Source organism: Ammospiza caudacuta, chromosome 2, assembly GCF_027887145.1.
Source record: "Ammospiza caudacuta isolate bAmmCau1 chromosome 2, bAmmCau1.pri, whole genome shotgun sequence".
NCBI classification, from domain to species: Eukaryota; Metazoa; Chordata; class Aves; order Passeriformes; family Passerellidae; genus Ammospiza; species Ammospiza caudacuta.
This window is the reverse complement of record NC_080594.1, coordinates 30,821,367-30,946,892: the sequence shown is the minus strand read 5'-3', so window position 1 is coordinate 30,946,892 and position 125,526 is coordinate 30,821,367. Positions and strand designations below refer to the sequence as shown.

Below are 125,526 nucleotides of genomic sequence, written 5' to 3'. Positions count from 1 at the left end.
TTCTTTTGGCAGATCCCAGTGAAGTAGTTACATTGGAGGGACACGCTCCATGTCCTGTTGTGGTGCCTTTTTTTGCCCTTGAGCATCTCTTTGAACTGGACTCTGTTACAGCCATACACCAAAACATTTTTGAGGAGCTGATCCAAGAATTTAGAAAATAATAATAAGAATAAAATGTTAAACCCCAAGAGCTGACAACCATGAAGAAGGAGATGCAGAAATGTTCTGCAGCCTGGCTGGTGCAGTAGCAGCCATCAGTGGCTGCTGCTGATGTGCCAGCTCAGGACAGCAGGGCCCAGGGGTGTGGGATGAGTGCTTTGTCCACCAGAGCATACTGAGGCCCAAAGAAAGCGCTGGAGCAGGTGGAGTTCCTGCAGATGGAGTGGCCATAAATAAAGATGCCCTTTTAGACATTTTTAGAGCCACTGATGCAGTTAGGCAAATTCTCTTCTGCTGCATCACATCTAAATGTCTCACTCTGTGCATTGTGATCATTACTGCTACCATGAGCCAGCAAAACTGGTTACACAGTCATTACAGAAGCCACAGCACAGAAATAATTCACAATCAGCAATGAACTTTCAAAGTGAGTTACTAAAAGTAGACGTTGGGGCTGCCCCCCTGCAAAACCCATTGCTCCCTCCTGCCCCATCTTCCTTGGCCCTTTTCCAAGGGGCTCAAAATGCAACACCTTTTCAGCACCTGCTTTGGAAAGGCCTGTCACTGTTGGCTGATGGATGTAAGTTATTTTATTGATTCAGAGCAGCAGCAAGTCGTACAACCAGAAATTGTCCTTACATCTGTGGGAAACACACTGCAGCCAGCAGCAAGGTTCTCTGATGCAGGGCTGCTTCCTTAGGCTGGCCTGGCAATGCTCCTCAGGCAGCCTGAGGGATTCACCACAACCCTGGAGCAGCCAGCAAGGATGACAGGGGCAGCGAGCAGTTCCTGTGTGAACAGCTCACTGCAGTTTTAAACCTTCAATGTTGAACCAAACACGCTGACTCCAGACACTTCTTGAGGGGCTTTCAGCTGAGGCTTTTGGGATGAGGAAGAGCAAAGCTGTTTAGGAGCCCCCTGGATGCTCCAGTTGCTCTTTGATGCACCACAGCACCTGTGACAGGAGCGATGCCTGCACCTTGGCCCTGCTGGGGAGGTCAGTGCATGGCCCTGCTGCTCTGCACAGCTGGGAGCTCACGCTGCTCCCAGCCCTCATCTCCAGCTGCCAGCATCCCCTGCAGCCTGAACAGCACAGAGTTTGCTGTGTCTGAAAAATCCCAAGAGCAGAGCAGCTGCAGCCACTCCAGGACAGCAGTGAAGGGACGTGCTCATGAATCCAGAGAGAATTCTTCTTTTCTCCTGGCACCAGAGCAAGCCCTAACGAGAAGCAGCCGTCACGAGCTTTTGAAGAATGAACTCACCAGGAGACTCCTCTGCTCTGATCGGCCTCCAACCCTCTCATCTGCTCAGGAGGAATAACAAACTGGGACATCCAAGCTATTTTCATATGCACAGTGGAGTAGCCTCACACGGGGAGGACCGGCAGGGAGGACAGGGCAGGGTTGGAGCTGCTCTCCCAGGGATCAGGCAATGCAACAGGGAGCCAGCACAGCCCACAGAAGTCTCTCAGTCCCTTTGGCAAGATGCAGGAGAGGGTCAGGGCAATGAGGTGCTCTGCTTCTCAAGACCAAAAAAGCTGCTGTTCTTTAACCTGGGCTCAGTTCTGGTTCATGCAGGCTGATTGCCCCAGGACAGACACACAGCCTGGCCAGGCACATCACAGGTCCTGGGCATCTCGTGATGGTCCAGAAAATGAGACAGAAATAAGAGGGTTGTCTTTAAACAAAGAATAAACTTTGAGGATATTGTTTGATGGTCCAAACTGTGTTATTAATGGGTATTTCCTTTTCTTTTTTTTTTTAATTTAAATATTTCACCTTTTTAAACCTAACTTTTTTTTCTTTTAGCATTTACTTTCCTGCTGGCAGACAATTTTTTAAGAGGTTACACCCATTTAACTTCCATACATCCTACTCTTATTACTTTCCAAACCACATAAGGAGTAATTAACTTTTTATCCAGGAAAACAAAATTCTAAATAAAATTACAGGGGCAGCCCAGCTGCACACAATTGCAATTTCCTCTTTTTTCCAAGACCAAGAGCAGCAATGCAGCTGTCTCCCTTTTTCCCATAAAGTTTTAACAACTAAATCTCCATTCACGTTTTGCAAAAGCTCCTCAGCTGGACAAAGCCAGTGATCCAACTGGCACAAGGTTTTCCAAAGAAAATTTCAGTCCTTCCCAAGAGACAATCCATGCCAGCTAAGCTGAATTGTCCTACCCAGGTAGAAAAAGGGCTCTTCCTGTGCAGAGAGTCAGCCCTTTGCAATATTGCTAGCACAGACAGAGTCAAGGGGTGACAATCTCTTGTGATTTCCAAAAGGTCACAGGCAATTTGTGGTTCTGCTGAGTTTCAGGTGTTGTGGATCTTTTGTTTTTTGGTAATGTAAAACCCCCACAGTAGATGAAAAGGGACTGGGGTTTGGGATTTTTTCTTAAATAGAGATTTTAAAAATATATATTTGTTGTTTAATCCTGAATTGAGTTCTCCTTGCACAATCTGCTTACCCCAAGGTCTCCTGTCTCACTCCTGTTTCCCTCAGGAAGATGACCAGGTAAAGATAAGCAGAGATGGAAACCTTGTCCATTGCTGGCTGAAGCTGTGACCACTCTCTGAATTTTCACATAAAGTACTTCTTGTGACCACTTGCCAGACATCTGGAGACAAACAGCTGCTAAAAGGAACCAACATAAAACATAGATGTTTTGAATTGTTTGTTTGACTAAAATATTTTTGAGCCTCTTGGTTGTTCTTGGTTGTTCTTGGTTTTTTCCCCTTGCTTGAATTGTGCCAAAAGTCTTCCAGGAAAATGAGAACAATCAAGATTTAATTTCCTAAATAAAATAAAATTTCAAAAAAAAGAACCTCAACTCTGCCAAAGTTGCAGGTATTTGTGTCTGCTTTTGAAGAAACAAACAGCCAAACCATCCCCCAAACACAGAAACTGTCCATCCTCGTCCTCTCGCAGAATGGGCTAGAACTTCAACCCTCTTTTCTGGTTTAATGCCACTTTTCCAAGAGAAAAAATGTTTTCAAGTTGGAGACAGAATTAAATGGGCCAATTTATGCCAGCAATTTGTGCTGAGACTTCCAAAAGCTTGCCCACCAACTTACAGCACTGTAGAACCATAAACCCCTACCTGGCAAATCTCCAAAGGCAAAAATAAAGGATAAGCAAAGACACATTTAGAAAATTCATAAACCCACTGACTGCAGCCTGGAACACCTGCTGCAGAGCAAATGCCATCATCTCACAAACTCAACAGAATGGTCAACTGAGTCAGCCAAAAAGTGACTAAAAAAAACCCCAAAAATTGATTTGAACTTTTGGAGGCTTTTAACAAAGTATTTTCTAAGGCTATCTGCAGACACAAGGTATGGCTATAGGCTTGTAGGTTGGTTTTTTTTCTTTCTATCCATTATGCCTCGTGGTATTTAGCTTAAAGGTTATTAAAAGAGCTATTAGAACCTTCCTTGCTAGTGCCAGGCCATATGGACTTGTTGGTTCCTGTGCTGTAAGGAGGAGTAAAGACTGGAGAGTTGTGCCTGCTGTGGTAAAAGGGGAGAAGTTCTGCCATGGAAACCAGGCAAAGGGGTAGAAATTGACAGGAATATTTGATCAGGTTTCCAGGACAGTGACTGAGATTAGTGAGCCTAAAAGATGAGGTTGATTTGGGTTGATTTGGCAATGAGTGTGGCAGGAGAGACACTTCTGTGAAAGCACCACACACAGTTTCTCTCGGACACCACAGAGTGTCCTGTGCTTTCACAACTGCACTAACCCCTTCCTGCCTGGGAACAGCAAACAGCAGCTCAGCAAACCCCATCCTTCATTATCTTTAACTGATGGCCCCAAATGTGAGGGTGAGCAGGAGCTGCCCCAGCAGGCCCTGCCACAGGAGCGATGCCCACAGTTCCAGCAGGGCCAGGCCCCATCCCGAGAAGGGCAGGCACAGCTTGGGATGCCAGCCCAGGACAGGGGTTAGAGCCATCCCTGCCTCCTTGGGACACAGCCTCTGCAGCACCCCAAAACATGATGTGCTTCTGGAGCTGCAGCAGAACCTTAGGGATTTTTCCCTTTTCTGGGAAAAAAGCCCAAGTCCCACAAGCCTGGGGATGCACGTGGGGACAGCGAGCACTGCAAGCAGCTGGGACCTCCCAGCCAGGGCCTCTCCAGAAGGGCTGGGGCAAGGATCCCATCCTGGCATGCAGCCTCACCTCACTGCTTCATCAAGGCCTTTTCAGGATCTTTTCCTCCAGGACAAGATGTCAACAAGCTGGCACAGAGCTGATGTTTAGTCTGACCTCGCTGTGGTGTCTCCAGCGTGCTGCTGCCTCGCAGGGATCGCTGGCTCTCAGGAATTTTGCACTGCAGATCTCTCAGAGAACAACTGAGCTGCTCCTCAGCACCAGGGCTGGCTCCCCTGCACAGCTGAGAGGCGGCTCCTGGGGTCCCAAGTGCTGGTCCAGCCAGGAACACCGGGGTACTGGCACCCAAGATGCGAAAGAGCATCCAAGAGGCTCAGCCAGCACTGTGAACTCCATCAGATGCACCATGTCTGACATCCACAGCTGCCAAACTCCATGAGAAGCTCTGACTTCCCTTCAAAGAGTCCTTTCCTCTTGCAAAACACAGGTGTTGGCCAAGGAACAAGTTATTCATTCCATCCCTTGTGCTCTGGCACTCAGACATGGGAGTACAAACCCTCCTGGCATGACAGGGACATTTTGGTAGGATCACCCATTGGGCTATTCCACATTCCCAAAGGATCAAGCCCCTCTGGGGACCACAGATTTTCAGATCAGTTACTGAGATGCTCTGTGAACAGCTCAGAACCTTCTTAAGCAGGTTCACCTACAAATTGCTCCTCCAGGGTGGATGGGCACATCCCAACCCTGACAGCCAGCAACCCCAGGCTGCCCAGGATGGGATGGGGATGAGCACAAGCAGCTCGTGCTGTGGGTGGCACTGGGCACTCACAGGCCTGGGAAACAGCACAGGAGGGCTGTGCATGGAGCAGGTGAGCCACAGACCCCATTGCAGGACACCTCTCCAGTGACAGGTGCTCAGCTGGTGCTGGGATCCTGATCCATCACTGGGCTGGGCCAGGGAAACAGCAGCACACACAGGATTTTGCTGGTGTGTGGCATTTGGCTTGCAAGTCACCTCCCAGCTTCCCCAGGATCTGGGGGTTTGAAGGCACCATACAACAGCTCTGCTCAGAGACCCTCACCCAGCCCAGCCAGGCTGCCTGGTGTGTCTGTGTCAAACCCTGCAGGTCACCACCCTTACAGGGATGGATGGAGCTGGAGCAGAGCCCTCTGCCATGGGCTCCATGCTGGCCATGGCCTCCACCTACCTACCTCTACCTGCTGGTGCTCAGGCCAGAGCACAAAAGCAGGGCAGGAGAGTTTCTGTGGGGTGTAAGAGTGCTGGAAAGCAAGGGGAAAAATTCCTTTCCTCAGGTACAGAGAGGAAGCTTCAGTTGCCATGCTGTCTACTGGCAAGAGGGGAGAAGAGGAGGAAGATGGGGATCAAAGCATCTTGCAGAAAGGGGGTATCCCAGGGCCCACTCACGCACACACCCAGGAAAAACCTGCTTTAGGTGCTTGGCTGGAAGTCCAAGTGCGTGGGCAGGAGGATGCAGCAGGCTTCTCTCTCCTTTTGTTATCACTATCAGCACCTGGGACACTGTGAAATCTTTCATGCTGCACCTGGCCCTCCAACCTCATCCCATTTTAGCTGCTGTTCTCTCACAAAGCTGCTGTTTTGAGTCAGAAAAGGCTGTTGAGAGAGCAGCTGTTTGCAGCCACAAGCCCTGCTGTGCCTCCCCCAGGTGAAAGCCGCCAGCCCGGCCGATGGATGCAGGGACAGGGATGTGCTGCATGGGATGCTGACAGCCCCCAGGTGTCCTGGCTTTGCTGCGACCGGGAGGCTCCTGTTCCCAAACGTTTTTCCCTTGTGGCTCCAACTCCTCAGGAAGCCTGGCCTCTCCTCCAGGGCAACGGGATGGCCACAGTGGCCACGGGACCTGCCACCCACTCTGCTGTTGTGACAGCAGGAGACCAAACACGTGCAATCTCTTCAACAGAAAGGGTCTTCTCCTGGGACTGCTGATGTTCTGGTGGTCCCTACCTGAGGCACAAGCCAGTTTCTGCCTAGATCCAGCCCTAGGAAAGCTCCAACCCTGGCCCTGGGTTTTCCCTTTCCATTTTCTCAGGCCACATCTGACACACAGATAACTCTGCCCAAGCCATGCCCAAGCCTACAGAGAGCTGCAGGTGGCTCAGAGCCATGTCTGGGACAGCCCAGGAGCGTGAGCCATCTCTCCCAGCCCATCTCTTTGTTGCTCAGAAAGGCAACAATTTATCAGTGGGAAACACAAGCTCATGTTAACTCAGAAAGTCAAACCCCACCTGGAGGGGATTCATTTCTCCATTTTTCCATAGTGCAGGTTTTCTCCTCAGGGAGAGGAGAAGCACACGCTGCTGGGCAGTGGCAACCTTCCCCATAACATCTTCCAGAGACTGAGAGAGACTGAAGCCACCCTGGCCCATGTCATGCCTCACCAGCCCAGTCTTTCCCCCACGTGTAAGCTGTGCCCAGAGCTGTCAGAGAGGCCAAGAGGGCTACAGCCCCGAGCTTTTGGTTCCTGAGCCAGCTACAAGGCTGCTCCAATCTGCCAGCTGGGATCAGGCTTGGCTGCTTTTGAGGCAGCAGCAGAGGCAGCAATGGAGATGGGGAGGAGGTGGGGAACCTGCCAGAGGCGAGGGACCCGCATGGCTCTGGACATGTCAGCACACAGGGCACAATAAGGCTCCTGCCCTGCACAGCAACAAGGCTGCCTGTGACAGGCTGGTTTGCTGTCTCAAGTCTAAATTTGGCCCTGGGGCCAGCACCAGCCTCACTGCTGAGAAGCCAAGGTAAGGGGAAGTGAAAGCCACAGGCACCTGCTCTGCCTCTCTGTTTCACTTGTGTCACTCCCAGGAGACCTTGAGTTGCTATATTTGAGCACTGATTACGTCCTAGCTCTGCTCTTATCCTTGTTTGTGGAGTTCGACTGAGTTCACACACTCTTGTGTACACAACGTGCCACCCTCCGGCTGCCAAGGAGCGCTCACAGCTGCTGGGGCTCCCCCTCCACCACAGGGACTCGGGCTCCTGGGAGGATGGAAATACTTCCTGGGAGGATGGAAATGCTGTCCCCAGGCATTCTGCACCCCCAGCAGCCCAGAGCACACAGGAGACCAGAGAGGAGCTGCTGAAAGCCCAGGCTGGCTGGAGGCCTGGAACTTGAGCCCCCATGACAAGAGTGCCCAGAGATGGAGGGTACTGGCCCTTGTCCTCTGGGAAAGCCAGGAGAGCTGCCATGGACACGGGGGTCTGCCTTTAAAGAGGGAGAGGATGGGGATGAAAGCAGCACAGCTGCAGAGCAGCCCTGGCAGAGGGATGGGAAAGGAAGGCTAGCAGGGAGCAAGTGGAGAGGGGAGCAAGCAGGGGATGTGAGGGTTGGGGTCTGTGGGAGAGGAGAGAGAATAAAGGATGGTTCCTAAGCTCCAGGCCATCCTGGGTGGGTGGGGTTGCCCACCATCAGCAGCACCTTTTTATTCCTGAGGGTGAGGATAATGATTCTTCCACTCTAGGAGAGCTGCCAGCCTGGGTCACATTGTTCCACAGCATGACCCCTCTTCCCTTCAATCCCATCCCAGCTTTTCCTCTCCATCTCTTTCTACTGTGGAAGGGACTTTCATTCTCCTGGGAGACAAAAACCACTCCAAACAACTCAGGCTTTCAAGCCAACCCCCAAAACTCTTCACCCTTCTTCTCCCCAGAAGAAGGCAGAGGGGCTGCACTGGAAGGAGGCAGCTGAGCCCTCTGTGACTGGGGGCACCAGCACAGCACATACCCCAGCCAGAGCTTTCACAGGCACACCAAGAAAAGTCATCAGTGTATTCCAGCTCCTTTCTTCCACTGGCAGAAGAAAGTTCCACTTCTTTCTTTCCCTGGTCAGGTTGATCCAGTCATGACCTCCCTGTCCTTAGTTACACACTCTCCTCCTGATATTTTGTTTCACACACTGGCATCACACTCCTCCATGCAAACATCTACAGAGGAACCCACACAGCATGGCCTACCCATTTATTTTCTGCCACATGTCAAGGGGCTCAGAAGATCCAAGTGAAAATACTGCCCAAACTGTGCTGCAAGATTCATGATGTGGCCTCAGGCCCCAGAGCAAACAGTCTGAAACAAGGTGAGGAGCTCACACTGTAACACAGAAGGAGAAGGGGGAATTTGCAGTTCAAAACCAACTCCAGGTAAGCTCTGCCTTTTGAGGGGTCTCAGCTGGCTGGAAACATGTCCCTCATGGGTTTTGATCAGCATCCACTGAGTGTAAGGTGAGAGCTGAGGTGGGAAAGCTCTTCTCACATTTGTTCTATTATAGTCCTAGACCTGAGTTATCCCTTCTGTGCAGCTGCCTGCTAAAGAGGATTTGCCTGGAGACTGCTTGTTGGTGTTTTTTTGAGGAAGAAGCAAAAAAAGCCTTGTGAGCCCAGGCTGCAAGAAAAACTGCTTCATGGGAAGTGTAGAGGTGACCCTGAATGGACACAGAACAGCAAGATCAAAAAAAAAAAAGGGACTTTCCTGTGTGATGATTTCCATTTTCTTCTCTTTCCTTCTCTTTTCAGGTCTCTGTGAAATAAAACTAGGGTTAAAATACTTTCTCCTCTCATTCTAAAAGGCAGATTAATTGGTCCTTATGAGACTCTCAGAGTGAAAGGATTAAATAAAATGGTATTAACCATTTGTGGCTATGGAACTGCTACACATTTGCCACAGCTGTGAGCATCACAGAATATCCGGAGTTGTTGGGAATCCACCAGGATCATTGATAGCTGGATGCACAGTGTTTGGACAGGTGACAGGTACAAGAAGAGCCGTGAGAAGGCTGGGCATGAGGCTTCATCTGGAGCTGAAGAGAGAGACTGGTGGGAATATCTCCTGGGAAACAGGCTCTCCCTCTAGAGCCTTCCATTCCGCATCCCTCCCCATCTCCCTGCTGCTTAACCACGCAGCGCCTCCGCCTCAGTTTTTGGAAATTCCTCCACCAAATGAGAGAGCTCTTGAAAGAGTTAGTGAGCCCTCTGGATTAAAGGATGTGTGCGGCACCCAAACGTCCCACGCCCACACCCGAGCGTGCCTCCCAGCCGGGCGGCTCCGGGCGCTGTCCGCGGTGCTGAGCGCTCCGCGGGGCTGCGGGGACGCGCCGGCTGCTCGGGGAAAGCTGGCCGGCAGGGAGAAAACCCAAACAGCCAACAAGAAGGGGGGGGGGGGAGGGAAAAACCCACCAAAAAAACCACTAAAAACCAAAACAAACCACAAAGAAAAAAAAAAAAACCAAAAAAAAAACCCAAAAAAAACCCCCAAAAAACCCATCCTCAACCAAAAATAAACCACCTAAAAATCTGAACTGGACTTAAACATTGGAAAATGAGTTAAATGGGTTTGATGCATGTCTGTCTTTTTCCACCTCCTGCCAGCTCAGGGGTGTCAACACCTTCCAATCTCATTGAGCTCATTGTAGTGGCTTTTAGCTGAAGCTGCCATCTCTCTTGCATACACAGCTCTTTGTCTAACTAATATAGCCCTTCTAAGGAACTTTTCCTGTTTGAAAATGTATTTCTTATCCACAAATTTTTTTCCTATCCATCTTCCGCAGAATTTCCTCCTTTTGAGATATAAGGCTTTTAGAGACACATCACAATATACCAAACCACTGGCAGGAATATTCTGTTTCATGTCCTAAAGGTTCTCATTTGGATACTCCAAAACCAGTTTCCAGACCCCTGCATGCCCCCTGGCTGAACCAGTCTCAGGTGTGTGGTCACCAGCACAGACTCTGTACTAACTGGTTTTCTAATTCTGGCTCCTAAATGGTTTGGAGTCATTTCCATTTGGAAATGAGGGAGAATCCTTGAAGTTCGTGGGGCTGACAGTGACTTTAGCCAACCAAAGATAACTGGAGAAAAATGGTTGAGAGCATGGACTGGATGTGCTTTAAAGATGTGGTTTGTTCTGTGATAAAGCTCTGGCCTCTGAGCCAGACTCTTCCCTGAGCCTCTGCTCCTGTGTGGCAGCAGCACTTCCTGCCACATTCAGGCACGGAGAAAAACAAAAGCCAGGACATGTGGGTCACAGCTTCACGTGAGAGGGCAAGGCAGGAGACTCCAAGACTCCTTATCCCTGCAGGAGATGTCTTCACCCTGACCCCTGCAGACTCTGGCTGAAAAAGTCACTGACACCCAGCCTGACACAGAGCAGAGAGGGCTCCAGCAGCCTGCAAGGGCACACCCATGCTGTTATCACAGAGCCACCAGAAAGGGTGACATATCTCCCCCGGGCTTTAAAGAAAATTCCTGGTATTTTTGTCATATTTCTAGCAGTTTGGGATAAGAAGCAATGCTGTAAAGGTTAAGCAGAGGCTGAGCTGAGGTCCCAGATAACCCGAAGCCAAAGCGCCAAGGAGCAGAAAAGCCCCAGACAGGTTTTGCAGCCAGGCACTGACACCAGGGGCTGCCTCAACTCCCAGTAACCCTGGGCACAGGACACAGCACTCTCTGAAATGCATAAGCAGCTTATTTTGGGTGGCTGTATGTCAGGAACCCTCAGCCAAAATAAACCCCTTGGCCTGCTTCAATGCATCTTTTTAAAGAAAAGAATTTATATAAATACTCTTTTGTGAAAGAAAAATATTGTTGTGAGTCTGTGCAATATTTCACGAGATTTTTTTTCTTTTTTTTTAATTACTTTCCCTTTGGAGCACAGGAAGTAAAACATTAGCCTGAACAACAGTCATGCCTACATTTTGCTGTTCTTATCACCTGTGACAGGAATCTCCAGGTGATACCTGGGACTCAGGTTACAACCAGCACCTACCTGAAGAAAAATGAAACTGGCAACTATTTAATGCAAGTGATATTTTATCTCTTTAAAGATATAATAAGTGTATAACAAAAAAAATAAAATAAGTAATAAAGGTCCTCTATACATTAAAACCCACTCTTTAAATATTTGTTTACAACATTTATAGAGCAGTTACACCTTGTTTACTCAGTGCTTGTGTTCTCTGCTCGCTCAATACTGCAAGAATAAAGATTTGGTTAAAGTCTAGGTAAACTGCCAGCACTGTGGCATGTCTGGATTCTCAAGAATCCATTGCTACGGAAATAAAAAGGAAATTAAACCACTGGAAAAATTAAAAAAGTATGTTAGGTTTCTATGGAGCCTGATCAAATTTGGAGGCAAGGTTTAACTTGCCACCTAACTCACACCACTTGGAGGTCAGGTTTAATTGATACTTGCTTCACATCAAAATGCAGTGACTGTGGCAGGCACTGAAGGGCCCTGTGCTGCTGCTCAGTGCTCAGCAAGTGCTCAGCAGCACCCCAGGCCCTCTCTAAAATGACCCATGCACAGAAATGCTCTCCTCCAGAGGCAGAGTGGGCACCACTGCCTTTCAGACAGCTCTGGCCACATGAACCTTAAACACCTTCCTGCAATTTCTCAGCCCTCTGATACAATTCTGAAAAGTAGTGTCAGTTCAATGGATGTACAATTCAGCCACTTAGGCTGTCACACTGTTCAAGTACTGCCAGGAGCCAGTGCTAGGACACTGCAGCCTGTTTGTCATGTATTACACTGCAATATGCCCAGAAATGAACCTCCTCCTCCTCTGAGATGGATGGTCCCTCTCACACAGGAACATGGCTTGCAATCTATGAAGCATGCCTGCAACAGCCCGAAGAACACTCATCATCAAAAAAACATCAACAAAACCAAAAACAAACAAACAAAAACCCAAAACCAAAACATGTTTAAACTGTTTTTTTCCTGCAGTTTTTCTCTTATCCAAGTCTAGACCACAGCAGTGCAGTGTAACAGTACTTTTCCATGAGGTCTGGGATCTGGACCTTCTGGCTGCAGTGGACAAAACTCTCTGATGATGACCTGGTATTGTAGTACTGCAAATCAGTCAAATGATCCCTGAGGTGAGCTAGAGACCCTTTCAGTATTCATCTACTCCTTATTAGCAGTAAGTAAAACGAGCAATCAGGCAGCAAGCACCTTCAAAGTAAAAGCTGCTGTTTTGGAATCAAAAGTCATAACTTCACAAGCAGTTTTTCAGTAAGACACTTTTGTCAATATCACATTGCTAGTAAATGAACTCTTATTCATGAAAGAAATTTCCTTTTTTTAAAATTTTTAACCAGCTGTTCTCACCAAGTACTTCAATTAAAACAAAAATTCAAGTCGTGGTCAACTGAAACTCATAACTGTAGTTGCAATTCTACCCATACAGAAATCTTTTATTTAGTTTAACCAGTCGACAAAAATCTGTCTGAGCGTTCTGAAGGCCACAGTTCACACCATAAGTGCTGAGGAGAGCCACGTGTAGCACTTGATAACAGTAGAGTACATTGGCCACAATTCATATTGCAATTGACTGTTGCAAAAGTTACACATTCTACTTGTAGAGCGTCCTAAGCATGGGCATAACACAGCCCCAGGCAAGTTCTGCTGGCATGCTGCTGCACTTTGAAGTCAGACCTGCTTGTAAGAAGGTGAAACATCTCTGTCAGTTTCCTGGGTCATCTGTGTGGGTTTTTAAAAACCTGAAGCCTTCTATTTGATTTCTGAAATGCCCCAATACCATCCAGCCTCCCTTTCCCTTCCTACTCCTTCAACAGGCAGGGCTTCCAAAATATCCCCTCCTGGCCCTGCTGGCAGGCCCCTCTGTTACCAAAATGTGCTTTTTCCTCTCCTCAGGGCCCATGGGCTGGGAAATGGTAACAAACAGGAATCCTCCTTCTACCAGAGAAGTGCTGCAAGGAGGGAGGCTAACCACCAATTTGAAGCATGCACATCTTTAGCTGGAATATTACTCCACATTCAAATTTTCCTCTGCTCCAAAACAGATGCTGGGGGTATTTTTCCCGTGAGCAGCATTTCTCTGGAGTAACTCCATGAATTTGATGCCGGAGGCTGAGCTCCATCTGCACACTCTGCTCCCACTGATCAAGCAGGGCTGGGGAAACACATTCCAGGAGAGCTGGGCAGCAGGACAGCTGTAGCACGGGAGCCCATGGCACTCAGGTCTGCCAGGCTGCCAGCAAATCCCTCCCAGCACTGCACACACTCCCACTGCTGTCACAGGGAGCTTGGACTGTGCCCATGGCAGGCTCTCATCCCCAAAATAACTCCCTTTGTCCCAGCCTCAGGAAAAGCTGCCCAGGAGGGCAAAGTGGAAGGGAACTCATGTGCATCTAGAGATTTAAATCAGTCCTGGCTGATTTAAGTTTAAATTAGCCAGGGCTGTGCAGCATTTGGGGAACCCCACAGGAGCAGCAAGACAGGCAGCTGACTGTGATGAGTTACAGGTGTGATGGCAAGAGCAGAAACATGGAGCTCTCCACTTCAGTTGTGCCAAACCAAAGATCCTTTAACCACTCATCTATTCCTTATAAACAGCAAATAAAATCAGTAATTAGGCAGTAAGCCCCAAGGACATTTTTAACAGCAGAGTTTTAAATGTGGAGGTGCAGAGGAAAGGACTGGGGAGTTGCTGTTAAGCACTGACAGAATATAAGGTTTCTTTGCTGTCTCTGCTCTGTATTTGCAGAGCAAATAAAAACTCCCAAAATAACCTGGGTCCAGTACCTCTGTGGACTTTGTGCTGACACTGGTTTTAAGCCACCTGCAGGTTTCAAAGTGCCCACAGCCACGTCACATATCCTTCAGTGTGCAAGAACAATGCAAAACTGAGAGAACTATGCAACACTGAAGAGAGCATGGTAGAAAAACAATGAAGATGAGTTACTCTGTCCATCCACCTTGTGAGTATTTGCCCACAGAATTCAGACAAAGTGCTTTTCTAATACCCTCAAGTGCAAAATACCACATCTGGAAACCAGGAGCACAGATGTTGAGAGCAGATGGTAGAGGCTGCCTCAGAAAGCAGCAGATGGAATTTGAAATCACTGTGGATAACCAACTCTGCACAAGCACTTGGCATGCCATGGTAGCAGTGGCAGGCAGAGTTGGTGGACACAAACATCAAGAACTTGCTGCTCAAAATCTGAGCACCATTTTTTGGGAGCATGTAGAGCACTAGGCTAACAGCTGGTGCTGGGTCACAAGAAACAGGAACAAGGAAGTTACAGAAGAAAATGTTTCCAGATTCTGAATCAAATGTATACAACATAAAAATGCCCACTTTCTGCAGTTCATCCAAGAACTGAAGAGGTTAGTGGATAGCAGGAAACTGGGACTTCTCAGTCTTTTTGCTAAGGATGCAGCAATCCACAGGCTGAAGATGCAGTCAAAGCCCAGTGTGAAAATGCAATTGAAATTCTCGGTAATGACCACAGTCAAATATTAGAACAGGTTCTCCCAGTACAGAATGCATTGCCACTATCTTTAGGGTAAGCTCAGGGCACTAATTTCCAGGGAGGAACATTCAGATATAGCTTCCAGAGTAAGTTTCTCAGATAAGCACCAGGGAGGGGGTGGGGAAGGGAACTGTTGCAGGTGGACAGTCAGCTCTGAAGCAAGAAGGGCACCCACAAAGGGAGCAGTCTGTGGGACTGTAATTCACATTCCACATATCTGGCACTCTCAGATTTGCCTTGCTGCATGGGGGCAGTGACTAAATTAGAATTCTCACACCTTAACCCTTCTCTTGCAAGGGAGGACAATTTTCCCTTTGCTTGAGGTGCAGTCAAGCCTTGGGAGTCTCCTGAAGTATGCAGGAGTTTCTACAGAGGTTTTTCAGTGACAAAAGGTTATTGGCACAGACTAGACCAGCCACTCCTCTGTGTTGGCCAGGCATCTCTCAGAGTTTGCACTACTCCATTCCCCAAGCATTGGTGATATGGATTGTCCTCTAATCTACTCACAAGTGACAGAAACAGCCCAGCATTTTGCAGCACAGCCTAGGGAACTCATTCCTGCTGGTTAATTAAACCACTTAGCCAAGGGTCAATGGGATAACACTAACAAATGTATAGGATTCCTTTATCCTATACACAAACTACCAGCATAGACTCTAGCAGCTGCTTTGCACACAGTTTTTGTCAAGACTCACTTTTTTCCAGCATGATAACTCAACCCTTTCCTCGGAGGAAAATCATGAAGGTTTGGCAGGCTGAATAGTCCCTTGGCTGGGCAGTCCTGCCTATAGGATGTGGAACTCATTGAGATGAAGCAGAACAGAGCACAGCACTACTACTGCAGCAAAACACAACTGCCATGTTTTATACCCATATTCAAGTGGTATGTGCTGAATAAATAAAAGTTATTTTATTGCTGAAAATACCAGCTGCAGGTATTGAATGTATTGATGAACTAAATATATTAATGTGTAATAAGTAATATTAAAGAAGCAGGAATGCACAGATTTATTTCTCTCTCTTTCACAGGATCTACTCTGTCTCTGTAAGGGCACTTTGAGCACTCTGATTTCAAAAATATTAAGTGTTCCATCACAGAAGGAAGGAGAGAATAAGTACACCTGGCAGAATAATGACAATAATATAAATTACCGTGTATCTAATGCCTCACAGCCCATGACAAGACTGAGCTCATCTTGCACAGCACAGAGATGGTAGAGTTCTAGCAGATACCCCAGAACAGGATATTTATTTTCACTAACAGTACAACTGCAATAGAGCAAAATCATCTTTCTTTAGTGCCTCTGAATGTCTACCATTATATAGGCTCTATATGGAACACACAGTATCTGGCAGCACTTGCCTAGGCACAGCTATTTTGTTGTTACACTATCTGACCCTGCAAAGCTGAGCTTGGTTTTCCAGAAACATAAGGGTGGTGCCCAAAATAACTCCAAAGCTTTTGTGGTGTGACAAGCAGGAGTTCAGGTAAGAGAGTTTTAGGTGACAGCAGATGGTTTGTGTTGCCCAGCTGCTTTATTAGTTTTTATTTAAGTTCATAGGGAAGCAATTAGATCTGGAAAAGGGACTACACGAGGTTCATGATTGCTTCCATGGGATCACACTGCCTCTAAATTCCACAGACCTTTCCACTGCACGTGTTACAAGGTCCTGGAGGCTGGAATTTCTCCAGCAATACTTAACTGAGGCTGGAGTTTGTCTGAGCTCTGGAGGGGATTAGAAGCAAGCACACTTTTTAAGAGCATTTATTCTTTATTCTAGAGAAAGAGCAGCAGGACTGCCACACATTTCTAGCTTGTACTTAGCTTTGACCTGCTTAACTCCCACTGACCATTGTTAATAGCGCCATCAGTGTTTAGGACAGCATGAAAGCAAAGGCTTTCAATCTGTAAATAACCTGGAAAACAATTGCTGACTTTGTTTCTCACCCCCCTGGGTCATGAGCTGAAGTTTGCAGTAGCTGAGTGCTGCTCCATAAAGTGGAGTGTGTCACAGAACAGACTGGCAGGCTCCAGCTCAGACCAGACCCTGCCTAACAGGTCTGGGGCTGTGTCTCACCATGTCTTAAAGTTGAGACCAGATGATGGTCAGACAGGGAAAAATGGTTCTCTAGAAGCTGTCTCTGTAATGAAAGTGAAAGATTAATCATGTCTCACTTGACTGACTAATCTTCAATAAGTTGAGGCAGATATAAAACATGTACCTCAAATAACATCTAAAGCAAGCATTACTGTGTACCCCACACTGTTACTCACCTCACAAGTGCACCTGCACACCCACTGGTCAATGAACTCTACAGATACTTTGTCAGCATTATTTAGATGCAAAAATAGCTTGAGGCAAGAGTGGTTTAGCATATGTTTATTTGCACAAGAATTTCAGCATCATTAAGGTCCAAACCCCAATTTCCAAGGATGACAAGTGAACACCACAGTGCAGAACAGTAGACAAAGTTACTGTGACCAATCTCACATTTGGGCTCATCACAAATCCAAATATTTCTAGTACCCTGTTTTGCCAGCTAAAAGAGGGAGGGGGAGAAAGAAAAAAAAAACCAAAAAACACAACTCACTTCTTCCAAAGAGATGAGAGACAGGTTTTCCAAGAGCTGACTTCTTTTAAAAGCAAAAAATAATAAGAAACATAGGAAAAAGGGGAAGTGAAGTTTTATTCAGAGAGACAAGCCCAATCCAGACATGTAAGTGAGAAAAACCAGAGTGCTCCAACCTTTCCCTCCAAAGTTTCTACTACAGACCAGCATCCCACTCTATATCTGGCTTCACCGAAAATAAAGAACATATATGAAATACATTTAACTGTACTCAAGGAACAATTGAGCAAGACTTAGCTGTGAGGGCTGGAAGTTTTATTATTCATTTGGCTCTCCCAATGCCCAAATTAGACCAAGCTGCTGGTGGCTGTGGTCAATTACTGCTCATTCCTGTGCCTAACAACTACAGAATCCTGACTGAGCTGAGTGAGAGGAACGGGAAACAAGTATCATCAATTAACTGACAGTTTAGGATTAAGGCAATTTGTCCAGGTTCTCTTCTAAGAGGTCTTTTCCCAACTACTCATATAGTGACAAGGGGAGGTCACTACTAACATCAGTGGTTATTCTAGGAATTGGGAACCACAAAGCCTAGGCACATACTAAGTGCTTAACCCCAGAACTCGAGTCCAAAATATGGACCTTTAAGTTTCAATAAAAAGCTTTAGGTATTTGGACTAGATTTAAATACTACCTACTGCTTTGTAGAGGAGATGGTTAAGTGAAAGCATGAAGATATTTTGAAAAATGGCTGTTCAGAAGCAAGCAGTAGTCTTAAACTCCCAACTTCATGATTGATTGACTGAGCTGAGGACAAACACAGCAATAATTAAATCTTTAGCAGAGTAAGCACAAACTATGCTTTAGCTTACAACTTGTCACAGTGACCATGGATCGGCACAGGGATTTTTTTACCAAAGTGACTAAAACACAGTCTTCTACCAGGTCTCTTTAGTAGCATCTCTATCAAATAAAAAAAAGTCTATCTTACAGTGAGGAAGATAAACAATAAACTGCAAGTCAAAGGGAACTTGGCAATAAATGTTGTCAACAGGTGCTTAACCCCAGACTGGCTTTGTCCAGCAGTGCTTACAAGCTACACAAAGAGAACAGCTATTTTACACCACAGCCTAGTTAGTAGAAGCCTGATCCTGAGGAATGATGCACTGAGTGTCACTGCAGCTTTGTTTTAATGCCACTCTCAGAGGGAATGTATCAGGTAACAGTCTGAGGCACAGCAGGCTCTCTCTAAGCTCCACATGACACACAAGAGGTTAGAAGAGATTTATAGAGCAGAGGCATCACTAGTGCCGAGGGGTGACTGAACCAAGCAGGCATCCTAGACTTGGCCCAGGATCATCACTTTTACCTTTTAGTGCTCATTCTCAAATTACCCCTTGCAAGAGGGCTCCCCATAAACCTGACCTCAAACCAGCCAACCCACAGCAAACTGAGCCACTGCCATTGACCATCAAGCTGCCAGCACCACCAGAACAGAAAGGGGAGCACCTGCAGCACAGTGATGAGAAGCTATCCAGTACACCAGCTTTTCCTGCCAGGCCTGGATTACTTGGAAGGCAACGGGATGAGCAGTGCCCCGGCAACCCCTGGCACTCCAGAGTCAATGCAGCAGGCAGTGTGCAGCTTCAGGATACAATTTAACCACTTAAGGGTTTAGTATCTAAGAGCCAGGTTACAAAGCATCAGTATTTCCCACATGCCAGAGCATCCTAACAACCAGACAGGGAACACAAGAGTCCTGCAAAGCTCAAGCCCAGGCACTCACTCAGCTGTTCTGAGAGCAGCATTTCAATGTGGAGCTTCCTCAGAGGCCTCAGCATCAAGTTACATCAGCAAAAGCACAATAGTTATGGCATGAAACTTAACTTCTCCATAGCTCTACCTCACTAGGAATCCAACTCAGGCTTTTTTCATTCTCTAGCATTTCCTTTTCCAGGAGATGCACCTGGCCTGATGTCCAGCAGGCATTAAAGACTAATAAAACAAGCCTATGTTTCCAGCTTGTGAGGACTCCTCCCAAGCATCTCACCATTTCTTCCACATGAGCCAATGGACAAAACCAGTTCCTACAGATCTGCCATGACATCACAGAGAAGGCAGACACCTGAGTCTGAGCCCCTCTAGGCACCTGTTCACTTCTGCAATGTCTATAGCATAGACTGGCTTCAAAAACATCTATGCAAGAGAGGACAGCAATTACAAACCCTCAAGTCTTCTTTATAGTGACACTCTATACTTGGCCAAGTATTGCTTTCCATGCAGGAGTTATTCTTGCCTAGGATTGCATTCCAGCAGTAAGCTTGCACTAAGTTTAACACACATGACAACACTGGCATCATGTTAGTTTTTAAAAAGTCAAAGTCTTGGATGACAGATGTCTTGTCTGTAAACCATACCAGGTCCAAGCCACAGTTAATGAAAAAGGCTGGGTTTGCTTTCAAGTTTAGCTACTTTGGCTGACTAATCAGGAAGCCTTCAATGAAAAAAATATACACTATAATCCACCAAATTATTTGTATTTTTGCTACCAGAGTTGCTATCAAAACTGTTCAGGAAATTAAGCTAAAGTCTGCTTAGCTACATACAGTCCACTTGGTAGATTGCATCCCTCCCTGCCTTCCTAAGCTAAATTAAGTGTGAACAGAGAAGTAACCTCACTGCTCTGCTGAGACAGTCCTTATGAAGTAGTTATGAAAAATGGAAAGAACGTCTTGGTCTGATGAGGAGCAGGCCATTTTTACCACCATTTAAGTACAGCACTGCTGCTGTTTTCCCACTTGAATGGCAACCAAACATTGGTGCTCCATCTGCTTTCTGCTCTACCTTCTAAGCCTTAATCATTTGTTGGATCAGGCACTTTGGTCTTACAAGCTTGCAGAAACAGTAATAAATAGTTACAGAAGTAATAAAAAAGATTCAGTGAACAAGCATTCTTGCACATTGCACCAGCACATAATAAATAGCTCTAAGATTTGCCTTTCTAGTCTACATCTCTGGTTAAACAAAAGAAACTCAAGATCATTGCTATATACATTTTACTATTGTAACTCAGTGAAAATCATCCTGTTAATAACACCACTACATAAATAACTGAAGAGTTTTTAACCTTCCTTATAAAGCCCAGGAGTTTCAAAGCAGCAAATTCAGCACGCATCCTTAAGGAAGATCAGCCCTCTGTACCTCCAAGGGAGTGCACACTCTTCCAGAGACTATTCTGAACTCAGGCCCAGACTTTCAACACATAGAACTTCTGTGGAGAGCTCTGCTCAGGGTTTGTACACCTCCTCAAGTGAGGGTTAAGAGCAGTAAAAAGGAAGAATTTTACCCTAACTACTCGACATGCTGTCTCGTGCAGTGACCAGGTGATAGTGATAACTCAGTGGTGACAGAAAGGCAAACCTCCAGGACCAGCCTGAAGTCATACAATAAGAAATTCATTTTAGGAGGCACTTTCAGAATTCATGCTGTGGCAGGAGTGCACATAATCCTGCAACTTATAGTGACTTGGGATTTTTCTTCAGGGTTTTTGTTGGCTTTGCTGCAGACCTGTGAGGAAGAAAATCTGGTTGAATCCCCAAAGTAAGAGCTGTGCTACTTTCCAACTGTGCCAAAATTGTTTTGAAAGATAGACAGAAAAGCTTTAGCTTCGTGCTGGACTCAAGAATATTTTTCCAAGTTAATGTTCAAACTGCGGCTCCAATTCTATTTCAAGCTTAAATTACTCATTTCAAGGACTTTTTACATTACCAAGTTTTAGATTATGTTTTGGTGTGTTTTTAGAAATGCCACCTTCCAAGTTTTTGTAGTCAAGAAAAATTCAACCAGCTTATGCTTTGTGAATAGACTTACTAAACTATCTTCAACTTCCAAGAAATTAATCTTGAACTCAAGGCAGGACCACATAGCCATAGGCACTACAGGAAACAACATTCATGTCCTCTACAAGACAGACATAATCCATACTGCTACCAGCTCACACAGACACAAAGTGAAAGCAACCCAAGCAAAACATGAGCCCAGTCTTGGCACAATTAGTTCAAGAGAAATTTGGCCAGAACTTGGACTGAGGAAGAGTAATGAGGTTAGGAAATAGAAAGCAGAGTTCTGCTGCTACTCCAGGAGCAGCTTCTGCTTAAGGCATTTTACAGTCAATTAACCAACCAGTTTACTGAATACTCCACTTAGATCCCATGTTTACAGCCACTTCCAGAGCTAGTAAAAAGTTTCTTAATTGCTCCTCTTAACGTCCAGCTGCTGGTTTTCTTCTCCCCACGAAGAGGTAATAAGGCTTTTTGGCATTTGTAGAGATACTCTTAAAGATTCATAGCAGGTCACCTGGCTGCATAATCCCACTGCACACCAGGAAATGGACAGTCTGATACAGCCACGTTTCCATTAGAGAACATCCAACTGACACTTACTGCTTGTCTATATTTACACTCCTGGCTTTCAGCAGTCTCCAGCCAGGAGCCCTCGAGGGGAGCGATCAATTGCAAGGCAACCAGGTGGGGTAGGACTGGCTGTACAGCACAGGGGCACTTGCCAGGTAGTAGTTGCTGAAGTTTGCGTCGCTGACATAAGGTGCTGGCTGGTAGTAACAGGTCACATTAGTGGCATTAGGGATGACATTCTGTTCTGCCAGCACCTTGAGTGCCAGCAGAGAAATCAAATTGAGAGTCTGCCTGCGCTCGTGCCCCATGAGGCAGACGGTGCTCTCATTCACCACCCGGCGCAGAATCATGAGGTAGTCGTACTTGCTCCTCTCTTCTTTGGAGAAGTGGTTCTGGAGGTAGGTCTCCAGCTTGCGCTGCTGATCCAGGATGTCTGGGAAGTCTATGAAGAACCGGGAGCACATGTAGCGCTCCAGCGTTTTGATCTCGTCCTTATCCATGGGCCTGAAGTCTCGTACCAAGAGGTTGCTGTACTTGAGCAGCCCACCGCCTCGGATCTCCTCGGGGTTTTTGGTAGCTATCAGCTTGTTCTGCAGGTGATCAAAAGCTGCTTCAAAGTCTCCATACATGCTCACCCCAATCACAGTCGGGTGGAAGTGCTCCGACATGGGGGTTTCTGAGTAGTTATAGTAAAAGAGCAGGGAGTCCAGAATGATCTGGAACGAGTCCACGCTGAACTCAAACTGCCGCCGAATGCAGTCCACAAACTTAAGCTCCACGTTTTTGCCATGCTTGTTGGAAAGCGATATCAAGCTCCAGCGGTCAGTCTCCGTGCACACTTTGACCAGCTTCTGGATGTAGGCTTCCTTCAGTGTCACGGGACTGATTTTCAGCTTGCTCACCCCTTCCGGCAGGAAATTCAACAGGGATCGCAAGACCACATCTCGGACTAACTGAAACTCTGCCTCACTTGGAAGAGAAACTTGAAAAATGAGATCCAGGTCTTTGCATCCCAGCCCATTATCCTTGACCAGGACGTGACCAGCCGCAGAGCCGTTCAATCGGACGTCGTGGACCACGATGCCCGCCTCGCTCAGGCGGCTCCGAACCGTCTGGACAATGTCCTTCAGCGTTATCTGCAGCGTCGGGAAGTTCCCCCGGCCGTGGATGGGAACCACCTCGGTGAGAACCTCGTGCAGACGGCTGACCTGCTCCCAGTTCAGGACACTGCAGGACATGGAGTCTGCTCCGCTGCTTCCTTTGCCTGCCATCTTAGGACTTTTCTTCTCCAAAGAAACTGGAGATCAGATATGAAAAGAAAAAGACAAGTCAGAGCTTCTGCTTCCTAGATCTTTTCCTAGGCTCTGTTTTTCTGTCCATTCACACAGACACAAACAAGACAGAAATAACCATGTATTAATGATTATCTGCAATCCTTTCACCTGAAATGAGACAAATGAGACATAGCTTTTCTATTGGTGCAGGCAAAAAAGTTATTAGTTGCCAATTTTTTTTTTTTTTTGGTGAGGTAGAGTTACTTCAGGAAAGTAGTTTGTGTCAAATAGAAATTACCAAAGATGACACAAGCTAAGGCTAAAGTCATCAGCAGCACCAGCAGAAGTGAGATGAGCTGCAAAGGACTTCTGAGAGTCAGGCTTTGAAGTTGTTTCATGATGCATATACAGCTCAAACTGCTGTCTCCAACTAACACAACTGTAGAACAGCCTCAGGTGTTAGTTTCAGGGCTTAGACATCCAGTCCACTGACAACTCTTAAATTATGTCAGAGATACAAGATTTCTTCCTCTACATAGAAAGCTTTCCTTTCTAAATGATCCAGCATCTATCACCCGCAGGATAAAGGCCAAGTACATCTTGCTCCTGCAAAAAGCTACAGCTCTTCAACATCCTGGACAGAATTCCAGCTGCAAACTCAGGTAACAGCATTCAATGGGCACTCCAGTCTTTGTAAGCAACTCTTTGCCCTTCTTCAGAGACACTACTGAACCAAAGTACCTTTCTGGAAATGTTCATACTTGCCCCAAGTTCTGCTCATTTGTGAATGCCAAACAAGCTTGTAAGATCTGGGACAAATTCAGATGATGCATACCAAGCTCATATTACTCTTTTAACACCCAGAATCTCACCAACCAGACTTGGTCACAACCTTGTCTGAACATTTTAAGCATAAGAGAATGATGTGATTAGCTGTGACAAGTGATAAGTCACTTGCCTTTTGTAGCATGGAGATACTTTCAGATATTCTATAGTCACGCAACTCAAACTGGTGTTAATACCCTTTTCTTTTTTTAAGTGTTCCGAGTTTCTGTGTAGCCAGGTGCTTCCTGACAGCTACAGACTAATTCAGGCCTCACCTCCTTCTGCCCCAAGTACTCCTGAAGACTGCAGCTGCCAAGGTCAGACTAGTCAAATTGAACCTAATTAACTCTTGCCTACCAAGAAGGAAAACCCAAACCCTATAGTTTCATAGCACACAATATCACAGTGCATGGATCATTTTTAAGCAAGTTTCACAGAACAGCTATTGTCATCTCAGACCTGCCCTTTTTCAGCTTTTCATTTTTGAGTAACTCATTTCACCAGCCACCTGTTTGGATGAAGAGAGTCAAACCTAGAGCAAGCACACAGCGAGGTTAAAATGCTTCTGTCCTTGAGAATGAGCTGCCGCATTACAAACTGTGCTGCCATGGAACACATCAGCACCAGCAGGCACAAAACAAACCTTTGATTAGCAAGATGATTAATCTAGGACAAATCAAGAGGTTCTTCAAGCTTGATCTTTAATGCTCCAACACAGCATAAGCACAAAAGCATCGAGCCTGCCAGCAGTTGCTCTCATGCAGTTCAAGCACATTAAAGTACATTTCCTCAGTTAACTCACTGTATTCCCATTAAATACTTCAGCTCACTAAGGAACACAGGAGTCTTCCCACGACTTCTAACTGAAGCTGCAAGTGCTTTCAGCTACGGCCTCTGAAACTATTCCCTCTCCTTCTTCCCATTTGTAGCCATCTCTGCAGCCAAGACAACACACACAGCTCATTCACCAGTGACCAGAAAGGATTTGGACCAGTGCTTCCAACCCCACCGCACACACTTGGTTCTGCTTGGTGACCCTCAGCTAGGAGAATAATGCACATTGCTGCCCCTGGGGGGAGGAAGATGAAGTATTTAATTTCCAGATCAGTGGAGGGTTTAATTCTCAGGCTATCAACCTCCAAAGCCTCCCACCCCCAAATCACCAGTGTTTGCCTACTCGGTAAGCTTTATGTTACTGACAACAGACTCCTAGCGACTCCGGTGTATTTGGGATGCTAACATCTCCCAAGCCCCTTGCTTCACTGCCAGCCATTCCCTTCACAAGGTCTGACAGCTGAAGATACGCACTCCTTGGGGAGAAAACCACGACGGAGGCAGGAGACACTAGCGATCTTTAATACATAACTATCTTTAATACCGAGTGCAAAGAGTATTGAATACAACACTCAAAACCAGAAGCAAAAAAGAGCGAGGACTACACACCTTCACCTTGGTCACGACGAGGTGCGTTACCCTGCAGCAGCAACTTTCTCCTATAAGACATACAATTTGACACAACACCCAAAGAAGTCCGCGGGCCTGTCCCGCAGAGCCCAGCGGCGCTGGGGACGGCAGGTCCGGCTCCCTGCGCCTCACGCCGCCCCCAGCGCCCACAGCCACGGCAGGAGCGCTGCCGAGCTCCCGCTCCCGGCACAGCCCGCCCGCCCCGCCCGGAGAGGGGAGAGGAGCCCCGGCCCCGCCGCTCACCTCGGCCCCGCCGCTCACCCCGAGCAAGCACGCCGGCCCCACCGCCGCCCGCACCGCCTTTATGGCCCCGCACCGCCGCCCCGCCCCGCCCCGCCCGGCCCCGCCCGGCCCGGCCCGGCCCGGCCCTCCCGCCGCGGCGGGGGCGGCTCTGGCCCCGCTCCGGCCCCGCTCCGGGCGCTCCGCCCGGGCAGCCCCGCCTCGCTCGGGCCGGGGGCGGCCCCCGAGCCCCGGAGCCCTCGGCCCCACCTCGGAGGCTCGCCCCGCCAACTCCGCTCACAGCGCCCAGCTACCCTCTCCCACGTAAATACAAACTTGTATATGAAGTTTGTGTATAAAAATACAAACTTGTCAAAGGGCCCCTCCGTTCAGGAAGGACATTGCGGGGCTGGAGCGCCTCCGAAGAAGAGCAACGAAATTGGTGAAGGATCTGGAGCACAAGTCCCATGATGAAAGGCTGAAGGAGGTGAGGTCACTTAGCCTGGAGAAAAGGAGGTTCAAGGGAGACCTTACTGCTCTCTACAACTGCCTGATAGGAGGATGTAGCCACGTGGTGATCAGTCTCTTTACCAGGAAACAAGTGACAGGGGACAGCACTGGAGACAGTCTTAAGCTGTGGCAGGTTCAGGTTGGACATTAGGAAGAAATTCTTCACTGAAAGGGAGATTAGACATTGGAATGGACTGCCTAGGGAGATGATGGAATCACCATCTCTGGAGTTGTTTAAAGGAAGACTGGATGTGGCACTCAGTGCCATTATCTAGTTGACATGGTGGTGTTTGGTCACAGGTTGGACTCGATGAGCTCAGAGGTCTTTTCCAACCTAACTGGTTCTGTGATTGTGTGAATCTGTGGGCTTGCTGAAATAAAACAGGGCTTCCCCGAAGGCACCTTGTCCCAGACAGAGCAGCTGTCAGCAGAGATCCCAGACATCCAGCTTTGCCAAGGAGTTCTCTGTGGTGCTCGATTTGGAACAGCCAACGCAGGCGCTCATCCAGAACCTACAAGGATGGGCTCACAAGGATGTTTGAGCAGGGCTGAAACAGCAGCTACTGGAAACTGTGGCTGATGGGCTGTGGGAGGATCTGCGCACACGGACAGGGATGATGGAATCACTGGACAGGAATCAACTTGGAGATGCAGTGTCATTAAAAATCAGCCGATGGTTAAGAGTGCTGGGTGCGAGATCGTGCATTCTGGGGGCAAAAGTCACAATTCCTGCTGAGAACACAATGTTTCATCAATTATTCTGTTAGGATAATCAGGACTCAATAGAAGCGGGGGGGAAAATCAACACAACCTAGGGCAGGCCAGCTGACATAATCCTAGTAGAAGTAAAAAAAAGTACTTACAAAGCATTGGAAAAGAAAAATCACCACTACATCTGTTATACTGTGTGGCCATACACAGTCAAGAAAGATGAATTAAAACCTGCACACATATGGAGTAGAGCTGGCCTTGAATGAGGAAAGTGGAAAGCTCCTTTTTGCCTAGCAAACGCAACAGACCTGCCTTGTTTCACCAACAAAGCCGGAGCTGAGCAGGAATAGGGATGGGTTAGATAATTATTTATTTTACTCCAATATTGCCCCACTGGGATAAATAACAGGAAACAAAATTACCTATTTAAATTAAAGGATAACATTGGCACAAGGATCAGATTTGAGGCAAACTGCCATCTTGTTGTCCAATGAGATAAATCATGAGATTTCAGAGTCTTGCAGGAGGGAAGGGAATAAAACTAGGTTTAAGGTGAAGCTAGAAAAGAAAATATGTAAGATGATTGCCTGTGATGGTATGGAGCTGGACATGAGGATCCAGATGTCTCTCAACACTTTTCCCCTATGTTTCTAAAATTAGAAAGAGGAATAGGGAACTCAATGAGAAGCAGTAGCACACATGAGAGAAGCATAACCACTTCTAAGGAAATGTCTCACTTGGAGATTAAAACAGTGAATGATCTCACCTCTTAAGCATATTTCTCCAACAAGATTTCTGCCTCAAATAATATTGACTTTTGACAATAACTGATGATTTTGGGCAGCATAGTTTCTGTTGCCATAAGAGGAACAATTAAAATACTTATTAAGAAATATTTTGCATTGGGAATATTTATTAGATATCAATATAGAGAAAGACAAACTGCAGCACATACTGCTACATTAAAGTATTACGGATGTTAAAGTATTAATCAAAGGAAGAAATGTGAACTCCATACTTCAAAATTCATACTTTACATTATTTGTTTAAAAGTTATTGTTTCACAGAAACATTTGTAAACACAAAGAGGTTTCTCAACCCTATTTCAGGGTGTTTTCTTTATCCTCTGACTAGCAGAGCTTGAGTGTTTGTCAGGGGAACAGTACACTGCATAGTACTGTCTGCAGTGAACTTAGACCTCCTGACAATAAACTTGTTCTTTTTAATTCCTTTTTACAGGTGCCACACAAAGGGTCCTTGGGATGGGAATTGGAAATGTCATGAAAGCTGGCTGGACCAGGCTCCTAAGCACATTGCAGGAATAATGAGGAATGCATCTTTGAGGAATGAACAAGCCCATTTACCCCTGAGGAGAAGCTTCCTTCTGCTACCCATCCACCTGTGTCTGTGCAGTGGATTATGGTGCCATGCGGATAGAAAATATGGAAATATGCAGCCCACTGCTGAGACAAGAGATTCCAAATTGTGGGCTACTGCTCAGGTGCTGTGGCTGCTAAGGGGGCAGACACAGCTCCAGGGTACCACCTTAATGCTTACCAGTTATTTAGGACTTTGCTGCTGCCAGCTCTAATTCTAAGTCTAGGGAGAAGTAATGGGTGATCCCAAACTTGGAAATACTTACTTTCTCCAAGAGTGACTGGGATACAGATAAAATCCTGCCACAAGACAGTGAGTGCTGGCAGTCACCATGCTCCTCTGCTCTTGGAAAATTGTCATCTCCCCCTTCTCCCATAGCTGCTCCATCCCTCAACTCTGCCTGTTGTTCCAGTATTTCCTCCCAGCTTCCTCCCTCCTCCCCTCTCTTGGGGTGTACCCTTCTTCAGGATACACAGCACTGGATGTGTTTCAAAGGGTTTTCAGACAGAGGATGGGGAATGAAGAAGGATCAACTGGCTCCTGGGAAGGCAGTGTGACAAAGGGAAAAGAGTCTGTGAGCTGCCAAAACCGAGGCAAGTACGGAGTTATATTAAAACAGTGCAAGTTGTTCATTTTTATCCAGTAAATAGGGCAGCAAATCTGGCAGAAGAAACTCACTTAAAAGCCTGTAAGTGAGCTCAGTGACCTGGCACTGTCAGATTAGTTTCCTTATGTGATGCATTGCTGAACGTAATGTGTCATCATAAATCTTGGTCGCTACAGCTGTTAAAGCCATAAAGTGAAGCAGAGTTATTAATACCCAGTAGTAGTAGCTGTCAGGCTCCATTCTGTAATTGAGCATCAGATCTGCAGTTGGAAAACTCTTCTTTTTTGTCTGACATGTGGAGTAACTGCATATCTGCAGATGCCAAGAGAGTGGAGACAGGTAGGAACACCCCACCCACGCAGGGCTGTGATGAAATCCTCCTGCAGAGCATCAAGAGTGAGCTTCTTTCTCTGGTGTTCCTCTAGCTGCCTCTGCAAGTCTGGGGTTTCCTGCTGGGAGATGAAGCAATTCTTCCTCCTGATACATGGATAAAGGTAAACACGTGAATATAGACACACAGAGTGTAGTTATACAGGGAACAGCAGCCTTTCAAAAATCACAAGATGAATTTGCTGCTAGAAGCATTGTGACTGCTGGAAAGTCCCTGTCCTAAGGGATGTGATGCTGCCATGGAGAACTTCCCAGCTCCCACAGAGTTCTGAGCTCAGCAAAACACCCTTTTTCCAAGAGGCAAGAAATGGTACCAGGCCCCTTCACCAGCAGGACCCATGCAAAGTAAATTCCTGCTGCATTTAGATGTGAGGAAGACACAGAAATCCAGAGCTGCTGTCTCTCATGTATGGCTTTTTGAAGATGTCCCCACTACTTTGCTGTGTGCCACCCTGGGCCGTGGGCTGCAGACTCTTCTCACAAATCCTCTGATGTACAGACCCCAAACTACCCAAAAGCCAGAAGGAACAGAGTGCAATGAAAGATGCAGACAAATTCTTCTAGGAGGGAAGAGGGTGCTATGCCTCTGCCCAGGCTGCAGGAAAATCAGTTTTGCTGGATGCTGATAGTGCTGTGAGGATCCAGAGTGGGCAGCCCAGAGAAGGCTGGCATTTTCCTTTCCCTTAGGAAGCAGCAGGGCAGACACACGCAGAGATGGAATGTGCTTGCTGGAGCGAGTGGGCAGCAGCCCATCATCTGACCGGCTTTTTCTTTGCACCTGAGCTGCCCCCAACTGCTTAATCAGTCACACGGTTTCCTGGAACCTGGGGGAGAGCATCACAATTTTCGGTGGTAGAGGAGAAGATGATGGGGGGAGGCGGAGGTGGGGGGAGAACAAGCATTTGCAAATCAGACTGAAAATAAATATTTACTCTAATTTGGGAGTCATGAACAAGTTCAGGACACATGGCCTCAGGCTGCAGGTGGCAAACGCAGCGAAGGGGGTGTGCAGAGAAACAGTGAGGTTTAGGGAGTGCAGTTTTGGTCATGTGAAGCCATTAGGTACTGAGCTGTCTGTGGGCTCTGCCCCAAGGATTTTATACTTACCTCCACTACAGCTTTTCGGTTTGAAATCACATCTTTTTCACATTCCCTCATTGTCCATGGCTTTAGAAAGCAGCGTGGAGGACTGCAGTGCTAACACTACCACTGGGCCAGTCTCTTGGGATCCTGCATCAAGCCCTGCCTGGTTTTAGTTGCAGACAGTACTGTTTGCCCCTGCACATTCACAGATTTGAAGGTTAACAGAGATTATTAACCACCCCTTAGTAGTCACATAATACCTGGATAATATAACCCTGCTGTAAAACCCATAGCCCCTTCAGTAACTTGCAGTTGTCTGCAGACTTTTTTTCAGATCACTCAAGAAATTAATAATCTGGTTTTTCCCCATGGTACTTTGCTACAACTGTTATCTGCTTTCACAAGTAAAGGTCCATACACAGTTTTATCTGGTTTTAATTTCCACCTGCCTTTCTTTTCAGTATGTATGCTTTTTTTCCCCTGCTGTTACTGGAAAAAGCATTTTAAAAAGCATTTTTAAATGCTTTTTTCAGTAAACCTTTCGTTTCTCACTGGTGGCAATGGCAACTGAAAGAGGACATTTCGCACATTTATGTAGCTTAAAATAATGTTAATGAGAGGCGTCAGAGACTCCCCTTACTCGAGACACAGGCACACCCTCTGGGTCACATTTCTGTGATTTAGAACTGATCCATCCAAAGAGGGGATCTGCCTTTCCCTGGAGCAGCTTCCCAGCTGGACTGCTGCACAATCCCACAATCCCACAGGCACTAGGGCAGGCATGGGAGGTGAGGCCGGATGGCAGCAAACTTCAAGCAGTGTCCTTGTACCCTGGGAAACTTTGGGGCCAATCTCAACTACAAAGAGTCGTCTCAGTCTGCTCAGAGGGCCACCAGCAGCACACGGAAACTCCACAGCTCTGGAAGCTGCTGTCCCACTGCCCCTCTCCCAATGAGACTGGCAACTGGTGCACGCTGTCTGCTGGCACTGGTGAGGAAATGTCTCGTGGGCAGCATCCTCACAGCATCCCTGTGGTGGCACATCCCTCCTGCAGCATGGCAGCTGCTCCGTGGTACCCCAGCTCCATCTGCCTCTCCTGAGGGAAAGGGATAACAATCTCCCTTCTCTGGTTTCAGCCTCACCTTATCAGGTCTGAGGTGACTGCCAGTGTCACCTCCTCCATGGCTGGTCAGCATCCTGCAAGGATCCCAGAGGCCCTGGCAGATGCTTTTGCAAGTTTTGCCTCCAGCTGTCTTGCACGGAGCCGCACTAGAACAATTCCCCAGTGATGGGAATTAGGGACTGTAGGCTCTTCTATCCCATATAGTGGAGACAGGGTAAGGTTCTGTGTCCCAGCCATGGAGAGAGCGTAGCACAGGTCTTTATAACAAAATTTTGCATTTTGCCATAGTGAAAAGTGGATGGAGTCAGGTTCTTCTCACTGGTGCCAGCCACTAGGGCACAGGCAGAAACTGATGCACAAGAAGTTCCTCCTGACCATGAGGAAGACCTTTACTCTGTGTGTGTGATCATGCACTGGAACAAGTTGTCCAGAGAGGTGTGGAGTGAGACAGAAAACAGCTGGCAAACAAACTTTCTAACACAATTTAAAGTATTAGAAAACAGAGATTCTTTATTATGAGTGTGCTGGATTTCCAGAACATATCTTCCCTAATATAGCTGTGTCCAGAGTAAAATTCCATCATAACCATACATGCTCATTGCAGTGTACTTCCTATACAGAAACATCACTTTTCCTAGAACTAATTTGCATGGATCCACCTCGGAAGTCCTTTATGGTCCTAGAGGGTCATCTAAAGGGGTGTCTGAAGGTCATACTCACTGAGTGCCCCTGAGAGGAAAGCTAATGTCTTCACAAACAGTTTGATGGGTAAAGGTATGGGTGTTAAAGTCTTTGACATGGGTCTTAATGTCTCTGCCAAATTTGGGCAGCAAGTTTGTTGCAGAGCCCAAAGAGCTTGGTTCCTGAAACAGACAAGGGTCTGCACAAGCCTGAACTTCTGAATTTTGGGGTAAAACAGTAGGTTCAAGGTGGGAATGTGTGGCAGGCAGCTCAGGAAGGCTGTACCTGCCAAGTACCTCAGCAATGGGGAAAGGAAGAGAGCAACACACGGCCCCAAGTTTAGGATAAAAGGCTGCTGTGCCCTCCAAAACTCCAAGAAAGAAAACCCTGCGGGTGTGCACCCCAGTGAATTCTCCCTTTATTCAAATAAAGTTGCAGGACACATCTGTCTCCTTTTTAGACATAAACCTCTGGTGTTTTTGGATTTTCCTGACACCCCTAATGACCTTGACTTGATGTAGATGACCTTGGCTGGAACTTCTTTTAGGGCATGCGCTGTCGCTTCTTGTTACATGGTGTGAAAAATGCGTATTTTATGATTGGCTTTTCACAAATATTAAAATGAATATTATATGTGTTGTGTCAGAAAGTAATGCAGTATTAATTCTCTTAAGTAGTGTGTTGTATTTAGTTTTAGGCTATAACAAAATGTTAAAATAGAAACTATGCTATGTAGGATACTTTTTTTCTAAAGAAAGGACTCACACCAAGATAGCAGCCACAGGACACCTAAATCTTTCAGAGAAAGAGAATTTATTGCTCCATTGTCAGGAGAAATGAACTTCTTCCCTCCTCGCTTGGACAAGATGACGCCGTTAAGATTAAGAGGAAGAAGTTGAGGATGACCAGACGTAATCTTGTATTTGAATGGAATTTATGCATCGTGTATGAGATATATGAATATGCAACAGGTTATTGTTTTTAAGGGTTAATCCTCTGTTAATGTGTGTCCTTTTTCAGGCTTGCGCTGCCCAGAAAAAGGTACCTGGGCATCCGTAACTCTTTGTCTCTATTGTCTCATATTGTCCTAATTTAAATTGTCCAAATTATTATTACTTTAATTATATTGCTATTTTTATAACCATTTTATTACTATTAAACTTTTTAAAATTTTAAAAATAAGTGATTGGCGTTTTTCACACATGGCTTTGCCACAAAAGCCACTATATTCCTAATTATCTCTTCATCCATTGGTTCCAGTTATATTTAGCATCCTGTGTGTCTACTTTCATAGTCTTTTATCTATTTTGCTAGTTAGTATTTAAGTTCTATTTAGCAGCCTCAAGGGGAAATGAATATTTCCATTCTCTGTGTTGTCTGTCAGGAGTCTCCCTCACTGGAGATACTCCAGAACCGCCTGGACACAATCCTCTACCATGTACTCTTGCACGACCCTGCTTGAGCAGGGAGGTTGGACCACTGTGGTCCCTTGCAACCTGACCGCTCCTGTGACACATATTTGTTTTCTGAGCATTTGTAAGGAGACAGAGGGGTGGGGGGGGACAAAAGACGAGTTAAGACAGACACATACACGCGGCGAGGAGATAACCCATAGGCACCGATAGCTGCACGACGATTGCTACGGAAATTAAACCTTCCACACTGCAAGGGAAGCGGAAAGCGGTGCCGCGCCGGGGGCGGCGCTTCCCTCCCGGCTCCCGCAGCCATGGCGGCTCCCGGCGGGATGGTGCCGGTGCTGGCGGGGCTCTACGTGGGCGGCGCGGACTGCTGCTCGTCCCCGGCGGCGCTGTCGGCGGCGGGGGTGGTGGCGGTGCTGACGGTGGACGCGGAGGAGCCGCCGGCCGTGCCGGGGCTGCGGGCCATGCACGTCCGGGCGCGGGACGAGCCCGGCGCGGACCTGCTGAGCCGCCTGGACGAGTGCGCCGCGTTCCTGGGCGCGGCCCGGGCGGGCGGCGGCGCCGCGCTCGTCCGCTGGTGAGCCCGGGGCCGCGGCGGGGCCCGGCGCTGCCCGCGGCCGCGGCGCTGCCGCTGACGGGCCGCGCTTGCCTTGCAGCCACGCCGGGGTGAGCCGCAGCGTGGCCGTGGTCGCCGCCTACCTGATGAAGACGCAGGGGCTGGGCTGGCAGGAGGCGCTCGCCGCCGTGAGGGCCGCCAAGCCGGACGCGCAGTGAGTGCCCGCCCGCACCCCGCGCCCCCCGCGCCCGGCCAGCGCACCCCTCACGCCGCTCTGCTCTCGGCCCCGCCGCAGGGTGAACCCGGGCTTCCAGGCGCAGCTGAAGCTCTACGAGGCCATGGGGTGCGCCGTGGACACCAGCAGCGCCCTCTACAAGCGGTACCGGCTGGAGATGCTCAGCCAGAGGCTCTCCGGTGAGTGGGAGCAGCGCGGGTGCGCGGAGCGGGCTCCCAGCAGGGGAACGGGCTGGAACAGGCTGTCCCGGAGTGAGCCCTGTCACAGGGGCTGGACTTCGAGTGTGGCCCTCAAAGGAGCCGAGCCTGCACTTGGCCAGGGCAAGCATTCACGTTACACCAGCCCTAGAGAATCCCAGCTCATCAGTAGAGGGAAAATGTGCCTTTGGGAGATGCGTGGGAAATAAGATCTGTAAGGAGCAAAGTGCAAAAAATGGTTAAGGTCAGTTTGATATATTTCGTGATTTTACATCCCTGGCAAGGCAAACAGCATCCTCAGAAAATATGTCAATGTGATGAAAAAAAAAAAGCAAAACTTGAGGTAAAGGTGAAATGCAGGTAATGAAGTAAATTTTCATACTTTAATTTGCAAGAGATACATGTGCATCGGTGTAATTTTATAATAAAATAATAATCTGTAGCTTTTCTTGCAAGATCTGAGTGTTGCATCACAGTACTGTTGCCCTTTATGTATCATTGTCCTTAGCAGTTTGCAAGCTGACATTGTCAAATTGTAAGTGACTTTCTGTATTTTGGGCACTCAACAGTGGCACAACTACTCAGATACCTCCTCTACCTTAACTTTCACAAAATTGAAGTAAGAACATAAAGCAAAATGTCATTATTTTACCATGGTTGAGGCCATAGTCTAGATCCCAGTTCCTTGCATTGAGCAAATCCCAGTCTTAGGCATGGTGGGATGAGGCTCTTTTGTTTTTAGCTTAATCTATTGGAATTTGTGACAGAGCAAATGAAAGGAAAGAAGGTGGCTCCTACAGGCTGTGACTGGGGCAGAGGCACACTCCTGTCTCATTCCCAGGAATGCAGCGTGGCTGAGCTGACCTGATTCTCAACATGGTCCTGACCCCTCTGCAGAACCTCAAGACTTGCCCCGAGAAGTCTTTGCAGTTGATCCTACCACTACATGTCAAACATTGAACACAGAGGTTCTCTACAGATGCAGGAAATGCAGGTACTTTATATATTGAAAAAACATGTATTTTTATATATTTATAAAATACTTTCTATTTCTCCTTAAAACGTCATTGTGAAATCTACTCAAGGGTAGAATAACCAGTGTGAATCAATGGGCATGTCATTGTTGTCAGGTCATGGATGAGCTGATGCCTAAGTTTCCATGCTGTGTTTGCAAAAAAAAAAAAAAATCGAAAGTACAAAATTTTTGTTCCCTGGAGTGGTGCTTGTGAACCTTCCAGACTAATAAGAAAATGTCGGATTTGTACTCCTGTTTAAATATTCAGAGTCAGGAGGCCCATATCCTTATTTTCTGTTGTCTGTAGATTTGCCCAGTTAAAAAACCCGTTTGTTTTATTTCTTTTTTCTCATGTCCCGGAGGGCAGACGCGCTCTGTTCCGTAGCTCCAGCATTTTGTCCCACACGGAAGGAGTGGGACCGACAGCCTTTGCCCACAAGAGGCTAACAGAGTCTGCACGGCTTTCTGGGAACGGCCAGGAAAAGTGCACCTCCTACTTCATCGAGCCCGTGCAGTGGATGGAGCCGGCATTGCTCGGAGTAATGGAAGGACAGGTGAAATGGAGCATGTGCTTTTTAGTCTTTGCATTTTTGGTTTGGAGTTTTTTTTTTTTTTCAAAGGCAGAATTGTGTTTCTTCCCCAAAAGGAAAACCCCCACACAAGGTCCTAGGCCTCCCCAGCCTTTTTGATGTAAATTTTGCAGCTTATGGGCAGATGCTTAAATGTAAAATACTCTTTCACAAGGAAACTGCTGACAATGGCAGCCAGGACCTTGGAGAGGGTTTATCTGCTGTTTGTTTCTATTATGAGAAAGATTTGTGGCACTTCAGAATCCTGTTGTGGTCTCAGGCTGACCGAGTCCTTTGGACCCTGGTAAAACTGTCTTGGAATCCCACCAGGTCCCAGCACAGCTGCCTGCTACACCCTAGGGCTAAAGAGCCCTTCCGGTTTGGCTTTTTGGCCTGTTTCTAACTAGGTCCACATCAACACATGTCTTAGACTGAGTCCTGGGTTTTTCTTGCAGCTTCTGTGTCCCAAATGCTCATCAAAGCTGGGCTCCTTCAGCTGGAGGGGGGACCAGTGTTCCTGCGGCCGCTGGGTGACACCGGCCTTCCAGATCCACAAAAGTCGAGTGGATGAAGTGAGGACATTGCCTGTTGGTAACTTCCAGACTGCCAAAACCTGAACTCATTGCTTCACTTCGTGGATTTCGTAACATCTACTGAGAACTATTAGTCCATGGTTGCCAGGAAATGAGTTTATGACTTCCAACCCTTTGTGAGGTGGCGGAATTACTTCAACATCTTCAGCTTGATGTGTCTCTGAATATATTCTATGAAAAACCAGAACACTTTCTTCAAAGAGGTGTTACAGAGTGGTCAAATCTAAAAAATGGGCCAAATGTGATGTTTTTAGTGTATTCTTCATTTATGTGTTGCTGTTTACAGAAGGTCTCAACTCCTTATTCAAAAGGAGTTGCTGTGGGCAGTAGTGCTGCTCAGCTTCTGATCCAAAGTGCCCTCAAATGGTACAACTACAGGTGTTTGCATGCATGGCAGCAAAAGGCAAACTTAGTTACACTTTTATTCTGTTAAAGTAATGCTAAAAATACCTGCCCCAAGAATATTTACTACTTGTAACTCTTTCATGTAACGTGTGAGGAGATTGTGCAAGCTGTAATGGAATGGGAGAACTGAAGTAAAGAGTCCATGCCAAATAACTGCTTGCAGTTTTGAAGAAATCCTGAAAGTGATGAAGTAATTTTTTCTAAGCAAGCTGTCACCTTTTGTGATGGGCTGCTGTGTACACCACTGTTTAGCATAGGTTTGGTTTGACATAAAAAAATTAGGACAGATAAAACCTAATTTAAATCAATTTTATTTTCATCGACTTGAACAATTTTTTTAATTTATTTTTTTACACAATTTCCAGCAACGTACATTATGAAATATACAAGATAAAGTAGGTGGTGGGGTTCTGCCCATGTTGTAATTCCTCCCACAGCTGTGGAAGGAATATTTGCAGGACACAGTGAACATCAGAATCTCAACACTGAAAACAGACACAAAACAAAAAGGACAAAAATATATATGAAACTTTGAACTGGTCACACTTCAGGGCCAGGTACAGCACAATAAATATTAGAACTGCATTATCTTAGACATCTTCTGTAAAGTTTATAACATCCTCTATTTAAAGAGATAAGAACATCTGGTTTCTAGCATGAAATGCTACATTGTACAGTGGTGAAGGGTACAAAGATGAGCCCAGCAAGGGCTTGGATGGTGACTACTCATTCACACATGCTCATTGATAAAATAAGCAGCATACACCAAAAGTTTAGTGAGCTGTAAACTTAAGCGTTCACTACCAGAATATCAGCCGCAGGAGCAGTTTCTTTTCGGGAGAACCAAAAATAGTCAATCCCTTTAAGTTTCAGCTGGGCTCTCCCCTGACAAACAGTGGGTTGATACCATAATGGAAGTGGCAGCATTTGGTCCGTAGCACAAGATCCCTTTGCATCACTACTGTTCAAAGCTGGCGCCGGTGGAAATACTTCAGTGAAGAGTTAACGCTCACGCAGGCATGGTGTCACCAACAGCAGGTGCTGTCTCAGGACTAACAAAGCAGTAGGTGGCAGCTGGAACCCAGCTGGGCACGGCATGCCACCTGACACAATCGAGAGGGAGAGACTGGAGAGGATGCCAGCATCTCTCTCTCTCGCACTCTGGAGCAATGGGATGAGTGCTGGGCTCGGGGAGTTTGACAGAAAGGCTGCGCTCTGCTCATTCCTCATCTCAGTCTAGTTTTACCAATACAAAAAGCCCAAGAGACAGCAGTTTCAGCTGCTTGACAGAGTGCTTCCAGAGCACAGAGCAGAAGACCAGAGCCACTGGTTTCTCTTGCATCGTAATCAACAAGGCAGGAGTAAATACATTTTGTACTTGTCAACCTTCCCCCGTTCATCCCCTGCCCCCAGCTGAGCATCATACATTCCTCTTACACAAGAGCTGGGGACCCTCTGTGCCACCACCCAACAGGCCAGGTGAGCACAGGTGGAGGAAGAAGGCTAAGCACGTGCTTTCCTTTCCTTGGCATAACCTGGGCATTGCACTGGGGGCAACTGCACTGGCAGAGCACCACCAAGGAAGGACCACGCTGTGGTCAGCACGTGTGGCATCACTGTACCTTGCCAACCATGCCCTGCAGTACATGGCAGCTTCACAAGCTTCACAAAGTAAAGCAGCTGAGTGTCAGGAAATTTACGGGATGAACAGGAGCCAGAAGGTAAAATTCTGCTGGAAGCTGAGCACCTGTGGCTGTGATTTTAGCTGATGCTGAGTCCAACAGTCCTATCTGTATTAAGCAGGAAGATAAAATTGTATTTCTCCAGTGTACAAAATTATACCAGTCGCTTGCATATGCTTATCTTCTAGTTAGTCCCTTCTTGAAGAGGACCAGAACTACCACATTTCAGTACCAAAAGACTCAGCTGAGAGACTCAGAAATGATAGAGTAGTGAAGAATTTTTGGTTGTGTCAACATGTCATCAGAATATGGTCAGAAATTTTGTTTGAGAACAGAGAGTTCTATGTCTGATAGTCACTTAGCAAAGTGGCAGGTGTAAATGCCCTTCCCACTGCCAGCTCGCAATGTACTGCATGACTGCATGAAGACCTACACCTCCTCTGCCGGTGCAGCTCAACTGGTTACACCCCGAGGTGAAAGACTGGTTACCAGGAGAGCTGGGAGAGGAAAGGTGACATTTTTCCCACCCTAGAAGTGTACAACAGCATTTCCTCACTCAGCCAGGCCCATTCACACATCACTCACCAGACACACAAAGCAATGCCAAATACAAACTAAGAGGAATGTTTCTTGTAAAGACACTCTCTGAGTATGAACAGGGGAAACACAGGGTTATTTATCAACTCAAGTACTGTTGCATCATTCTTGTAAGGTAGGGAAGCAGAGGAGCTGAGATGAGGAACTGAGAGGACAAACTGGAGTGGTCACAGAGGTCGAGTCTACTCTTCCAGATTTCGAAACGCATTCTGCATATCCTCAAACAGCTGAGCATAGTCCGCCTTGATTTTTGTTTCACCATCTTTGACAGGGTCCTGAAAGAACACAGCAAGTAAACAGATCCATCAGGAAAAGCCCATGGTAATTAAGTCAGCCCTGGTTTGCCACTGCTGCAACCTCTTGACTCGGGATCAACACTTGCCAACTGCAGAGCAGGCACTGTAGCTCTGTCTTTGCATCCTCTCTGTCTCACCAACAGCCACAGGGTTTAAATCTCTTTCTCTTCCCACATTAGTGAGCAGGCAGAATGGGTACTGGAAAGAGATTTTTTTCTCATGAGCAGTGGTTACTGCACTGTAAAGCAATTGATTTGGAAAGCTATCAAAACCACTGAGGGTCTTGGTTAATGCTGTGTGATTTGAGAGCTGCAGTGATTAATACCAGCTCCTATGCCCACACCAAATGCAGTGCATCCCCAGTAAGTGGAAGAGTTACTCTGCAATTACTTAGAGGTTGTTTGGTTCAAATTAAAACGTATTGTGTAACCATGAAAATCCCAAAAGTAGCTTTGTACAGCTTCATTTTCTCAGAATATTTTTCATGAAAAAAAAAGGCAAAAAATTTATCAGCTTTGCTCTGAGGCTGCAAGGCTTTCTCTGCAAGAAGCATCATTAACTGTCAGGCTGTGAAATCTGTTCAATGTCTTCACCATGCTCCTCTGAGTGCTAAGATCCTCTGGATCAGTGCAACTCTTGGTAAACACAGAGGCCTTACACGTGTGGATGCACTGTTTCTTACATTGTGTCTCCAAAGTACCCAAACCACAGGATGCAGGACATCTGAATCCTCACACCTGTCAGACTGTGACCTGGGGAATACAATTTTCCTTCAATAACTATTAGAGGTCCAGCTCCACTTAACATATATTCACTCTCTGGATTCCCATTTTCAGCCATGCTGTCCACTGCTCTGCTGTACTATGGGTGCCTGTTGGTGGGCCAGGGTTTGTAGGGAGTGTTTTAATTATTCTATCTACATCAGCAGCTCTCAAAGACGCTCATGTCCCCAAGGGCATCTTGTTATTTTCTTGATGCTTTGAGAATATATACCAGGAACCCATGTACTGCAGAAAAAAGCCAGTACCCTGCAGGATCAGAATACATTGGCATGGCAGAATATTTAATTCTACACGTATTTAATCCACTGCTACTTGTTCTCCAAAGATTTGCAGTATTGACTTACATTAGTTTTAACAGAGTAAGCATTTCATTTCATAGAGATCAGTCAGTATCACAGGTTACCACTGTCCTACCAGTAACTGCTACACCAGCATGCTCTGGAGGAGTTTTAGTAAAGCAGTACCCTAAAATGACAGCTACTGAAGTTACCCAGAGCAGGTGCTCCAATTCACTTGTTTTGTCTTAAGCCTGTGCTAAAGTTTCTCCTCCCTTCCTCTCCTCACTTTGAGCGGTCTCCTTTAGATTAAAGGCAGATATAAGCAGCCTTAAGTTTAAATCCAGGAGAAACTGAATGATAGAAATATTAACTGAGCTATTGCAAATAGAAGTTAAGGAAAGAAACACTCCTGCAATAACATATGACATGTCCCATGTTTGGCTTCAGGCTGCTTCTCTCTGATAATAGTCTCCTTAGAACATGTTATAATATTTTTACAGAATTTTATCACAAAACCTCCAAAGCAAACTGGAAAAGATGCTTGTACTGTTACCATGACTATATGTAACATAAAAGAGAGTGCTGAAGGTGGGGTTGCCAAGTCTGTGTGCAGTCAGTATCAGCTGACAGGTTTTCTGCACTGACCTCTGCTCACAAAACAATTCTCTACTATCTTCAAAGTGTTGGCAAAGAGTCTCTGTTCACAGACCTTTATCAAAGCTCTTTGGTGTGTTTACCACTTAGTCAGTCTTCCAGAGGCCCTGAAAGCTCACAGAAAGCAGGACAACCCAGCTCCTTACAAGCATACCTTGAACTTCATGGAGGTAAGTCTGTAGAGGATTTCGCTCATGTTCTCTCGGATGATGGACCACGTGATCTTATTGTCACTCTGAGCTGTGGTTTCTACAGCACGGCGTGCCATGTCATAGAATGCAATCATGTTGGAAAGCATTCCCACTGTTTTATAGAAAGGGCAGAACCTGATGGAATAGAAGAGGACCTGTCAGGCGTCTTGGAACAGTTTTCAGCATCCTTCCCTGACAGAAAGAGTGCCAGCCTGCTTTACTCCAGGGATTTTTAATGGATACTGCCAAAGGAGAGGGGCTGCCTCAAATACATCCCACATTTTTAAATGGTCAAATTGCAGGCCAAGATAATCATCCTGAAGCTGACTGAAGTTGAGGTTTCTGAAGCAGTACCCAAACATTCAGGCAAAACAGGAGTGAACAGGAACTGCTGCTCTACAAGTCTCACATTTCAATCTGTGCCAATGCTAACAAGTAAAGGAAAACAATGAGCAGCCAACAGAATTCCTCCTTCCTGTTTTGTCCATCAAGGAAGCAGGCTTCCTCCTAACAGGCTGGGATGACAGCTCTGCAAGTTTCTTTGCTCACAGGAAAAGGAGTTTGTCTATGACAGGAGCACTTCATGCAGTTCCATTTTTAATGGGTAGGTGAGTGCCATAAAAGGCACCTCATTATTATTTATGTGCTACTTCCTGTGCTTCCTATAGCATACATACATAGCTGTCCTAGTAACCTGATCAAAGGCACTCACTGTTACAAAATGATGGATGTTGACATTTCTAGTGATGAACTACTCAAGACTTCCTGATCTACCTGGGCTGGGGAGTGAGATGAAGAACAAAAACGTCCCTTGTCAGGCTGTTAAAACACAAGGATAGCATGGAAAGAAGAAAAGTTCACTAGGGAGAGAGTAAGGGTTTTTTTTGATGGATCAAACTTACTCAAGAATTATGCAACAGTAACTGAAAGCAGATTCTTGCAGTCCCTGCGTATTGATGGAATAAACAGGAAGACTTTGGATGTTGTCTATGAAAATAAAGCAGTCCTGTCCTTCTCCTCACATGTTGTACTGCAGAAACATTGGCTAACAGAACAATAGAGGAGGACCTGGGAACCCCAAAGGGATCTGCTTTCAGAAGGGGTCTGCATGCCAATCTGACAATGTGAATGCACTGCTGAATGAGTTACCTAAGCACAGTTCTTCAAATTCTTTACAGACAGTAACATGAATTTCTGCACTGGTCAGCTTCCATGTGAAATAACTGTATCAATCCAGACTGCACAGGACTAAAAGGCCAGAGCAGTCAGATCTCACCTGTCATAAGGCGTGTAACCATTCTGCTGCAAGAAGTCATCTTTGATCAGCTTGGCAACCTCCAAGGTAATTTTATCTGTTTCTGCCAAGGAAGCCTAGAAAAGTAAAGTAAACAGCTAGTTTAGTACTCAAGTTCATGAAGGCACAGAATGTCCTGGCCAAGAACAGCTGTCTTTCAGTACCTGTGTTCCCACCCTCCTAAGACAGGATTAAGCAGAACTGTCTTTTGGGTATTTCTCACTCCCTGCTATAGAACAGCCAATTTAACTGATTGCCACATTAAGATGGGCCAAACAGTCAGTAAGTCTGCTTTAGGTCTATCTGATGATAAAGGGAACTTCCTTCCCACTGTTTAAAACCATGGAAAAGCCACCAGACGCTGAAAATGCACATGGCTTTGTTATGAGATACATTGAAACATCATCCTCCTACATAAAGAGAAATTCATTTTTACCTTCCTCAACTCTTATAGAAGAAAGGCTAGCTCTCAGCATGCTAGATAAAGAAGCAAGCTAAAGAATTTGGTACTAGTCTGCACTGTTACCAATGTCCTTTTCCCACCTGGCATTCAAGAAAAGAAAAGGATTTGATGAAAATGCCTCTCAGACTCCACAGGAAAGCCACAACTGCTGCATACTACTGCTCTTGGTACCACTTGGCTCTTGGTTGCTCTTCTCTACCTTCATCATCCTTTTGCTAAAGAGGTCTGATTAAGCTTTAAGTAGCCCATCTTGCTTTCTAGACTGAAAGTTTTGGATCTTCTTTCATGAGGAGACTGACAGAATTCAGAATTCATTTCTAAAAAGAAAAAACTACACTGACTGTACTTCCACAATTCCCCCTTTCTAAAGGTTTGTTGCAGTTGTTAGCCAAGCCCTGACAGAAAGGAACTGTCAAAGATAACATCTCTGAGAAAAAAATCACCAGTTCCAGTAATTCTATGGTGAGAACAATGCCTAGTCACAAGTACTGGCTTATGAATATCTCTTCCACACCAAGGACCCAATCCTACCCTGCTTTGCAAACCACTCTTCTAGGAGATGGTTTTGTAAATAGAGAACTCCAGAAAGTCCTATGACCCCACTTCCTTTTCTTCAAAGACACATCAAGAGAAGAGAGCTCTACTAGGCAAGATGTGATGAAAGGTCTCATCTTGGTGGGACTAGAACGTCAGTGAAGAGACAGAGCACCATGAGCAAACTTCCTCCATGCAACTGTATTTAATACATGTTACTACACACTACTACAGCTCTGTAAATCATAATAGCTCATCTGAACATCACAGAATTAAAGTACTGTCAAATACGTGCCAGGAACCTGCCAATTATCATATTTACAGTGCTAAGCTGAAACACAGTTTTCACTGGGTCCTTTCTGAGAGCTTTCAATGGAAATTTTCCTATCCAAGTTTAGCTTTTCTTCAAAACATTGAAGTGAAAAAAGGAAATTAAAGCTTGCCTGCAAAATGGAGCCATATGTCACAGGTTTCCAAAAGAAAAAACAGATAATCACAAGTTCTTTAAAAAGCAGACTTCACATTGCTTCTAAAGGCCAACTTGTAAACGCCAACACCCCTGTCCTGCAGCTGGCAACATGGTTTCTAATAAACTGTAACCCTTCAGATGACTTCAACAGTAAAGATGGGTTTGCATAATTTTTCTACAAACACTGCTTCCAGTGGAATAGTACTTTAAGTTGCAGCAAAGGGCATTTCAGCAATAGAACTGAATAGAATAGAACACTACAGCAAGTGAACTTTAAAGCAAGCAGTAGATGTCTCAATATCATTTACATGAGAAAAGCAGCGCCAAGCCAAGGTTTAGCAAATCTGAAAAACTATTTGTCTTTAGAAGTCAAACAATATGTAGGAAAGTTGGAATAAAACACAGTTTGAGGTGAGAGAGTCTGACATCTCCCAGTGATCTTCTGTGTGAAATGCAGTATCCATCAGGTCAGCTCTAAGATATGGTCAAAAGCCTGCACTACTCATAAGGAAATGGAGGATGACACCATATCTGATCACTCACCTTGCCAACAAGCTGCACAATCTCTGCAAGGTCCTCTTCCTCCTGCAGGATCTCTTTGGCCTTTGTCCTGAGAGGGACAAATTCTGTGAAATGTTTGTCATAGTACTCGTCCAGGGCTCGCGTGTATTTGCTGTAGCTGATCAGCCAGTTCACAGATGGGAAGTGCTTGCGCTGGGCCAGCTTCTTATCCAGGCCCCAGAAAACCTGCCAGGAGCCACAAAGGTCAATCAGCTCTCCAAATCAAAAGTGAATTAAAATAATTAAAGGCAATTAAAAAAAATAAAGAGAGGAAGTCAAGCAAGTTGGAGTTAATGCAGCATAGCAAAGGCTTCACAAATGGAAGCCTGGGAGCCTGGTAACTATAGCAGTGACATTCAAACAACACTTCTCAAAAAATGACAACTTCTAAGCTGAGTTCAGATTTATTCAGCTTGAGACTGCTCATGAGGGGGCACTAAGCCACAGCAATGTCAGTATTGGAGTCTATGTAAAGCAGAGACCAAATAGATTTTAACTGCTTTTCCCAAAACTGCAAACAGTTGCAAGACACTCCCAGTCAGCTCCTCTGAGGATTTTTTGTGGTTTCAAAGCACCTATATTAAGAGTGGTCTGCTCTCCATCTCAGCTGGAACAGATACATTTGCAGTGCAGCTCAATGGGTAGCACTTAGAAAGCACACAGACATCCCTGAGCAGGCAGTGTTGGAAGGAATTGCTGCCTTCCAAAGGGATCTCAAACACATCAGTTTGAGACCATCTCACAAGGTGGCCTTTCACAGTGTTACAACATTTTCCAAAACACCCTACAATGCTGCCTGTGTCAAATCAAAGCTCACCCCAGCCACTGGCACAAATGTGCTGAAGTACAACCATTTGGAGTCTAACAAAGTGGACAGAAGAGCTGCAACATTGTGAGACGTACCTGAACAATGCCCAGGGTAGCAGATGTGACAGGATCAGAGAAGTCACCGCCTGGGGGAGAGACACTGAGCAGGAAGAGATAGGGAAAGGTTATCAGAGTGGCTTTCACAGTTCAAACTGAAGTACTGAACATATGACTGACTGCACAGCTCAGTGCAGAGAAACCAGAAAACTCAACATGATTTCAAGTAAATAACAGATTGCAATGTGTTTGCACAAAGTGCTTGATGCATACCCACACAGGGGTAATATCAAGCATACCATGAAATAGTTACATCAGTGACAGATTGACAGTATTAAGGTGTAATTTCAGTCATGTTAGCTGCAGGTAGTAACTCCAACTTGGATCATCAAACCTGTCTCAACTAGAACAGATTCAGTAAGAGTGCTGATAAAACATAATGAATACATAGTGCAGTGATTTTACAGAAAATCACTACAGTGATTTTACAGTATGCTAATTTGAAATTATTTTTGATATTCACCTATACAGTAACTACTTAATTTGTGCTTGACACTCCAATACATGCATTCCCAGAGATTTAAAAAAAAAAAGTCTTCCAATCTCAAAAGCAGAAAGTCCTTATGTATGTGTGCTGTGAACAGAACTAAGCAGAGCAAAAAATCAGCTCTAGGTGTTCTTGCAGATGCCAGGGGCCCTCCTGAAAACACAGGGAATCCACTTTGCCCAGGGTATGATACACAAACCAGTATCACCTAGGAGAATGCCTGCGGACAACATGCTCCTCACATCACATCACAGCCTGAGATACACTGCTCCATGGAATTCTACTCTATTTGAGCATGACAGTTGTGATTCATTATGCCCCCAAGTGCACACACTGCTGCTCTAACTGCCCCTTCATTCCTGCTCTGAGCATGGTTTGACATACTTTTCAGAGAGCCCTAATGACATTCTTCCCTGAGCCACTTGATCCGATTGCTGTGCCTGTGATCCCACAGAGCTACCTGTCCGCATTCATTCCTTCTGCCCCCATGCACAATTTAGCAGCAGTTCTGGGTGAACAGAGACTAAGCATCTACCTACTCACTCCCACATTTTTAACTTCTGCAGCTGCACAGAGCAACGAGACCTTTTTGTCTGAAAAAAAAGGTACTGTGTCATGTTGCAGTGTGATGTCATGGTTTGCCTCAGTTTCCCAGTCCTTCCCCAGGTGCCAATCACCACTCCTTTCCCTTGCCCCCTGCTGAATGCTGTCTGTCAATCCTGGCATTCCAGAAGGGCATTGGGTGATTGGCAGAGTTCAAAAGATGCCTCTCAGCCCTGGGGGACATTGGGCCATCCAGGTGTCATTTGTCTCCTGAGATTTCCCCCCCTTACCAGGTTGGTGGGATCCCTACCCCTTCCCTCCCCCTCTCCCCGGGGTTAAAAGACACGGCAACCACGTGGTTCAAGTTCTGTTAGGGCTGTTGCTGGATTCAGAGGCCTGAGGGCCAGGAATAAAGTTCTGGATCAGACCCTCTAGCAGAACCTGACTCCTTTCCTTAAAGCTTCTCCGCCAGAGGTAAACCTGAGCTTCTGCATGCCTGGACTTGTTCCAAGCGCCCAGCTGCAGCACACAGCCAGGCAAAGGTGTCTCTGAGGTGAAACCACCGCAGCTGCTGCCTTTGGTCAAGCAGTAAGGGCCAGGACGAGCCCAGGCACGTTCCATCCAACTATATCGGTATTTAATTCCAATAGTGTCATACAAAACAGGTGCAGAGGCAAAGCAAAGCAACACTCACGCTCCAACAATGCTGACGCTGCCTTCCCTCTCAGGGTTCCCCAGACACTTCACTCTCCCGGCTCGCTCGTAGAAAGAAGCCAGCCGGGCACCAAGGTAGGCTGGATAACCACTGTCTGCAAACACCAACACACAGAGGTTCAGTCAGAGGTTCCCAGTTTGAAGGGCTACACATACAAGCCTAAACTGAGGAAGACTACTCACCAGCTGGCATTTCAGCCAGTCGCCCTGAGATCTCCCTGAGGGCCTCAGCCCATCGGGAAGTGGAGTCTGCCATCATGCTGACATGGTAGCCCATATCTCGGAAATACTCGGACAGGGTGATGCCTGTGACAAAGACAACAGCCTGCTGCAGGATACAGTGCAGAAAGGAATTCTATGCTTATATGTCATCATAAATATGTAAATAAACCAAAGTATTTGATTTACATTTTGATGGAAACAGACAATGGAAGTTACTCTTTCTTCCCACTTATGTCCCTGCTGTCTTTTTTTTTGCTGTTGCTGTTCATTTCTTCTCACTCTCCTCATTTTTGTTTACGAACCACTCAGATTCAACTTGCATTCATGTGTATTTCTTTGAAGAGACACTGCAATGTCACTGATGCTACTCTTTCCTCTCAGAGTCTCTAGCTGGTCAGAGTGACCCCAAGATACAATAGAAAGTCTCTTTTCCCAGCCCAGCAGTCAAAGAAGGAGTCAGGGCTCCTCAGTTCTCAGTCTCAAGGTTGTTTATTGTACCTTATCTATAAAATTCTTTCTCCTGACTTGCCAAGGTCAGCTCAGCAAGACAGTCAGAGGCACTTTGCCCCCTCAGAGGTGGTGTTATCTTTTTATACCAAAAACTATGTGTACAATATTTACAGTAACTTTCCAATACCTATCACCTATGTTAGACAGTGAGCTTCTTCTCTAAACCAATCTAAAAGTGCCAACATCACAGCAGAGGATGGAGGCCAAGAAGAAGAAGAAGGAGAAAGGCTGGACATGCCCAGATTCCTCCATCTTGCCCCCTGAACCCCCATTCTAAAAACTCCAAAAATCTATTTTTCACCCTGTGATAAATTCACTATCATTCTACTTAAACTTTCATGGCTTGTAATTCTACATATAAGGTTGGTAATTGTTTTTTCCAAGGGCTAAATCAAAGGCACAGGGGTCTTGGGCTCTGTGCCAAGGTCTCTGAGCCTCCTGGGCAGGGGCTCGAGTCCTCCAGGGCAGCCAGAGGAATTTCCTGGGTTCCGACACTTTTCCTCACTAAAATCATGAACAAAGACTCTTCTAACTGTAAAATGTCTCCTTCCCTTTCAAACCACCAGAGTACAAGAGTGAGAAAAGGTCGTGTTTTATCTGAATTATCTGACAACTGTTCATAACAAAGAACTCTAAAGAAGTCTTTAAGAGGCTGCAAAGGAAATAGTAGTCAACCAGCTCAGAGAATACTATCCCTGTCCATTAAGCAGCTGTACTTGTCAGCAAAAAGCTAGTCGAAACCTAAAGCTTACAGAATTAACACATGCAAAAAACCCACTCGAGTCCTGGCAGAGTAAATTCACCTTATAAACAAAATTTACTCAATATTCAGAAATGGCAATTATATGCAAGCAAGCCAGATTCAATTAAGATATTAAGACTTGATGCAGGCAAAGTCTGAAAAGGTTTACTTCTGAAACTAAACTGGCTTCTTAACATGATCATCTCAGGAAATGAATATACTAGAGCACGATGGCTTGCTTTATACACACAACTTTCTCTATTCTCTTGCAAATCTTACCAGTATAGATGGAGGCTTCTCTGGCAGCCACGGGCATGTTGGAAGTATTTGCTACTAGAGCTGTTCTCTTCATGATGCTTTCTACCTTGCCATCAACTTCCATTGTTAACTAAAATGCAAGAAAAGGAAAAACACCCAAACTGTAACAGTAGCAAGATTTTTTTTGTTAATTTTTTGCTGCTTGGTTTTTTTTTTACTGTTTTACTTGCCTTGTATCAGGATACTCCCCTCAGCTACTCTACCAAGAGCAGAGATGAGATTCAAAATTCTAGGATATGTTGGTTTGTCTTTCAGACTGCACAAAGCTTAATATTTTAATGTACATGCTTCAGCCTCACCTCATGTTCTGCAACTGCCAAATCCCTGTTGATTCCATTCAAGTAAGTAACAACAAACCCACTGCACTAGGAAGCACATGGTCCTCTCTCAGATTTCCAGGCTGAAAGAACTAAAAATTCTTAGCCTGCTGTCATAAGTCCATTAGGAACTAGAGAGCTTTTTCCTTCCATCTACAAGAAGCCGAGTTTGTATTTGACAACTGGACATAAAACCACATTTTTAACCTCAGTGGAGCCTTACAAGCACCTGAATAACAGAATGCACACCCTGATATTTGTGTAGAATTCCATTTATGAATACACTGAGATTTGCCTTCCTCAGGGCTACCTCAGCTTGACTTTCCCACTTTGTCACCAATCAACACACCCAAGCCTTTTAGCCCCTATTTCTGACATTAAAGTTTCTACCTGACAGTTCATACTAGCTGACCCTGTCACAACAACCTCAACAAAACATAGTAACAGATACAAGGATTGCTAAATCTGTTGCTTGGTTGTTTTTGTGGGTTTTTTATTAACAAGGTATTTTCTACTTCATTCAAAAGGTATTTCAAAGCTTAACATGTCAAACTAATACCTGGGAACTGTATCACCACCCTGCAACTTATAAACGGATGCTGCATTTTCTATGCATGGTGAAGTTAGAGATATGACCAGCAACAGGTGAGATGCTTACAACTGTGCTAAACTCTTCTCTGACATTCATTTTGGCTTTATTAACTTGTTATAACAACTTAGAAGGTACACCCAAAAACTAGTCCAGATGTTTATTGAGGGGCCACTGAAATAATTCTTTAACAAGCCAAAAGGGATTTTTGTCAGAGCTTCAAGGCAGACAAGATGATCTTTTCAAGTCACTCTACCAACATGATATTTTACTTGGTTACAGTTCCAGTATGATATCAAGGCTTCCCAGGAAGGTTTACTCTCCATGAAATCTCCATACTAACCTCAGGGAAATCTCTCAGTACTTCAGACATTTCATTTCCTCGTTCTCCACAGCCTACATAAATGATGACATCACTGTTGGAGTACTTTGAAAGAGACTGTGAGATCACAGTCTTTCCACAACCAAATGCCCCAGGAATCGCTGTTGTACCCCCTTGTACACACCTGAGTAAAGAAAAAGGACTCTGATTTGCAAGGAACTAAAAAACAGCTCTTTCCCATCTTAGAATATATTTTTCACTATAACTCCCTCATCAAAAGCAGAATGGCAGGAGTCACATTCAATGTTCTGGGTGAGAAACATGGAGGTAATTTCATTAAACCAAAAAATTGAGGGATTAAACCATCCTTTTCTTCTCCTGTCCTTGAAGTATATGACTTATGCTGATACAACAGCATGACTTTTGGGCTTGAGACATAGCAATTTTCACAGCTGGAAGCAGCGATGGAATGGAAATTCTATGAAAAGAATAACTACTTAGCTGTGCCTTACAGAATAAGGAGCACAGTATTTCAGGACCAAAATAACTGAATTCAGTGTCTTAGAAGTTAGCTGCTTAAATGAGCAGTTTGCGTTACAGTTAAGTGCAACAGTTTTCCTAAGTGGCAACCTCAAAATCAGTGGAAACTACGCATCCTCAGGACCATGGAAAGATATCCTACTCATGCATTCAAATTAAGATAGCAAGCTTGAGAGTTCTAGCCTTTCTGCAGATGTGGCATGGTTATGTTAAGTTTATGCATGTCCAGTTTTTTCTAGATTAATGCATTAGAACAGTTTTGTAAACTTCCTTTTTCCACCAGTGGGTTCACCTGCCAAATAAATATAAGAAGTTCAGCTAAATATTTTTTAAGATTATACTGTGACACATGGTGAAAGCTTACCCTTAAAAAATCTAATGCTCTAAGGCCTCTTGCTTCTGCTTCCCCCTGAGGGAGAGATTTCTTACACAGTACAAAATAAAAGGAAGCACTTACGGGAAGAGGGCATCCAGGACTCGTTGGCCAGTTAACAAAGGATGGTTGGCTGGTAACTTCTCGGTGACAGGACGGACCTGGCGTACAGGCCACACCTGCACCATGGTGAACTTCTCCTTCACACCTTCAAACTCCAGCTCTAACACAACATCCTAACACAAACACATGGGAATTAAGCAAACAGCTGCACGCTGGACCAGCACATAAATTCTCATTTTAACTACTCTGCAGAGGGCTTTGGTAACACCACAGAGCTCTCAGAACCTCAACATGCAATCATCACCGCCCGAGGGAAGGCTCTTCCCATATTTACAAGGCCTCTGGAGGAAAACAGAGCAAGATGCACCATACATTAAAAATAGGCTTTTGAAGAGAAAGTGAATTTTACCTATTCATAAGATATTGTAGATCCCCACAGAGGTCATCAAACATGGCACAGTGAAATGCCATTGGGAAGCCATAAACATAGAAAATAGCTGCACAAAATAATAATGCAACCCCTTCAGGCAGGGTAGCAGAAGTGATCATTAACTCAGACACCTTGTTGTATGAAACACTTTAGCTGGCCTCATGCAGAACAGAAAGAGTACATCAACCTTATAAAAGAGACATGGAATACACCAGCAACTGCTGTTTGGGAGACTTACTGAAGTGTCATAGTTTCCTGGAGGAGCAATATATGTAACTGTACCCCTGTTTCGTGGGGGCAGCATGATTTTGTGTTTGATCAGGGAGTTTTCATTTACCACACCATAAATATCTCCACCAGTGATGTGGCTGCCAACCTAAAATCAGAACAGGTCTATTAGTCATAACTTTTAAAAAAGAACCTTGACAAACAGTAAAAAATACTACAGCTATTAAGTCTAGCACTGTGATTACCCCTTTTAAAAATTCCTTCTTACAGCACAGTAGCTCATTTACATAACTCGTTACTCCAACAGCATTGCTAGCAACGCTACTTGTGCTCAAGTGCCTTTCAAGGCTCAGACAGGAGCAATTACTAACAGACAAAAGAAATTTTCCTTGTTTCTTTTCCGCCTCTCAACCTAATGTGCTAAGAAGAGAAAGAATAGCATATGCTAACTGCAGGGTTGGAAAAAAAGATGCTGCAAAGGGCTAAAGCCATGACATTTTCCAGCTCTAAGGCTACCTTCACCATTTGTAAAATGTGTGCTGCAGTCATTCTTTTTGCTCAGGGAGCACCTGCTCCTGCTAATACTTACTGCAATTGCACGAGTTTCTCTGTGGTTTGGTAAATACATCAAAACTAAGTCATATCAAGTAAGTTTTGGTGATCCCCATCCAGTCTCATACACCACTACCACTTCCTAGCACTTCTTCTTGCAGACTTCAATAAATGCAGCATTAAGGTCCACAGGTCCCAGCAGTCACAGCCTTAGCACACTGCTCCAGGCCCAAGCTCTGGGGGTAGAGGAGCAAGGGGGGAACACAGGATTGTCAGAACCTACCCGCAGATTTTTGGAAGGTGTGAAGTCCCATTTGACATCTCGGCTCAAAGCTGACACGTTGACACCTCTAGGGATATAGATACTTTTGGTCAGGGTGCTGATGTCTGAGAGAGGTCTCTGGATACCATCAAAAATAGCTCCCATAATGCCAGGCCCCAGCTCCACTGACAGGGGCTTCCCAGTACGGAGCACAGGATCTCCTACAGAGACACCAGCTGCAGATTTGCTGAGGAAAAGTTCATCCAGAACAAGGGAAAGAAACCAGGCAGAAGTCATCAGGTTCACATCATACTCTAAAACTCCTTTTCTGACTTTAAGGTAATACTATTCCTATGTTACATATCAGCACTTGAGAAGCATGTAGGCCTTATAGTAAATTCTGAATTTGCTCAAACAGCAAAGTTCACCATCCTCTAGAGAGGCAGAGTAGTGGCAAATAGTCTGCTTTACAATCATTTGTTCAAGTCAACTGTTGTTGGCAACTAATGTCAACCAGTATGGATGAGTTCACTGGAGTGCAGGCAGTGGGATGACAAAACATCACACATTTCTTACATCTTCAAACCTAGGAAACACATTAGGCTGTTTAAGTCAGATAATGTTATGAAATATGGAATTTTTCACTTCAGAATTTGCTTAGAGAGCACAATTATTTTGATCTTGAGCCTTGCACAGCTTTTTTCAACAGCAGCCTAATTTTAAAATGACTTTGTCTAAGACCAGCACTATTGTCCTCCTGTCTTGTATCAAGTTGTCAGGTCTGTGCACTACCTAAGCTCCAAAGATGCTCAATGGACTTTTCTCTGCAAAGGGCCAGCACCTTGGCAGAAGGGCCTGCTAGAATACAAAAGAAACCTCCAAAACTTACCCCAACTCAATAGATTCAATATGAGTTGACTTCAGAGAGGCCTATGACCAAGTTTCCTCTCAAACAGGAGATTGAAAGTAAACTATACTCAAACTTATTCCATGAACTGATGGAAAGCTATTCGATACTGCAACAATGATGCCATCCCAAATGATAAATTATTAGGCAGAGACAGGATCTAGTCAGCAGCTTGCCAGCAAGCTCCTCAGAACAAAGTTTTGGGAGCCAGCACAGCCTTTTTCTGAGGCTCTACAAATACACACAGCCCCCTTGGGATAGGGAAAGAGGCCTGCCTTCAAGTTTTATGACTTCTTTTTTGACATTTTCTCATATATATATGCAATAAAAATTACATTTTACGTTGCCTAGCTTTTAGAATATATGCTGCATCATAGCTGGACCAAGATACTGTAAGCCTACTGCAGCAGAAAAAGTGTAATCTGTTATGCTTGGCAAAATACTCTGTCCAGAAGAAGGCATCCTGCCCACTTCACATTTCTTATTTAAGTATTATACAAGCACAGTTATCAAAAGGAAAGACAAAGATGCAACAAATATTGCTTAGGTTTGTCATTTATGGTTGACACTTGTCAACTGCCTAACAAAGAGGCATTAAAATGCACTTGAATTACAAGGTACACTTTGATTCCCAGTCAAAAAAAGTCTCCTTGCTACACAGCCACACAAGGTAAGATTCACCTCAAACACATCAAAATTTACAAAACACATGCAGAACAGATGTCCTGCCAGACCCCAGAGTATCTGGCAGCAGAGAGGGAGCAGTGAAAAGGATACAAGTTTCCTCATACACCTGGACAGTTGCCAGATCCCCCTCCAGCCGGATGATCTCCCCCACCAGCTCACTGTGTCCCACTCGCACCAGCTCGTACATGGCAGCTCCTGCCATGTTGCAGGCTGTGACCACTGCAAAAGACAAGCACAGAGGTGAGGTATTATCCCTGCAGCTCAGGAAATCTACCCTTCACAAGTCTGTAAGAACTGCACAGCACAAACCTGGTACTCACCCATATCAGACACACACTCTTGACTTCACAAAAGGATGTCACAACGCCTGATATTTCTAGTTTAAAAGTCAAAAGAATAAGTTTTCCTACAGTTTGCACTCTGTCCTTTATCCAGAAGAAGAGGACACTATGAGAATGCAGTCATTCACAGGACAATTCAGGCCATAATTTCTCTTATCTGTCCTGACAGATTGCAAACGTTGAGGGTGTGAGATGCTGTGAACTTTGACAAACAAGTTCTATAGAAACTTCTCCCTTGCATGAGCTGGGCCACATTCTCATCTGACTAAATTAAAACACACAAGAAAATGGCAAAACTCACTCGGATGCCTGGTAGTTACATAAACCTGTGGTTGGGGGCCAGCATTTTCAAGTGATTAAACTTCTGTTTACCTTGGTAGCATCTGGATGCTGGCATAAACATGGAGAGATCCAGCCAAGGCACCTGGTAAATACCCTTGCATCTAAAGTGATGCCTAGAAAGCTTTTAAAAAAATACTAATTCTGTAGAAAAGTGTTGTGTCTATCTTAGGGCACTTAAATTAACTTTCAACACATGAAAATTGTTGTGCAGCATTTTTAGGGCCTGAAACTTCCTGCTGCTTTGAGTTAGATTTTAGCAGGTCATACACGGAGTCCTGGCTGCTTTGCAACAAAATTTATTATGTCTTGCATATTATGATCACAGCAATGCACACAAGAGTCACATATTTACACAAAAATACATTTTCCACTTCTTGGGAAAGAAAGTTGTGTCACTTTAAAATTGTTTCTAGGTACCAACTCTGCAGTTACAGAATTTGCAGTCAAAAAACTTGTGCCTATTTAGGTAGGGAATTTCTTATTCATCAAATACGTTGCATTAACAAAAAAACTTGCTAATCTTCTGTTCTCACATTCCCATCCTTCCCTTCAAGTCTTCAAGAGAATGCAGGAAGGAGGAGAAAAGCCAGTAGAGTCTGCATGCATTCAAAAGCTGTTCCTAGCAGAGCTTAAGCTATTTCAGCTGATAAAGATGGAGAAAGAGTTCTCCTTCTCCCAGCTGCACTATCACCACATTCTATCACCTTCCCTGACTCGTGTGGCTCCTTGCTGAGCTCCCCCAGCCCATGGTGCAGTAAACAGAGCAGCTTGACACTGACAGGGACTGAGGAGATCAGAAAGCACAGGGACAAACTTTCAGTGAGAACAGACTATTTATTTCATGTCCTTTTAGTGAAGCTTAGCACACTGGGCCCTGCAGATTTCCAACCGAGGGATTTTTTCTCATACAGAAAGCTTACCTTTTGTTATTATTATTATTGTTATCTTTATTCAACTGCCTGCTTCTGTTCATTATATTTTTAAACAAAGGTTAATTAATAGTAACATCCTGTTAGCAGTTTTTTTAATAGTTTGTCAGACTATAAGCCAGTAATTCTTCTTCAAGTCCCCTACCCAAAAAAAAAAAAAGATGAAAAGCACCACCCAGAGCTCTTTTACACTCCTCTGCTTTCAAGTGAAGATTAACAAGATCCTAGATAAAACAAAATTTATTACTTCCTTTACAAAATAATACCTACCAGGTCCTGAGACTCCATAAACATAGCCAACAAAAGCCTCTCTGTCCTCATCACGTATTTTGGGGAGCTTGGAGAAATCCATTTTGCCTGTTCAACTGAACAAAAGAAAAAAATAAGAGTCAGTCCTGAAGAACACACACACACATAGTAACTTCCTCCTTTTCCCCCTGCTCTCTTCTTATTTTCAGTTAAAAAGAACTCTGAACTCATAGCCAGAAGCACCTTAGCCTTAAGCACTTCTAACTCATTTTAAAGCTGTAAAAAGTTAAAAAGTAACTGATTTAAACAAACAAAATACCTGAGATTCCTTACTGCAGAAACATAGGGGTAGAACATCACCCCATAATGTGCTCTACAGAATGCTACTGAATGAAAAAGATGCAGTGCAACAATGCCCTAACACTGTTTCACTGTTTTTTAAGCTTGGTAATAGGATATTTAAATGACAGAAAATCTCTTTTGTATTCCACATCTCATTACCCTCCTTCAAAATATGGAGGTTTCCATGATTCTGAGTGAGCAAGAGAATGTTCTGGGTCTGCTTTACTGCCACCAGTCTCTAAAATGCAATACTACAAATATTAATTGTGAAAATTCAATTTTTGCTATCTTAAGGTGGTGAATCACAGTATTTAGAGGAAGAAACACATTTTCAGAAGCACCAGCACACAAACATGTGAATCCTTTCTATGTGTCTCACAGCTACAAACTATGCAGTCTTTGCTCTCAGTGAAACCCATGGAGCATCACAGAAGAATTGTGCTGAATAACAGGCAAACCCCCCAATCTGCAACAGTTAAACAATAGGCTGTCATCTCATGTCAGTAACTGTTTAACAAATCTAAACAACTGGCACTGGAAAAGCTGTTTTATCAAGAGACTTCCTCCATGCATGTGTGTCCTGTGGCTGGCAGCTGGGCTGTCCTGCTTCCAGTGCGGATCAGAGGATTTAGTGGTTTTGCTTTGTGAGCCCTTACCATGCTGTGTGTTACCTTGGAAACTGATGGGTGCTGGAGAACTGCAAGGCCACACTCTTCCCATTTCCCCTGTACAGACACCCTTAGGACACAGCACTGGTGCAAGCTGCAGCCCCAGCCCAGAAGGCCCCTGCGCTAACCAGCAGCAAGGCCCTGGGTTGGTGACATGAACTGGGAGCCATCTGCTGATACACTCAAGTCTTTGAGAGCAGCTTAATCTAACCCAGCATCTTCCACAAGGCAGCAAACACAAAGGCATACTCAGGCTTAAAAACCTGCCCTGATATAATAACCAAGACAACAACTCCATTGCCACCCTTTCCAGCACAATCATAGGATACGTTTTTGCCTATTCTTTGGGAGCAGTAGCTGACTTGTGCTATTCTTGAAACCCTACAACTGTTTTCCTGTTTTTTAATACAACAATACAAGTCCTCTGCCCCTCAGCCTCTGTACTGATCTATACATTTCAAATTGGTGGCACTGCCCTTTAAGAAAAAGATCTCCCACGATTCCAAGCCCCTGCTCATCCTGAAGGAATAGCTTCTCCCAGGCCCCATGTGTGGAGCGTACTGTCTGTCATGGCTGCCACTGATTTATCCCACAGCAGCTGATCATGGCTCAGTCACCACCAGACCTGCTAATGGGTCTTGAGCCCAAAGACTAAGCCAGATACCCATTAGATCCCTCTACCCTCCAAGCCAGAGGTTATCTTTCACACTTCCTGGTGTTTAGACCAGGAGACAATTTTAATTTCACTGCTTTTCCTAAAATGCCTCCTCTGACAAATGGCAGAGGGGAGGTCCTCACAAAGCAATCTGCAGTTCCTGAGCAGCTGGTATGAGCTGGCTCTGATCTGACTAACACAACAATCTCATCTTTTTTACTTTTAACAACTAAAACATGCTTGCTTTTAACAACTAAAACTCAAGGACAATTGCTGTTCATACTGAAAGAAGCAGTTGTTCTTATAAATTCAAATTAAACATTTACTTCAATTTACAATAGAGAAAATGTCCAGTATCGTACTACCAACATCTCTAAAAGCAAAGTAGAGAGTCAAACCACATTCTCATAACTGAATTAGTGACACAGCTTGGCAATTAGACAACATCCCATATGAAAGAGTCAAATTACAAAGGCAAGGAAAAGCAGGAACACCAAGCCAGTTTCAATTTAAATTAACTTTTCATAATCAAAACCTGCTTGAAGTGACTGTTTACCTTTTAGGGAGGCAAGAGAGAACCTCAGAAGAGCCATTCTGCAGTTAAATGGCAACAGCCTGACAGCCAGCACCTACCTCTCCTGCTCCTGCTCTGCTCCCTCCCTCTTCCTACAGCCACTTTTCCAAATTACTGCCCAAGCCAAGAAGAGCAGGGGATTCCTCCACTAGACTACCTAGCAACACACTAATAAACCCTGTCTTTACCATGATCTCCAGCATCTGCACCAACAGCTTTGAAACACATACCCATTAACTATTTCAAGTGTAAAAGATGTGAATTCCTTCTCACCTCTGTTTTACCTCTGCTATACCTCCAAAGTACAGTGCCCACCCAGCCAGGCTGACCTCTTTCTTAAGGGGCTACACATCTCTTAACACTGAATACAGATTAGGGGGGAAAAAAAAGCTGTTATTTATCTCTGCATCATTTTCTTGTGCTTGTGTACTAGCACTACAGATTTTCAATTTATATGGAAAGTCCTTGAGGACCAAAATGCTGCCTTACCTTCCTACCTTGTTAGATGTTTTCACGGCCAGTACCCAAAGAAAATGAAATTCCAGAAAGCATTTATGTACCCTAGGAGCCATGGTAGCTGACCATTTTAGAAAACTACAGAGCCCCTGAGGCCTTTGAAAGGCCTCTTGCCAACACAAGATATTAGGCACTATATGCAATTCCCTCCTACAAAAGTCCACTAGCACACCTACATAGGATATCAGCATAATTTTAACTCTTTTATGAGTAAAGATGCATCTTGCATCCTTTACAATTTATATCTTTCTTATCTAAAACAGTTCATCAATTGATTTCAAACATGCTCTTAAGCTCTGGCAGTCATATTCTGATCAATAGTACCAGAAATCAAAGTATTGCTTGCAGCAGAACCTTCTCTGACTAAAAGGTGATTTATTACACTGATTTTAAAGAACTAATTAAACATGAAAGAGCCCATAACCTGAGCTTTCTATCTCGGTTCCTCCCCAGCACAGTAATCTGGTTACACAGTAGCCTAAAAAATGTAACTGCCTTGCTCTCAATGTTGGAGAAACCCATTTTGCTTCACTGTTCCTGGGTTTTGCATCTAACATTTGATTAGACACAGAATTTACATTACAAACTGCCTTAATACAAAGATTATTTTCAGAATTCAGACTCCAGTGAGATTTTTAGGAGCCTTCTTGCAGCAAGGAAGAAAATCTACAACAATTTTATCACATAAACCCAGCTCCTTACCTTATTTTGCAGAAGCAGGCAGCACCAAAAACCCAGAGGCCCAATTCAAAAGCTAGAATTCAGCAGTGAAGCATCACCGCTTGCGAAATAATCGTCCTTCCAGTGCCCCTCCACAGAGGGATGAGAAAGCTGCTGCAGAGGGGAACGAAATTTCTGACACACAGCAGAGGCACAACCACCTGACTTGATGAGTCATCAGTCTCTCTCTGCCTCTCTCTCCCACCAGCACCGAGGAATGCCGCAATAGCAATTCCAGCCACCTCGAGCCCAGCTGAACTCCCATCTGTGCTCTCCCGACTGCACGGGGCCCAGCAGGAGAAATTCAAAGGCTTCAGTGTTTGCATTAAGGCCTCCTATAAAGCTGGGAATTCCAATATCCCGAATGATACATACAACCATACAAATACCCTTGAAAGAGGTGCATGTTTTCTGCTGGGATCTGTTCACCTGCCAGCCCTCCGGCGTAACGCAGCCATGTCAGTGTGTGCTGTGCTCTGGAAGAGCTGAACAGAACAACTGTTTTAACAACAGGCTGTCTTAACAGGGAGGCGCTGAGCACACTGCAATACCAATTGCTTGAGCACGCTGAACAGTACTGATTGCTTTCAGGAGCCTGGTGGGGCTTCCTCACGCTCAGAAGCCCTTCCCCTGGCCGGCAGAAGCACCAAGGCAATTGCACAACATCCAGCACCCCAACAAAGCAGAGAGCTTGTGCCACCCTGAGTGACAGCTGCTGGAATCTTCTCAGAGATCGACAGGCACTGCCCCACACGCTGAACAGAGCAGGGGCAGCTGTGTCATCCCTCCCTAAGAACCTGCATGAAGCCAGAGTTCCCTGCAGTCTTCACAACTTCTCAAGTCTATCTTTGCAAGTTCTAGGATTACCAACACTTCAAATTGCCACAAAAGCCTAGACACTAACCACAACTCATCAGTAATTTGGAAGCAGCAGCATTACATCAGTATGTCATCAATGGTAGGAATCATTCTGCTGAAATAACTTTGAACTTGAAGGTCATACATTTTAGTACATCTGAAACAGACTAATGTGGTTTGATTTCCATGGGTAGAAAAATAGAGTCAGAATATAAGCTCTTACATTTGATATCCAGGAAAGCTTAATAGGCCTAAACAGTAAAATATAGCCAAAGAGTTTTCCAAAGAAAATAATACCTTCTCCTCTTCTTAGTAAAAACCTAGACATTACAGGATAGTAAAGATCACCACCCACACTGGACAATCAGCTTAGTGTCACACTGGAGATGCTTCAGGTCCAAGGCTGCTGCCATTCACTGTGCTCACCTGAGCAGACTGGCACAGTGCATAAATCCCATTGTCCAGCTGCATGAAGATCTGAGCAAGGGCCTCATAAATAACCAGATAATCACTGCCACAGATTTCCCGTAACTAGGACAGTTCAAACTTCCCCTTCTAACAGATGATATCTTTAAGAGGAAGTATTTAAAAAAATACAGCGCTTGAATTACTAGACAAATGCAGAAGTCTGTCAGCATTTTCATATCTAGAATTTGGGATACTGTCCCACAAGAAACAACTCGCCCAGAGCTCTAACACAGGTCACTGGGAAAGGAAGCCCAATAGTATTCTCAGGAAACCTGCTCCTTCACACTATGCAGAGTTGTAATTTTACTCTAAGAGTGCAGGGGAAATTACTCCAGATTTCTCAGTCACCAAACAACTGAATTACTGAGGTTCAGGGGCACCTCAAGCAATCATGTACTTCCAACCCCCAGCTCCAAGCAAGCTGATGTGGGCTGCTCAGGGCCACATCCAAATGTGTTTTGATTACCTCCAAGGATGAAGCTACCACAACTCTCTGGGCAACCTGTTCCAGTGTTTAGACACCCCTGCAGTGTTTTCCTATGTTTAAAGGGACTTCTCTGTATTTCAGATGGTGTCCATTGTGTCATGTTACTTCAGCAGGTACCACTGAGAAGAGTCTGGCACCATCCTCTTTGCTCCCTCCCATCAGGTGTTTATATACTTTATAATAAGATTCTCAGAACCTTTTCTTCCTGAGACTATGCAATCCCAGCTCTCTCATCTGCTTTTCCTACTTCCAAATGCCTAACAGTCTCTGTGGCCCTTTTCTGGATGCACACCTCTAAGCCACGTCTTTCTTCTACCAGAGAACCCAGAACCAGACACAGCCCTCTGGATGTGCTTTCCATCAAGTTTAACCAAGGTGAAAAACCACTTCCCTGAACCTCTTGGTGGGATTCTTCCAAACACAGCCCAGGATAGTGCTGGCTGCCTTTGCCACAAAGGCACACTGTCAGCTGATGTGCAGCTTGGGGACCCCAAGGTCTTTTCAGCACTCAGCCAGCTCTCAGCCCATAGCAGGATATGTGGTTATTCTGCCCCAGGTGCAGGACTTGGCACATCTCTTTGTCAAACTTCATGGGATTCCTGTCAGCCAATTCTTCCAGTCCAGGTCCCTGTGTATGGCAGCACAAGCCTCTGCTACACCAAACTCCTTCCAACCTGTCACCTGCACTCCAATGGAACCAGGCAGGAGTCACGTCCTGTGCCCAACACAAGCACGAGGCTCAGTCTTCTCATGACACAGACATTGTGAAGTGAACAGCACCAACCTTCCTGGCACAAGCTCTGAGCTAGAAAGAATATTTCTTATACTCAACAATACAGACATTTTCCCACTTAGTTATTCATTCATACAATTTCAGTTGTCACAGAGCACTTTGAGGCCACCTCTGCTCTAGATAAATCCAGAACCTGCTTGAGTGATGCTCAGCTACATACTGTGGACCAATCTGCAACCCTACAAGACCATTTATCTTTTACATAACTTGTTCCTTGGGTTCTTATAAGCCCCCTCCTCTCACGTGAGGCTAGTTTTGCTCAGCACATGTACACATAAATCCATATGAAAGAGAATTATGCTGCCACTGTCATTGCAGCACATGATTACACACTCACTACAAAGTGAGACCATGCAACACTGAATTCAGGAAGTTCACCACAAGCTCCTACTGTTCTCTTCCTAAAAACACATGGGGACTTAGCTATGGGCATGCCAATACATGTAAGTTTTACACTTGAAATAAACATCATGCCTTGCAAACAAGCTAAAGATTTAACAATATATTTATACTTGATACATACATACAACATGAAGTATATATTCCTAAAGCAAGGGTGTGAAGTCTGTCCATGCAAGATGTACCACCACTACAAGCTGTAACTCAAGTACCCAAGCATTTATTCAGCAGCTTGGGAAATTCCTTCAGCTGGCCCAGAACAATACTAGAACAAAGCTGTTTGAACATGACTAAGAAGTCAGCAGCTAAAATAAAACTAGACAGAAAGGCTGGCAAGGTGTTCATTGCATAAGTACTTTGACCCACTGAAGATCTGATCAGCTCAGTAGATAAGCTGCCTTCAAACATCAAACACAGCTATCATGCTATATCTAGAATTGATAAAGACCCTAGCTAAACTCCTGTTACTAGAGAAAACCACATTGTCCATGTGAGAAAATGTTCATCAGCTGACTCACATGCTACAGTTTTCCATAATAGGGTTTTCTATACCAATGTTTTCCTCTCAGCTGAGGCTTCTCCAGAGGAGGAAATTGATGAGACTCTCCTTAGTTCTTACTTGCTACACTGCTTCACAATTTTATTACTGTGAAAAATTTGACATTCCTTTCAGCCTGCTACACATTCTGCCCTTTGGCTTGATAGACTTTCACACAAAAGAAAGATCTAATGCACCTGAAATCCAAACCATACTACAGAACACTAATACAAAATTCATCTCTGTGTTCTACAGTGACCTTCTTTTCTTATCCTGATCCTGTCATCTAGCTGCTAGGGCTGAAAAGTTCTGCAGCCATCTGCTCAGTGCAATGCTCAGTCATTCCCTCTAGATGAACAGTTTTCATTAACCTCCATAACATTACCGCTGAACTAAAATCTACCCCAGCTTTCATTAAGCAAAAGTCACTTGATTTTCAAGTGTATTTGGCACTGTTACTTGAAATACTTTCTGTTGCTCTAACCTTTAAGATGACAAATATTAAAATGAAATTAATATGCAGCTGTTAGCAACTATATGAGCAAACTTTACTACAGTTCAGCAGAGTGACTTCTGAAGAGTTGAAGAACTTACATCAACAGACAAAAGGTGTGCAATTTGACAAAACCACAGTACCTAGACTTTTAAGTCAGGCTCAGTTTTACACACAGAATCACGAGTTGTTTGGGCTCATTAAAATACATTGTCTCCTCTATAAGCCTCACTACTGCCTAACCCTTCTCTCCAGATGAAATGGCTAAAATACTGAGTATGAGTTTGGAATAAGCATTTCCTCATTACACCTAAGTTTCAGATTACCTTTAAAGTAAGGATATTATAGAATCTTGAGTTTATTATGCAAGGTATTTCATAGCTAGTTTGAAGAGCTGAACCAGGACTGAGTCTGCATGAAAGTCTTTGAGAAAGATCCAACATCCCTAGCAGCAGATAGAAGTACTCTTTTATAGCACCTTCGGTATAATGAAACACCTGGTTGGAATCACAGCACACCTATCGGCACTGGATTCCAGTAAAAGGAAATTAAGTTGAGGTTGACTTTTCCTGCAATGAAAAACTGCATCTTTATGTTTTAAAGCAAGCTAGGCTATGTTTGGAAATCTTATGTTCAAATAAAATAATACCTGAAGTATTTACAGCTTTTCCAGAACAGCCAGAGGCTTTCCAACATATTAGATTTTACCATTGTTTAAACTACTTATTGTGGTGGTTGTCTGAATATCTACCAGCCTCATGCAAATTTATCCCACGATAACTAAAATCTTTAAAATTTTAAGGATGTATAGGCAGTTCACATAATAGAATTGCTTATTTAGCCATCTTTACCAATACAGTCTGCAGTTAGTCTGAAACACCATCTTAGAGTTTTTCTGAAGAGCTGCTTTTTAAGCTCTTGCCTTCAGAGTGGGAAATAAAGTAATGATACAGTGTAGCAAGAACAGGGCCAAACATTCGCACCACGAACTGAAATTCTGGGAAGATTCAGTTTCTTTGCTTGGATATTAAAAAATTGTCAAGTCATTCTTCAGGCCCTTACACAAAACTTGCACAGCTGAAAGCTTTTGTCCAGCTAGAATAAGTTATTCCCAAAAAGGCACAGCTGTCTCTCTATGAAGTCCATGGCTTTTCCCACATCCTTTCTGTATCTCCTGACGCCCAACCATCCCAACCACAACAGGACTGCTCTCCATGCTTAGGGCACAGAACACAGATCAGCACCACAGACATCCAAACCACCTCTCTTTTACATGAACCACCACAAACCACTTCAGTAAGCAAGCACAGCTTACAGCAGCCTAAAGATGGGACACAGCACCTTCACAGCACACATTCTGGCATTTTTCAGGGCATGCTGTGTGGCAGAAACACAGCTGGGCAGACTGGTCAGCTGAAACTCACCAAAGCACCAACATTTCAACTTGGCTATGAGAACCCTTACAACACGAGCACTTTTCAATTGTTTAGGAAGGACAAGGATTAGGCTTTTATATTACAGAGACCCTCTGGAACACCACATCTCTCAAGCATTTGTACCTGCAATGGGTCTATTTCCAGCAGGTTTTCTAGCTCATTTATCTGTTCAGCACAATGAGTCTGGGTTAACTGGGCCAGCTTCCCATACTAGCTTTGGTCCTTGCTGATTACTTTTGATTTGAACATAACAGACTCCCCAAAATGTAAACTATGACAAAATTAAAAGAGAGGCAACTGTCAGACAAATTATTTCTGAACAGAGTGAGAAGCGACTGGATTTTACCATTACACAAGCTCAGAGAAATAATCAAGCTGATAAAGCAAGCAAATAAATTTAGCAGCTGAAACAGGTCTTCATCTGCCATTTCATTAAGTGGTAGTAGCAAGGTCTGTTAGACTTTCAGGTTTTATCCATATACATCTTACTGGTTTTCACAGCAAGTGTATCATTTCACTAAAGCCAGGCCTTGGAAGGCAAAGTCTGTCAGAAGAGCCATATCATGTATGGACACCTAAAAAGCTGGCAGCAAATGGTCAATGCTTCTGAGACATGGGAGTGCTGAACTTGAGAGCTTGACAAACACAGGAGAAGTAAACACTTGGATGAAATAAAGCAACCAAACAAAAAATATTTATGAGTGCAGAACTTAATGCCATGAGAGATGACCAAACCCAAGAATTTGGTATAAGCTTCGCTGTCCACTCCCAAAGGGAAGAATGGAGAGAGCACATCAAAGACAAGCAAAATGTTTTTTATACCATAAAAGAAGATCCAGTCAAAACTGGTTCTGCATGCTGGACGTTTAGGTGATTATTGGCTTATTCTGTAGAGGAAAAAAAAAGGCTGAAAAGTTTAAATTAATTTTGGTTCCTCTGCTGGAGTAGGACCCTGTTTCTCTCTGCCCAGCTGGAAGACTAAAGGAGTCACATGTTTTAAGATGTCGAGTAAGAATGAATGAGCATGACATTCCAGTTGACTACATGGTCTGTTTTCATTGGCAAAATTCCAGCCTAAAAAAAAAAGTCACATGGATACCCTTGTTCAACAATGCCTCAATATTTCCAAGTCTGAAATCCCCCACTTTTTAACCGATGAAACAAGCATGGAGAAAAGAATATATTTCAGGCAATGTAGCATTGGGTTGTTGCATGGTTTGTGTTTTGTAGGGTTTTCTTAAAAAGACAGGGAAAAAAAAAAACAACAGGGATTACTACTTGGTCAGCAGTAGCAGTCAACATTTTATGGCCAACATCAAAGGAACCAAAGACCCCAACTAGGTTATCCTGTAATCCTTTTTCTAAAGGAGTAATTAGGAATGCAGCCATAGTCACAAACATGCAATTTAAAAGCACAAGGGAAACCCATCAGTAGGAACTTTCAGGGCTTGAGAACCCAAAGACATCCATTATGGCACCAAAACACAAGGGGAATGCACAGTGCCTCTAAAAGGGGTATCATGCAGGGGAATCTCTGGTAACCTGCTGGATTACAGCAGCTTTGGATGACAATGTGTAACAGAAGCACCCATGCAAGTCTGGAAGATAAATGCATGAAATCATCCTGGGGAAAAAAAAATTAGATAAGAGAAGGACACTTAAGGCCCACAGCCTTTGTAAAGGGGGGCCAATGAGGGCCAATGAGTATAAAACTGTTAATATACACTAAGACCAAAACAAAAGCTAAATTTAAGCTAATGCTCTATAAAAATGAAGCAACACTAATCACTCATGGCTCAACCCTATTACCACTACCTGTAGAAAAGAATTCTTGATTTGGAAAATGACAAGGCAGCATTTACAGGAAACAGAGATCTTGTGTTACTATTGCAACACAAGACTGCAACCCCCCTCTGAACAGTCAGCTGATGCCAGCAGCCATTTTCCACTGTTGCCTTAATTTCTCCTTCCCTGTTCTCTCAAGCTGATGTCCATGGTGATTTAGTATTTCTGAACATCAGACTTCACCACCTGATCACAAAATTAAGACTAATTTTTTCCCCACATAAAAGAATAAAGCTTTCCCAGAGGACTTTGCATTACAGACTAACAGGCACAGCAAAAATAATCTGCAGTATTTTTTGGTAATACAAAGACCTGTAGATTGTGATCCCACTTCACATATTCTTACATAGAAAATAATAAAATGTAGGTATTATTACATATTTATATTTGCTGGTCATTGAAAAGGCCTTTGAAAGTACCACACAGAGAAGCCAAACATTCAGCTGCTGAAGATCTGCACAGTGCAGAAATCAGCACAAATACACCACAACTCGCAGATCCGCCTCAGTTACTCAAACTTCCACTTGCAAATGCCAGTTTGTATTTGACATGTTCTTGCTAATAAATCACTTCGTGCAGTCTGTCAGCAGGTTTTCCTATTTTCCCACCCCCTCTCCACTTCAGCAAGCAGAATTAGCATTTGAAATACCATGCTAGATCAAATAGCCAGTGTACTTTGCTGAAGTATTGCATTACAATGAATAAAACTATCACCAAATTGCTTTAATGCCCAACAGGAGTGCAAATCCTCTGAGGGAAGACAGTAAAATCTTAGGAAGACAGACTTTACTTTCTTCCTAAGACAGCAAATCACTTTGGGCAGCTGCACGGAATGGATGGATCTTGACACATATGTGCCACATATTCCGATGTCACATCTACCTGTGACATTGGAAAATCATCCAGAATCCAGTCATGCAAGATTTCTCTCCTGCCTCTAAGTGAATGCCAAGGGTGATGCTTGGAACACCTCATCTAAGGCAGAGTTTTGTCACTGGCCGCAGGAACAGGAGGCACATTTGATGTGCCACCAGGATATTCAAATGCAGAACGACAGGGTCGGGCTGCAGTGCGGGGCCCGCAGCACCGTTCCCTTCCAGAGCCGCGCTGCTCGCTCTCTGCCGGGCTGCTCAGGCACCCAGAGACTCACATCCACCCACTCAAGATGGTGGGATGACCCGGCACTGGAAGCCAGCCGCTACCACCGCGTTCCTCTCCTGTACGGAATTCTGGCACAACCCTAAAGCACCTCACTGGGCGCCTTCTGAGGTTTTTCATTCAGGGCCGCTTGGCTGTCCAGCTCTCCGCTCCCGGTGCAGCGGGGCGGGGAAGCGCATGGCCGCCTCCCGCGGGCTGTGCTGCCGGACACGGCTCCCTGAAGGTCGGCTACCCGGGCCCCGGCGACACCCGCTCCGCAGAGCCGGGGCCGCGCTCCCCCTGCGAGCGGCTCCGCGGGGAGCCCGCGTCCTTCCCGGGCAGAGTCCGAGCGCGGCGGGAGCGACGAGAGCCGACCCCTCCCGCCTTCACCGCAGCGGAGGGCAAGCCCCGGGCGCAGCTGGGGAGCGGCGGAGGCAGCGGCGCGGGGCAGGGACCGAGAGGCCCGAGCGTCTCACCTGGGCCGGCCCGGCGCGCCCGAATCCGCCCGAGTCGCTCTGGCGGCGGCGGCGGCGGCAAAGGAGGCGCTGGATCAGCTGACGCCGGGCCCCGCGCGCATGCGCCGCGCCGCTCACCGGAAGCGCCGGGCGCGAGCCGTGCCCGACTCCGGGCGGAGCTTCGCCCGCCCAGCCCGGGCCGCTTCCGCGCAGGGGTGCGCCGGGCCCAGTGGGGCGCGCTGATTGGTCGGTCTGCGTCACGTGATGGCACACACGCCCCGCCCCGGAGACGCGCGGGGCCTCCCCATCCTGCCCCGCCCCGCGCGGCGCGGCGCGTGCGCGGCGGGGGCGCGCGGGAGGGGCGGGGCGGGGAGGGGCGGGCGGGTCATGGCGGGCGGGGCGGGGGCGCGCGCGCGGCGTGAGGTGAGGGGTCACGGGGCGGGGCGGGCGGAGGAGGCCCATGTGGAGCGGGAGCGGGATCAAGATCAAGATCGGGACCAGGAGCGGGATCAGGAGGAGACTGAGCTGCCCGCGCTGAGCACGGGGAGGCCGGAGCCACACCCGCACCGCCGGGCCCCGGACGCAGGCAGTGCGGACGGCGGGCAGGCCGCGGACGCGCCATGAAGGGGTGAGTGCGGGGCTCGGGCCGGGCCGGGCCCGCCCGGGAGGGGAGCTGCGAGCGGGGCGGGCCTGGGCGGCGCGGCGGGCGGGAGGCGGAGGGGGCCGAGCGGCGCCGCCGCCTCTGGGCTCGAGCGGTGTTGCTGGGACGGGGCCCGCGGCGGGGAGCCCCTCTGGGCGAGAGCAGCCGGCGGTGCCGCCGCTGGCGCCCTTCGGGCTGAGCTGGAGCTGCCCGCGGCGCTCCCGCGCCGTCACCACCGCGGCGCCGCCGGTGCGCGGAGTCTCCGCACGGAGCCCCGCGCTGGAGCGGGCGGGACGCGGCGGCTCCTCGTGCTCGGGGGATCCCGCCCTGCGGGGTCCGGCGGGCTGCACGGCGGGCGGGGATGCTGCCGGCCCTGCCTGGTCCTCGTCTGGCGGCAGCGAAGAAGCGCCGCTCACTGTGTGCGTAAAAGCTGCCAGCCGCGGATATGTGTGGTTTTGCAGTGCTATTGTGTGCAACATCCTCTTAGCAGTTTTGTTGGTTTTTTAAGTCTTTAATTGCTACGTGGAGGCTGTACAGCGTGGATGGATGACAAATGAGCTGTGCTCTGTGTCATGTTTCTGTAAGCACGCCCGCTGCTCTGGGTCTGGCGTCGCTTTTCCCTCCCAGATTTGAAAACTAGAGATTTCAAATCTGTTTGGCTGAAAACACTGATTTCCCTCTCAGTGGGGGCACCGAGGTGCCGTTTTTGTACAGGAGACTGGAGGCCTTTACACTCTCAGTCGTGCTTTGGTGTCAGATGACCTGCCTGACCTTGTCCAGGTCACTTTGGGACAGGTTTTTCAATGTTGGCTAAACCACGTAATGTTTATTAATTTCAGCATCACTTGTGCTCCACAAAACGTGCTTGTTCCAGTTCTGTGCCTCAGTTTCTTCACAGGCGCAGGGGAAGCTTTGCCCAGCTGATTCTCAAAAGAGCATTAAACCAGTCCCCTTGGAACCGGTGTTATGCAATGATGGGTATTATTATTCCAGTTTGGCAGCTTAAGGCAGGGTGAATGGAAGCTGAATCACTTAAGCTTTTACTAAGAAATGGTACGGGGTTTAGCTTATTAGCAAGAGGGGTGAGGTCATACAAGACTGCTTGATAACACACTCTTAGCTGGTTCTTACAGCTTGTAAGCAGCTTCAGGCATCCTGAGGGGCTGGCGGGTGTCTGTAGAAAGAGGTTCAGGGACGATTGCAAATAAACAAACTCTCAGCTGACGTAAGATAGGCGTGTTTGGGACATTGGACAACCCTTTATCCACCTGCTGTACCCTACATGCAATGGGACACCGCCACTCTTGGTCCCGGTGTACCGAGGACGGCGGGGTGTGCGGGAGGAGCCGCAGCAGGGATCAGCCGGGATGAGGTGGCACGATCGTTGTTCCACAGCGCTCCCGACAGAACTGGGTTTCCTTTTATCCTCTGTTGACCGCTGTGCTGTTTGCTGCAGCTCAGCCGGGCTTTGGTGGTGTGTCAGTGGTGGGACGGGTTACTGGGGCCGGGATGAGTGAGGGGGAGAGCGGCCCAGGCGCGCCCGGCTGGTGCTGTGGGGATGGCCTGGCCGGGCACGGCCGGAGCTCTGCCGTGCTCAGTGCTCCAGGGAAACTGAGCCTGGCTCTGCTGCTACTGAGCAGGAGTTCTCATTTCATGGGCTTTTTTACTTCTTGTGACTTTCTTTTAGACTAAAAGGCTATGGAGAAAAAACCTGCGTACCATTGTTCTGCTTCCAGAGCACCAAACTTCATTTCTGTCACTTTAATTTTACTTACAGGCAGCTTTATTTCTGGTTCAACTTCAGGGCTTACTGCTTTGGGTTCTGTACTTGGTATTTCTGCTCTTCTGGTACTCTTTCATCTCTTTGAAGAGCAGCATATTCCTGTCTTGCCAAAACACTGTTAGCACCACACAGCAAGTTCTGGTGCAGAATAAATTCATATTCCTGTGCAGATTCTCATATTGAATCCAGGTGTTCTCTCAAAATTCAGATGGAGGCAAATATGCCAGCAGAGCTCAAATTGAAAAATAACCCCATTTAAATGCAATGAGACTCAAAGGACTAGAGAATAGTTCAAAAGGAATGTATAAATTACACAGGGGTACTTGGGAACAAATCCAAATTGTTTTTTAAGTTACAAAGATCGGTGAAGATCCCTAAAGTACAAGTACTGTCAAAGGATAGGTCAAAAAATAGATCTAAAGCTTCAGCTCCCAGCATACAGAAATTGATAGGCTTGAAGGGATCTGGTCTGTCTTCAGTATTGAATCCAAAATTGTGGGCAAGTCCTTCTGAACAAAGTCACTCCATCTGACTGTTTTTTCTGGGAATGTGTGCACTGCATTGTAACCCACACCACAAAATGCAGAGATGATTTTGGAAGCATGTGGAGCAGCTGATGTTTAATCAGCTGTCATTATGAAGAGTCTACTTTGGCAGAGAAAGAATTATAAAAGAAACTATCCAGTTCGTTGGCATGAAATTTCACATCTAAAAGTCTGTATAGTCAATGTATGTGTTGCAGCCTTCTTTCTTAGCTCTCTGAATTTGAAATAGCACATAGATGTGTGTTAATAATGCATAGCAGGTTGTAGTGTCTCTGTCATCAGGGTGTTTGAGATTGGGTGACCTACCTGGGCCCTACCTGCTTTCAGAAATAGCTGAGGATTTTTGTGCTTTCTCAGCTGCTTACAATTTTGTGGATTTTCTCTTATTTGATGAATTAAACACCATCTTCTCAACTGGGAACTGCTATTGGCTTTCACCTGGTTTTGTGAGACTTGGCTTTATATTCACTCTATTCTCACCTTCTGAATAATTTTAATAGAGTCATTATGTTTCCCTTTTTTTCTTAAGTGTGACTTGAAAAACTGAGGTAATTCATTGTTCTGTTAGTGAACCTTGTGATTCTCTAGAGATCAATGCATGTTCTTATTTATTATATGTAATTATTGTTAGTTCTTGAATTTGAAAATTTATTTTAGAACTGTGTTTTCATGAGGAAAAATAACAGAGGAAGAGACTTAGGTTCCACTGTCTGTAGTAATCTGGCTGTTTTTATAGGTTCCACTGTCTGTAGTAATCTGGCTGTTTTTATAACATGTAAATAATACTCCCTGCACTTTGCTGTTTTCATGGTGTTGATTAAATTGTTGCTCAGTGGTTTTGTGTTTTCATTGCAGTTGTTATGCTGCTGGTTTTCAGGAGAGAAAACTGAAAGTCTTGCGTTGATTCTTGAGCATTTGCTGATTGCTGTTTGTGACATTTGATGTCTTAAAGTAAGGGTGCATTTCTGACTTGTTTCAGTTCAGATGAAACCTATGAAAGTAAGGCATCCAGCCTTTCCCTGATGGCCTTCCCTAAAAATCACATTGCACGAGGCTATTGCAGGACCTGCGGCTCCATTGCGTGCATGTACCTGCTCTGTGACCAGCATTGTCACATACAAGGGGCCAGTGGGGCGTGTTACAAGCAGGGCCCAGTGCCTGTCACCCCGTGCATGTGTTATTTTTTCACATGAACCAAATCCCTCTCCAGTTTTGATGGGAAACATCTGGGAGATTGTCATGCAGCAGCACATCTTGAGCCATGTGGTGGAAAACTGAAACAGGGAGTAAGTAGAGTGCTGTGTGTTAAACCAGCCTTAGAAAGAAGTGTGCACTAACTACTTTTGGGTAAGAAACTCCTAGGAGATTGGCTCTCAGTTTTGTTGTGTTTGCAGCTAAGTCTCAGGTTTTGGAGTTCCTCAGGGTCTCCTGACTTGCTGTGGAAGAGTCCTACAGGCTGCATCCTACGGAACAGGGACCTGCTGCCTCAGAGAACTTCCCAACCCTGAGACTCTGCAGCTTGTGCTGCTCTGGCTGCCTTTGTAGGACATCACAGCTGGGGAGTGCTAAACATAACAGAAAAATAACTATATTGTGTCTGAAATGTGGGGAGCCATTATGGTAAGCACTGATACCTCTGCTTGTTTTGCCTGGATTCAAGGAGCAAACCTTTCAAGGTTCTGAAGATGATCATGTTTCCGAGGAGAACAGGGAGAGATTTTTCTCTCCTGAGTTAGTATGACAGAGTTTGTGCAGAGCTGCTGAATTGTTTCCGTTTGCTCGGCACACTGCTAAGCTTAACATATATGGGAGGAAGTTCCAAGTTTATGAGAAAACTGCTGAATGGTCATATGCACTGGAGTCAGGACAAAAAAGGTAATTGAGCTTGAAAATCACTTTATTTTTAGGCTTTTTCTGAACCTAGAAATGTCCAAGTATGAGCTAAAGTCTGCATTTATTTTCATGGACAGTAAATTTAGACCTTGCCTATATGCAAGCTTACAAATGGCTTAACAGCTTCTAAATGAGTTTATAAAAAACTCAGTGCAGTTTATTATAGGTACTTTAACCTGATTTATAACTCTGACCACTTTGAGTTTAATTCCTTAACCAGAGTAAGACATTCCACGAAGTAGGAAGGATTGGGAGGGTAGGAAGGTAGCAGAGGAGTTGTAGCCGTTTTACTGAAACACTTCAGAACCCAGTCTTGTGTTTTGAGTACTGTTGGACCATTTGGTTCTTTCTGCATGTAGATGTAGCTTGGTAGTTTGGGACAGTTCTATGAAAAATGTGGTAACATTAGTTAATCACCAAATGCCTCAGACTCTGCTGCCATCTCCTGAGGACAAGAAATGATGCATCCTCCTTTACTGCACTAAATCTCTTAAAATGGGGAATAATGGGTGGTGGTTGAGCCAGAAAAATACTTAAATCCAAGTGGAAATCATTCAGAACTTGAAGAGCCTGCCCATTTGGCAAGCATTAGAAATGTTCAGACCAACAATCTGAGAAGGCGGTAGATATTTTTATCCAGAAGAGGAAAGAACATGAAAAGTTGGAGCTTTATATTTGTTTGGGAATTGATAAGAGAGAAGTGCAGTACTTCCTTGCATCACTCCTGCTCTAAGTGAGGCAGGCAATGCCAGGATTACTTTCTGCTCCAGTCTGGAAAAGAGAAAGGGAAGAAGTGACCCGTGTGGGAGGAGTTGTAATGCAGCAGAAGTTTGTCAGGAGGGAGTTTGAGGCAGGGAAGCCAGGGTAAGAGAGAGTCTGTGCACAGAAGAGAACCTGGTTATTTGGAGACTCTTGGCCTTGAGGACCTGAGAGCAGAGAAGCACAGCACTGAAATGGGGTAACTGTGTATTTGTGTCAAAGCATATTGAATGAATTCATTATAAAAAGGAAATTACACCTTAGGCTTTATTGAAAATAGAGCCAAAGCCATTTCCACAACACTGTCACCAGGTGACTTAGATTAAGATATTTGAATTTTCCTGGGGGCAGAGTATTTCTATCTTTAATTAATTGAAAATACTGTGCTTCATAGTGAGATCTTCATGCATTAAGTACTTCCTGAGCTCCCTTGGCCTTCCTTCTCCCTGTTCCTTTCCAGGCTCCATGTGATTTTTGGCTCATAGCAGACTAGAATCTAACCCTGAAAAAAATTCTGATTTCTACCATCTGAACATTGTATTTATGTTCTGTTGAGAGTATGGGATGAGACCCGGGCAGCAGCTGAAGGCTTGTGAAAGTTTTCTCTACGTGGCACTTGGAACTGTTGGCAAAAATCACAAATTAAGTTGAAGATTGCAGTTAAAGGAGATTTATTTGTTTTTTGATCTTTGGCACAAAATTTTATTTGAGAACAATTCATTCTTAGTGAAAATTAGGAAAAGGATGGGGGGAGGGAAATGATTGTTGCCTTAGAAGTGTTTTTAAGGTAGGCACATGAAACTGAGAGCACTTTCAGTTAATTTTTCACAGTATGTTATTAATACAATGTGTGATTTGAGCACCTTGCAAAACGCAACTCTGGGACTGAAATCCAAAGTATAGGTAGGAAAGCCATAATGAACTCACTTTTTTTCCCCCCACTGTTCTAATGGACAAAGGCATTTGTAAAGAAATGGATTTTCAGTGACCTACAGAAATAGTCTGTGTGAAGCAGAAAAATTATTTTGTCCTGGTATGTCAATTAGGAGTTTGTTACCTGTGTATGTACAAGAAGTGCCCTCAAGATGTATTTATGTAAATAAGGTACTTTGTAAGCATCACTTCTATTTTGAATTTGAAGGTAAGCCTCTGTTCTTACCTGATGATCATCAGATACTTCATGAACACTAATTAGCAAAGGCTCATGATCTTCTGGGAGGCAAGTAAGGTTATAATTGTTAGATCTGGGGACACTGAGGGTGTGGAAAGGGGCAGAAATCTATAAAGTGTCTCAGGATATAGTTAGTGGAGGCACAAAACTAATTTTGAGGGAAGCTATTTCAAAATAGTGAAGTACTTCTGTTTAACAGTCATGGATAAAAATCAGTGTTCTTTGTGAGCTTGAAAGAGCAGCAATGAAGAGCTGGGGTTTGTGGCACCCCTTTATCTGCTGTATGATGGCAGACAAGTTGTTTCCTCTTTCACCTGATATTGATGTACCTGGGATAGACTGAATCGATATTTTGGCCTTAGCCTTGTGAGATGCAGAATTTTATGGACAGGTAAGCAGTGGATGTGTGTCTGCTTTTCTGTTCTAGACCAGCTACATTTATTTTTGCCCATTTTAGAGTTTGAAAATTCTGTCAGCTGGGCATAGTGATTCATGCTCTTTGTATCCATCTACAGAATAGCTTATAATTTTCTTGGGACAGTTTATTTTTCACTTGAAGATTTGAGACCTAGGTAGGACATGTTTCAGATGGAAAAACTGTGAGGCTATTATAGCATAACTTTGTTTCTTGTATGTGAAGACTGGCCAATCTTTTGTATGTGGTCAGGTTTTCTAGGTTGAAGCAGAGTAAATTATGCAATATCCAGATATAATGAAGAAACTTGGCTATAATGTGCTGTGTATTTTTTTTCCTTAATGCTAAAGGGAGAGGCAGCAAGGGTCTGATGTATGTCTTGGGGAATTGTGATGCATGAAGCCTGTTCACAGTGACATCCAGTAGTCTTGCAAGTCTTGAATGAAGTCTTCTGTTAATTCTGATTCTAAAATTGCTTTGTGTTCTTCTGTACATCATTGTGCTCTTCTGCAGGCCAGAACTGGGGGTAACATCCAGCCGGGTATCAGGTGTCATGCAACACATGTTTGCAGTAGTAAGCAGGACTAAAGAAGATCAGGGGTCTCAGAGCAAATTGGTCAGGCTTTCTGCATGCTAGGTTTGTACTTATCCTTCTGGTTTTCTGACAAGCAAAGCAGAGTAGATATGCAGCCCACAGATCTTTGAGATAATTGAAAACATACTGGTCTGCCCACAAGAACTAGACTAACTTGTGTGTGTGTAGCGAGACAGCTCATCCATTAAAAAAAATCCTAAGCCAAAATAAAGCAAACAAAAATCCCCATAAAATTCCCAACGATCCCAGAACATTAGAAGAGGTTCTTTTGGCCTTGGAGTAGAATCTAAGCAGAGCCTTCAGGTCTATAGCCTTCACAGTTCTGGTTTGCTTTGATTTTATGAGCGGATTATCCTGTCTAGACTCCTGCTTTGACTTGGATGCCAAAATAGAAGCAATAAAGCTAGCTGGCCTCTTAGCAGGTGACAAACCTTCTCTGAAGTCCTCTTAATTTGTTAGGGCCCATTTCTCAGTGCTGCCTCTCCTGACTTACTCCTCAGTAAGTTTTGCAAGTTTCAGATGCAGCTGTGCTAAATTTAGCCTGCCAGATGCCTTCAATAAGCTGGAGCCCAGCTATCAGTTACACGGAGATCTGTTTCAGTCAGGCACAGCCCTCTGGGGAGAGACTTGCACTATTTAAAGTTGAATGAGACTGAGATTCTTACAGCATTAAGAAACTCGAAATTCGCCGTTTCTCCCTGATGTTGGTTCTAAACTAGCGCTGGGCACTTGTTATTCCCAGGGAGTGAATTTGTGTTTCCTGTTGAACTGTAGCTGGAAATTGCCTGCCTCTTGAGCTGTCATTCTGTATAGCAGTTCTCCTTTGGTATCTGTTGAGCAGCAAAAGGCAGTCTGAATGTTAGTAACACTAATGTCTCATGTGGCCTGTGTTCTTTCCAGCAGTATCAATGTAAGGCATTGTAGGAAAAATAGACTGTTCAAATCACAGCACTGTAAGCTGCAGGCAGAGCAATGCAACTGCAGCAGGACTAACTGGATTGCATTTGGTCCTACAAAATGTGTGAGGCTTTTTCTGGCCAGAGCCTGGAGGATCTTAGGACACTGGCATGCAAGAGCAGGAGTGATAATGCCAATGTTCTGGGCATGCATCCAGTTTCAGGAAGTGGTGCCTGTCACCTCTCTAAAGTCACACTTGTGTTCAGATTTGGTGGATCCCTCTTCACTTCCGCTCTCACATTGCTGGGCAGTGTTGCTGTGCACTTTTAGCAGACAGCAGCCTATGCACCAGCAGCTCATTCCCTTCACTAGTGAATTCTCCACGTGGTTTTTCCCCCAGTGACCAAGTCACAGAATTAGCAGTTGTGAAAAACCCTGAATGTTTCTCATGAAAATGTAGTCCTAGGACATGTCAGGAGAATGCTTCCAGTAGTGGCAGGAAAAACTTGGTGCCAGTGGACAGGACAATAGTGTTTGGGCTGCTGTAATTGGTTTTGGTTAGCCATGTTTAAAGAAAATCAACTTTAATCAGAAGGAATGTAAGGAAGAGCTAGTATGACGATACTAGGAATTAAGAGCCAGCTTTACAGGAGAACTCCAGGAGCTTGGCTTTAGTTAGAAGAAAGGTATGAAGAGATCATGCTAACTCTCTGAAAAGGCCTGTACAATGGTCCCCATAATCTCCAGGCAGCAGAGAGGTACATTTGAGTTCACTGGAATAACTAACTGAGAATAATGCTAGCATGGGAGCAGCCTTACAGTGGAAGATGTTTAAGTGGTTTCAGAAGGCTGGTGTTTCATTGAGGAGAGTATGGATTTGTAGAACACTGCAGTAGTAAGAGGCCTGACCTGATAAGCCAGGAATGCCTCATTCCTCCGTGGTAAAAACAATTTCTTGGAATGGGGTGACTGGCTGGTCCCAGAGGCTTTGACATCTAAGACGGAGTACAGTTGACTATTGCATCTTCCATGGGATGCCACTAGTAAGTGTGGATCTTCTTAGGAATATTAGTGGCATTATAGAGTTGAATAATTTGTTATGGGAGGGCATGTCCCTTCTGGGCACATCAGGTTCTTTACACATCTTTATGTTCTCTCATATGATAATTTGACCTGATAATTTAATTTTTTTCTTTGCAACAGTAGAGGACAAGAAGGTACACCTTCTACTAAGGTGGCATCACAGGACTAGCCTAGTCAGACCTTAGCTGACACAGTGAACTTGCTTGAGTTACTGATTTGGCTGAGACTGCACGTGAAGAACCAGGTCTAGTTGTAAACTGCTGTTTAAAACAAACAACAACAAAAAAGAGCCCACAAAGATACTTGCTTTACTTTGGTGAAAATAAGGGAGTGATAATTTTGAGTCTTTTATTACAGGTGCTTTGTCTTGGCTATTTGGAGTATTTCAAAGTACATGTTGTTCTGTGGATGGATGAAGTGTAGCACATTATCTGTAGACTATTTCACAGAGGTACTGGATAATCTGCATCCCTGTGCTCCTCTTGCACAGTACTTCCAGTTTAAACTGAGGTGGGCTGGTACTTCTGCTCAAGAACCAATTAGTTCTGCCTATGGAAACTTTTTTTCTCCTCTTTATTCTGGCAGAGGACTTGTGTGATGAACACAGGGGACTGGTGTGGGTTAAAATCAAACTTTCCTTTTTTTGTCCAGGTTAGTTTTGATTGGTGTTGGTTCACTACATTGATGCACAAACATTTGTGCCAGCAAGAGGATGGAAATGAGTGGCTTGGGGACTGCTGCTTTTGGCAGCCGTGCCAGCTTTCCCATGATTTTACTCAAGGCCCCAGTGCCACTTTGGCCACACTGTGCTTAGGCAAAATGATGAATTCTCATAATGTGGGTCTTCCTTTCCATGGTCTTACTTAATTTACGTATTAAATGGTTTTGTGCATAATAGATGTGCTGCTGATTTAATCAGCTAGTGTTATACATTAAAGTAATTTATAGTTTGTATACATAGATATGTTTAGGGTATTGATTTATGCTTCCTGCAGTGTTTCTCAAACCTCTTTCATATTATTCTCCAGGGTAAGATACTGTCCCTGGTGCAGTTCTTGCAAGGACAAACCAGATAGTGACAGAGCATAGGAGACAAGCAGTGGGAGATGGCAGGAGGAAGCATGGAATGTGGCAAGTGGTGAGAGATAGAGGGGGGAGTCCAGGGGCTTGAGGAAATGCGTCAGCAAGTGCCTTTTAGCCATCTACTAACAGAGCTCATTTCTCTGGCCTGATGCCAGCCTCAGAGGTGATGTCTTGGCTCAGCAGCTGCCAGCCTTAGACTCTGCTTTTGCATTTATTTACTTATTTATTTGTTCTCTGTCTAAAACCTTCTTGGTGAAGATCCATTTTCTGGCCATGTTTCCTTTCTTAGCCATCTTGTCCTGGCTGCCTGTGGTAATATATTTTTGTCCTGTTGCATTGTTGTCATAAATATTTCATAGTGGCTGTCTTCTAATGCGTGGTTTGTTTGATTAGTAACTAATGATTCTTTCAATAATATTAGAAAACACTACTTTATGATAGTCTGTGTCAGGGATTTTTGCTCTGAAGGAGACCTGGTGTATAGCAGCTTTTTTGTGGGTTTATCATGCTAGCATTGCTGATCTACTGAAGCTTGGAATTACTGATACTTTTTTGTATCACCAAGGTTAATATTGTGTTATTTGGAGAAGCAGTCTCGGCTTTCAGTAACTGAGTGTGAATGTGAGGTTTGTCTCCTCCCTTACTGACCTCCTGCAGCTCATCTGACCTAGCTGGGTACTTGAGACCTGCTCCCTTTGGTTTCTGCTCTCATGCAGACTGCAGCAAAAGGGACTCTTCAGGCTTCTTTCCCCTTCTGGTAGGAGATTACTCTTACTCCAGCAAAACTCTCTCACGGACACAAAGATACCCAGGATCCCATGTGCCACAGTTTTACTCCCACTCTTTGTGAGGAAAAGGCAGCAGCACTGCTGGCTGGGGTCACAACTTGCCTCCTGTGAGCCTGAAGAAGCCCTGCTGTGCTAGGCTGGGCAGTTGTGCCAAGCTGGCATAAAACAAGTGCTACAGTTTCTCCACCATCTCATAACTTTGATTGCATGCTTGTTTACCCTGGGAGTACTTCTGTAGTGTGAGAACATCATCCTTATTAGCTCGATACTTGCACTGTGTTGGAATATAATTCTCAAAGGGACTTGTGCAACTGGCCATACATGAAGAAAGGAATCTTGAGAGCAAGCAGTGTCTTTACTGCTATTTGGGCAGAAAACAATCTGGCTGCCCATATCTATTCAGTAAAACAGGGCTGATATGAACCTAGAATTGTGTGCTTTTCTAATTCCATGTGCAATGGCTTTCTGTATATTCTGGTGATCATTTGGGAAAAGATTTTTATTATCTTGGTATTTTTATTTTTCATTCTTGCAGTCATTGTTAAAACTGCTTGCCCTCACCCAAGGGTAACTAATCTCTTCCTTTTTAAATTTATTTTTTCTTTTTTTTAATGTTATTTTCTTCTGTGTGTACAATTTTTCTGTCAGGAAGTTAGTCTTAGGAAAGAGAGAAGCTTGGTCTGTTTCTTCTCAGTATAATTCAGTGTATTTTAAGGTTGTGGTTCTGCTCTCAGTAGGAAGAAAGATTTCAGTGATGATCAAAGTAGATGTAGATATCACCTTGAGAAGAGCACAGTTGCATATTAACAGGCTTCATATATTTGTTGCACACAATACTGTTGGTTTTTAGAGAAAGATGTCTAGTAATGACTTTGTCTAAGCACAGACTTTATATTGACAGGTGGTAAAATTGAGGTTGTCTTTGAAGCATGGATAAGGACTTCATTTCCTTGGTCTCTGTTCTAGCTTCCTGTTCCTCCCATATTTGTACTGGGGTTTTAATTTTTTTTTTTTTTGTGATCTTGATGATCAGAAGGGAAATGAGTGGGATAATGTTAAAGCTAATACTTCTGTATAGATCCATGTTCTCCTGTCTCCCAGCCAGTAAAACCACATATATACTACAGTACATTGGTATTTAGTATGGCCTGAGAAACTTCTGACTGTATAGAACTGACTGAAACTAGATTTGGGACTTAAATCAGCCACCAGCATAAGACTTGATTGCATGGGTTGGATGTGGCAGTTCAAATATGTATTGAGCTGACTGTTAGGTGGAACAATTCTCTAAGGATAAGCAAAGTGATTGATCTTGGTGTCCTTAAAAATGTTGCAGTATGTCAGATGTTAAGCATGTTTTGATTTGTTCCAGTAGCCGGATCGAGCTGGGAGATGTGACGCCACACAACATTAAGCAGCTGAAGAGGCTAAACCAGGTCATTTTTCCTGTCAGCTACAATGACAAGTTCTACAAGGATGTACTGGAGGTTGGCGAACTTGCCAAACTAGGTACAAATGTTCTTGCCAGTAATTGTGGGCTGTGGTGGCAGAAGTGGTCATCATTGCTGTCCATAATGGTTTTAAATAGCAGCTCCTTCTATTTAGTTGTTTTACATCATGAAAAATAGCTGTTTAAGAGCCTCAGAGAAGCCACAGAGGGTCTGTGTTCTGACTAGATTACATCCACTGGGAATAGGCATGTTTTCTGTTCCAGAGGACAGCAGTTTTGCATTGCAGCTTACCTTGATGCCATTGCTGGTTGGTGTGAACAGTGATGAGCAACCACTGTGTCACAACAGCACTAGTTACTTCATTCCAAGTGTGAATCCACAATGTATGTTATTTTATCTGAATAGGAGAATTAACGAGAGGGGAGGGAGGAAGATCCAGGGTGTATGTGAAGGAGCTGTATGTGTAGTTTGAGCCTTGTTTCTGATAATCCTTTGTTTCCCTCCCTGGCAGCCTATTTCAATGATATTGCAGTGGGAGCAGTGTGCTGTAGGGTGGATCACTCCCAGAACCAGAAGAGACTGTACATCATGACACTTGGATGCCTGGCACCCTACCGAAGGCTAGGAATAGGTAAAGAGGGGTCTTCTTTTGTATCTGAGGCATCAAAGAAACCAGGTTGCTGCCCAGCTTTTTAAATGCTCTTTCAGACCTTTAACCAAGTTAGTGCACTTTAGACTGCTGATTTCTTTGGAAGGGACTTGGGGGAAAGAGTATGATTTATCATGTGTTCATTCTTCCCTGCCTTTCAGAAATGAACCTTTTGTAGAAATTTTTAATTCAGGATTTCAGATTACTTTAATCTTAATCATATCATCATACTGTGATGTAAATACTCTGCTTCTATGGATGTGAAAATTGTTGCAGAGAGAGATTAAATAATTTGTCAGAGATATGTAGCCAGTATGCAAGTCATACGTAAGTAGAACACAACATTCCTTCATTGGCTTCTCTCTTCTAAATTCACTCTTCTAAATATAGGAGCATTATATTTATTTTGTCTTTGTCACTACTGATTATTTCTGCTCAGGGGTAGCACCTACTTTTTGTCTATATTGCATTTAGTTCTTTGTTCCACATTGCAAACCCATAGGACAGCTTAATTAAGACCTATAGTAATTCTTTGCCCTGACAAACTGGAATAAAAAGATAACTTTATTTAAAATTATTTTACTAGGTGTTTAGTAGAAAAGCTTACCAGTGCCCTCACTGCTTTATACAGTATTTTGGCTGTATTTTGAGCTGAGTTTGAGACCTTGAAACTGGTATTAAAATAAGCTGATTGATACATATGCTTCTGGTTTGTTGTGATTTTTATTTCCTCTTCAAAGAACTAATGAATTAAGGTTTATGAGCAATCAGAGACAGAAGGAAATATTTACACATCATGTTTTATTTACCTTTCCTAGTTTTCACACTTTATCATTTTAGTCTACCTACAGTTAACCTGCCTCTCCTCAAGGAAGCACCTAGCTAAGTACAGACTAAATTATGCCCTTCTAGTTTTCCTAAGTATCTCTTTATCTTTTGGCAGGAACTAAAATGTTGAATCATGTCTTAAACATCTGTGAAAAAGATGGCACTTTTGACAACATCTATCTGTAAGTAAATGAGTTATACTCGTGCGTTTTTTGAGAGATGACAAAGATATGGGAGCAAAGGGATGGAGATCAAGTGTGGGTTTAGTGTGTATTTTTGTGGGGTCATGGAACATAGCAAGAAAGTCAGGGGTCATGTCCTGGGTTTGTTGTGTAATGCTGAGAAAACCAAAAGCTGCTTGATTTAGAAAGGGTTCTGCAAAATTGCTGAATTTGAAAGTAGTTTAGTTACAAAATTATGTTCTAGAGCAAAATTACACTGTAAGACCAAAAAAAATTTTATAAAGGATTTTACTTTTATTATACAAGGTCATCTTCAGAATGGAAAATACTGCAAGTCTTGAATACAGTTTTGATGCATTTGCTTTCTGTCTTTTATGACAGCACTCTGTGGTGCAGCACTCTGGAATATTAGAGATGTTTGCAAGCACTGAAAGTTTACTACATTCAGTAGTAAGGCCCAACTGCTATTCCCATTCTTGCACACTGCCAGGTCAGCTCTTTGTGCAGCAACACAATAAACTAGATCAGTGCCCTGACCCAACTGGGGAAACTGTTTTCTGGGTGTTGTTTTTTTTTTTTGTTCTAGTGTGGTTTTGGGGGTGGTTTTCTTGTGCTTAGTTTTGGTTATTTTTAAAATCTGTGTAAGCATGTCTGTGTATGCACTTGGCATGATGCAGGCAAGAGAACAAGCACTGGGGTAGACAGCAGTACCAGCAGTCCCCCTGGAAAGAGAGTCTGAAATCCAGGCATGCCAAAACAGTGGTTTTTCTTTGCTGCTGGTTTCACACTTGTGCTTTTTGCTGTGCATTGGTGTCTGTGTGGTGACCAAGTGAGTTTGGTTTGATGGCAGTTCTTGGCCTGATGCTTCTCTGAGCCAACTCCTCCTTGGCCGTCACACCAGTGCAAGCACCATGCACTGCTGGGGACAGGCCCACAGCAGGTACAGCCTGGATGGACTTACACTGCCACAGAACTACACCCTGGATACTTGCCAGGCCTGTGGAAGATGCTTTGTGAGGAGTGTTTCATGCACTGATATCACTGTAAATGGAGTGACTTTCCCCTCACACTCAGTCCACTTCTGCCATGGAGGTCTGGACTCTTCCACACCCTCTGCCGCTGTTGCTTTGTGTCATCTCTGTAAGAGGAACATGCTTCAAGGAGGTATCTGAGTAAAGTTGCCTTTGGCTCATATTCCCTCCTGCTCTCCTGCCTCAGGAGAAGTGGTAAAGCTTTTGAGGTGCATGCATAATGGGACAGGGGCTGTCCTTTTTGCTTTTATAGTGAAGGAACTGTTTGCTGGTTTTAATACAAAAAAAACCCCAAATCCTTCATAATCCTTCTTTGTAGTTCCTAGACCGGGGATTCTGGCATGACAATAAATAGCCCCCAAAATTGGACTAAAGTTCTTTTAGTGGCCCATTGATTTTATTACTATGTCTATTGCTTGTGCATTTTCTATTTGAACATATTATGCAGTTTAGCACCAAATTTGATATCACTGCCTAAATTTGTCATTATGATAACGTTCCCTTTTAGCTTTTTGGTGCTTATTTGGCTTAACACTAAGATCTTTTGTTTTGTTCTGTCGTTGCTTCCACAGTTACTTTGGTTCTATGATTATACAGTGTGTTGTCATGACAAAGTGATTCATGAAGTTGTGCAGTGTCCACTGAATTTTGGAAGTGTTTAATGATAGAAACATTTTTTTCTTTCTTATCTTTTTTTTTTTCTTTTTTTTTTTTCTTTTTGGTTTTTTCAGGTTTTTTGTTTTTGTTTTTTTGTGGGTTTTTTTGTTTTGGTTTGGTATTTTTGGGGTTTTTTGTTTGTTTGGGTTTTTTTTTGTTTTTTTTTTTTTTTAATGAAACTTGTGCAAATTTATGTCCTAATCACTCAGGGTAAAGAGCTGATGGCTGTTTGTTTTGGAGGCCTTGAAACACGCTAGCAAAATATGTAAAACTCTAGGGGAAGTAAATACAAAGGAAAAGGACTTTGTAAATCCATAGGACTTCTTTGTATTACAGCTTTTTGTGAGGAGAGAGGAGTGTTTAGAGTGTTAAAATGGTATCAAACACCATTGCCAGTTGTATGTTACAGTGTGTTGGGATAATCTCTGAGAAGACTCCTCTGATCATCTGCAAAGTGTTACTACAGGAGGTTAAAGTTGGCTTTATAGTGAATCTCTGTTACATATTTCCACTGAATGTCTGCCATATTGCTTTAATAAGATGAAGAAAAATTGAAATTACTGAAGTAATAATGCTTCAGAGTCTCTCTGCTATTTTGTGTTCCTTCAAAGAGCTTTACTGAGGGGAAACCTTTACTACTGTTGACAACCATGGGCCATCCAGGAGCTGAGTGTTAGCCCAGAATTGAATTGGGAAGATGAACATTTCCAGTCTTGGATTTACACCACTGTTCCTGTCTCTATCCATCTAGCTGCTTTTCTTGTCTTTGAGTGTCTTCTGAGTATGGAGGCAAATTACTGACCCTCATCTCTCTGTGTTCTGTCCCAGGCATGTGCAGATCAGCAACGAGTCTGCAATTGACTTCTACAGAAAGTTTGGCTTTGAGATCATTGAGACGAAGAAGAACTACTACAAGAGGATAGAGCCAGCAGATGCGCACGTGCTGCAGAAAAACCTCAAAGCCCCTTGCCTTGGCCAGAATGCAGATGTGCAAAAGAACGACAACTGAACAAAACCCCAGCGGACACTTTCTTGCACTTGCTTGTCGCCAAATAAGGAAAGAGAGGCCTCTTTTTTTTTTTTTTTTTTTTATTTTTGATTGGTTGGTTGGTTTTTTGTTTTGTTATGTTTTTGGTTTTTTTTTAACTCCACCCCTTCATCTTAATTTTTTTTTCCTTGACCTCTCTCCAACAAAATGTAATGCTTCTTCCAAGGATTGTCCAATCATGTTTGGGGTTGAGTTTTGGTTGGTTTTGGATTTTTTTTTTTTTTTGAGCTCTCCTTTCTGGTGTTTTTTGTTTTTTTGAGGGCAGGGGGCTGATTTTTTTTGTTTTTGTTTTTTGTTGGGGTGGGAAAAGGTGTGCAGATCTCTTTTAAGTTTGAGGTGTGGAGGGCTTGAGCAGGTTATCCTGATGACAAGTTTCCTTCAGAATTATTCTTTCAGTAAGCAGAATGTAAACCCAATGGGGGGGGAAAAGGCAAAGCAATATCTTGTCCTTTGACTCCTACATTATTGTGTTTTTTATAACCTACAGGGTACTTTACTCTCCCCCAACCTTTGAATGTTACTTCAGTACTTCTCACTCTTCCTTTTAATTCCCCCACCTCAAAAAAGTATATTTAGTTCTTCCCAATATTTTTGAGTATGGCTTTTTCCTCCATCTTTTGCTGAGAAGGGTGGGCTACTTTTCCGTACCTTTTCACTCTGCCTGGGCTGATCTTTTTGGATGCTTTTTTTAAAATACTCCTCACCCAAGCTGGTGCTACACTTCTTAACTGACTGAGAGGAGGATTTAGAGTGGTCTTTGTTTTTCCTTATTTTCATTTACCCAATTCCCAGCAGACTTTTGCCAGAGCAAGAGCTAGATCTGGTGTTGGTAAGAATAACCTTGTAAAAATGCAAATCCTGAGGCAACACCCTTGCTTTTAAAATGGGTGAAATTCTGCAGGGCTCATTGAGAGTGAGTTTATCTGTGTTGTTGGGATGGAAAAAGTGACTGTGACCACCTTACCAGCTTTGATGACATAAAGCAAGCACCTGTCTCCAGATGACTTTGTTACAGCTACTGAATCTGTGGTGACAGATGTAAGGGTTGAGGAAACCAGGCAGCAAGGCTAAGAAGGCAGACATGAATCTGACCCTAATCACATAGCTTTGCAGGGTCTCCTGGATTTGCTTGGGATTGGCTTGACTTGCTGTGTTTATGAGCTCCTTTGGGAGGAGGTGGTGAAGAACTGCGTGGTTTTGCTCCTTTGAAGATTATTTTCCCCTTCCCCGTTGAGTAGTAATAATGCAGTTCTCCTCTGGTGAGAGGGAGTTGGTGGAGCACCGGAGAAAGCAGCGTATATTAGAGCATTTTATGGGTTTGGAAAATAGTCTGGCTGGCTTCTTCCTAGTACTGTAACTTTGAGGCTACAGTAAACTGTACTAAGCTCTGCTTTGCATCCTTTCATGCTTTGTTTGCGTGAATACCAGTGCTCCTTTCTAGGCACTGTTGCCAGCAATTTTATGTATGCCAATATAAATACCAACTTGAGCTTGGACTCTTCTCCAAGCATCTGGGAAAGTGCACTGAGCTGAGACAACACCAACCTGCCCCATCCCCCGTGTAGATGCTGAACTGTGTTCTTTTCCTGTTTGTTTTTTCAAGTTTAGATCTGCATCTTGAATTCTTCCGCTCTGAAAGCCTCCAACCTGTAGTGTGCATTGCAGCATACATCTGGTTAGTAGGTGCTGTCCGGTCATTAGAGGGTGACTTGGAAACCAAGGATTCCAAAACGAGAATTGTGGTGAGGCAAGGGATGGCACCCCTCGCTGCACATCGGGTGGTCTTTGGTACCCCAGGGATGACTATACCAGCTGCTACACAGTTACTCCTTCTTTGACAGAGGTGTGCAGCATTTGTTGGAGTGCATCTTGACAGACCTGTGCTGGAAAACGGCTGCTTATTTTGCTGAGTTTGCACTAATGGAGTCGTGGAGATGGGCGGGTGGCCAACGCCAGCCCGTCTGCATGGCCCGAGCACCTGCGTTTGCAACACGTGGTGGCAGACTCTGGCTAGAGAGATGCAAACGGTTCCCGTGGCCAGAGGCAGCCTAGTTCTGACAAAAGCTCATTTTCAGTGCAGCTAGGACCTGCTCGTGGTGGTTATGTTGGCAGCCCGGCATCTTTCTAGAAGGGGATGTATCGAAGCACAATTGGCTTGTCATATGCCAACATGGTTTCCCTGGCCATCGGTAGACCAAACCAAGAGAAGTATGTGGAGGGAGAGAGAGATAGTATTGTATTTGAAGGTGTTGGTGCAGCACAGCTGTAACTCAGACCATAGCTGCCTCTGGTGCCAAGCAAAGTGCTCTTCATTCTTCTAGAACTAAGTGGTAAGTGTTTGGGTTGGGTAGATGGGTGTGGGGATATGAACTCTTAGGATTTGCTGTTGTCGTAGGCTTCCACAAATCAGTGTGTTTCACAGACAGTTATTCTTCAGGTTTAAAAGTACAAGTCTGATGTCTGAACTTACTTGGATTAACCTTTGTTTCTGTCTCTTTTTGCTTTGGGCTGCCATCATTCTATGAATGTATCCATGAGAACAATTCTTAAAGCTCCTATTCCACAGCAGACCTGCCTCATTGTAACTTCTAACAAAACGTTTTGTAGGAGGTGGAAGAGAGAATAAATCTAAGACTCCTTTTTCCCAGGCTATTAATCCTGGAAAACAGTTGTTGAATCTTGAATACAAGGTTTAATCTGAATCTTAAGAAAACTGTGTTCCCTGTACATGGGTAAGGGCAAGTGAAGGTCAGTAGTTCTGGATGACAAACAGTTGTATTTTATTAGTCTACCAGTTGTGTTGAGTGAGGGAGGAGAGTGCTGTATCTTAGTGCTGTTACCTAGAGACACTGAAATTGTGGGAAGTATGGGCTAACTGCAGAGAACTTCAGTTACTTTGGTTGTTGCTGCAGGAGGACATCCTTCTAGTTTGAAAATAACAGCTTGTGAACAACTAAATTTTTGCAAAGTTGGGAGTTTCAGTGGGGGAAAAAAGCCACCAGCACCTCCTGTTCTGGATGAAGATCTAGCAAGAAAAAGTATGCAACTAAGAGCTTTAGAGTGTAAATTGTGTACATACAAGTTACTCCTGAATCTCTGCAACTGGCTTTGTCACACATCGGTTCAAGTATGAAGATATTACCTACAAAAAGACTCCTACTTGAGGAAACCATGGTACAGGAGAAAAAGAATCATCCAGAAGAGAGATTCCCTCATTTTTGGGAGGGGTAAGGGGGAAGAATGTATTTAGTGTATACAGAAACTGGCTGACTTTACATGATGCAGCTAATGGTTAAACCTGCCAACTAAATATGACATACTGTTACAATTGAAACAAACTTACATGCTATTTAGTTGAATCTTGATGGTGCCCTGTGTCTAGTAGAAATTTGATCCTCCAAATTGTTTTATTCTCCCCCATGTTGTAATCCAGGGTCAGCTGCTATGCACAATGTCTGTGTTTTGTAAAGTGTTTGCTGACTTGGATGTTTCTTTTGAATCTGCAACTGCTTCCTGATTAATTTGGCTAAGACCACCCCTGCTCTCTTGAGTTAAGATTTAGTGAAAGGTATGCTGTATGCAGTTTACAGATGCATTCTCAATGTTACAAGTTAAGTTGCAGGGGGAGCAAATTCTTTACAATAAGATGGTCCATTTTTAATCTATATCATTGCCCTTGTTGTACATCAGGAGCATGTTTTTGTTTTTCTCAAACTCTTTAGAAATACCGTTCAGAATAAACGTGCACTATTTGAGTTATGTCATTTACAACTTGTCGTGTGCGTTTTTTTGCTGTCCAGCTGTTTCCTTCAGAAATCAGATAGAGACTATTCCTCAGATGTTTCATAAACTATGTAACTCAGAAGATTTCTAACATGAACTGTGTGTTGGGCTGCTGGGATGAATGCCAAGGGTGTCTGACAACTGTGCAGAGTGAGGTCTGTTTGTTTTCCCTGAAGTTATGAGCCTTTCCTCAGAAGTCCTGTCTTGTGGGGTAGGAGGGAGGAGAGGAAGAACAACTGTTCTGGAGTATTTTTGATTGATTAGTGAGCAGTTTGGAAACAAACAGACCAGGTGTCAAGAACTCTGGTTTGGGCTTTATAGGTTAAAAAGTTTAAAGTATTCAAATTAGCTGCTAGTCATTGCAAATCTTGACCACAGCCTTTGAAAAACTATGGTCCATATTTGTAAAAGTGACTGGTCTTAACATCCAGCACTGACTTTGCTCAGAAAGGTATTTAAGTAAAACTCATCTCTCTTCTTAACAATTCCAGTCTCTTCTGTTAAAGCCATTTTTTGTCTGTAATTTCAGTGTGCTCCTATTCTGTTTTGAAGTGCCATTAATGAAGTGATGAAGTTGCACTCTGGCCCAGGTTCGGAGGAAAATAAGAGTTTCTCTAAATTTGTACATTGTATTCTATTCACTTATTTAAATTCCTCTGGAAACTGCTTTATCAACAGATGGAGTTGCTGCATTCATTGGAATAACAATGCAAAAGCAAAGCTCAGGCTCTGAAACTTGTCTGTAATCTTGAGTGGCTGCTTCCAGCTGTCTTCCCCGACCTCTGCTGGAGGGCCTGGAAGGCACAGCTGGAAGTGAACTGCTACCAGAAGTGCAGCCTTCATCACTCCAGCCTCACCAGCAGCTGCAGAGGCTGGAAAACCTTTGCTGTACTTAAACTGCTGCAGCTGTTCTCCAAACCATCTGGCTTTTATTGTTTTGTGTTTCTTCTTCTTCCTCATCCATCTGTTCAACACCAGATAACTGAGTTGTCCTTTACAGGGAAACTAACAGGTACTCCTGATCATTTGTGTTGTGCTTTCCCAAAGCTGTGCTGGTTCTACAGGCACTCCCATTCCCCTCACTGCATTCAGAACTTGGGTATTTATGGCACCTCTGTAATCACTCAGATGTGCTATTGTCTCTAATTTGTTACTGGTACAACTACTTCAAGAACAGTTACCACACCAGGATCGAGTGAGTGAGTGGTCAGTCATTCACTTCATGTGGAACACGGATTGGTCTGTCTTTTCATCAGTTCTCTGTTCCTGTGAGGACATTATCTTCTAATCCTGCAGTATCTTGGATTACTTTAAAAAATCCCTGTCCAAAACCTCTTATGTGAAGTCCTTTTGAGAATCTACCGAACCAATCTTGTCAGATGAGCATTGTCATCAGTTTCTGGCAGTGTTGCTTTCCTTTCCATAGGGGTTCTCTAAATCTATTCAGTGCGTCTAATCCAGATGCTTTGTAAGGGACAAATGTCCTGCCTTGTGTTCTTTTCTCTTGCCCCTAGAGAGGCATCAATTCAAACAGATAATGGAATGGTTACTCTATCCCTCTCTTTTCATTCTGCCTCCTTCCCTCTTCCTCAGTGCTTTAACACTGTAAAAGCATTCAGCTTTGCTGCCATTCTGCCCGAAGGCATTGTGGCACCACCAGCTGAAGCTCTCTAAACTGCTGAGTTGCCAGCTTTCTTTCACTCCCTTGAATGTACATGACCCATAGTCCAAGAAACTCCTGCACTGGGAAAGATGCACTGACCTGTGTTCTGATTGCCTCTCAGCTGCTGGATCTCATCATACAGACTTAGGCCAGTACTGCTCACTAATTATTGAACCCAAACCTGCACTACAGCCAAGAATTTAAATAATTTAAAAAAAGTTTAAAAAAATTGCAAAGTTCTTGATTAAGACTATCTCAAAGCTGCAAAAACTTCTTGACTTGTCAAAAGAATGTTAAATTATCTATCCAATGTAAAGCTTTCCTTGCAAGCTCTTCATTTTTTTTAACCATCTTGCCATAAAAATGTAAATTTATATTCTCCAAGAGAAACAGGTAGGTTCTTGTTGTGTGTGATATTCACCTGTGGATTTTTGCCTGCTGCTGGATTCTTGCCGCAGTATTTCAGATATTTAACCCTGTACTGGTATTGACCGCTTATGAACTCAGACACTGTAGATCACAACCTTCTTGTGTCAGAAGGTAAGCTTGGTTTTGCTGCTTTGGGTGGGGGTGTCTATTTAGTGAAAATCTTCACCAAAAAAGCACACTACCCTTTAGAAGAAAAATCTCCCCCCTCAGTTTATATTGGAATAAATTGATGGAGCTGTGGCATTTCAGATTTCACTTGTCTTCCAGTTTGGCTCTGTCATATCAGAACCAAAGATGATGAAAAGCAAAAAAGTGCATTTACATTCTGGCTTTGCACTTTCAAGCTGGTATTTATAGTAATGTTAGAATTCCTCTGCAAAAACAGCTTGGGCCTCAATTTTCTTCACAGCTCGCAAATGGGCTTTTCACTTAATGTCAGCTGCGAGGTTATTTTGCAAGTGGCAGCTATTCAAAACAAAAGGCTTTGGGTTATTGAACATCTGATTGCTGCTATGACTCATTTCAGCAGCAGCAGAGTTCTTGGACACTGCTTTAGAAACTTGCCCTGCTCTATTATGTTGTACGAAGGCATATGGATACAAGATGCTTTCTCAGGGAAGCAGTTGAGCTGGAACTGGGAAGCTGCCTTATCATGGATGATCACTGAATTTAGGTATTAGCAGGAAGCAAAAAGTGAGGTCGTGGGGAGTTGTTAATGACCCACAGTCCCTCATTTCCTAAACTCTGATTTAACTCATGAGGAAGATGGATGGAGCGCCTTCTTCCCAGAGCTAAACATGAGCAGTGCATGTGACAAAGTCAAGAAAAAATGTCCATTAAAGCATCACTCATGGCACAGAACAGCCACAGGACGTGGTTGGCTCCTAGTGGACAGCTCCATGTAGCAAACCTTTAGCCAGCCTTATCTCTTCTGGCCGCTCCGTCCCGGATCGCTGAGTGCAGATGGCGCGGGGCAGCAGCTCGGGGCGCGAACGCTGCTCAGGGCTCTCACAGCCCGCGGCTGCGCTCGGCCAAGGGCAGCGCTCGGGTCACTCACCCTGGCAGGACGGGATTGTTTCATCTGACAGCAACACGCACAAAATAACGCGCGGCGCTTTCTCACACGCGGTCCTTTCCCGGTGCCGGTGATGCCGCTCAGCACCGACCCGACGCCGCAACCTTTCCTTTCCCGTCCCGGCGCGGGCGCGGCCCCTTTAAGCGCTGCCGCCCGCCCCTCCGCGCGCCTCTTCCCGCTGCGCTCATTGGCCGCCCGGGACGCCGCTCCCCGCCAGTTCCTGTTTCGGCCACCTTACCTTGTTGACGCCAGTCTCTGCCTCCCTGCCCTCTGATTGGCCCGCGCCGCCAATGTTTGTGGCGCCCATTGGCCCGCGCCCGCTCCGCCCCGCCCAGTTGAGGGCGAGCGACGCCCCCTCCGGCCCTGCGCTTGTTGATTGGCCGCGAGAGCTGGCCCCGCGCGCGGTGATTGGCTGCGGCGCGAGCAGCAGGGTGGGCTGCGCGGGCGGGCAGCGGCGCGGAGGCGGCGGCGGGGCTGGCGCGGGGTGTCCGCCCGCCGGAGGATGGTCCCGGCGCTGGGGCCGCCGCGCAGCGCGCCCGGCCCGACCGTGAGTGCCGACCGGGGACGGGAGCGGCAGCGGGAGGAGAGGGGCCCGGAGCGGCCGCGGCAGCGGGGCCGGGACGCCGCGCTGGGCCGGGGCCGCGCTCGCCCGGGATGCCGGTGGGGCCGGTGCCCCTTTGTCCGGCCCCGGTGTGCCCGGCCCGGCCCGGGCAGCGGCTGCGGGGCTGGGACGGGCCGGGGCGCAGCTGCAGAGCGCGGGCGGCCCGTGGCGGTGCGGCCCCGGCGGGCGCGGCGCGGTGGCGGTGCCCGGGCTCTGCTGCCCGGAGTGGAGCGGCTGCGGGCCGGGGCTGGGCTGGGGGAAAGTCGGGGGAACAGCGGCGAGGGCTTGGGGAGCGGTGAGGGCTTGGGGAGCGGCGTGGTTTCACCGCTTTGCGGTCTGGGCGCTGCGAGACAATCGAGCGTGAGCCGCCGACCGCGGAGTTCGCTCGGCAGGCAGCGAGAGGCGGGCGCTGCGCCGCAGCCCGGCACCTTCCCGCATCCCGGCACCTTCCCTTAGCCCGGGCCCCTTCCCGCATCCCGGCCCCTTCCCGCATCCCGGCCCCTTCCCGCATCCCGGCCCCTTCCCGCATCCCGGCCCCTTCCCGCATCCCGGCCCCTTCCCGCTCCGTGCATGGCGGCGGGGTGCTCGTGTCGAGTGCCACCCCCACGGGATGGGATCCCCACGGGCTCAGGGCATGCTGTGCCTCCAGGGACAGCTTTCTTGCTTAGAATTCGGTCACTCGTGGCTAACGTTTCCCGTGTAGTAAGCTTGGTCTCCGAAGGAAGGAAGTCTGATGGATGTGTCTGTCTATTCCTTCTCTGCCTGCTAATTTTAGCTCTCCGGCCGATTTCGGTCGAATTTGCCAGCAGCAGGGGCTTTAAAGAGTTGGAAGGCTTCAGTTTCACGGGCATCAACATTGACAGGCACAGAAGTGTTTGTAGCTCACAGGTACTGCTCGCATTAACGGCAGGACAGCTCAAATGCAGCTCCCTGTGACAGCTCAAATGAGCTGAGTCCATTGATGTAGCTGTAGCTGGATACAGCTGTGGCACATGGTGCCCCTTGTCCATAGGAGTCTGTAGGGAAAAATTGGAAGTAAGGCAAAGAAAAAGGGAGCAGTGATGTGTTGAGTTTCTGCCCATAAGTACAAAAATCACAAAACTGTGTTTTTGCTTTTCACATAAAAGCTTGGACTTCTATTAGACTTCACCTAGACATGCAATTATTAAGCACTTCTAGCAGAGATAATGATGGCACAGTTAAGCATCCTGAAGTCAGGTGATGTAGGAGCTTGTTTTAGAGGCATGATTTTTGCTTTACTTTTAATATACAAGTCATTGGGACCATCTTATTTATGTGACTGTGTTATGTAGCACTTCAAACAACTGCAGAGCCTTGTTCATTGCTCATGAACTGTGTGCAGTAATCAGAGAAATGAGAAAGAAGAAACTTCCTATGAAACTTCCTTTTTATTAGAAAGATCTTGAACCTTTAATTTTTGATTTTCAATTAGTGCCATAACAATAACTCGGAGGTACATTTTGGGATGAAATACATTTGACAACTGAAAATAAGTTTGCCACTGAATGGGAAATAAGCTTAGAAAATGCTCGTGTTGTGAGCATGATTTTTAAGGTGCTTGTATTCAAAATATCACATCAAGTATGTGAAACAGTGCAAGAACATTGCAGATTTTGAAGTGTTTGGAAATTACTTATTCCCTTAGGTTGTGGATACATGGGAAGATTTTAACGGAGTAGATGAGAAAAGGTGGTGGATCCTGGAGGAGTCTGGCAGCTGCACAGAGATAATTAGGATGTAAGTTTTTGGTAGTGGCTCAGCTGCTTTGATGGCTGGTGTTTGAAGCAGCGTGCTGAGGAGCTGGCCAGGGACACGCTAAGGGACTGTCCCTGGAGTGGCCCTGTGACACGGCTGGCCCAGCTGCTGTGTGCATGGTGGGCTCCTGTTTGTAGCTGAAGTTCAGCTGTGCTCTGAAATGTCAGAGACACCTTGGGAGCAGGAGGGCAAAGATTCTGTGAATGTGTTCTGCTGGCTGAGCTACTCCAGCTGTTCTTCACCTCTGCTCTTCTTAGTGAATGTGCGGGATGCTCCTGACTCTTTTTAGGCAGAGGAGTTACAGAGGAGCTTTTTTGAGCAGTGTTTGGTTGTTGATGGTTTCTCCCCATGTGCTGAAGTTGTAAGAACACCTCAGGCTTCCACATATTGAAGTATAATGAATTAGGCTGCAGAGAGATTTGGGATGGTGCATTCCAAGTATTTAAGCACGCTTTTAATTTGCAAAGTGTGTGACACTGTAACCAAGCATGTCCCCCTTGGATCTGAATTAATACAATGTATGAGTTGAAGCTGGGTGCTGTAGAAAGAAATAGACATGCGAGGAAGTGAAGGGCTGGGACATGCTGAATTTGACAAGAGTCATTCTGTGGTTTAATTTTTGTGCAGTAGTGCTTTTTAAGGTCTTGAAAATAACTTTGTAAGTGCCACCTGGCTGGGGGGAGGTATAAGAAGCATAGCATTTGATACAAAGGGTTTCCCAATGAATCATGGTTGGTTGTGTCACAAGAACTTGTGAAAAGTGCCACAAAGTCTGTGCCACTTTGAAGGACAGTGACACCTTTAAAAATAGGAAAACATGTTCCTGAGGGATTTCATTTGATTAAAGGAATCACAGACACAACTAAGATGAAGAATTATAAAATGACTGGCAATACTGTGGGTGGACAGTCCATCAGGAGGCAAGTACACTTCTTCAGAGCCCTGAGATTTATAACTGGAGTTGTTACAAAAAGATTAGAAACACTAAAGCTGTTAGATTGTATGTATGCACACATTTACACATCCATTTTCATTTAAAAACCCGGGTTGTATACACAGCTTCACTGACATTTCCATCAGGGACATGGCTCAGTAGTGTTATTTAATTGAAAACTGTCTCATCTGGAACTCTGCACTGTGATATGTATTCAATTTTAGTAACTCAAGCAGTGTTTGAGTTATTTCAGATTACAGCAAAACACGTAAAGGTCTCAACTCCTTGATTAGGAAATGTTGTGCAGTTTATGTAATGCTGACCTAACTTGGTGTTTAAAATGCAATTCCAGCCTTTATGGGTGGATATAATGTATCCAAGTGTACTTTGGTTTGCTACCTTACCAGTGTAGTACCGTTGTCATGCTTGGAGTAAGCACAGAGGAGGTTCTGCTGTGTGCACAAGATTGCCAAATTGTGTGTAAACTGGGCTTGTTTCCTGTGTGAAAAGCCATGGCTTTAGTCCTCCAAGGTGAATGAGTTCCTTTTGCAGCCATGACCTGCGATAGCAATCTCTTACATCCATTGTAAGAGATGCCATTGTGGCTCAGATAAGAAGAAAACACTGGGCTGCTGAAAATGTTCCATGCTTCCTGGTAACCAGTGCCTTTCTCACTCAGTTCCCTGAGCTTCTGTCAGGTTAACTGACCAGCGTGAAAACCATGAATTGAAGTCAGCTCCATCTGAAAGCACATCTCAGTCATGCCGGTATTCTGGTACCTGAATGGGTTCTTTGGGTCCATCTCTAGTGAGGCTGGAATGATCCAAGTATGGAGCTATTAGCTTTTAGGTCTCAATCCAGGTTCCTCAGAAACTATGATCCATTTTTCCAGCTTCTGGTATGGTGGGCAATGCCATGAAAATATTATAGAAAATATTGCCCATTAGCCTGCTGACACAGTTAATAGAAGTGTAAGGGTTTTATGGGGAGAGGAGAGCTTAAAGATTTGTTTATTCTTCAAGTAACTGAAGTTCAGGTGAAAATAATACTGTCCATTTGGGGTGTCTGTCTACATCTGTAGTCTGTAATGTGGGACTCCAGGGACAATTCATTCCAGCCCTCCACCTTTGAAGTTGGACTCTGCTTTGCTTTCAGTGAAGCTGTTAGCTAGAAATTGAACAGAGTTCTTGTACAAAGCTTCATGCTGCAGCTCTTCTTGCTCATCTACTCCAGTAGTAAAATGGAGCTCCAAATCAGGAACATATTTTTTCCACTATTGGAGCATCCCTAATATCCAGAGATGGTTTAATTCAGGAATGTTTAAATATTGTGCATCAATAGGTTAAATCCCTCCTGATTCCATGTAAGTCTCTCACCTGCTGGAAATTTTGGGACTTCTTGTGTAATTGGAGAAGCTTAGCTAGTTTTGGCATCATCTTGGGTCATAGTTTCACAAGTATTAAGCCAGCACTGTCACCATGAGAAGCAGACTTGTTGTTTCAGTGTACTTATTGGGATTGTGGGGTGTCTCTGTGATCCTTTTGCAAAGTCAGTTTTAAGCTGCAGTGGTGTTCTCATCTGGCCTGCTGGGTTAGGAGTGCCAGTGAGCCAGGGGAGAGGCTGCATCTCTCAGCATTACTTTGAAGGAGTTGGGGCAGCAGGGGAAGATAATCATCACAGGTACTTTCCCATTATTGCTTGGAGAAATGGGCTGATAGGAGTTTCATGCAGCTCAACAAGAGCAAAATCCTGCACTTGGGGAAGGACAGATCAGTCCACCAATATGCAGTGGGGGCCATGCAGCTGGAAAGCACCTTGGCAGAAAAGGACCTGGTGGACACCAAGCTGAACCTGACCCCACAAAGTCTCCTTGTGGCACAGGTGCTGAATGGGCTCCATTTGATACAGGAGTGTCAGCTTAGGGAGGTGATCCTTCCTCTGCTCTTGGCACTGGTGGGGCCACACCTGGCATCTGGTGTTGTTTTAGGTTCCCCAGTAGAAGAAAGACTTGGATGTACCACAGAGAGTCCATTGAGAGGCCACAAGGACAATTAAGGTACAGGAGCATCTCTTGTCTTGGGAGGCCAAGGGAGCTGTGATTGTTCAGCCTGGAGCAGAGAAGGCTGAGGGAGAATCCCACCTGTGGATTGTCTCAGGAGGATTTACAGTCCATCACACTTTGTGGTTTTTCTGTTTTATTCTGGGCAGAATGGGAAGACCTTGTGTTTCCCAGCTTGGAAATATTAAGTGTATGAGCTATCCCTTGCTAAGGAATGCAATGGAGTTCTCCCACTCCTAGTTTCACTTTAAGGTACTTTTGCCAAGTCAGTCTTAGGTGGCAACAGGGAGGTGATTTCATACAGTTACAGAAGAAGACAGAGTAGAGGTAAGGCATTTTCATTTTATGGAATGATTTTTTAATGAAGTAAAACTTGCAGGATCATGGTCTGTCCCCTTTATCCATTCCTTTCAGACCTGTGCAAAGTAGTAACTTGGAAATCTGGTTTTAGTTTCTTCTCCATTGTCAGTGCTAAATTTCTATTGTAGTCTTATTTGCTTTTCCTAGTGCTTTCAGAACTGCTTATTCACCCCAGATAGTTCAGGTACAGTAATTCTCCTAAGCTAAATAAGTAGTTCCTAAAGTGGTAGAATTATTGAATTCAGGTTTTCTATGGATTTGCACCTAGTAGTTGCATTTTCTTGTGTCTAACATGCAATGATTTTTATTTTAAATTTCCTCTTTGAAAGTGTTATGAAAGTGTGCTTTCTTTCTCTGCTCATCTGGGCTCAGATAACTTTAGTTTGGACCTCTCTGTTAAATATAATTAAAATAATGTGCAGCTTTATCCCTGCCAATATAATTCAAAACTGTCAAACATCCAGATTGCAAGATGAGTCCTTTATTCCTGGAACTGAAGTAATTGCCCAGTACACCCACTTCATGAGTCCAAGGAAAAAAAAACTCTGAAAAGCAAAGGTGTGATTGCATTGAGGTTATGAAGGAGAGTGAGACTTCAGTCCACTAAAACCTCTTGTGAGTAGTCTGCCTATAAAATGTACATTGCAAAGTTGTGGAGATTTAGTTTGGTTTTTTTGGGTTTGGGGCAGAATGTGTGTGTGCTTGTTTTTAAAAGCTCATTGAAGTGTAAGTAGTGAGGTTCTTTCAAAAGCTTATACATAAAAATTGAAATTCTGGGTTTTGGTACCTTCTACCTCAGCCATTTTTGCCTTTGGCCCCGTTAAGATTCATAGGGAAATCCCTTAACTCTGGAAGGGCAGTGTTTGTAGCAGAATCTCAGGATTGATCTCTCCTGCATATTGTAGAGGAACTTTGTAGTGCAGGCCCATAGAATATTGCTTCCTATATCATGAAGCCTTGATGTGTTCTTGGTTTGTGTCAGATTTCTCAAACCCCAAGCCCATAAAATATTTAAAAACTTGACTGTATAATCCTTTGTACTGAATGACTCATATCTGAAAAGATTAATTAAAAATTTTGACACATAAACTCTGTGGATGCCCTGAACATTTTGGTTCTAGGATGTTTTGCACTGCTTGTTAGTCAGGGTCCTCAGGAGAGAGCAGCAAGGCAGTTTAGCACATGTCAGAAAATACCTTTATACCTCCTTGGGACCTTGTGTGCTTTTATAAACAGACTCTGTGAGGATCCTTTGTAGCTGCAGAACAAAAAGAGCTCAGCTTAAAACCAAAGCAGTGAAGCAAAGAATACTGCTCTGGCTAAATCATTGTAGCCAAAATGAATGTTTTTGTGTTGTAATTCTAAACTGGTTGTCAGGCTCTGTGACGAGGTCCTGCTCTTTGGATGGAGATTTCATTTGGAGACAAGGTCACATGAGAAGGCAGAATTGGAGTGGCTCTGACAGGAGCAGGTTGGGCAGGGAAGCTGCAGATGCCCCATCCCTGGAAGTGTTCAAGGCCAGCCTGGATGAGGTTCTCAGCAACCTGGTCTGGTGGAAGGTGTCCCTGCCCATAGCAGGGGGGTGGAATGAGACAATTTTTAAGGTTCTGTGAGAGACAACTGCTCACTTTGAAAATTTAAAGGGGTTTATTAAACCTTAACAAAAATACATCAAAGGACTACATAAGGAAAAATCTGCAATGTGGGAAACTGTCCCTCATGCATACCACATGGCTGGTTCACCTTCAGGATGGATGCTCGGTCTTTTGTACCCCTGGGGGTTGCATCAGCCAGCCCTGGCCCCTCCCAAAGTCTCAGTCAGCTCTTCTTTGCCATTTACCAGTGGAGACTGCTTTCCTGTGACTTGATTGGAGGTCAGGTGTTGCCATGCTGCCCCCTAAGCACCAAGCTCTTCCATTCCCAGCTGCTCCATGCAAGGGGCACATGGCACAGCTTCTGTCCTAGACAGCTCTGGCTGTCTGATGGCAACAATACAGGGGGGAAAGGGGACTATGGGGAGAACAGAGGACATCTAAACCACAGTAACATAACTATACATCTCTGAGGCTTTTCTTAATATTCACACAGTAGTTATCTTTTAATTGTGAGAGCCAATCATCTCATTATCCATCTATAACAGTTCCTTCCAACCCAAACCATTTTGTGATTCTATGACTTACAGCTTCTACATTTTTCCACTCAAGTCTGGAAAAGTCTTCAATGTTTCAAGTACAATTTTTATGTATGGATGGATTCTTGAGTTATAAATAACCATCTTGGTCACAGTATTTGGAGACCAGGATGAGTTGTATGTTTCAGCTGTTTTCAGGAAAATTATTCCTTGTTCTTTAGGCAGCAAGGTGGGGCTCAGCAGCAGCTGCTCTTGCTCAGAGCGCTCTCAGCCTCAGCCTGGTGCAGGCAGCCCTTGCCATCTGATCCAGGTAACCTCACCCTAACCCACACAGAGGTGATGACCTCTGTTAGGAGGAACTTGCCTGCAATTAATTCACTTTGTATCCACCATCAAAACACACTCGTGGCTCCTTTGTCAAGCACAGCATAATTGGATGTCTGTCTTCTCTTTTCAAAGTAGTTTGGTTTTGAGGTGTACCACGGATCATTGGAAGCCAGGGAGATGAGCACTGCCTTGCAACATAGAGACAGTTCACACGCTTTCTCACTCCCTTAGTGAAATTGGTATGTGGTAACTTGTGAATTTCAGCACAAGACATGGGATCAGGAGGATTTCCCTGGTCATTCCTTGATTTCCTAAAGAAAAGAGTGATGTTCCCCTTATTTTGATCTAAAGTAGCTGAAGGCTTTAGGTGAGAGCTCTGGTCTTTGTGATTGTGGTTTGTGCACTGGTTCCATAATTACAGCTTTTCAGCTCCCAAATTCCTGCTTCCCTGTAACAATTGCTCCAGCCCACAGGAGATGGTTCCTGTAGGCATCTTCCTTTACTTGCTGTTGTTTGCAGTGCCAAGATCATCTGCACAATGTGAGAGTGGCAGCTGCTCTCATCTGGGTGCAAAATGTGCAGAGATACTTCTCCTTAAATATTTTCCAGACCATAAACAGTGAGTGAGGTACTTAATTCTGGGGATATGAGCTCTATCTCTGCCCCTTCTGTAAGGTTTTAAAAGAAATGATGTTTTACTTAGGAAGACTTGGGAAGGAACAACAGTAGACGAAGAAGAATAAATATGAGAGGTGGATCTTCAGGTGATTAGATCAGGAAGTTTCTTTTTTTTTTTTTTTGTTTGGGTTTTTGTTTTTGGTTTTTTTTTTTTTTTGTTGGTTTCTTGGGTTTTTGTTTGTTGTGAGGTTTTTTTTGTTGTTGTTGTTGTTGTTGTGTTTTTTTTGTTTTGGTTTTTTTGGGGTTTTTTTTGTTTTCTTCTTATGAAGTTTTCTTAAGCAGATCTGGTCAGGATTTGTCAGAATGACCCTATACCTATGCTGTCCTAAAACTGCTTGTTACTGAATGGCCAGTGCAATTGCCATTGATATTTTGAAAATTACAAATGAAAGCAAAACCAATGTAGATATGAGGGAGTATCACTTGAGTAATTACCTTTTCTCTTCTTCCAATGCTATTACAAAAAAAAAAAAAAAAAACCCTAAACATTTTCTTTCTAGTTCTCTTGCATGTTCTTATACAAGAGCCTTACTAAAACTTAATTGCTTTAAGTCAGCAGGAGGAAAGATACTAATGTATTTGAGTTTAGATAATACAAACAAAAGAGACAGAATAAAAATATCTAAAAGCAGTGAAGTTTTCTTTCTATGTATCATTTGCAAGCACCTTAAAAAAAAAAAGTTGCCGCATGTAACAAGTTTGAGCTTCTTGGCTTTAGTTTTCTTTTTAGTTTTCTTTTCTTACCTTTTGCAGAAGCTCTGGGAGCAGTTTGGTTGGCCTGGGAAGATCTCAGCTGGTTTGCATCAGGAATATGTTCCTCAGCACAAGGTGGCAGTGCCCCCTGAGCTGGTCACTGCCCCAGCTGTGTCCATGCCTCACCTGACCCCATCCTCCTCCTCTGCTCACTCCCAGGCTTTTGTGAACATCTGGGAACTTCATCTCTTTGAGGGGTTGCAGTTAAATCAGTCAGTGGGCCCAGCTGTGGTGAGGGAGTGCATTAAGGGTCACAGTAACAGGGAAATCCTGATTTCTTCCTGTCAGGAAAAATAGCCTTTTTCATTTTCTTCTCTGATAGTCTTCCCAGGTTGCTTTGATAGGCCACAGTAGTTAATACACACAGGTAACAATCACAAAGGTTGGCTTTGAGTTACCTTTCCTGCAGCCATTTTATTAGGTAAATACAAAATTAGAATAGAGCCATTCCAAGGGGGAATAAAGAAAGGGCAGTAAATTTTGTCTCTTGATCTCAAGGGCACCTTGCTTGTCATTAAAAGCTTGGACTAAGTCCCTGATTAAAGCTAGCCTTGTTCTAAAACATGCATGGAAGACTGGAGAAGTGAGCTGCAGCAGTTGCTTGGATGAAGAAGACACTGTGTCAGGAAAAAAGCATTTGAGTGGTTCCTGTCTGTGCCTTGGAACTGACCTTAGCTTTACACTAAGAGGAGTACATAACATTACATTGCATTACTAACTACACAAGGTATACAAAATCTGTAAGAACTGAGACTGAAGCAGTGTCACAGCACGAGCTTGCTGAAGGAGATTCAGAGGAGGAAAGATTTGGACTGCTGGTAGGTTTGCAGAATATGTGTAGTTGCATATAAACATGATTCTTTCTGCCTGATGCAGAAGAATGGAATGGCTATACTATTGAGGGAGATTGTTTTGTACAGCCAAAGATAACAGATTGGAATAATTATTTTCTTTTTAAAAATTAATGTTAAGTTTGGAAACAATTCCTAAATAAGGAGTGAAAAAATAATGCAAAAAAAAAAATCTAATAACTTTTTCTTGTATTTGCTGAATGCATGTTTTGAAGAAGAGATTTCATAAAATTTGCTAAATACTAACTGGAAAGATGGGTAGTATACAAGAAGATGTTTAAATAAATTGGTTTTCAGGTTTTATACCCTATGTTTCAGAACTATAGAAGAGATTAAATTATGTTAAATTTAAATCTTCAGAACATAAAGCATCCTTTAATTTCTGAGGATGACATTGCATTAAATTAAAATCAATATTTTAGGTTGATGTTGTGAAAGCTGTTAACTACATAAAGCTTAAGGGAAGCTTGGTACTAAATAAATACAAATGATGAGTTACTGCTTCTTCATCTGTTTTCAGAATTTGGATTTTGCTATATTTTCTCTGCAGATGGCATTCAGCTGAGTTAAGTGAGCATATTTCATGAGTGAACTTAAAATACATTTGTCTCTGAGCTTTTGAGACAAGTACATGTCTTCTGCTTTAGAGAATCCATGAAGGGATCTTGATGAAGAAGCAATACTTGATGTGGAAGAATTAAAGGGAAACCCTCTGTCAAAGCTCTGGTCATACAACACCTGAGGGGGAGAAATAGAGGCCATGTAAACATTCATCAGCCCTCAGAAATCTCCACCTAGGCACTATTTTTAATTTTTTAATTCACAAAACCCATATTTTCAGCAGCCCTTGAGAAAACCTCCTCCCTGGTATTGCCAGCTTCAGCTGTTCTCTGGAATACCAGATAAAATGCAAAGGTTTCTGTCCTTACGGAATAAGAATGGGAAAAACCAGCTTCAGTTCAGATATTTCTCATAGGTACAATCATTTCTCTTAGGTACAATCTATCAGTAGAAAGCCCAGAGTTTTATACAAGTGTTGTTTAACAAATTTAACCACCTCTTTTCAGTGGAGCTCACAATAAACTAATTTGTTCATTAGATAATGTGTACAGCCTTGCTTTTGCTGTCAGGACCACAAAAGTGAGAGCATTGATTGAGTGGTGAACTGAAAACCTTCACCTGCAGTAAATCCACAGTAAAGTGAAATTAGGGTAACAGTCATGGCATTCCTGTGCCGTGTTTTCTATATGAAATGGGCTGCAGATCCCAGTGGAAATGAAACATATAAAATGCAGACTTTAAGTTTACATTTGTGAGGCTTATACACTCAGTGTGGCAGCAAATGGCTTGAAATACGCAGGGAGCAGCATCACTTGGAAGAAGTTTACTGATATAATTTAAGAGAGAAAGGGCAGAGGAGGAAGAAAGAAGTAAGGTCTTTGACATATAATAAAGATTTTCTATTCTTTTTCAGGATCAAAAAATGGTTAGAAACTGTATTAATAAATAACAGCACAAATTTTCACTAGGGCCTTGTCTGTCTTCCAGAATGCTACATATAATGAATTGCTGAATCATTTTGTCATCTGCTCAGCATGAAGAAATAAGGCAATTGGAATATTGTGTGTATCATGACTTTGGGAGATACGGATGGCTGCTGTTAAGAAGAAGAACTTTGCTGAGAGGACACAGAAGAAGCCAAAATATAGGAGTAAGGAGAACTCATGTCAGGAAGGAGAAAGGGGTGCTCTGACTTAGGGCAGGGGGAGGATTGGGGTTGTGAATGTGTTCTGGACTGTGCAGCTGGAGTCAGAACAGCCATGTCTTTTCTGGGGAAGGGTATTTGTGGCTGGGTGCTTCTTTATGCCCTTACCTTCACACAGCTGTGCTTCATCTGTAGCCCTGCATGGTAGCTAGCCATCTAAATCCACATTAATGCTTTCTGTGTTAAATGCACTGCAATACAGAAATAGTCCTTTGGTTCTCAAGCTGTATGCATTTGCACAATTTTAAAAATACCTTGCTTGGTGAATACATTAGTCTTTCAAAAATGCAAAGTCCACCAAAACTAAGGCCTCTTTTATCTGTTTGCTCTGATTTCCAGTATATTTGCAGTGGTTTCATAATGCCCAACAGCAGACACATCAGCTCTGGCTTTATAGGTGGTGCAGAAATCAAGAAACAGGGTATGTGACTGCCACATGATACAATCCAGCATCATCCTTTTCCTCAGCTTGTTTGAGAGCTTTGCTTTACCAGAGCTGTGTCCATGTGCTCACATCCTCACTAAACAGAAACAGTACTGGACACAGTAAATTAAATTACCCCTTTGCTCCTTGAGTAGTTATTTCACCTGCTGCACAAGGTGCTGCCTCGGTGATGGATACATGAGTGCAGTGTCACCAGGCAGCTGCTCTGCTTCTCCTGTCCCTGCTGGAAGCCTTGATGGATTCAGGTTCTGCTGGGCTTCCTTGATGGATTCAGGTTCTGCTGGGCTGCCTTGATGGATTCAGGTTCTGCTGGGCTGCCTTGATGGATTCAGGTTCTGCTGGGCTGCTTTGGCACACTGGAGCTGCTGAAAGGAGCTGTGCTGGCCCCAGTCACTCCCTGTACACCTGAACATCTCTCTGGTTGCCAACAGCATCCACGATGGCTGGGCTCTAACCAGGTTTTGGTTTTTTATTATAATCAAAGTCACTCACCTGCTAAGGTCTCCCAGTTAACCCTTTCCTCATCAGTGAATGCAGGTAGAATCAGTAAGTACTACTGACCATCACCAGCTGTACCCAGGAGGGATAAGTTAGAGATGCCTTGGGTGGGAAACTGCCTCTCCTGGCTTTCAGAGTTGTGTTTACTGACTTGGACAACATGGCATAACAACTGGATTACTCTTACTACATATAAACTCAAATAAATTTGTTAGTGAAGTAAGCTAATTGGGTTTAAAGGAGAAGAAATCTTGTTTTTAAGATGAGGTAACACGATTTATAAGAGTGTACTGAAGTTGCACCACTGCTTTCTCCCACAATAAAAGACTGTTAACTCTGTCAGGTGTTTTTGTAATTTATGCAGGGGGTGGTCAGGTGAGCACAGAGGAAGCAAAGTCCATGGAGGGATATAAACAGAAAGTGATGTATTCCCATTGCTGGGCTGGAGAGGTTTGTGTTTAAGTAGGCTGTGTGTAACACCCAGTGGGGCAATGGAATGCTGTAATTCATCTCAGAGAGGATTGTGTCCAGTCTTGTGGTGGTGTGAACACTGTCGTGTAGGTGGAGTTGAATTATGTTCCTGAAATCTTCAGGCACTTTGAGTTCCGTGAGTTGGATCTATTAATAGGTTGTTTCCTGTTTGCTTTATTTTATGGTTTGCCAACATCTCCCAAGTCTTCCCTGGAACACAGAAAGAAAGTATTTCAAGATTAGAGTGGTAACCAGCATCAGCCCTAATGTTTATCCTCCTCTAATTTTTACTGAATGCACAACATTCAATTAACTTCTAGAGTATAAAGGCTGGAAAGCAGTATCTGAATTCAGTTCTGGTGCAATACAGATGATTTCTGTTAGTTTGACACACACAGGTGTGTGCACAGAGCACTTTGTGAAGCGTGTGCTTCAGTGCTTTGGGAGCTCCATAGGTGTCTGGCTTTCTGGTTTGCAAGGATATTATTTTGGGGGTTTGTTTTTGATGTCAGTGCCAGTAGTGGTAGGCTCAGTTTACATTAAGAACTGCTTGGTGTTTAAAGTTATATTAAAAACCACCTCCACTTCCTTGCAGTTCAAACAGACAGACAAAAAATACCCTAAAGATATGAAGCCAGTGAGCTTTTCAGGAGAAGCCAGAGAAAGGGGAAGCCACAAGGAGTTTGAGGGCCCATGGGAAGAGTTGCAATAACAGGTTGGTTGGTGAGAGACTGGAAGGAGCTGTGAAAGTGAATACAGAGCTCAGACACATCAAAAACAAGATCTATTTTTTCCTGTTGTCATCTACAGTATACTTACGTTACTTGCTCTCTAAAATTCATTTCTCTGGTAGATATCTGTTCAACCATCATTAACTTAATCTCATATTTTGTGTATTTTTTAAAATTTGTTTGTCTAAATACAGGCTACCAGTCTGTTCAAGATGAGGACAAGTTAGATGCAATTCATTAGGCTGGTATACATAATTTTAATTTTAGCTGAATTATACATATCTGAGAGCTTAGAGGTGTCATTTTTGGTTGTTTTAAGGTGTACAGTAATTTAATAGCAAGTAAGTTTTGTAATCTGCTACATTAAGAGCACTCTAAATTTGTAGTTAATGAAATGTCCTCATTGTAGCTTGTTTTTTGCTTAACATTCATACCCTGTTTTGAACTGGGAATTGAATTCATATTCAGTGAGGAAGGGCTGATAAGAGGGAGTTCAGCTATTCCTCCTCCCATTTGAAAAGCAGTCATATTCTTAACTATTCTTCTTGTTTGCTGAAAGTGGTTGGGATTATAATAGTTTTTATATTTAAAGTAATTGAGGAAATGGAAACCAGTTCATCACAGACAGCTTTTGCGAAACATCTCGATAGGTAACGTGCTTAATTTTTAATGTCATAAAATCAGCTGCTCTGAGTCAAGGGCATGCACTTGTGCCTACACTGTAACAGGGCCCTGTCCTTGTGGTCCTTGCAAAGCCATGTGAATGTCCTGGGCTGAGGATTCAGGAAAGTGCAGAAGTTGTTAATTCCTTCCATGATGTTTCCTCAGGCTCTCTTCTCCGAAACCATGCCAGAGATGACAGAGAATGAGACACCTACTAAGAAGCAGCATCGGTGAGTTCCTGTGGGAAAGGGACTATTTCCTAGGCCTGTAGTCTGCAGTCATGTTGCACTTACAAAGTTTCTAGCTAAAAGTTTGGCAATAAGGGTATGGACAGGAAGTTCTGTGTGCTCATCAGGGTTGATCCAAAAGTTTCTCTCTTGCCCTGTCTATGCCAAACTATTTGTTAAAGATACATCTACCTGGGTCACTTAGGCAAAACAGATTCTTTAATTATTTCACTGACTATTCTGACGTGTGTAAAGTTGTGTTGCTGCCTCAGAGCACAGTCTGTATTTTTGTGGAGGCTCCTTTAGATATCAGGAGGTAACTACTAATTTTGACACGGTCATTTAGATCTCTCCTTTAACTCCCAGTGGAATCTGGATCTTACATCTTAAATCTCTGCAGGAGCACAAACTATGCCTTGAGGTTGTACAGCAACGCTATGACCAAACTTTGTAACAAAGTCACTCAGCACTCATTAGAACTGTTCCAGGGTTTTGTTCCTTTGTATTAACATGGGTCATCTGATACCTGATTGGTAAGGGGATTCTTCAGTCCTTGGTTAAATGCAGCATTCATCTTACACTGGTTAACCATGTAGGATATTATTTATGATCAGGAAAAGCTCAGAGAGAACACTGATTTGTCCCACAGAAGGTTTTTCAGTCTTTGCAGATTTCGCAACTCTTTCTTACCTGACTAACGGAGTATTTTGTGTTCTGTAATGGTAATGTCAACCAAAGGACAGCTGGTCTGTCCAGTCCTTATGTTCTTGTGCATATTTAGTGTTAATGATCATCTTTAAGCATTGTTTCTTAGCAGATGTCTCTGGGTCTGACCTGTAGCAGTAACATTACAGTCTCATAGTCCTTGTCTAAGTTACTGTAGGTGCACGCTATCTTTAGTGAGCTACCAGAAATCAGAATCAACTCAAAGCACAAAGGATAGATACACTGTGCCTCACAGTAATCACACATAACTGCCACATGTATCATGCATTCTTACCTCAGATTCCTTGTCACATCTGGACTGTTCTGTAACAGTCTAAAAGGACAGCAGAAGATGCTACTCTGCTTTTTGCATATCCTAGGAAACATCTAAACTGAGAATGTGCTGCAGGACAGAAGCTTTCTGAAATTGTTTTTTTCTGGAATTTTGCTTTTTCCAAAAAAACATGTACTTTTCTTTACTGTACATCCTGGAAGTATTTGTCTTAGTGCATGTGTATAGTACATCTTATTTATATATGTAGACTTTGAAGATTTGAAATATATATATTTGAAATTTATTGACTGCCAATAAAGCAATTTGGGGCATTGCACATTGATTGTTGTCATCAGTCCAATAGTCCAGGTGAACGTATGAAACCAAACACAATCCTCACTTGCTGAAATCAAACCTATTCAGAATTTTGAGACATTAAAGAACAGCAGCTGCAGAGGAGCAGTAGTTTTGGTTTCTCTCACAAAGGAAGCCTCTTTGATACCAGAAGTTACGATGTTTGAAGGCAGTGTGGCTGGAAAATCAACTTGCATGGTAAAATTTTCTCCTATTTCAGTGACCCAGTAAATGTAAAAGCAACATTTCAGACAAATACTTTACTGTCTTGTTCCTCACAAACAAAACTATTTTAAAAAAATCTTTGGCTTTTTCAAACACTGCATAGTGTAACAGGAACATAAAAACCCAGCTCTCCACTATAAATATGTACCAGTAATCAAGTGGAATATTGCACTGTGACTTGTTGTAGTGCAATTGATTTAAGACTGAACATGAACAAATTTTTATTAGAAGCTGTTTAATACCAATGTCTAAGAACATCTGATTGTGACTTCTGCTGCTCTAGTTCGCAGAGAAGACTGTGATAATTAGTAATTTTAGCTGTAATAGAAATAATATAAGAAATATTTGTTTGTATGCACATCTTTAACCTTGAGTTTCACATGAATCTTTTCCCTTTATGTTTCACAGAAAGAAAAACCGGGAGACACATAATGCAGGTGGGAACATCATGCTCTGCTGTTCGGTCTGGAAATAAGCACAGATGCTTTGGAGCAGTAAAACATAGTTTACATGGAGAAGGCTCCCACACAGGAGTTTAGTACACTGAAAAAGCCTCACCCTACCAAACACCTTTCTGTGTCCTTGCATAAACTAACTTTGCAGATTGTTTCTGGTTTGCTGGTTTCCACAGTACAAAGTTAAAGTATGAAGGAGCACCTGCCTTTCCAAAGCTAGTAAATTAAGAAGTTAACAATTTCAGCTGTGTTCAATTCCAAAGGAAAAAAACTGCACAGGCATTCACATGCAACCAATATCCACCTCTGTCATAACAGAGACAGGTGTCCTACCTGAGAGCTTTAGGCTCCCTGGATTGGAAGTATTCCTCTAACCTATTCCTAAGGCACCCATTTGGATGTTAACACCCCAGAAATTCTGTGCAAATGTTGGCTGGATGTTGCAGGAGTCACATCCCTTGGGCAGCACCCAGTCAGTTCTAGTGCCAGTGGCATCTTCTACAAGTAGGAACAGAAAGATGAAACTGGGGAGGAGTCTGGCAGGCTTTGGGCTGGTTATCCAAAGAAATTGATTGCAGGGTTTTTTTCTGAACAGCAGTATCATGTGATCTTCACAAACTCAGCTGGAAAAAGCACTGAGCAGTTTCCATGTGAAACGTGTGCAGGGCTGTGCTTGCTGAGTGTGCTCAGGGTGTGGCCAGTTTCTTAAGAATTAAGAAGAATCAGGAAACAGTCTTATCAGGTTTACTTCTAAAATGGTTGGCCTCATTGGAATTCCCAGTTCCTGTTTCACTTGTTGATAGCTTTCCAAAATCTTTATCACCTGGGCTGAACTCTGCAGTATATGGGGTCCAGCTCCTTCCAAACCTATACTTTCTTAGCCATTAATATATGGAAAAGCTGAGGAGAGTGTTGCAAATATTACCAAAACAAAAGAGTAGCACTTCACAAACACTGTGATATCTGTATGTATTAGTAAGCTAGATAAAGATTAAATCCCAAGTGTCCTGTGTTTTAATTTTGAGAGAGGTCCTCTAATTTATATGGTAAATTTCTTGCATAAGAAACTTTGTCTTGCTGTGTTTAGTGTATTTAGGCCTATTTCTGTCAATGCCAGCAGTCTCTCCTGAAATACAAAAAAAAATTGAGAAAGGTAAATTGAAGTGACAGGCTACTGAAATGAGACTATTTAAATTAAATTAATGAGTCTTTTGTAACTGAGCCAAATGAAATACACTCACCTGAAGGTCACAGTTTGTTTCTGTGTGCCACCAAAAGCAGAACAACTGCACAAACCAAAAGGTTCATTCAGCATCATGAACAACACAATGGTTTGAGTCCTGACAAAGCCACGAGAGAACTTTTTCCTTTTTTTTTTAAAAAAAGACATCTAATAGTTTTAAGTTTGCATAGAACATGAAAATATTTCAGTAAAAACAATAGCTACATGAGAGTTAACTGTATTTAAAAGAGGCTGACTGTGGTGGATGGAAAACAGAGATACTGTCTGTAAAAACCACTCCTAGACTTAGAGCGTAGACCCTTTCTGCCAATATTCAGACCTGTTGAAGAGGTAAATGGTATCCTAGAAGATTATAAATGAAACATTTTCTGACATTTTCTGACCTGCTCCAAAATAGGTAGTTCACTGGAACTATTCTCCATTCAGTATTTTCATTCTCCCAGCCAGTTAGACCTTATGGAACAGTTAAACTTTTGGACATAGAAAAGAGTATCTGATAGTCCATATACCTGGAGCTTCAGCTATGTTCAGTGTTGGCTGGCTACTCTGTTAATATAAATTTAAAATTTCTCTTTTGGTGCTAAATTTGACATTAGAATTTAAGAGGCATTGGTTTGCTTCCCAAATCTGAAACTGATTTTTTCCATAATCTTTGTTCATTTACTTTCTGTATGCGTAAATTTAATCAATTTCAAATTTAATCTAACTTATGAAGAGAGTGTCATAAAACTGTTAGAAGGCAGTTTCAAAACCTGAATTTTGAGTTGTAGGAACGTTACTTTTTCATGAAGGGGTCCAAAATATCCCCACCTTTTAAAGGCTATTTAAGTTATGGCTCTTTGATTCTAGTATTAATTTTATAACTTTGAGGTTTAATTTAGAAGAACATTTTTCCTCGCTTGAGGAAAAATGTTACACAGGTTCCAATGTATAATGAAATAATGTATTTCTGAGCCCTTACATTATCCTAGTTGTGCTGCCTTGCCCAACCAGATGAGACAGTACATATTGTTTTTGCTTAGTGGAGAGACATCGAAAAAAGAAGATTAATGCTGGGATAAACAGAATTGGAGAGCTCATTCCCTGCTCCCCAGCACTTAAACAGGTGAGTGTCCATCCAAGGTGCATACAAGTTTCCTGTCAAATGTCCAAATGTTTCTCTGTCTGTAAAGTCTAAATACCTATTTTAGTATTTGTATTAGCAAGAAGGCAAACTGTCTGAATTAATATACTCAAAAGTATTACTAGTTATTAGTATTTTAAAAACTACTTGTAATAGAAGTCCTACTTGGAAGTGCAGGGTCACATGAATGTAGTTACACGGATTTTGAGCATTTTATCTGAAAGTGTTGCATATGACTGCTTATTTTTGTCATCCTTCATATAATGGCTTGAAAGCAATTCAGAAACTGAAATTATAATAATGGTGATTTAAGACACTCTCCTTGCAAAAGATGAAGCAAGACAAATGCTTCTAGGCTGATGCACAGAAGCATCTTCTTCAAGATAGAGGAATCCCTAGCAGAGATTGTTCTTACTGAACAGTAGAAGAAATTAAGAAGTGAACAAAGGTTTTGCAGACAGAATAAGCATAGCTTAATAAAAAGATGATTGTGGATGGGTCATTTTCCCTTCCCATATTCCCTTGTATACTATTTTCAAAATTATGCATATATCTCCCTGGATAGTTGTTCCATGTTTCTTGCTTTTCTAATAAAATATTTACAAGGCAGTATCCTGGAAATCTCATGTGATGTGTGTGTTTATTAGTGAACATGAATTTTGGGCTGATCAGTGAGAAAGGATGCTGCCTGTTCAGGATCTGTGGCCTTAGTATCTTCCTCTGGGCATCAGAAGGTGTCAGCTCCAGCACTGAAAATGTTGATCTGTAAAATCTCAAGGCATTTTAGGGTCAGCATCACTCACAAAAGCCTGTAGTTTCATCTTACAAAAGCAACCAAACCAAAAAACAACATCTAAAAAACCCAACCCAAACCAGTAGAAAACCAGCTCTACCCAGTGATATTCGGAGCATATTTTTAAAGTAAAAACCTCTTGGAGTAAGTGCAGCCTCATCACTAATTGATTTACAAGTTCTAGACATTTCTCCTAATTTTATATGTGTGTTTTCTTTTACAGAGCAAGAACATGATCCTGGATCAGGCCTTTAAGTACATAACAGAAATGAAAAGACAGAATGATGAACTTCTGTTAAATGGAGGGAACAATGAGCAGGGTAAGTACAGGTGCTGCTGGGGGCTCTAGAATTTCTGTCCCTCACTTCTGCTGTGTCTCTGTACTGACTGACAGCAAAGCCTGGAACCACACATGGGAATCCCAAGAAATTATGCACATGCAGGAAAAATACAGCTGCTTAGAATATCTTGAAACAAAAAGCTGACAGAATGCCCAAGTGAGTGTTCTGGCTCATAGCTATCAGATAATGAAGCAATTCCATTGTGATGTAATTACGGAGCTTATAAGGTGGTGTGCCATCATCTGGTAAATTCTGCACCAGTTTATTCTACTATAGTGACCAGAATGATTTCTGACAAACTTCAGTTAGATTTTTGTTCATTGAAAAGATGAAGTTTTCTTCATTCATGAAGCTTTTTTTTTTAATTTGAAAGTCTGTAAGAGTTATAACAGCTTATTTTATAGAAATCTAACGCATCATATAAAATTTACTTGAATAGATGTATAAAAGTACAGTGATGGAGGTGTGACAGAAATAATCTCAGGGCTAATGTTGTGATTTGTGATTTTTATTTCTGCTTTATTGTGATTTTCCCAGTTTAGTGAGCTATCTCCCAAGTGCATTGCCAGCTTTTGTGGCTTTACACGAGTGCTCTGTATTTCATTTTGTCTGTAATTTTTAGATGTAATTAAACTTAATTCTTCTGGAAAGCTGTAAGCTTATCAATTAAAAGAGTTTTGGTGTTTGCAAAAGAACAGGGAAAAGAAATATATTAATGTGCTTGTCTTTCCTTCAGGAATTAAACAATTTTGATTAGCATTTAGTTTCATCTGGGTTAGTCCTAATGTTTTTTCCTAAGTAATTGAATATATCCTGCTATTGGTAATGGAATAGTCTGTGAAATTCATTCACTTTCCCATTCAGCAGAGAGACTTAGCAGGATAAGAGCACTTAGGTTGTGCCAACCATTTGCAAAGAGCATACGTTATTAACAATTTATTCAATTTATTTCTACAAATTATTGCAATACCACACAGTGTTTACTCTCTAAATCATGTGGTAACATTATTTCATTATTTGCTCTGGTGCTGATGTAATGGAGTGCTCTCACTGTTTTGTAGCTGAAGAGATAAAAAAACTCCGGAAACAGTTGGATGAACTGCAAAAGGAAAACGGGAGATACATCGAGCTACTGAAAGCAAATGATATTTGCTTATATGATGACCCTACAATCCACTGGAAAGGAAACCTCAAAAATGCCAAGGTCTCAGTTGTTATTCCCAGTGATCAGGTTCAAAAGAACATCATTGTTTATTCAAATGGGACTCAGCCCAATGGAAATAACCAGGGAGCATCTGTGCAGGGAATAACGTTTAATGTCGGTCATAATTTACAAAAGCAAACAGCCAACGTTGTGCCAGTTCAGAGAACTTGCAACCTAGTGACTCCTGTGACAATTGCTGGTATTTATCCCACAGAAAATAAACCATGGTCACAACCTACAGTTGCTCCACTGGCGTCTGCCCAGACAGCTCCAGCAGGGAATGTTCTTGAGCTCTCCACCCCGGAGAATGAGCGAGGTGTGCCCAGCGCTGCTCCTGCCAGCTCACAGGGCACACCTCAGCCTGCAGCAGAGCAGGAACTACAGTGTTCTTCAAATAACGCACCACAGAATGAGCAAAATCCCCCCAAAAGTAAAAGTGATGAGGAGGGCACTAAATCAACAAAGAAAACGCTCCCACAAGGAACCAGCCTTCCTTCCAGTGCCTCCGTGGAAGCCTCCCAAGGTCAGCAGGTGAATGCAGCTTGCTCAAACACACACAATTCCAGGAGTGACCTCCAGGAGAGCTGCACCGCTTCAACCACGGACACAGCTCGTGTGCCACCTGTGAGACCTGCAGAGAGCTGCTCTTCTGCAAATGTCCCCAAAAGTACGGACGTGGTCAGCAGTGCTGGCACGCCGGCGACATCTGCAGCAGAAGGAGTTAAGGCTGTGACAGCAATAAGCACTCTGGCTGCCAGTCCCCTGGAGAACTGCTGGTCTTTCTCAGGCTCTTCAGGTGTTGGCACTTCAGACTTGAAAAACATGAGTAGCCTTACCCGGATGCCTTCAGCTGGGAACACACAGACCACGTGGACGACCTTGCAGCTGGCAGGAAACACGGTTCAGCCGCTGAGCCAGACGCCATCCGGGATCATGACTGCCCTCCTCAACGAGCCAGTCAATGCTGCTGGCACTGTGTCTTCTGCCCACAGCAGGCCTTTGACTACAAGCATCAGTTTGCATGCTTCTCTGCCTGGGGATGGCCAGGCAGCTGAACAGATTGTAGTTACCTTGCCCTCCTGCCCACCTGTACCTATACAGCCTTTAATCAGCCAGCCACAGGTTAAAGCTCAGGCTGCAGGAAACATCCTTCCATTAAACTCAGCTATGCAGGTGATTCAGATGGCTCAGCCAGTCGCCTCAGCTGTGACAGGAGCACCAGCTAACCAGAATGTCATCATTCTCCAGCCTCCAAACCCTGCTCCGTGCCCACCCATTGTGAGAGCGGAAGTTCCCAGCCAAAATGTTAGTCAGCAAATTGTAATTATACAAGCTGCAAATCAGAATCCTCTTCCCCTCCTCTCAGCTCAGCCTTCTGCTTCTGTAAGAGTTCCCGTGAATGGGCCAACTGCAGTCGCCAACTCCAGTGGCACCATGCAAAATGCCTCTCTTCCACAGACTTTTGGAGGGAAACACCTTGTCCATATACTACCAAGGCCATCCTCTTTGCCATCTTCTAGCTCTACGCAGACATTCTCAGTGACAATGTCCAACCAACAGCACCCTCAGACTATCTCATTAAATGGGCAGCTTTTTGCATTGCAGCCTGTGATGTCTTCATCTGGAGCTTCAAACCAAGCCCCTATGCAAATTATTCAGCCCACCACCAGCGAAGATCCAAATACCAATGTTGCCCTCAACACATTTGGTGCTTTAGCTAACCTCAATCAAAGCATATCGCAAATGGCTGGGCAGAGCTGCTTGCACTTGTCTCTCAGCCACCCCGCCAATCCCGCAACTGTCAATAACCAGATTGCCACAGTCAACTGTGTGTCATTGCCAACTTCTGTGGCATCTTCAGTGCCTGCAGAGGTTTCAGTATTAACCAGTGTATCTAATTCCATAAACACTTCCCCACAAAAAGCGGCTGCTGGCTTGCCATCCAGTGCAAAATCAAAAAGGACAAACAAAAAGCCAAGCACAAAGAAACACCTAACAGTCAATAATAAAGTGTCTTGCCCAGCAGCTCCTTGCAAAGATGCAGGGAAGGTGGACTGTGCTCCTGTGGAAGCGGTGGCAAAGCCCTCAAGTGGCAAAGGGCCGCCAGAAAGCGCCCCAGCAGCGTCACAGGCTGTAACCACAGCGCAGGCGGGCGGCGCGGCTGCAGCGAGCAACATCAGCATCTCTGACTCTCCTTCCAAAGAGGCTGCAAGCTCTGAGCAGGCAGTGAAAACCCCCTGTGCCCCAGAGCTGAGCTCAGCAGAGGTGCCTGCTTCCTCACCACTGGAGTCTGTAGTGTCAGAGCAGCTGCTGCTCGCTCCCCCGCCGGCCAAAGATGCTGCTCCTCGCCAGCAGGCGCAGGGATCTCAGAGCCACCCACCACCTGCCTCTGTCCCATCAGAGTCCCCCAAACCCTGCACACCCCCCAGCACCTTAACACCCTCTGGTAAAGAAGCACAGGTTACACACTTGCAGGTTGCAAATGGGACTTCAGCAGCACAGAGCAGCACAGCAGGTCATACTTCCAAGGCAGGAATGATTTCGGAGTCCTGCAACGTTGCGCAGGATTCCTCAGTGGTAATGCAAGATGCGGATTTGTTAGAAGGACAGGGTCTAAGCAAAATGCTGTCTGATCTCACAAAAGAAAGAACAGCTGTGGAAAAAACCTCTTCATTTACTGTTCAGGGGGAGCATTCTAATTTTCCTATGGAAAGCTCTAAATCAGCAGAATCAAATGCTGATTTGCCTGAGAAGCAGGAACTCTTGCTGATGAACACAGAAAGTGACACTCTCTCCCAGCCTCACTCCTGCATCTCTGATCAGGAAGTAGTCAGTGCTTCCCTTATTACTAGCAGGCAGGCAGACTCCCCCATGTCAACCAGCTCTGGCAGCAGTCGGGGCTTCTCAGTTGCATCTATGTTGCCAGATACCACCAGAGAAGATGTCACCAGCAGCACCTCTACCAGTACCTGTAACAGCTGCACATTTTCAGAACAGACCGACATTGTAGCTCTTGCAGCGAGAGCTATTTTTGACCAGGAAAGCCTTGAGAAAGGTGGAGGGGGAATACAGGTTAACACGAGGGATGTCATCTCTAAGAATGAGGTTGCACCTTTGGAGAGAGAGCAACAGCCTTTTAAACCTCAGTCAGTGAAAGAAAACAACGCAGGGCCGCTAGAAGCGGCACCGAACAAATTCAGTGCTCATGATACAGTACAGACAAATGTTGATAGGCAGGTTGAGAAGCCAAGCTGCTCTGTAGGAAGTGTGGAAACATCAAACACTCCTTTGCAGATTTCCACTTCCCAGACACCCAGCATAACCAGTCTAAGCGTGAATAATCTGATACACCAGAGCCGCATTGTCCATCCCCTGGTGAGTTGCTCGGGTTTATCCCAGTCTTCAGAGCCTGCAAGCATCCCTGCAACCATGAGCCTCTCCCTTCCATCTAGCACATACATCAATCCGTCTCCAGGACCTGCTCTGATGAGTGAATATGCTCAGGAACAACTGAATGCTATCAGGGCAAGCAGCATGCAGGCTCCCCAGCTGCAGGAATCCCACTTAAAGCAGCAAACCCATGAAGGTCGCAAAGACTCTGCCAAGAGGGCCGTTCAGGATGACCTGCTGCTCTCTACAGCCAAGAGGCAGAAGCAGTGCCAGACAGCACCCATAAGGCTGGAGGGGATGGCGCTGATGAACCGCACCCCAGAGGGTATTGCTGATCAAACACAGATGCTGGTTACTCAGATTCCTCCTAATTCATCCAACTCAGTGGCACCAGTGAGCAATCAAGTACATACTGATGGCCTCAATAGGTTATTCCCACCCAACAGCAATTTCGTAACGCCGGCTTTGAGACAAACTGAAGTTCAGTGCAGTTCTCAGCCACCGCTCTCAGAGCAGCCAGGCCAGGCAGGGCAGCACTTGCAGCCCATCCAACATGTCCCTGCCCAAGGCATCTCTCACCTTCACAGCAATCACCCCTACTTGAAGCAGCAGCAGGCTGGGCAGTTAAGAGAGAGGCACCACTTGTACCAGCTGCAGCACCACGTCACTCATGGGGAAAATTCAGTCCACTCTCAGCCCCACGGCGTCCACCAGCAGCGGACAATACAGCAGGAGGTGCAGATGCAAAAGAAACGGAATCTCATCCAGGGAACACAAGCCACACAGCTTTCTCTACAGCAAAAACACCATGGAAGTGATCAAACACGGCAGAAGGGTGGTCAGGCCCATCCTCACCACCAACAAATGCAGCAGCAGATGCAGCAGCACTTTGGAGCATCCCAGCCTGAAAAGAACTGTGAAAATCCTGCAACAAGCAGAAACCACCACAACCACCCTCAGAGCCATATCAATCAGGATATTATGCATCAACAGCAACAGGATGTTGGCAGCAGACAACAAGGTTCCACTTCAGAACACGTGTCAGGGCACAATCAGATGCAAAGACTTATGACCTCGAGGGGCTTAGAGCAGCAGATGGTGTCCCAGGCCAGTATCGTTTCCAGACCATCAGATATGACATGCACCCCTCACAGGCAGGAAAGAAACAGAGTTTCCAGCTACTCCGCTGAGGCTCTCATTGGGAAGACGCCTTCTAATTCCGAGCAGAGAATAGGAATATCTCTTCAAGGCCCTAGGGTTTCTGACCAGCTTGAAATGAGAAGCTATCTTGATGTTTCTAGAAGCAAAGGGTTGGCGATTCACAATATGCAGGGCCGCTTGTCAGTCGATCACACTGTTGGCTCGGATGTGCAGCGTCTTTCTGACTGCCAGACATTTAAGCCCTCTGCGCCCAATCAACAACCAACGGGCAATTTTGACGTACAGGCTTCAAGAAACAGTGAAATTGGCAATTCTGTGTCCTCCCTTCGGGGCATGCAGTCACAAGCGTTCCGAATTGGTCAGAATGCTGCGCCATCCATAGAGAGGCAGAAGAGACTGCCCTACCCCCCAGTGCAGGGTATTCCAACAGGGAATACCCTGCCATCGAGGGAAAATGAAAACACGTGCCACCAAAGTTTCATGCAGAGTTTGCTCGCCCCTCACCTTGGAGATCAAGTCAGTGGAAGCCAAAGATCAATCCCAGAACATCAAAGGAACACGCAGTGCGGTGCCTCCTCCACAATCGAGTACAACTGTCCCCCAGCACGGGAGAGCGTCCACATCCGAAGGGATGGTGATGGCCAGAGCAGAGAAAGCTGTGACATGTCCATTGGGGCAATTAACACAAGGAACAGTTCATTGACTATTCCCTTTTCGAGTTCTTCTTCCTCAGGGGACATTCAGGGCCGCAATACCAGCCCAAACATCTCTGTGCAGAAGTCCAACCCCATGAGGATGACGGACAGTCATGGAACTAAGAACCACATGAATACACCCGTGTCCAGCAATATGCATGGAGTTGTGAGGCCAGCTCACCCTCACCCTGCAGTTTCTCATGGAAATGGCGAGCAAGGGCAGCCTTCTGTTCGTCAGCCAAATTCTTCGGTCACTCAGCGCTCCAGGCATCCTCTGCAAGACAATGGGGGCTCTAAAATACGTCAGCCTGAAAGAAATCGATCCGGAAATCAGAGACATGGAAATGTCTTTGACCCCAGTCTTCCCCATCTTCCTCTGTCCACCAGTGGCAGCATGATCCTCGGGCGCCAACAGTCCACCATAGAAAAAAGGGGAAGCATTGTCCGATTTATGTCTGATGGCCCTCAAGTGTCCAACGATAATGCGGCCCCTGACCAACATACGCTCTCCCAGAATTTTGGATTCCCTTTTATTCCAGAGGGTGGCATGAATCCACCAATAAACGCTAACGCTTCTTTCATCCCACCGGTCACCCAGCCTAGTGCCACTCGGACACCAGCTCTAATCCCAGTTGATCCTCAGAACACACTGCCCTCCTTCTATCCACCCTACTCTCCTGCCCATCCCACCCTCTCCAATGACATTTCCATCCCTTACTTTCCCAATCAAATGTTTCCCAACCCAAGCACGGAGAAGCCGAGCAGTGGAGGTTTAAACAATCGATTTGGATCCATTTTGTCTCCTCCCAGGCCTGTTGGTTTTGCTCAGCCAAGTTTTCCTTTGCTTCCAGATATGCCACCAATGCACATGACCAACACATCGCACTTATCCAATTTTAACTTGACTTCTTTGTTTCCAGAAATAGCCACAGCTCTTCCTCCAGATGGCTCAGCGATGTCACCTTTGCTTTCCATTGCAAACACATCTGCTTCAGATTCTTCCAAGCAGCCCTCAAACCGCCCTGCCCACAATATAAGCCATATTTTAGGTCATGACTGCAGCTCAGCTGTATGAAAACTGGCAGACTGACTTCTGGTCTGATTTGTTGTTTATATATTTAAGAAGAAGGAAGCAGATCTTAGCATCACCCCTGGAGAGACCATTCATAGCATCACTGTTTATTTGCCTCAATGTATGTCTCTGGTACTTTCCATATTCCGCTGTGTTTCCACCCACCTTACTGACTCTAAAGCACCAGTGCCTATAGCAATGCTTACTTACTAGGAAACGGTAAGGATGCAGCATTGAGAGCTGTGCAAATGCTGGTTGTTGATTTTCCAACAATCAGGTTTGATGTCTGGTTGTCCCAAGGTAAGGGCCACCCTCAGTAATACATGGAGTGAGAGCATCCGTATGGAGATAGGAAACAAGTGCTACAGGTGTCAGTTTGTTACTGATGTGTTTACCTGAAACTGCAGAGGAGCTAGGAATGGGTTTCTCTTTTTCCTTTGTACAATATCTTCAGGAGTTTCAACACAAGTCAAGTCTGTGTTAACCCAGTGCTAATTGGAAGAGGCATTTGTTGTGCAGCTTTTGTCTGTCTCAAGCTTGTCACCTACATTTAACCTAAGGCTGACTTTACCTGGTGAAAATTACTGTGTGCTCCCATGGTCAGCAATTAAAAATACTGTTTTAGAAAATTTAGATTTCTTTAACCCATGACTTTCTAAGAATCTTGTTTGGATCTGTTTCAGCAGTGGCTTCAGTTACTGCTGAACTCAGTCCCTGTTTCATTGTAGCTCACAGTTCCTGGTGCAGTCAGCAGAGTCAGCAGCCTTGTGTGTTGCCATTTCATTGTTGACTGCTGCAAGTTACCTCAGGGTGGGTTTTGTACCTTGTTTAGCACCATCTCAATGTCTTTTTTTTTTTTTCCCTCTCTACTTTTCTTTGGCCCATGCTCTAACACCAGCTTTCTACTTTCTGTGAGTGACAGCCCTTTGTTGTAGCAGGCATCACATGGAAGGAGGACTGAGCCTGTCACATCCCACAAAATGAGTGGAGATTCCTGGGGGCACGGTTTTTACTTGATATTGCTGATAGGATTGAGCCTGAGTTAATATCAGTACTCTGCACTTGAATGCACCTTTTATCTAAACCTGTGTGATTGTGGCTGAAAGAGGAACATGGATGTGCTGAGAGTGAAACACACAGGAAGACATTGGGATTTGAGGAAGGGTGATGTGTTTGTAGATGCATGAGAGATGGAGTGAATGTGTGTGCTGGCTGAGTCTCCAGTACTTTCACAAATTTTGGTCCTAATTCTTTTAAAGGAAAGGGAAGAATTAGGTAAATTTTATTTATTTAATGTCGCTGCAGTGTGCTTTTTCTTCTAACGGGGCAGAAATACTTGTCTTTTTTGTGTTTGGAAGTACCATTCTGGGTTTGATTCTTCAAACAACATAGTAACTTGAGGTTCCCTGGCATGCAGTCATCCTCTGCTTTTGTGTGGCTCACCAGTGCATCATCTTGCTGCTCCTGGCACCTGACAAAGCTCCTGGTGAGGGCATGGGCAGGAGCAGGCTCCCTGGGATTCTTTGTTTTGTTTTGTTTTGTTTCTTTTTCTTTGAAAGGTGGAAAGGAAGATATTTCTCCATGTCAAAGAACAAGACCCACGAAGAGGGTCCTAGAACAGTTTTCCACAGCTTGACTGCCCAGACTTTGGTTTTGCTAAGCCCTTTTACACTGATCCAGGAAAGTAAGGCGGCTTTACCATGAAAAATAATTGGGCTGTGTCTGTAGTCTGTCCTGACTACATCTCTGCTCTTGTAACCTGCAGTCTGCTGTTTTCCTGCAAGGTGAAGTAAAATAGTTCTGATCCTGGGTAGGAATCACGGAATCACAGAATGAACTAGATTGGAAAAAACCTTTGAGATCATCAAGCCCAACCTATGACCTAACCTAACACCTCCTCATCAACTAAACCATGGCACCGAGTGCCACGTCCAGTCTTTTTTAAACATGTCTGGGGATGGTGACTGCACCACCTCTCTGGGCAGTTCCATTGCCCCATCAATCTTTCAGTGAATAGTTTTTTTCTGATGTCTAACCTGAACTTCCCCTGGCACAGCTTAAGCCTGTCCTCTCATTCTGTCAGCTGCTGCCTGGACAAAGAGACCAACCCCATCTGATTACACCCACCTTTCAGGGAGTTGTAGAGAGTGATAAAGTCACCCCTGACTCTCCTTCAGGCTAAACACCCCCAGCTCCCTCAGTCGTTCTTCACAGGGTTTGTGTTCTCAGCCCTTCACCAGCCTCGTTGCCTCCTCTGGATGTGCTCGAGTGTCTCAAGGTCCTCCCCAAACTGAGGGTTCAGAACTGGTCACAGCACTCGAGGTGTGGCCTCGCCAGTGCTGAGTACAGGGAAAGGATGGCCTCCCTGCTCCTGCTGGCCACACCATTCCTGACACAGGCCAGGATGCCACTGGCCTTCTTGGCCACCAGGGCACACTGCTGGCTCATGTTCAGTCAGGTGTCAACCAGTACCCCCAGTCCCTTTCTGCCTGGAATCATGAGTTAATTCAGGTTGAGCTTATCTTAAGTGGTGCATCAGTTCTCTGTTTCTCATAAGTAATTGAGTATTTCAGTTCACAGCAAGGCAGTTTCTCTGTGCCACAGTGCAGTCACCAAGTGGCAGCCACTGGCCTGTGCAGGGGTTAGGAATGAGTCAGTTCTCAGCCTCAAACCAGCCCAGCCAGCTGCAGGTCTGGGTGTGCCCTGGTGAGACTCTTGACCAAAGGGGTGTCTGTGGGGCAGGAAGTCTCAAAGGCTCTGCCTCAGAGGTGAGGTGAGCTCTCACAGGGGCTGTTCCATGGGTTCTGGATGGTAGGGATGGGGATTGGAGCAGCAGCCATTCTGTGGTCACACACACTTGTCTGGCCTTTGAGGAGGGAAGCAAACATGCCCATTCTAGCTCTCTTTAAAAGGAATTGTGTGTGCAGCAATGGGTTTAGCTTTCAAGACAAACTAGTGAAAAATTAAGCCTTGGCTTCTAGGACTTTATATAAAGATTCTAATCTTGCTCATCATTCCAGACATTCACAGAAAACCATATTTTTTTTGGTCTCCTCTGCTGGAAAAACTACCCTACTTTATCATGTCTATTAAAACTGGAGAGAGCTTATAAACTTAAACCTGTTGCAATGCTTGAATGTCCACAGATCCACTTGTCCAGACAGGATGCATCCCAGAGTACTGAAGTAGCAAGCAGGACATACAGCAGGACCCCACTTGATCATCTACAGAAGATCTGGGAGTCTGGACAGGTCCCTGCTGACAGGAAGGTAGCCAGTGTTATTGCAATCTGCAGAAGGGGCATGAGGGAAGAACACAGGCAACTACAGACTGTGAGAGTCTGGGCTCCTGGAAAAATTATGAATATTATAAATTAAGGAATATAAATTGTGAATATTATCCTGAGTACTGTTGAAAGGAGTTTTAAGGAATAATGCAGCCATCAGGCACAGGCAACCTGAGTTCACAAAGTTGAAGTCCTGTCTAGCTAATTTGACACTTTTCTGTGATAAGGTCACTCACCTAGTGGGTAAAAGGAAGGCAGTAGCTGTAGTTTTTCTCCATTTTAGTAATGCTATGGATACTGTCCCTCACAGCATCCATCTGGACAGGGTGTTCAGCTATGGAATTGACAGGTTGATGGTGTGCTGGGTGAAGAGCTGGCTGAAGGGTGGAGCTCAAAGGTATTACAGTGAATCGGGCCGTGTCTGGCTGGCACCTGGTCACCAGCAGTGTTGTCTGGGGCTCAGTTCCAGGGCCAGTTCTGTCCCATGTATTTATCACTTATCTGGACACAGGAGCTGAACACACCATTGGCAAGTTTGCTGATGATACCAAACTCAGAGATGCTGTTGGCAGATGCTCTGGACAGGGATTCTGGATAGACAGTGAACCTCCTGCTCTCCGCAGCTCCCTGACAGGGGAAGTGCAGAGGGAGGTGCTGATCTCTTCTCCCTGGGATCCACTAACAAAACACATGGAAATGGCTCAAAGGGGCACTAAGGGAAGTTCAGATTGGACATTGGGAAGCATTTCTTTACCAGGAGGGTGGTCAGACACTGGAACAGGCTTGCTGGAAAGGTGGTTGAGGCCTCAAGCATGTTTAAGAGGCATTTGGACAACATGCTCAGTCCTGAAGTGGATGGAGACACTCCAGGCAGTTGGAGTGGATGATCACTATAGGTTCCTT

General features: G+C 44.5%; 5 protein-coding genes across 8 annotated transcripts; 3 read left to right on the top strand and 2 right to left on the bottom strand.

The window, feature by feature from the left end:
- Positions 1 to 16,967: 16,967 nt before the first annotated feature.
- TENT5C (terminal nucleotidyltransferase 5C) lies at positions 16,968 to 25,376 on the bottom strand. The gene is made up of 2 exons (XM_058824972.1): positions 25,363 to 25,376; positions 16,968 to 22,853 (listed from the first exon to the last, which is right to left on the bottom strand). Exon 2 carries the CDS (start codon positions 22,825 to 22,827, stop codon positions 21,652 to 21,654), a length of 1,176 nt encoding a protein of 391 aa, XP_058680955.1. The 5' UTR covers positions 22,828 to 22,853; positions 25,363 to 25,376; the 3' UTR covers positions 16,968 to 21,651.
- An 8,170-nt stretch (positions 25,377 to 33,546) lies between these two features.
- Positions 33,547 to 37,315, top strand: DUSP12 (dual specificity phosphatase 12). Its single transcript, XM_058824979.1, has 6 exons — positions 33,547 to 33,815; positions 33,895 to 34,008; positions 34,090 to 34,208; positions 35,124 to 35,220; positions 35,609 to 35,795; positions 36,266 to 37,315. Exons 1-6 carry the CDS (start codon positions 33,547 to 33,549, stop codon positions 36,425 to 36,427), a joined length of 948 nt encoding a protein of 315 aa, XP_058680962.1. The 3' UTR covers positions 36,428 to 37,315.
- ATP6V1A (ATPase H+ transporting V1 subunit A) lies at positions 37,084 to 68,693 on the bottom strand. Of its 2 annotated transcripts, none has more exons than XM_058800546.1 (15): positions 68,606 to 68,693; positions 56,222 to 56,316; positions 54,430 to 54,558; positions 52,767 to 52,981; positions 51,942 to 52,079; positions 51,295 to 51,446; positions 50,319 to 50,481; positions 49,031 to 49,139; positions 47,461 to 47,583; positions 47,258 to 47,372; positions 45,513 to 45,576; positions 44,592 to 44,795; positions 42,565 to 42,659; positions 41,252 to 41,423; positions 37,084 to 39,362 (listed from the first exon to the last, which is right to left on the bottom strand). In XM_058800546.1, exons 2-15 carry the CDS (start codon positions 56,301 to 56,303, stop codon positions 39,270 to 39,272), a joined length of 1,854 nt encoding a protein of 617 aa, XP_058656529.1. In that variant the 5' UTR covers positions 56,304 to 56,316; positions 68,606 to 68,693; the 3' UTR covers positions 37,084 to 39,269. The 2 variants fall into 2 exon arrangements, with proteins under 2 accessions (XP_058656529.1, XP_058656528.1); XM_058800545.1 differs by lacking the exon at positions 68,606 to 68,693 and adding an exon at positions 59,658 to 59,786.
- A 314-nt stretch (positions 68,694 to 69,007) lies between these two features.
- NAA50 (N-alpha-acetyltransferase 50, NatE catalytic subunit) lies at positions 69,008 to 89,853 on the top strand. Of its 3 annotated transcripts, none has more exons than XM_058822104.1 (5): positions 69,008 to 69,212; positions 81,609 to 81,745; positions 82,199 to 82,318; positions 83,280 to 83,346; positions 85,863 to 89,853. In XM_058822104.1, exons 1-5 carry the CDS (start codon positions 69,205 to 69,207, stop codon positions 86,041 to 86,043), a joined length of 513 nt encoding a protein of 170 aa, XP_058678087.1. In that variant the 5' UTR covers positions 69,008 to 69,204; the 3' UTR covers positions 86,044 to 89,853. The 3 variants fall into 3 exon arrangements, with proteins under 3 accessions (XP_058678087.1, XP_058678095.1, XP_058678078.1); XM_058822112.1 differs by having other exon boundaries at positions 69,038 to 69,212; positions 81,612 to 81,745; XM_058822095.1 differs by lacking the exon at positions 69,008 to 69,212 and having other exon boundaries at positions 81,574 to 81,745.
- A 3,665-nt stretch (positions 89,854 to 93,518) lies between these two features.
- On the top strand, positions 93,519 to 122,010 carry USF3 (upstream transcription factor family member 3). The gene is made up of 7 exons (XM_058800235.1): positions 93,519 to 93,579; positions 105,051 to 105,213; positions 108,241 to 108,305; positions 110,269 to 110,297; positions 112,581 to 112,663; positions 113,698 to 113,794; positions 114,877 to 122,010. Exons 3-7 carry the CDS (start codon positions 108,259 to 108,261, stop codon positions 121,338 to 121,340), a joined length of 6,720 nt encoding a protein of 2,239 aa, XP_058656218.1. The 5' UTR covers positions 93,519 to 93,579; positions 105,051 to 105,213; positions 108,241 to 108,258; the 3' UTR covers positions 121,341 to 122,010.
- The last annotated feature ends 3,516 nt before the right edge of the window (positions 122,011 to 125,526 follow it).

What these genes read in the sequence shown, in the direction of transcription:
- USF3 (XM_058800235.1), top strand. Translation starts at nt 108,259, where the DNA reads ATGCCAGAGATGACAGAGAATGAGACACCTACTAAGAAGCAGCATCG. An exon ending in CCTACTAAGAAGCAGCATCG is followed by an intron (nt 108,306 to 110,268) that starts GTGAGTTCCTGT and finishes TATGTTTCACAG; the next exon opens with AAAGAAAAACCGGGAGACAC. An exon ending in GCTCCCCAGCACTTAAACAG is followed by an intron (nt 112,664 to 113,697) that starts GTGAGTGTCCAT and finishes TTTCTTTTACAG; the next exon opens with AGCAAGAACATGATCCTGGA.
- ATP6V1A (XM_058800546.1), bottom strand. Translation starts at nt 56,303, where the DNA reads ATGGATTTCTCCAAGCTCCCCAAAATACGTGATGAGGACAGAGAGGCT. An exon ending in AGAAGCCTCCATCTATACTG is followed by an intron (nt 47,584 to 49,030) that starts GTAAGATTTGCA and finishes TCTTTGTCACAG; the next exon opens with GCATCACCCTGTCCGAGTAT. An exon ending in TTACCTCCATGAAGTTCAAG is followed by an intron (nt 39,363 to 41,251) that starts GTATGCTTGTAA and finishes GTGTTCTTTCAG; the next exon opens with GACCCTGTCAAAGATGGTGA.
- DUSP12 (XM_058824979.1), top strand. Translation starts at nt 33,547, where the DNA reads ATGGCGGCTCCCGGCGGGATGGTGCCGGTGCTGGCGGGGCTCTACGTG. An exon ending in GCTCAGCCAGAGGCTCTCCG is followed by an intron (nt 34,209 to 35,123) that starts GTGAGTGGGAGC and finishes ACCCCTCTGCAG; the next exon opens with AACCTCAAGACTTGCCCCGA. An exon ending in TACAGATGCAGGAAATGCAG is followed by an intron (nt 35,221 to 35,608) that starts GTACTTTATATA and finishes CCCGGAGGGCAG; the next exon opens with ACGCGCTCTGTTCCGTAGCT.
- TENT5C (XM_058824972.1), bottom strand. Translation starts at nt 22,827, where the DNA reads ATGGCAGGCAAAGGAAGCAGCGGAGCAGACTCCATGTCCTGCAGTGTC.
- NAA50 (XM_058822095.1), top strand. Translation starts at nt 81,574, where the DNA reads ATGTCAGATGTTAAGCATGTTTTGATTTGTTCCAGTAGCCGGATCGAG. An exon ending in CTACCGAAGGCTAGGAATAG is followed by an intron (nt 82,319 to 83,279) that starts GTAAAGAGGGGT and finishes ATCTTTTGGCAG; the next exon opens with GAACTAAAATGTTGAATCAT. An exon ending in ACTTTTGACAACATCTATCT is followed by an intron (nt 83,347 to 85,862) that starts GTAAGTAAATGA and finishes GTTCTGTCCCAG; the next exon opens with GCATGTGCAGATCAGCAACG.